Source organism: Lissotriton vulgaris, chromosome 12, assembly GCF_964263255.1.
Source record: "Lissotriton vulgaris chromosome 12, aLisVul1.2, whole genome shotgun sequence".
Taxonomy (NCBI): Eukaryota; Metazoa; Chordata; class Amphibia; order Caudata; family Salamandridae; genus Lissotriton; species Lissotriton vulgaris.
In genome coordinates, this window is record NC_141700.1 from 178,551,570 (window position 1) to 178,695,748 (window position 144,179).

A 144,179-nucleotide genomic window follows, 5' to 3' on the forward strand; every position below is an offset into this window, starting at 1 on the left:
GGCCGCAGAGCAGTCGGGGACAGTTCTCAGGGCCTGCCGCACGCAGGAGCCTCAGGAGCAGACAGTAAGTGCTCGTTCTCCCTCTTCTATTAAAGCACGCCTTCGTGGCTCAGGATAAACGCCAGGATATACGTGTGGGGCGGAAGGGCTCACGGAGCCGAGCGACTATGCGGCCATTTCGAATGCCTGCTTGGCTCCTCCCCCGAGTAGTATATTTTTGATTAATTTACTATAATAGATTGTGTAGTTTTGTATTGTAGTGGGAATAGTGTATGGATTACATTTGATATTTTATGATTTATTTTATATTGTTATAATTTAAATTATTATGTTTTTGTTCATTTAAAATTATAATATTTATAACTTTTATTGTTTTTAATGTGTAACATATTTGTACAAAATTTTCAGTTGTTTATGTTTTTAATTTAATTATAATGGATTGTTTTTTAAAGATTGTATGCTATTGGTCTATGTACTATATTGTTCTGTTCTCCATGCAAATACTTTGTTACGAACTCCCAATTTAGAGCAAATTATACTCATTTTGCAAGCCTGCACACCTGGTTGTTAATATACTGTTGGCAAGCAAGTACCAAAGCTGTGAGTGACAAGTTCCAGTCCCACCAGGATTTATTCAAACTATCATTCTTCCGAGGTCGATAAGAGTACCTCCATGGAATTAACTAATAAATACTTGTGTCATCATTTTAATTGAAATAAAAAAATATCATAATGGGGGCGTGGCCTCACTGCAAATGGTGTGAGACGCACGCTGTTAGAGCTCCGCCCGCTCGCTACACTTCAAAGCTATCAAAACGGAGTTCTAGGGTCTATCAGTGCCTTTTCTCTGGGTGCATGTGTGGTGGACTGTGAGGGGCACCCCCTGGAGAGCGGCCGACAACTGGGGCGTGACTGATGCGGCAGGGCGGCCATCTTGCCTAGGACCCCTGACCCGGATCATGACACCCGCCATTTTGGGTATCCCGGGGACGGCCCTTGCTCGCGGCTGGGGAATGCAGCCCTTAACTACCCCCGGATCCCACTGGTGCTGCACCTACTTGGTGGAGGCCTGGCTGCATGTTAGAGGAGATCGCCGCATCGGTGGAGCTGCCGATCGGAAGGGAACTGTCTCCCACTGCGCCAGTGACCCGCCATCTCATATCCCGACCTGGGCCTAACGGAGCCTGAACTTGCCCGGGGCAGGTGATCGGAGGAGCTACTCTCTGGCACTAGTGCAGTGAGTGGTGCCGCTGTGTGACTGGAGGTGCGGGAAGCTACCGAGCGGAGGGACCCTGGATGGGGGGAGCGCAAACACCACCCTCCTGCACTGCGCACAGGCCTTGGTGCAAACTCCATCCGGAGCTGCACGCTACCCCCGGGAGGTGATCCCTGCTGTGCCTGCAAGCCTTGACTGTGTACCTGGTCGCCTCCCTGCGCAGCTTTGGTGTGAGAATTACCTGGAACTCTGCTTGCGTGGGCGGACAGTGCCTATCTGGCCTAGTGGGCCCGGCTTAAAGTGCCCCGCCGAGTGCCTTGGGGACTTGGGCCCAGGTGGAGCTGGACCCCGGCTGAAGGCACCGGTGAGCTGCGCGACCCATCTTGAGTCCTCCGAGTGGGGGTGCCGGGGGAGCCTGGGGACCGCAGAAAGTCTACTCCCCTAATTAACGGACCTCTGCACACATTTAGCCCTGCTGACCTGAACCCTGCCCGCTTCTTGGAATGGCTGCGGGGCAGGCGGCCAACCTGCGGGCCCCCTGAGAGCCTGGCTGCCATTTTGGGAGCGATATTTGGCGGGCGAAGGGTCTTGGAGTGGTGCTGTGGGCCTGAGGTGGTAGACCGCCCTGGAGTTTTGAGACCCGGGGGAATGGCGGGCTGAGTCCCCCTTGCAAATGGGGGCTGACCAGGTATTGTGGAAGTGGAGCGCTCCAAGAGACAGAAGGTAGTGGTTGGTACTTCACTGGTGGGTGTGGGGGGCTGGCCTTGGGGAGATTGAGGGGCTGAGACTGTCCTGCTGCATCTGCTGGGCAGACAGCCTACATGGGCCTTGCTGGGCCACAGTGAGCCCCTGTGCTGGGTGCTCCCCCAACCCCGACTTGCACTGCGGCCCCCCTGCGGCTGGACCTGCCACCCTGAATCTCGTCTGCCCCCGAGGCTGCTGCGGGGCAGGCGGTGAAACTAAAGCTCCCTTGGGGGTTTTGACCACCATGTTGGGTACAGGCCCTGGCACACATGGCTCGAGGTGGTGAAATGACATTGAGTGATGGGTCCTCTGAGGGAAATCTTAGCCCCCAAGCGACTGGGGCGATCATCTTGAAGCACACCTGCCCCCCTATAGTTGGAATGGGAGGAGGCTTGGGCCTGCTTTGACTGCCATCTTGGACTATTGAGGAATGAGTCCACACTGGGCCTTGCGTCCCCCACAGCAACACTGCTGAAAGCTGTGGCCAGGACCTATTATTATTATTATTATTATTATTATTATTATTATGTTTCTTATATAGCGCCAGAATCGACCCCCGAAGGGGTATCTCCGCGCTTGCCTTGGGAACCCGTCCTGGCTTTTCCCTGTGAGATAGCCCCTACAGGGCATCCCCAAGGTGAAAGCCAGGCATCCCGCCGCGGGGGGCCGTTGTGGAGATTAAGCAAGCTTAATGCCCAGAGTTGCAGAGTGTGAACCCATGATTAGGTCAGGCACCGAAGCGAGAATTATCGAGTCCATGGACATTTGAGCTCAAGACCCTGCCGCGTCGGGAATTGAACCCTGGTCCCGGGTCTGACCTCTGCTTCAGGGTCTGCCGGCTCTAACCAGTGAGCCACACTTCTCCACCTACACCATAGATCAGGCAACTCTGCGCTGATCACCTGTTCCCGGGGGGCCATGATTGCTGCCCAATCGGGGACTGCCTAGGCTTCTGCGGTTCTGCCGTCACAATCCACCTGGGGGCACCACACTACAACCTACTCTCCCCCTTGCCATATTGAATGTGGGATCTTCATCACCCGAGCTGGTAAGGGAACTGTTAGCCTCTACGTGAATTCTCCCTCCTGCGGTTCCTCGACCACACATGGTGTGGATCCCAGCCTACTATTTTCAAGCATTAGCTAAGTGGAAGGGGTAGCTGCACCCCAGAAGGATAGGCTGCTGTGGCCATTGACTTAGATCTCACCCTACGCCTTAGCCCCCGTGTGGAGCAGAAAGCAGCGGGCGTGCGTCCGTGGGCAGCAGATCACATCCTGCGTTGGTTGACTGGGCGGCTTAAGTGCGGCAAACCTACCTGACAATCGGGCACCCCTGCAAGCTATCTCGCCGACCCTCGCTGGCTTTTGGGACTGGTGCCTAGCAAGACGGCCATGGCTCAATAATGACATGTACCAATAGAGGCAAGGACGTTCCAGTGCCAACCTCCAAAGACACCTCTGTGGCAGCGATGTGGGGAAAGACGGACTCATCTGCCCCCGCCGAGGTGGCCCCACAGGCTGCCGGGGACTCGCCGCCGGTAACGCAAGCATTCATGGCCTCCTACATGTCTGAGTTGAAGACGGAAATCGACTCCCTAGCCACTGAGGTACACTCCTGTGTCCGGGAACTCAGGAAGGAATTAACGGACCTAGGCGAACGAGTGGACGGACTGGAAAAAATGGTTGAAGCCCGCATGGAGGATCAGGAGCAACTCTGGCAGCGCCTGGCCTCCCTGGAAGACCAACACATAGAATTTAATTTAATTTAATTGTGGGTTTCTAACGCGCTAGAATCGCCTCCCGAAGGAGTATCTCTGTGCAATAGACCGCTGGGGAACCCGTCCTGGCTTTCCCTGTGAGTTGGTCCCTACTGGGTATCTCCAAGGTGAAACCAGGCATCCCCGGCGCATGTGGGGGGCCGTTGTGGAGATGAGGCAAGCTAATGGCTTGATGGATTCATTGTGATACCACTTCCCTGAGGTGCGGAATTACTCATACTACTCGCACGTCCACCGCTCGTACTCGCGTATTAATTATCTTTTTCTCTTTCAAACCCTTGTAAGGATCACGTTAGCGACATCCATGTCCTCCATTTCGCTATCCGACCATGCCCATGTTGAGCCTCTCCTGCAGGATCCAGCTGCTTGTCCCACCCGCCTCCCTCGGTTGCGCCTGCCGCTGCATATCTTGCGGGATCCAGCCAATGTGGAAAGCATATGGACTGCCATTGACTCTTACTTTCCGAGCAATGATCTACCCAAGACCCCGTTCCCTGTGGTGTGGGATGCCTTTAAGGCTACAATTGGTGGCCACATCACATCTATTTCAATTGCACGGGAAGCCCGCCGCCTGGAAGATAGCCTCTCCAAGGATATTAAGAAACTGGAGAAACAGGATCAGGAGCATTCTTCACTCGCATGTCGGCGGCGGCTCGCAAATCTCCGGGGTCAACTGCGCTCCCTGCGCACCAATAAAGCTGAGCGGTCCCTGCTCTCCCTAAAACAACGATACTTTGAGGGGGGACAAAGTGAGCAGATTGCTGGCGAAGCAAGTGTGAGCATGCGCAACGAAGGATAACATACAATTGCTGGATGGAGAGAGGGTCACCATGGAGCGGACTAAATGCGAGGCCTTTAGGACCTATTACATGGCCCTTTATGCGGCGGATGTGCCCTCCCAAGCCCATTTTGACGATGTTCTGAACCAATGCCCCTGGACCCCAATACTTCCACACTATGCCAAACAACTGGATGGCCCTCTCAGTGCAGAGGAATTGACGGCAGCGTTGAAAGACCTCCCTCTCGGGAACACGCCAGGCAGAGACGGCTTACCACTGGCCTTTTACCGTATCTTCATAGCGCAACTTCAGCCATATCTCCTGCGATTGTACAATTCCTTCTCGGACACGAAGGGCTGACGCCCTCCATGGCTATGGCAGAAATAGCTCTCATCCCCAAACCAGGAGAAGATTGCACATTGTGTGCATCTTATTGCCCCATAGCTGTGCTGAACACAGACCTCAAAATCTACATCAAAATACTTGCTAAACACCTAGATCCCCACATGCCTGGCCTTGTGGAGCCGGACCAAGTTTGCTTCATTCGCAATAGACAAGGGGCAGACATCGTTCGTAGAATTGTGCACCTGGTGGGGAAAGCGCACCACTGGAACATACCAGCCTGCCTTCTGTCGCTTGATGCGGAGAAGGTGTTCGACCTGGTGGACCGGAGTTTCCTTCGTGCGGTGTAGCACAAGATCGGACTGGTGATCTAGACAAAGACCTAGAAGCTCTGCAGATGTGGCTAACGGACAGGCTGAACGATCTAGCCCCCGTGATCCCCCCCCGAACTACATTCAAACGGGTCTCTGCTCCCTGGTTCACCGATGCGCTGGCGCACTCCCGTAGGCAGTGTAAAGTTGCCGAAAGGGCTTGGCGGTCTCAGTATGACGCTGAGGCGAGGCTTACCTACAGGTCAACGGTTAAAGCCTACCACCGGGAAATTCTCCAGGAGAAAAAAGGCTATTTTGCCAGGAGAATTGAGGACGCAGCCAACTCTTGCAAGGAGATCTTTTCGATCGTTAGAGAATTCACGACCCCGCGTTCAAATTCGACGCAGGTCGCTCCTTCTGAGTCATGGGTTGCCACCCTCGCCAATTTCTTCACCACAAAGATAAAGGTGATCCAGGACTCCTTTCCTACAAAACTGGTCGATGTTCATCCCAGTCTCGCGGATGAGCCAGTTCGTCCAATTCCTCTAGGTCCAGTCTTGGCAGCTTTTCCGCCATTGTCGGCACCCTCGTCGTTGGCACTTATGGCCAATCTTAAATCTGGGTCGCCCCTTGATCCATGCCCGGCCAAATTTTTGGCGAAAATGGCGGTTGCCATAAATCCTCCGGCAAATCTGCTCTTCAATCTCTCCCTGACCCAGGGGGTGATCCAGCAGGCGTGGAAGCAGGCTATGGTCATCCCCCTTCTTAAGAAGCCGAGTCTTGCCCCGGAGGCCCCCGCCAATTATCGGCCCATCTCGCTCCTCCCTGCGCTGGCTAAGATCTTGGAGAAACATGTACATATCGTGCTCTCCAATTTCTTGGAGTCTCACGATCTGTTACACGCCTCCCAATCTGGCTTCCGCCCCAATCTAAGCACCGAGACAGCGCTGCTGGAGGTGTCGGAGGCCATTAAAGAGTCGCTGGATTCAGGAGGCAAAGCTATGCTGGTCATGCTTGATTTGTCGGCGGCTTTTGACACCGTCCCCCATGAGGGTCTCCTCGCCAGACTTTATGAGATCGGTCTGAGGGGGACGGTGTTCAGCTGGTTTAGATCTTTCTTGGCTGACCGCCGACAAACGGTCTGGGCCTCTTCTAGCTCCGCCGAGATGCCGCCATTGGGAGTCGGAGTCCCTCAGGGCTCCGTGTTGAGCCGACTCTTTTTAACATCTTTATGACCCCTTTGGCGACATTGGTGGAGTCCTTCGGGGCCCAGATCGTATCTTATGCCGATGATACCCAGCTCCTCTTTACTTGCCGAAAGGGAGAAGATTTTGACGGAGAGAGTATCCGTGAGTGCCTTGGGGCTGTTTTTAAATGGTTCCAGCTAAACAGCCTCAAGTGCAACTCAGATAAATCTGAGATACTCTTCTTCGGCTGTCCATCTGACCCTGAATGGCATGGATGGTGGCCTGCCGACATGTTCCCTCCAGCGCACGCGTCCCAGCTAGCTTAGAACCTGGGAATCAAGATTGACAACGGGCTGACGCTTAGATCCCAGGTTCTGACTCTCACGGGAACTTGTTTTGGCATCCTCAGGATGCTCCAGAAGTTCTTCCCTCTGCTCTCCGAGGAACATAGGAGGACTACGGTTCAGGCCTTAATCGGTTCAAGATTAGATTACTCCAACATACTATATCTTGGCCTGCCGGAGTATCTCTTGCACCGCCTGCAGGTGGTCCAGAACACGGCTGCACAGGCCATCTTTGGCCTCCACAGGCGGGCCAGAGCCTCTAGCCTATTGCAGTCGCTCCATTGGCTGCCTATCCGGAAGCGGATAACATTCAAGGCTTTGACACTGGCCCATAAGGCTCTGTACGCCTCGGGAGACCAATATCTCCAAAGGAGGCTCGCCTTTTACCATCCGGCACGATCTTTGAGATCGGAGTCCCTTTTCCTGGCTGTGGTTCCCCGAGTAAAAAAGGCCCGTATTGGAGGCCGCTCTTTCAGGCTGCGAGCTCCGCAACTCTGGAACTCTCTCCCTTTGACTCTACGCAGTACTTCTAATCTACTGGCTTTTAGGAAGGGCCTAAAGACCTGGCTCTTTGCCCGCTAGAGCGCTCTTTATTGTGCTGGTCCCCTTAAGTCCTCTGTATTGAACCTGTCATGGTTGTGTGTTGTCTGTTTTTTTCTGGTCACCAATAAAAGTGCCGGGACACTCCTTTGGAGTAGCCGTGCGCTATAGAAGACCATTTTAACATTAACATTAACATGGGCCGAAACACGATTTCTATGATCTTGGCCCCTTATCTCTCCCCGCAAGCTAGGGTTCGGGTCAATGGGCAGCTTACAGAACCTTTTTCCATACATAGGGGTACGCGGCAGAGTTACCCCCTGTCCCCTCTGCTATTTGCCCTGGTGATAGAGCCTGCAAAGATGATCAGGCAGAAGGTGGACAAACATGGCATAACTCTTGGAGGTCGACAGAACAAGCAGCACTATTTGGGGATTACCTTATCCTCACACTATTGCATCCACATATATCTCTCCGGGTGCTTCACACTCTGCTACAATCCTTTGAGCGGGCCTCTGGCCTTAAAATTAACCATGATAAATCTTGAGCTTTAAACCTCACGATCCTCGAAGAGGAGATACCAGTCTTGAAGACGCTCTCTCCTTACCAATGGGCCACGGATCGTATCCAATACTTAGGGCTTCAACTGACCCCCTCCCTGGGCGCATGGACTAAGGTCAACTGGCGGGAATGCAAGAGAACGGTCTTGGAGGACTTATGGGGGTGGAAACCCCTAGCTATCTCCGGGCCGGGGAAGGCTTAACACCGTTAAAATGTTGATACTCCCTAAAATCTTGTATCTATTCCAATGTCTCCCCACCCCTATCCCACAGCACCAGATACAGGGCCTCCAATGAGATATCACTAGCTTCATTTGGGGTGGGCGTAGACCATGATTCTCCCACAAGATCCTCATGATGCTGCGAGACAGAGGGGGGTTAGCATGCCCCAACCTTCTGGAATACTATTGGACCTCACACCTCCGCTTTGTCTCGGAATGGACAACCACTCAAAGCAAAAAGGTGTGGTTTCATATGGACAGGATGGTAGCTGGGCGTACCATTTGGGATCTAACGTGGCTCCACCGTACGGCACGCTCCCGCAGTGCCTATATTGCAGTGCCTACTAAAACGGTCCTAGATATATGGGACAAGGTGGCCGTGCGTAAGGGACTGACGACCTTCCCCTCCCCTCACACCCCCATTGCAGGTAACCCACTGTTCCATCCAGCCCTCCACTCACAAACATTCGCCAAATGGTTACAGGGGGATAGCAGAGTGATCGGAGACCTGTATGAAGGGGGCACGCTTAAGACGTTTGCCCAGTGCAGGGAAGAATTTCGTCTTCCACCGGGAGTGGGACTACAATATGCACAGTTGCGGCATTAGGTGTCTTCGCCAGAGATGCAACAGGCTGCTGTCCGGCCATTCACCCTCTTTGAGCAGCTGGTCCATTCTTTCGACGACTCGAAAGGCCTTATATCTCAGACATACCAAATCCTACAGCACCCTTCGGTGCTAACTACACACCCATATCAACGCCAATGGCAGCAGAGTAAACCACGGAAATCACACCTACACAGTGGAATCGCCTATGGCGGGACATTCCTAAGGTCTACCGTAGCATCTCACAGAGGGAAAATGCATAACAAATTATGACACAATGGTATTACCCCCTAGCCTCAGGAAGAGGCCAGAGGTACCGACGGACAGAGCGGGGCCTCCTATCCCTGAGCCGGTGCCAGGAGAGGTGAGGCTTACTCCCTAGATTACTGGGGAAAGAATCCCTTGAGACTAAATCTGACGAAATAGGCGCAGTGAGTACATTGCGTAGAAAACTACAGTCAGAAAAATCATTAGGTAACATTCATAATGCCATTGTTATGTTACCTAATCCTTTCACATTTTTTGGTTAAAAATCTTTTTCATTTGCAGTAGTGTATAACTAAGACTTGGTCCTGATGAAAGCTGAGCAGGGGAGCTGCCCCTGAGATAGCAGAAACATGTTGACCATTATATCATCTTCTTAGGACAGTTATTAGGTTGCACTGTCTTACACTCCATTTTTAATCTTGACCCCATGATTTACTCCCCAATAAAAATTGTTCCTTCTATCATGGTAGTCAATTTTAACTCACATTCTATTATGAACTTTTGTTTACACATTTTTGGTTGCACTGCAAATTTCTCCTGATTTCTCACACCATTTACCCACTCTCTGTTTGTGAGGTCGGATCCGCCTGGGTGGTCCTAGAGAATTGGAGTGAACACACAATTCATCAGGTGTGCCTCCTTATCTGGACCAGGACCTTGCCAACCAATCCCAGATGACGAGGCTCCGCCATATGGGTGGGCTGATGGGATTCGTTTCCACTCATATGCACCTTCATATCTAACTCTTATTCCACCCCCTTTTCTTCATTCTCACCATTCTGAGAAGCTCAGTCCGTTATACAGACCCTATATAGCCTTTCTTATTGATAACGGTTTAAATTGGGGGTTTAGGCTGTTAGTGGTCTATAAATATTGCTGCCCCTTGGACCCTTTCTCATCTGGTTGTGTTACACAATGGTATTACATGCCTGCTCCACTGCACAAAATGTTCCCCACTACGTCCCCCTTGTTCTGGAGGTGTTCGAATGCATCTGGAGACTTCATTCACATTTGGTGGGATTGTCCGCTCCTGACCCTGCTCTGGAAGGAAGTCCTTAGTCATATTAAGGAGGTACTGGGCATCCCCCTGCCTGAGTCCGCAGTCACGATCCTTTTGGGCCTTAAACCTGATAACCTAAAAGCGATCACCCGCAGCAATTGGATTATAGCACTTCACATGCTCGGGCAGCTAAACAACTTATAGCACTATATTGGAAAAAAGCGGAGCCTCCCCCAATTGCCGCTTGGTTTGTGCGGTTATGGTATGTAATAACTTTTTACAGCGCGACTGCAATCACGCGACACCCGCTTCATTGCTGTTTGGCGACCCTTAGTTAAATACATCTGCAAAATAGAACATGCGCGCTACCTACCCTCCAAACTTAGAACGTTGCGACTTTTTGAAGATGCTATACTCCCACCAGATCCCAACAGGCTCCTCATATAATTAGAACAATCCTGCGCACCACTCCCTTCAACAAGCATCAAGGCCTCCACTCGTATTACCAGACTCCACCACACACCACTTCCCGTCCGTCCATCCAACTACCCAAGTTGCTATATACTTCTCCTTTCTACTATCTCCTCTTTCTTTTTCGACCCTTTTCTGTCCATCTACTGCTATCCACTTCATATGGACCTCTTGCCCGTGTTCACAATGTTATTGATTTTAAACAGTTTCTGAGACTCTCCCCAACACGCTAATATTGCTATATATACACTAAGTGACGCGTCCGGCCCAACAAGGGTTGTAGGCGACATGTTGTGTTCCAACTAGTTTACCAATGCCTTTTTATATTCTGGAAGACACTTGAATGAAACGCGGCCGGCCTGACATAAGTTGTGGGATTAACGCTGTGTACGTCTGGACCTAGGTTCTATTCTTTATCTAGAAAATAAAACAGATTTCCTTGTTTCCTTAATTTAGAGGCCCCTATCTGAAAAAACCTTATAGCCTGTCATTCATGGTTACTTTTTTGCACATGTACTCATTTGTACTTTTTGCTGTGTTATGGAAATTGTTTTTATACTTTTTAAAGCGTATTTATGACAGGCTTGAAGAGATTTTATTTGGCCATAACAATTTTGAAATACTATATTTTAATGCCACAAATAGCACAAATTGCAGTCTTCAAAACACATCAAATACTGTCAAGGTAGAGACCTGGGCCTTCACAATCAGATAAAATACTGATAATGTCATGAGACTGTTGTCATAAACGAGATGCTGGTGTAGGTGCCTGAGAAAGCTGATACAGGCAACAGACAATATGTAGGAGCTTGATGCTGATTAATGAGAAGCATCAGACAGGCATTACCTCCTGAAAGTTCTGCTGAATTTGTGACATTTTAAACTATGGCAAGTAATAGCTTTCGAGACTCACTCCGGATTCATGAATGAAGGAAACTGCATTCATTATGGATTCTCCATTCTTTCAGTCGTCGTCTGTTTAGTTGCGTCTTTTTAGTTGAAGATTACATTGGAGTATACGCTTGCTCTGCAAGCAAGCATATACTCCAATGCAATCTTCAACTATCGTTTCTAAACAGACACCGACTGCAATCGAGCGTGCCCTCAGATGCAATTCATTCCGAAGGATTTCAGGAGCCATAATTATCATCACTCAAAATATTTACAAATTCTCTGGAATCTCGTTGAGACTCGAAATTTGGATCTAATCTTCTGCTTTGGATATTTTCTAATCTAACTCTATATCTGAAGGTTACAGTTATATCGATATTTACACTGACTTTCGAGGGTCAACCATTTTAACATGCAAAGTCCTGACGATGGTCTAATAGACGAAAGCCCAAAGACCGAAACGTTGACAATTTCACTTATTTTCTATATAATGCCATTATATGCAATATTCATCTTTGATTAGCACGTTGATTTGCCTTATTCTGGCCAGAAAAAAGTGTACACAATTGTTACTGTGAAGTACACAAAAAACAACTGTATCAACTTACATCTTCCTGTTTCATTGTGTGTTTTATGTTCTAGTACCCTTTTTCATTACTCTTTTTTAAGATAACATTCTTTGTTGTATACACCCGTGTTGTTTAGATATTTTCTGATAATTTTGATAAAATTCAATGTTTTCATGTTTCATTAGAAAACTAAAACTGTATATGAGCTATCTGTACATGAACAATTCAAAAAGAAATTACTTTGCAAGCAATATATATAACCTTACACTAAGGGCTCGATTCCGATCCGGTAAAATAAATCCCCCGTACGATTCGTATTCGTAGCCGAATCCGTACGACTCGTAAACACACCGTACGACCCGGCGAGTACGATCCGGACCGGGTGATCAGGACGCTATTCGTACGGTCCGCGTCAGGTAAGGGCGATTCGTACGGAAAAGCGCTCCATCACATACACACCGTACGCCGCGTACCCCCATGATCGCCGGGGTACGCGCCGTACCCCTGCGATCATGTGGGGTACGCGCCGTACACCCAGCGTACATGGGGTGCGCACCGTACACCCACCGTACATGGGGTACGGTGCGTACCCCATGTACGCTGGGTGTACGGCGCGTACCCCACATGATCGCAGTGGTACGGCGCGTACCCCAGCGATCATGGGGGGTACGCGGCGTCCCCGGGGGGGCGTTCTGTACTTGTTTCGGCACGAACTATGCGTTTACGGCTGTTTCCAGCTCCCGTAAAAAAAAGGGTCGTACGGTGCGTACCCGACATGAATCGTACTTGCTGGGTCGTAAACACCAGCCGGGAACCGTAGCGATGTCACGTACAGCGGGTTCCGAGTGAGACTCGTACGGATATTTTAGTCGTACGGAGTCCTGTACGACTCGTACGGTCTTTGGCTCCTGGTACGGATCGTACTTCGTCGTACGTACGGGGACGTTTACGGGTACGATTCGTATGGGGAAAATTGCTCCGTACGACGATTCGGAGCGCATTTTACCGGATCGGAATCGACGCCTAAGTAAAAAGTAAGAATCAGTTCAAATTTATCATATAAATAAATCCCCTGTTGGCACATCTACCTTTTCATGTTACATTGCCCAAGCCTCCAATGGTTTATTGGGTTCCCCATTGTAATTAATAACATCAGAGTTTAACATTTCTGTGGAATAATCACTGACAACATTACAAGTATTCTCATATATAATATGTTTGATTTATTTCATTATGCTTGAATTTAATTAGGAGTATAGTTTGCTAAATAAGAAATGCTAACTTTGAAATGCATTGGATAGATTTCCTTCCTGAGACTGCGTTATTTTATAGCCTGGAGTAATGGAATTATGTTACATTTCTTCAAATGTTGCTCTAACTGTTCTGTTTAGGCAACATTCTTTTAGCAATAAGATTGTTTTCAGTATTTCTTTATGTGTGAATTGGTGAGAACCCGACCTTTGGACTATATCAATGAAAAGCAACAAAGTAAATATGGTTTTTATTAACTAACCTATGAGGATTGAACAGCAGTTGTTTCTCATTACCAGAAAGCAAAATATGCTGGAATATCAATTTGTACCTGGAGAAAGGAAGAATGATCACATGACTGTCAGACCATTGTATTTTGACAACTGATGTCACACATGGACAATTTGGAGTAAATAAAGTGACTTTCCTGGGAGGAGGCAGGTTCTTCATTACCCCTCTCTTCCATTGTCAACTGCCTGCATGACTATTTCGCCCCTTGCCTTTTTCCCTTTGCTGATGAACTTGCCTGCTGGACTATTTGAAGCTGTCTAGGAAGAGACCAGACTTGAACTTTCCTGATGGTTGCTCCACTCCCCTTGTCTTCCAATTGCAATACTAAATTTCTATAGTATTATTCTGAGAGTCATATACTTGAACCCGCTCTCCAATTTGTGAGCTGACTGCCAATTATTGGTCCTCATTGGGTGGCCGACATGTGGACATCCTGATTTCTCACCCCTCACTATGATGAAGAAAGGTCCATCTGAGGACCAATGCCGCTGTTAGTGAAGTATAGAATCTAATGAAAAAAGTTTACTGTATGGGCCCAGTGCTAGAAAACTACAAAAAATGCTTACGCTGCAAAAGCATATTGGTGAAAATTGATAGCATTTAGAGTCATCCGTGGTGACGATGGCGTCCTCATAAGGATGGTGTCCTTATTGCACAAAATGTTGATCCTGGCATGTTGGTAGTAATTTCTAGCAGTTTGTCACCGCTCAAGATAAATTGGTGTATCAACTTAGAGCAGGAGGACCTGCAGCATTTCTGGGGAGGACAGGATTTGGTTGGCACTCTTTGAGACTACTTGAATAGTTATTGAGTGGCTTTTTAGGCACTCATGCAATATTACTTTTAGATTATTTGCTTTTCAGAAAATGTAAGTGAAAATGGTGCTGTAAATGATCTATTGGACCCTATGATTTAAAAATATGAGTCTTACCACCCATCCTCCACTGAGAAGTCCAGCTTGCTCACTCACACCTTGATATTCAGGGCAGGTGTTGTGCAGCAGCACATTCAAAGATCACCAGCTGCCACGTGTCTTTGGTGGGGAACCTATATTCCTTCACACAGATAGAGAGAAAGAGACATAGAGAGGCAAAGAGTTAGAGAGAGTCTCAGAGACATGTTGTAGGATTAAGAGAGGCCCTGGGAGAGCATACATGAAAGATACCTCGTAGTACTTTAAGACTGGGCTGTTGGAAAATGTTATTATAATCACACTAAAAACTCTTTTAGGGTTTAATTATTTCATGTAATTTCTGGTAATTTAAGGATTAATTTGTTTTTACTCGTAGGAAACAACATGAGAGGAACATTTCTTGTAGGAATTGTGAAATTGCATGTGGACTGCATGCCCGGGCAATGTTCACATGAGTTTTAAAACTGTGTGCCATAGTATTCTGCAAGACTTTTGTATGTGAGGGTGCGCCTGACAAACAATTTTCATGCAGATAAATATCTATACTCAAGTATTTTCCATATTAAAAATAAAAAATGCATTTTTACCCAATCCCACTTTAAAGTAAAAGAAAATGATGTCCTATGAATGTGTATGCCTTTTTTGTCTCTTTATACCATCACAAGATCACCTTAGAGAACTGTGCTTGAGAGAGGCAAAAGAGATGGAAAAGAAGGACCAGGCTTGAGTAAAGGTGGAGGCAAGAGTTTGTGAAAAATGTGTAAGAGATATCAGCCACATTTTGGTTCCAATATGGACCAAAATAATAAATGCATCTCTATCTCAAGATATTCTCCCTGACTGCTTGAAAACAGGACAAGTGGTTCCCATAATCAAAAAGCCTACAGCGGACGCAACAGATCCGAATAACTTCCGCCCAGTGACTAACATCCCTCTTCTGGCCAAACTAATCGAGAAATGTGTGCAAGGGCAACTAAGCCAACACATCACCAAATTCTCCCTACTAGACGACTGCCAATCAGGATTCAGAGCAGGACATAGCACGGAAACGGCTATACTACATATTGTGGACGACGCGCTACAAGCCCTAGACCAAAATCGAGCATGCCTACTGATTCTCCTGGACCTGTCATCTGCATTTGACACGGTAAACCACGAAGCCTTACTGACCAGACTTCGAGACAGGATGGGACTAACTGGAAATGTGCTGAATTGGTTCGACTCCTTCTTACGGAACAGGACACAAAGATTCCTGGTCAATCATTCTACCTCAACTCCATGTCCTAACACAATAGGAGTCCCACAAGGATCGACACTTTCTCCAGACCTGTTTAACCTATATGTTGAACCACTGACAGAAATTCTCCGCGAATCACAGATATCCTACCACATGTACGCGGATGATACGCAAATTTACATAAAGGTAGCCTCCATTGAAGACATTGATCGGATGAACAAGTCCTTAGGAAGAGCGCTGCAATGGTTATCCACCAACCACCTGAAGCTAAATGCTCACAAAACAGAGTTCCTACTAATTTCGCCACCAAGGTGCCTGTCGGGAATAAGGGAATGGACCAAACTATTGACTGCACTAAACTGCACCCCAACTCTAGTAGAATCAGCTAAATCGCTTGGAATCACCCTAGACGAGAACCTCGACATGAAAGTTCACATTAATGCAATGGCTAAAAGTGCCCGCTTCCACCTTAACTACTTAAGGAAAATGAAACCCTACATCTCTGAAATTGATCTAAAGTTAGCTATCCAATCTCTTGTTATTTCTAGGATTGAATACGGCTGCTCCACCTTAGCAGGTCTACCAAAAATGTCAACAGCTCCGCTAAAAGCCTGCCTCAATGCAGCGGCAAGACTGATCACAGGATCAAGGAAATTTGATCATATCTCTCCTCACTTGAAAGCATTAAATTGGCTACCTTATGAAGCCAGAATCCAAATGAAGTTAGCATGTATAACCCACAAAGCGCTTCACTTCAACACTCCTAGATATCTAGCCAAGAAAATTAAGATATCTGGAGGTGACAGACCAGCTCGGAGTGCCGTTGGTCTACTATTGCGGCCAGCCAGATTCCGAAAGAAAAAGACTTACGACAGAGCATTTTCTGGAGCGGCCCCTAGAATCTGGAACTCTCTTCCTCCAAGCATCAGGAAAATTCGCAATATTGCATCATTTAAGCGGGAAGTGAAGAGCTTCATGATGAGCAAATACCTTGCTTAGATAAGCTGCCCCGACCTTGAGCTGCTCTCAGAAGGAGAAGCTCCAACTGGAATAATATCAAAGCTATTTGGTGACTCAAGACTTGAGATTTATATAAGATGCAGAGACCTAATGACCTGAAGGGCAATGGGATAACATATCTTAACTGGGTATATGGCATATGATATAAGCTTAGCCTTACCCCACATCTTAATACGAATTGCATGGTACCTGTGCTTCGCATATATACTATTCTCTCATATTCATATCCACACTATCTACCTCATAACGGCTCTGTTTTTATTAAAGGTTAACTCTTGTTAAGCCAAAACTTTACCATCGCCTACCTCACCCCGGCTAGGAATATGGGCATATGATATAAGCTTAGCCTTATCACACCTATTAATGCGATTTGCACATGTGTTTTGTTTTGCATATATACTGTTCACATAATTGTATTCATTCTATTATATACCTCATATCTGTTTGTTTCCTATAATGTCAACATTTGTGTTGGTTATCTATTCTGATGTTAAGCGCTCTGATACCCACGGGTCTTGTTCGCGCTATATAAAACTCTACAATAAAATAAATAAAATAATAAAGAGTAAAGAAATGAGGAGGGATCACTTTGAATGGAGAAGTCTTGTTCAAGAAATGGATATCTCACCATGTAGAGTGATAGTGCATTAATGGTAGCTAGTTTTGATATATGAACAACAGGTATGAAGAATAGAAAAAGGTAAAATGCTAGGAAGGAAGAGTGGGCAGTAGGAAACAGACTGTTATTGTGGGTGACAGTATGCACTTTTCATCGCATCTAGAACAGGTCAGTAACAGACCTCAGGAGGTAGTAGACTGACCAGCTGCATCACCATGTCAACTTTCAAATCTCTTATTGGTGACTCTGATGGGTTTCTTTTATTTTAATAGAGCTGTGTGCCTACAGCTGAAGGGTGAGGGGGATAATTAGCTCAAATGAGAACAGAGAACAAAGGGGTTACAGATGTCAGGTGTTTGATGGTGACTTAAGGAGGTGGGTAGAACATGGTTCAGTGGTTGCAGAGGAAAACCTGGGGGCCGGCGAGTAGGGGGTCACGGGAGAGCCGTCTGAGTGGAGGAATGAAGTGCAGATCCTGAGTATGGAGATTCATTTTTTTTGGCCCATAAAACTTGTGCGAATGCAATTTACACTCTTGGTCAGGATTCCGACTATTCTGTACCTGAGTGATTCTACCGTTGAGGCTGTACGTGTGTGGTGGAAGACAGCAAGATGGCAGGGGAGCAGTCGAGGAGCAGGGCAGCCCTGGAACTCCACTGGGGCAGAGGCGAGGCCTCAAGGATTCCCTTCCAGGGGAAAGGAGGTTGAGGCAGTAGCGGTGTAGGCATTGAGACCGGGAAATCAGAGATATTTAAAACTGAACCTGAAAGCAGACAGAGTCGCTTTGCATGTTGGGAGCAAGAGGAGAAAGGAGGTCTTGGATCAGCGTACCGCTTAAGTTTAAAACCAGATAAAGGTAGGAGGAAGGTGGAAAATGGGAGCGCTCAAAGAGAAGGGTTTTCCAGGTATGCGCTGAGGCGTTTGCAAAGAGATAAAAATAAACGGCTGGTTTCTGAGTCTTTAACCCCTTGGGAACTTGCTCCAAAGAAAGATAAGGAGGAAGATAAGGAGGGAGATAGGGAGTTGAAGTGCCCAGTAAAAGTTCCTGATAAATTTTACATTTCTGTGAAGGACTTTTCAGTCTTTCAGGCTAAAGTAAAGCCAAATAAATAGTGGTAAGGAAGCATACACCTGAGCAGAGGGTAAAAGTCACTCCATCTCTAAAGACCTACTTCAAAGTTCTACCACAACTTTAATTTTGGCTGGCAACAAAATTGAAGGGGCAAAATACTAGTAGGAGAGGGGTAGTAGGAAGGGGGCGAAAGGTCCCGAAGGGCCTGAAGGTCTGGACACAACAGGCGGGATAGATTGGGGAAAGATATGTCATCTAACAGATATCAGATCGTAGCCGCACTTTTCCCTGATGCCTGCGGGAGTGAACAGCAACTTTTAGATGAAGGGGGACAAGCCTTGGCGCAGCTAAAAAGCTCAGACTCCAATATCAAGGGCCCCGTGCAGAGTCTAAAGCAGCCCGAAAAGGAGGACCCTTCAATCGGACCTCTACCTATTGCCCTGACTGCTGAAATTAAAAATAGATTTGACACATCGGAGGTAAACCAGAAGGAGATAAGGAATGCTTGCGAAGTTTTGGAGAGGAAGATGGACGATCTAAGCAGCAGAACAGCAATGTTGAAAGGGGAGATCAAAGAGCTTCGAGAAACGGTACTGACTAACAGCTCTTAAATTGCTAAACTAAGAACAGTAAAGAGGGAATCGCTGACAGAATATCGAAGGTCAAAATATCTACCTACAATAATACTGAAGCAAGAATATCGAAATCAACAATATCGACATCCTATCTACATTATGGTAAGTACAAAAATATCGAAAAAAAATATTGATGTAAAAAATATCTTTGATAAAAATATCCTTTTTATTTAAGTTAAAAAATAATGTAAAATAAAGTAAATAATACATATAATTAAAATAAACATAGTTAAAAATATTTCAAGATGTTTAAAAATTATAAGTATTATATATATATATATATAATAAAAAATATATTAAATATATACATATAGGGGTCGATTCTGATTCGGGAAAAAAAGCGTCCGTCCGATTCATATCTGGAGCCCTCTCCCTACGAATCATACACGTCCGCCCGAATCGCATAGTACGGTCCGTATCTCGTCAATCCGTCCGAATCGTCGTGAACCGTCCGAATTGCAAGGGTGAAACCATATGACAAGGACCCTTCACAGTGAACTGTACGATTTGTAAACATGCTGTACGACCCGACAAGTACGATCCGGACCGGGGTATGAGGACACGATTCGTACAGTCCACGTCAGGTAAGGCGGTTCGTACGGAAATGCACACAATCACATACCCACTGTACGCTCCGTACACCCCATGATCGTGGGGTACGGTGCGTACCCCTGGGATCATGTGGTGTACAGACAGTACGGTTGCGATCGAGGGGGTGTACGCACCCCGTACACCCACCGAACATGGGGTACGGTGCATACACCCCATGATTGCAGGGGCACGGTGCGTACACCCCATGATCGCGGGGTACGCACCGTGCCCCTGCGATCATGGTGTGTTCGCACCGTACCCGGGGGCGGTGGGCATTCTGTACCTGTTTCGGGGTGTACTCTGCTTTTATGGCTGTTTTCAGCTCCCATAGAAAAAGGGTCGTACGGTGTGTACCCGACACGAATCGTACTTGCTGGGTCGGAAAAACCAGCCGCGAACCGTACAGATGTCGCGCACAACGGGTTCCGAGGGAGATTCGTACGGGGATTTGAGTTGTACGGTCTCTGTACGATTCGTACGGAGTCCAGCTCCTGGTACGAATCGTACTTCGTCGTAGGTACGGTGGACGTTGCATGGTACGATTCGTATGGGAAAAACGTTCCGAACGGCTATTCGGAGCGGTTTTTCCTGAATCGGAATCGACCCCATAATATAAAATATATATAATTAATGATTAATGTTTTGATAATTACTTTAATAACTTATATATTGTTAAACATATATTATAAATTATAAATACATCTATACAGATAAAACAATAATATAAATATAAAATGAAATACATAACACATTTTAAAATGTTTTATTATTTTTAATACTTCTCAAATTAATGATATACTACATTAATTAAAATAATACAAAAAATATTAGATAGCGGAGGGAATAAAATTACTATTCCAACTCCAAACAGTGCAACAGTAGGGAAAGTGTTGGATAGCGTAGGGGTAAAAATCACTATTCCCACTCCAGTGAGTGCAACAGTAGGGAACGTGTTGGATAGCGTAGGGGTTAAAATTACTATTCCCACTCCAGGCAGTGCAACAGTAGGGAAAGTGTTGGAAAGGGTAGGGGTAAAAATTACTATTCCCACTCCAGTGAGTGCAACAGTAGGGAAAGTGTTGATTAGCGTAGGGGTTAAAATTACTATTCCCACTCCAAGGAGTGTAACAGTAGGGAAAGAATTTGATAGCGTGGGGGTAACAATGACTATTCCCACTCCAGTGAGTGCAGCAGGCAACAGTATTGCAAGTATTGGATAGTGTGGGGGTAAAAATTACTATTCCCACTCCAGTGAGTGTAACAGTAGGGAAAGTGTTGAATAGCATATGGGTTAAAATTGCTATTCCCACTCCAGTGAGTGCAACTGTAGGGAAAGTGTAGGATAGCGTAGAGGTAAAAATTACTATTGCCACTCCAGTGAGTGCAACAGTAGGGAAAGTGTTGAATAGCGTAGGGGTTAAAATTACTATTCCAACTCCAGTGAGTGTAACAGTGTGGATAATGTAGGATAGCGTAGAAGTTAGATTAACATACTTATTAATTAAATACTTTTTGTTAAAAAAAATAACATATTAATAATTAATTAACAAAAAAATTAATAAGAAAGCCCATAAAATATTTACTTAAATAACAATAAATTGCTTCCCACCCTATTCCCCCATAAACACACAACCCGCTACACATAAAAAAATAACACAATTAATCTAATTATCAATAAATAGATTACTAAAAATTAATTACCAATGAAAAAAAAATAATCAATACCAATTAAGTAAAATGAATAATTACTAAATTATAATAAATGACTTTGCACCCTATTCCCCTATAAACCCACAAAGCGCTACATATAAAAAAAAACATAATTCATGTAATAATCAATTAATACAAATGTATTACCAATTATTAATACATTTACCATAAATTATTTAACAATAACAATAAATGAAAATACAAATTAATTAATTATAATTAATATAATGTTACAATAATAAAGTAATTAACAATTAGTAATTAATTAACAATAAATTATTAATGTATTACAATAAATAAAAATGTATTCATTAATTAATTATAATTAAATTACTTCCCACCCTATTCCTCTATAAACCCACACCCCACCACACATAAAAAATAACATAATTAACCTAATTATCAATTAATAAAAATGATTTACCAAATTATAATTAATTAACAATAAATTAATTAACAATAACAATAAATAAAAAAACATAATGAGGTTATTATAATTAATATAATTATAAATGAATCAATTAATACAAATGAATTACCAATTAACAATAGATTAATATTCAATAACAATAACTGCACACATATTAATTAATTCATTATAATAAATTACTTCCCACCCTAGTCCCCTATGAACCCACAACCCACTCTGAGACTAAAACGCAAAATGTACATACAAAATTACTAATTACTAAACATTTAATACATATATTCAAAAATAATAAAAATACTTTACATAAAATGTTAAACAAACATATAAAATACACACTAAAATACATAACACTAATATAAATATCAATATTATTTACAACTATATTTTTGCTAACAATATTACTTACTTCGATATTACTTACTTCGATATAAAAAAATAACGATACTACTTACCTTAAGGCCGATATTCTGGTCACTGATATTCTTGACATCAATATTCTGTCCCTACAATATTTAAAAATCGATATTAGTGTAGGTCAATATAAAAAATCTAGTTTTTGACTGTGCACCGTAGAGAGGGACATTTGTTTTTTGGTTATGCAATTACATTCGCATACATTGATTCAATCAAAACAGTGGGAGAGATGTATTCTATAGTGGACAATACCCAAAAAGTTTGACACAATTGACTTGGAAAAACCGGGAAATTGAAAAAGCAATCAAAGTATAACCACACTATGAATGTTTGTTATATCAAAAAATTCACTTATTTATTTACAGTTTGATAAAACAGTTATCTAAACGGTGCAATAGACTATCAAGAGTATAGTCAGTGAGGAAGGAAAGGGGTGCTCAAGTGGTTAGGAAAATAGAGGAATAGACAATAGTGATAAACTGTTATATTATTTACACAGTACAAAGCGGGATAGCCTCCGCTATCATATGAGCCTGTCCCCTATAAATGTCAATTGGGGGAGGGGAAACCTCAATTAAACTAAGAGGAATACAGGCAAGTCAGTTGGTAAGCGTCGACGATTCGACCCTAGTGCTCTTGGGATATTGGGGACCTCAGCTGCAGGTCTTCTTCAGGACTGAAAAAAGGGGAGGGGGGGGACGGTGTAGCTTTGGCCGTTGTCCAACTGATCGTCTGGAATTTACACCAGTGAAGTTGTTCGAGTATGGACCTCCGTCCACGCTTCTAATGGGTAGGTCACCTAGTGTCTTGTGGTGGTCAGATGATATATTATGACTCTCTATCAGGCTGGTATTCTCAGTGGGGCCGCTAAAAAGAAATTCTGGCGCAGTCCTACCGGTGCCCCCTCGGGCGTTCCGGTGTTGTTGGTGTCTGAGTATACCAGTGACGTTAAAATTCGCCCTTATACCAGTGTGAAATATCTCTGGCAGGTACTCGAGTTACCTCAAGTAATCGTTTAATCGGGCCGGGTACCGCAGGAGAGCTTATACCACTGGGCAGCTTCAGTCGGCGTTTGTTCGAGAGACATAATATATCATCTGAGCACACCACACCACTGGAGTCAAGCTAGCCGGGCTGATGAGAGGTGTTACCTCGAAACCGGTCCGGTCCTCGGATGCTTGATTCCGGTCTGGGAAAGATATGGCTGTTGTAGTTCGGACTGGACTGTTCCCATGGGGCACAGGGTCAGAGCTGATTTGCATAAAGCCATTATCTGACCCAGGGTGGTGTGGAGTGCAAAAAACGATGGATTTAGGCCCAGATCCTTGGACTGGGGTGAATGTAAGACATTGATCTACATTCTGTCCATCAAATTGTTTTTTGTAATTTTCTCCCTGAGTGTACTGGGGTAGCTCAGACGTGGGTCCCAGAGCCTCCACACCACTGGAGTCAAGCTAGCCGGGCTGATGAGAGGTGTTACCTCGAAACCGGTCCGGTCCTCAGATGCTTGATTCCGGTCTGGGAAAGATATGGCTGTTGTAGTTCGGACTGGACTGTTCCCATGGGGCACAGGGTCAGAGCTGATTTGCATAAAGCCATTATCTGACCCAGGGTGGTGTGGAGTGCAAAAAACGATGGATTTAGGCCCAGATCCTTGGACTGGGGTGAATGTAAGACATTGATCTACATTCTGTCCATCAAATTATTTTTTGTAATTTTCTCCCTGAGTGTACTGGGGTAGCTCAGACGTGGGTCCCAGAGCCTCCACACCACTGGAGTCAAGCTAGCTGGGCTGATGAGAGGTGTTACCTCAAAACCGGTCCGGTCCTCGGATGCTTGATTCCGGTCTGGGAAAGATATGGCTGTTGTAGTTCGGACTGGACTGTTCCCATGGGGCACAGGGTCAGAGCTGATTTGCATAAAGCCATTATCTGACCCAGGGTGGTGTGGAGTGCAAAAAACGATGGATTTAGGCCCAGATCCTTGGACTGGGGTGAATGTAAGACATTGATCTACATTCTGTCCATCAAATTGTTTTTTGTAATTTTCTCCCTGAGTGTACTGGGGTAGCTCAGACGTGGGTCCCAGAGCCTCCACACCACTGGAGTCAAGCTAGCCGGGCTGATGAGAGGTGTTACCTCGAAACCGGTCCGGTCCTCGGATGCTTGATTCCGGTCTGGGAAAGATATGGCTGTTGTAGTTCGGACTGGACTGTTCCCATGGGGCACAGGGTCATAGCTGATTTGCATAAAGCCATTATCTGACCCAGGGTGGTGTGGAGTGCAAAAAACGATGGATTTAGGCCCAGATCCTTGGACTGGGGTGAATGTAAGACATTGATCTACATTCTGTCCATCAAATTGTTTTTTGTAATTTTCTCCCTGAGTGTACTGGGGTAGCTCAGACGTGGGTCCCAGAGCCTCCACACCACTGGAGTCAAGCTAGCCGGGCTGATGAGAGGTGTTACCTCGAAACCGGTCCGGTCCTCGGATGCTTGATTCCGGTCTGGGAAAGATATGGCTGTTGTAGTTCGGACTGGACTGTTCCCATGGGGCACAGGGTCAGAGCTGATTTGCATAAAGCCATTATCTGACCCAGGGTGGTGTGGAGTGCAAAAAACGATGGATTTAGGCCCAGATCCTTGGACTGGGGTGAATGTAAGACATTGATCTACATTCTGTCCATCAAATTGTTTTTTGTAATTTTCTCCCTGAGTGTACTGGGGTAGCTCAGACGTGGGTCCCAGAGCCTCCACACCACTGGAGTCAAGCTAGCCGGGCTGATGAGAGGTGTTACCTCGAAACCGGTCCGGTCCTCGGATGCTTGATTCCGGTCTGGGAAAGATATGGCTGTTGTAGTTCGGACTGGACTGTTCCCATGGGGCACAGGGTCAGAGCTGATTTGCATAAAGCCATTATCTGACCCAGGGTGGTGTGGAGTGCAAAAAACGATGGATTTAGGCCCAGATCCTTGGACTGGGGTGAATGTAAGACATTGATCTACATTCTGTCCATCAAATTATTTTTTGTAATTTTCTCCCTGAGTGTACTGGGGTAGCTCAGACGTGGGTCCCAGAGCCTCCACACCACTGGAGTCAAGCTAGCCGGGCTGATGAGAGGTGTTACCTCGAAACCGGTCCGGTCCTCGGATGCTTGATTCCGGTCTGGGAAAGATATGGCTGTTGTAGTTCGGGCTGGACTGTTCCCATGGGGCACAGGGTCAGAGCTGATTTGCATAAAGCCATTATCTGACCCAGGGTGGTGTGGAGTGCAAAAAACGATGGATTTAGGCCCAGATCCTTGGACTGGGGTGAATGTAAGACATTGATCTACATTCTGTCCATCAAATTGATTTTTGTAATTTTCTCCCTGAGTGTACTGGGGTAGCTCAGACGTGGGTCCCAGAGCCTCCACACCACTGGAGTCAAGCTAGCCGGGCTGATGAGAGGTGTTACCTCGAAACCGGTCCGGTCCTCGGATGCTTGATTCCGGTCTGGGAAAGATATGGCTGTTGTAGTTCGGACTGGACTGTTCCCATGGGGCACAGGGTCAGAGCTGATTTGCATAAAGCCATTATCTGACCCAGGGTGGTGTGGAGTGCAAAAAACGATGGATTTAGGCCCAGATCCTTGGACTGGGGTGAATGTAAGACATTGATCTACATTCTGTCCATCAAATTGTTTTTTGTAATTTTCTCCCTGAGTGTACTGGGGTAGCTCAGACGTGGGTCCCAGAGCCTCCACACCACTGGAGTCAAGCTAGCCGGGCTGATGAGAGGTGTTACCTCGAAACCGGTCCGGTCCTCGGATGCTTGATTCCGGTCTGGGAAAGATATGGCTGTTGTAGTTCGGACTGGACTGTTCCCATGGGGCACAGGGTCAGAGCTGATTTGCATAAAGCCATTATCTGACCCAGGGTGGTGTGGAGTGCAAAAAACGATGGATTTAGGCCCAGATCCTTGGACTGGGGTGAATGTAAGACATTGATCTACATTCTGTCCATCAAATTGTTTTTTGTAATTTTCTCCCTGAGTGTACTGGGGTAGCTCAGACGTGGGTCCCAGAGCCTCCACACCACTGGAGTCAAGCTAGCCGGGCTGATGAGAGGTGTTACCTCGAAACCGGTCCGGTCCTCGGATGCTTGATTCCGGTCTGGGAAAGGTATGGCTGTTGTAGTTCGGACTGGACTGTTCCCATGGGGCACAGGGTCAGAGCTGATTTGCATAAAGCCATTATCTGACCCAGGGTGGTGTGGAGTGCAAAAAACGATGGATTTAGGCCCAGATCCTTGGACTGGGGTGAATGTAAGACATTGATCTACATTCTGTCCATCAAATTGTTTTTTGTAATTTTCTCCCTGAGTGTACTGGGGTAGCTCAGACGTGGGTCCCAGAGCCTCCACACCACTGGAGTCAAGCTAGCCGGGCTGATGAGAGGTGTTACCTCGAAACCGGTCCGGTCCTCGGATGCTTGATTCCGGTCTGGGAAAGATATGGCTGTTGTAGTTCGGACTGGACTGTTCCCATGGGGCACAGGGTCAGAGCTGATTTGCATAAAGCCATTATCTGACCCAGGGTGGTGTGGAGTGCAAAAAACAATGGATTTAGGCCCAGATCCTTGGACTGGGGTGAATGTAAGACATTGATCTACATTCTGTCCATCAAATTGTTTTTTGTAATTTTCTCCCTGAGTGTACTGGGGTAGCTCAGACGTGGGTCCCAGAGCCTCCACACCACTGGAGTCAAGCTAGCCGGGCTGATGAGAGGTGTTACCTCGAAACCGGTCCGGTCCTCGGATGCTTGATTCCGGTCTGGGAAAGATATGGCTGTTGTAGTTCGGACTGGACTTTTCCCATGGGGCACAGGGTCAGAGCTGATTTGCATAAAGCCATTATCTGACCCAGGGTGGTGTGGAGTGCAAAAAACGATGGATTTAGGCCCAGATCCTTGGACTGGGGTGAATGTAAGACATTGATCTACATTCTGTCCATCAAATTGTTTTTTGTAATTTTCTCCCTGAGTGTACTGGGGTAGCTCAGACGTGGGTCCCAGAGCCTCCACACCACTGGAGTCAAGCTAGCCGGGCTGATGAGAGGTGTTACCTCGAAACCGGTCCGGTCCTCGGATGCTTGATTCCGGTCTGGGAAAGATATGGCTGTTGTAGTTCGGACTGGACTGTTCCCATGGGGCACAGGGTCAGAGCTGATTTGCATAAAGCCATTATCTGACCCAGGGTGGTGTGGAGTGCAAAAAACGATGGATTTAGGCCCAGATCCTTGGACTGGGGTGAATGTAAGACATTGATCTACATTCTGTCCATCAAATTGTTTTTTGTAATTTTCTCCCTGAGTGTACTGGGGTAGCTCAGACGTGGGTCCCAGAGCCTCCACACCACTGGAGTCAAGCTAGCCGGGCTGATGAGAGGTGTTACCTCGAAACCGGTCCGGTCCTCGGATGCTTGATTCAGGTCTTGGAAAGATATGGCTGTTGTAGTTCGGACTGGACTGTTCCCATGGGGCACAGGGTCAGAGCTGATTTGCATAAAGCCATTATCTGACCCAGGGTGGTGTGGAGTGCAAAAAACGATGGATTTAGGCCCAGATCCTTGGACTGGGGTGAATGTAAGACATTGATCTACATTCTGTCCATCAAATTGTTTTTTGTAATTTTCTCCCTGAGTGTACTGGGGTAGCTCAGACGTGGGTCCCAGAGCCTCCACACCACTGGAGTCAAGCTAGCCGGGCTGATGAGAGGTGTTACCTCGAAACCGGTCCGGTCCTCGGATGCTTGATTCCGGTCTGGGAAAGATATGGCTGTTGTAGTTCGGACTGGACTGTTCCCATGGGGCACAGGGTCAGAGCTGATTTGCATAAAGCCATTATCTGACCCAGGGTGGTGTGGAGTGCAAAAAACGATGGATTTAGGCCCAGATCCTTGGACTGGGGTGAATGTAAGACATTGATCTACATTCTGTCCATCAAATTGTTTTTTGTAATTTTCTCCCTGAGTGTACTGGGGTAGCTCAGACGTGGGTCCCAGAGCCTCCACACCACTGGAGTCAAGCTAGCCGGGCTGATGAGAGGTGTTACCTCGAAACCGGTCCGGTCCTCGGATGCTTGATTCCGGTCTGGGAAAGATATGGCTGTTGTAGTTCGGACTGGACTGTTCCCATGGGGCACAGGGTCAGAGCTGATTTGCATAAAGCCATTATCTGACCCAGGGTGGTGTGGAGTGCAAAAAACGATGGATTTAGGCCCAGATCCTTGGACTGGGGTGAATGTAAGACATTGATCTACATTCTGTCCATCAAATTGTTTTTTGTAAGTTTAATAATAAGATGCACATATTCCACACTAGTGAAAATGTTGATGATTTTATCAAAGATCTGCAATCAGGGGGTCAGAAACCTTGAACAACTTTGAAGAAGTCAAAGGACATTTCGTCAAATTCAAACATCATCATTGTTCTGGCAAGACAATTTTTTTTTCATGGCTGTTTTCAATTAATTCAATAAAAAATTCCTTTACCTCACTCAGATATAATCTAACAGCAGTCGACAAAACTCGCTCTGAGGGGGACACCCATATGGCTTTAAGCCATGTTAAGGTAGGGGAGGGTTTTCTATGGGGGAGTGGGTTGGGGGAGCACAGGGTGGGGAGCAGTGGGAGAAAAAAGAAATACAAAGTTCTTCTAAAGCCTCTTTAACTAAGCCTGGTGGTGTTTTTTTTTGCTTTTAGTGGGGATGGGTGAGAAACGAGAGAACATAATTAAAATTCTCTCGTGGAATGTAAATGGCCTTAGGGCACAGGGAAAATGTGCAAGAATATTGCAATACTTAAAAGACAGGCTGGCCCAGATTATCATTGTGCAGGGAAACGCACTTACTGGAGAAGGATGCCATGGAGCTTTTTAAGGCCAACAAATGGATGGCCCAAGTGGTATGTACAGCCCAAACTGCTGTAACAAAGGGTTTGGCAATTGTTATCAAAAGAGGGGCACAAATAAGCTTAGGGGGCCGTGTCTCAGATAAAGCTGATAGATGGCTAACGCTAAAATAAAAATCCTGGGTCGGTGTTTCACCCTTGCGGGTTACTACGGTCCAAATCAGGATGATGTTACTCCCTTAGGTGAACTGCTGAGCGAACTATTAAGTTCATCTGACCCAATTATTTGGGCAGGAGATTTTAATGCTGTTTAAACCACTCTTTAGATACATCCTTACATAGTGTAGCACTATTAAATCCTAAAATGTCTTAGCTCATAAAACAAATGATGGAACAGCTGGGGATGTATGATATATGGTGTCAGAGGTCAGGTTTACAGAAAGGCTTCACCTTTTACAATACAAAATATAGATACCAGTCAAAGATTGACTATTTCCTCATTGACAGCAGTATAAAAGATGAGGTTCAGCGAATTGATTATGTGGGGGTTCATCTGTCAGACCACTCAGCAGTGATTCTTCAACTAAAGATTTGTGAGGGGGTACTCAGTCCAGGTGGACCTTGGACCGTAGGATCCTGCCGGATGAGGGAGTGATAGAGGCGTTAAGTAGAGAGACCGAAGAGTTTTTTTTAAATTTAATTGGGGCTCTGCAGCAACGGGAGTGATCTGGGATACGTACAAGGCCTTTTTAAGGGGAAGACTAGGGACTTTAGCTGTGGAAAAAGGAGGCTATACCACGAAGAGATGTTTACACAGGAAGAGTTGATTTGTTCTCTAAAAAAGGATCTAATTGACCCTAGGACAGAGGAGGAGGACTGTAAGGGTTGCTACAGAAAATGATGCAAGCCAAATGAAATTTAACAACAATGCTACAAGATAGGGCAAGGAAAATGTGAGAGGCTAGCCGGCTGGCTCATTTTGAATACAGCGAGGGGTGTAGCAAGCTGCTGGCTTAGAAGGCAAAAAAGGAGCAAGTAAGAAATAGGATAGACCAGGTTAAATGTGAACAGACTGGGGTCTTAATTGCAGATAGTAAAGTGATAGAGTGAGCCTTTTATAGATATTACAGCAAAGTCTATCGGGAAGACTTAAAAATGACATAGGAAGAGGTAAAAGCATGGTTAGGATGAGGCTGTGCTAATCCCCTTTCATGAGAAAAATTCACACAATTGAATGGGGTAATTGATTTGAGGGAAATAGAGCTTCTATTCAGACAGGGCAAGTCAGGGAAGGCTCCTGGACCCCATGGCCTGCCACATGAGGTCTACAAGGCCTTGGCAGTCATACTAACTCCCATTCTGGTGAGGATTTTTAATGATCTAATCATTGAAGGGTCTGGTATGCCAGTTTCTTGGAAGGACGCCACTATCTCGCTAATCCTGAAGCCAGAAAAGTTCCCAAACAATTGTGATTCCAATAGGCCAATATCGCTTTTAAATTGCGATTATAATATGTACGCTAAAATCTTGGCCGATAGGTTAAATAGGTTTATGGCAGAACTGGTGCACGAAGATCAGAAAGGTTTTATACGTGGAAAATCTCTGAAAGAACTGACTCATGCACTAATTGGCTCAATAGACCTGGCAGCCATCTACCACTTTCCGCTTGCGGTAGTGTCACTGGATGCTACAAAGGCAATCAACCGGGTAAACTGGGAATATTTACAAGCATTTTTAAATCTTGGGCCAAATTTTTGTAGGGCCCTGCCGGGCTTTTATGGGAATCCAGAGCTAGAGCTTTGGTCAACGGCTCCCTGACTGACCCTGTATGTATTACCAGGGGCACGAGAAAGGGCTGCCCCTTATCAACGCTATTATTTACTCTCTCTCATGACATTGTACCTTTTCACTACAATGGCTGGAGTAAGAAACTGGGTCTATATTCTGATGATATCCTCATTTATACTACTAATCTGCAGGATACCTTGACGCGTATTATGATCTTGACAGTAGATTCAGGAAAGATCTCGGTCTATGACATCAATTGGAGTAAGACAGAGATTATGTCCTCGAATCTGGACGCAAGAAGTGATGCCAGTAGAGGAGAAATGAGATATTTGGGAGTCATGATGTTGTAGGATGTTAATAAATTAACTAAAGTTAACTTTGAGAAAGTTAAGAAATACGTTTGTAGACTCCTAAAGATCTGGTCTCATCTTCAGCTTTCTCTATTGGGACGTGTTAACTTAGTAAAAATTATAATCCTCCCAAAGCTCACCTTTCTTTTTGACTCTATTCCTCTGCTTTTTGAGAAAGTATGGCAAAAGAAGATGCAAAGTCAGATCAGCACTTTCATTTGGTCAAGTAAATGCCCAAGGATTGCATGGAAGAAATTGAGAAAGAGGGTGGAAAAAGGAGGTTTAGCGCTGCCAGATTTGCTGTTCTACTCATGGGCCTTTTTATTTAAGAACGGGAGAATGTTGTTTAACTCACCAAGATCATACGAGAGTGGGGGCCTGTTGGCCGTGATGTCGAGCCTGAAGGCAGGGGGTAAACAAGGCATTTTGTTTAATTATGCAGACCCAAAGTATTTAAAAAAAAATAGACTAAAGATCTTGAGGGGGCTGGCAGAGACCTGGAATAATGCAAAAAATTCCATAATATAGCCTATTGGCTCCAATTTGGGACTCACCCGGCTCTCCAGAATGGACAAGAGATGTACTAGCAGTACCATTATTAAAGGCAGGTTTTACACATTGGGAGTATATAATTCGAAATGGTTATTTTATTACTTGGGAAATGTGTAAACAATGAACAGACCATAAAATATCCAGATTCAATTACCTTCAGATGCAAAACTGGTACCAAGCCTCGGAAACTGTAACAGGGGATCAAAACAAGCTTGAAGATAAAGTAATGCAAGAGACAGTAGCCAAGAAGGAGCTAGCTGTCATCTATTGGCTGATGGTTGACCTGGAGGACGGAGCTTTTATCCTGCCAACGGAATTGGCAGGATATTGTGGGGAAGATGCTTGCCGGAGGCTTCGCTGGAACATCAATGGCAAGTATCTATGTAAATGTTATTTAAAGTAGTCAAACCTGCATACCTGAGAAGAAATCATATTTTCTCCATTCACAGAGCCTATTGGTCCCCCCAGAGATTATCAAAGTTTGGGAGAGGAGGTGATGTGGCCTACCCGAAGTGCAGCAGTATGAAAGAGGATGATGTGTATATGTTTGTGGATTATCCAGAGATCCAGGCATTCTGGAAAGACGTGAGTAGGGCCTTGTCTACGATGCTGGAAATTAACATTAAGGTAAGTGTCAAACTTGTTATTTTTGGATGTGTGGATCCTATGGTAGAAACTACTAGGAACCAGGCAGGGTTGCTCTTTTACTGTGTGCTATTGGCTCGAAGGGAAATATGCAAGCAATGGGTGGCCATGACTCCTCCTAGCTTTATTGATAGGATCCGCTCTTTAAAGAATATTGCCAGACTGGACATGTTGGGACTTAGGAACCATGATTTTTGGCTTCCCTTGATTAGGTGGTGTGAGCAACAAGGCTGATTAAACAGAAACCAGAGGTCCAATGATTAAGCCTTGTCTGCCTCGACTGGCACTTTTATTCTTTTTTTCCCCCGCTCTTCTCTAGACAAATAGGAGCGGTGGAAAGAGAAAGAGTGAAATGTAGAAGAGGGTGAATAAATCCGAGGGGCGCAAAGTGTGTTACCCCCCAAAAAATCTTCTGCACTTATGAGTGTAAATGGGTCCCAATGATTTTGTACCCTGATTTTGTGCTGCACTTAATGCACACTTACTATGAATCTTTTCCCTGATGAGGAGCATGCCCTATGTTGAAGAATGAAACCCTTCTGGGTGTGTAAGGGATCTTGCTCCTGAGCATTTAGATGCCCTCGTCTTGGTCCCCAGTTTTTATGTACCGCCCTCTTTTTGTTCTTTCTCTTCATTTCTTTAGGAACTGCATACTCATTGTTGTATCACAGTTACTAAATGGAGCACGTATGCTGGACCTTCATGCGCTCCTTGGCCCTCCTTTCTATAAAGGAAATTAAATTTTACCTGTAACCTACCTTACACTGTTTGAGAGAGAAACAAGGTATCCACCTGGAAAGAGAAGGGATTGCAAGGTAAGTAAAAGGGTAACAGGGGTTTCTCAGTTGTCTGCTCAGCAGGTCAATAAGACAGGAACTGAATCTGAAGCACAAAACAAGCAATGCCGGTCAAATTACTCCGACTACATCTACAATAAGACTCGTGGACTTATTTGCTATTGTTTGGGCAGCCATTAAAGTAATGGGGTAACTCACAAGGTACTGGACCTGGGTATCAATCGGTATTAAACAACAATGGTCCAAGACCTCTATAGTTAGAAAAACTGAATCAATCAGTAATCAATTGTTAATTATATACATTTTGGAGCATATACACATTAATCAGCTCTATCCAATGTATGCATATATTCATAAAAAACATAAAAGGCAACAGCTTCAACATGAGATCAAGAGCAATATTTTAATCTATTGTCTGTGGGTCAAACAAGCCACATATTTCCTGGCTATAAATCAATACGAAATATTGGTTGCCCCGAACAGAGCGTGCAGCATAGCAAAAGGGTGCAGTAAGATGTGTGTGGTGATTAGAGAGAAAAAGGAATTCAAAGAAGTGACATAAAATATTCAAATTGGTTTATCCAAAACAGTAACGGATCCACATTCATCCGTACTGCACAACCTGGCCACTCAATTAATTAAATGAACTTTCTCATAAGTTATTCAAGACAAGTATATGTTGTTAATATCTGCACATAAATATAGAAAGCAAGGTGGTCCAGGTTTTTTATATACAGGGCGTCGACGTTTCAACTCGTCTTAGGGCCTTGCGGTTATTTGAGCCTGGGCCATGCGAGTCTTCATCAGGACATTAGAACCGGGGCAAACAGGGATTATAGATGACCCTACAAAGGAGATGAATAATTGTATAAGCTGTTGCCGGGCATGTATATCTAAAGTTGCTGCCCAAAAGTAACTAAATTGCTTACCCTCAAAAGAGTAAAGGTGGTGATAGTTCCCACGTAAAACGGATAATTTCCAATCCTATAAAACAACGAACAACGGGGTCTCATCAAAATACAAACAAGGATATAATGGCTGTCGAATGAATGAAAGGCCAAAGGTAAATACCTTGAGTTTTCATATAGGTGTATGGGCATCACTGTCTTGTTGTTAGAAAATATTTAACTGTAAGATATCGGTGAAAAACGTATATTGGGACCCATGTCCACACTATCATTAGTCAGAGAGCTGAGAGAGTTTATTGAGGGGAACTAAAAGTATTGTTCACTGTTTTTTAGTCCAATTGCTAAGGAAATCCTCTTCTCCACTATATGTGGTCCATCCCAATAGGTGTTCGTAAATCCAAATTCCAAAACACCAAACAGCGGGAATATTTAAAAAAAAAAAAGGGGGGAAATATTCAAAGCACTGTCATCTTTTAAAGCGCTATCATATTTTTAAAGAGGCCAGTCAATAGAGGAATATCCTCCACCTAGTGCTCACCGTATTCGTCTGCTTGCGGTCAGTCCACCATACTCCAGGAACAGCAAACACCTGAGAACGAACGGCTTCTAAGACACCAATCGAAAAGGTAGAAACCGATAAAGGACTACATGCGTGTCCCGTCAGGTCTATGCCACATCACTTATCGTTGTTCTAAACTCACTATGCCCAAAAGATATCACAGTAGTATAATAAGCAGTTGTATTTAATACCAGAGAACAAGGTAACTTAATGTGGTTAAAGTCGCCTCTTCGAAGAGTCATCACCGTGTCGGCCATCATAGAATGGGGCGATACTAGATATATTAGTCCACACACAACCTAGCTATCGTACTAACGCATTATGTGACTGCTGTCGGCCCACTTGGATAATTAGCGCACTTAGGGACAATCCATCATTATACCCTAATCATGAGACATTACTTAAAGGCATGTCCCGACGTTCCTTTGATGGCGGCCATCTTGGAAAGGTGCAAATTAGGTAAATCCAATTGTGTCAATGGTTATATTCAATTATGCACATAAGGAATTATCACATTATATCTAGAATGTCAGTGATTACCAGAATCACCATTTTGCATATCTCACATTATTTACATCGAGTTAGAATTGGCCATAATGCAGTTGGACATGGCCCTCTTGCATGGGGGCAAACAGTGATCAATCCCAGAACTTAGGCATCGTTAAACAAGGTATTCGAGAGCCATTATTTGCTTAAAAATCACGCCATCCCATTGAAAAAGTCATAAAAGGCCATATTTGCTTGTAGTCCGTGTGGCACGGACCAAGGCAACTTGAGTTGGAGTATACCTTTCAGCCCAAAACTTTATATACATATATACATTTGACATAACATTGACATAAAACATTAATACACACTTGATTACAGTCAATCATAACATTAAACAATGAATGGTCATATAGTGCAGGCTAAGGCTCTGTCACAGCTCATCAGATGTTCATAGGAGTGCCACCTGTCTGTTAATTTCTTCTAGTTCATTCAGCCCCTTATTGACCGTGTCTAAATGGTGTATCCATTTACATTCCCTTCTACTCGATGTACTGTTTAAGTCACCATCTCTTGGATTGGCTCTCACTTTTTCAATGATCCACCACCTAAGACTATTGGGCTCATGCTCAAAGGTGTGCTCCTACAGTTTTACAGCGTATCCGGCTGATGTGTTGGAGGATACGGCATTTGGCTTTTTGGATAGTCTGGCCAACATACATGAACCCACAGGGGCATAAGATGGCATAGATCACCCCTGTGGTGTCACAATTGCTGTGTTCCTTCAATGTATGTACCTGATTGTTATAGGTGAATGTAGTGCATTCTGTGGTGAGGGAACATGCTTTGCACAAACCTCATTTAGGGGCACTTGCGTCCGTCCGCGAGCCCTGAGTAGGAGGGAACGTCCGCATGGGCTGCGGCGTTCCCTCCTGTGCAATTAGGATGTGACCGCCACCCTGGCGGTCACATCCTCTATGTTTAACATTGCGGCGGGTGCGGCTTCAAGCTGCACCCGCCGCAATGTTAAAAATGTATATAAAAAACCTGGACCACCTTCCTTTCTATATTTATGTGCAGATATTACCACATATACTTGTCTTGAATAACTTATGAGAAAGTTTGTTTAATTATTTGAGTGGCCAGGTTGTGCAGTACGGATGAATGTGGATCCGTTACTGTTTTGTATAAACCAATTTGAATATTTTATGTCGCTTCTTTGAATTCCTTTTACTCTCTAATCACCACACACTTCTTACTGCACCCTTTTGCTATGCTGCACGCTCTGTTCGGGGCAACCAATATTTCGTATTGATTTATAGCCAGGAAATATGTGGCTTGTTTGACCCAGAGACAATAGATTAAAATATTGCTCTTGATCTAATGTTGATGTTGTTGCCTTTTAAGTTTTTTTATGAATATATGCATACATTGTTTGGGCAGCAGTATATAAGTGCATGTGTGCTTTCTGTTTAGTCATAAACAAAAGAATGTGGCCATTGTGGAAGGGTTTGAAGTGCAGACATATTTTGTTATTAGTATGGAAGATCTTGGGTTGCTGTTGATCTCTGCATATCCATCAACTCTTTGCACTATGTGGAGAGGAATTGTGTCCTAGTGAACCTTGAGGGTTCAATTCCTCCACTCAGAAAGTTGAGGATTAAAGGGTTGGTCATGTCAAATCTGCAGGCATCAAAAAAAGTAAATTTTCTTTAAAATATATTTCAATACTTCATTCATATCACCATGCAGAGCAAACCAGGGGCCCGATGTAGGTAATCCTCATTTACCGACTCTAAAATACCGAATTTTACCGATTCGGTATTCTAGATTCGGTAAATGAGATGTAGCTAAAAATTCGGTATTTTTTACCGAATCGGTATTTACCGATTCGGTAATTGCCATTGATTCCTATGGGCCTTGAGGCCCATAGGAATCAATGTCAATTACCGAATCAGTAAATACCGATTCGGTAAAAATACAGAATTGTCAAGGGGAACAGGGTATCACTTTGACACCCTGTTGCACCCCTGATTTTGGCTTGTGTGCCATGTGACACACATACATGCCCTTAGGGCATGTATGTGTGCCACATGGCACAGGTGTACATGCACAGATGTGCATGTACACAGGTATTCGTTATTTACCACCAAATAGTCTTTGGTGGTAAATAACGAATCGGTAATGGCCTGTGGCACTGTTTAAAGTGCCACCTACATCTGGATTTACCGATTCGGTAAATTTACCGATTCGGTATTTTACCGAATCAGTAAATTTACCGAATCGGTAAAATTAAGGCCACCTACATGTCAAAACCCAAATACCGGTCGGTAACGGCCAAAATCGGCCGTTACCGACCGGTATTTGCCGTCCTACATCTGGCCCCAGATCTTTTACCCTCTCAAGTTAAGCCTAAAATTCATCCCCAAAATGTAAAGCCAGGAATAGTAAAATATACAAAATAAAGTTTGAAATGTTACAGTTGAAAGAAACATGAGTTTATATTCACAAACTCATTAACATGGTACTTCTTTCATGTGGACAAAGCACACAGTCCATAGCACGGGGCAACTGATGCAGATGCCCCAACAACTTCCAAAACAAGCAAATTGGTAAACTCGGATTCACAATTTGTTACATTTCAAGTGTTACAAAATAGTCTCAAATGAAATATGGGAAGATTTACTTTACCTGGTTTGTGCTGATTGATGAGAAGATCTTTAAATTGTCTTTTGAAGCTCATGAAGAAGGAGTTTGTTCAGATATATACTGGGAGGGAGTTCCAGGTTTTGGGAGCATTGCCCGAGAAAGAAAGTGCTACGGCTTTTTGATTATGCTTTATGGGTGGGATGAGAAGTAGAGTGTTGATGCTTCTAAAATTTCTCAACTGGCCTGCCTTGGTGAGTTTGGATGCAAAGTAAACTGGTTTACTGGTGTGGAGAACTTTGTGGGTGAGGCAGGCAATTTTGAAACAACAACAGACTTCAATAGGGAGTCACTTGAAATTATTCATGGAGGGGGAAATGTGTTTGTGTCTCTTGAGTCAGTGGTGCTAGGCATCCTGATTGTGCTCAAGCACTAAGGCACAACAGCGCCAGTTCATACTAGGGGGCATATTTATGAAATGATCACACAGTGAGCAAATCACCTTCCAGTGCCACGCTGAATGATAAAGGAATGGCAGGAATGAGATGTATTTAACATTCCTGCCCTTTCCCAGCTTTGGTACACAATGTGCTGCCTACCACCAATGCAGGCACCCTTGCACCATGGTGCAAGGGTGCCAGATTTTTAAGCAGGAGTGTTTTTGTGCAGGAGGGCAACTTCCTCCACAAATACAGTCCTGAGAGGCATGTTCTTCATTTGTGTGTGCTGCAGAATGCAGCACACATAGAAAGAGGAAGTAATGAGGAGAAATAAAGATATATCTACTCTTTACGACTCCCTTGGGGAGGCGTAGTAATTTGACGCATTCCCAGGTTTACCACTGATGGCAAATCTATGAATGCGCAAAAATCCATGAGTGGATGCATGGGAGCACCCACATTACACCCATGGATTGCCTACCTGGGACAGAGTAACACAACACAGAGATTTGCGCTGCGTTGTGTTACTCTGGATTTATCAAGGTACTCAGGGTCAAGCAAGATGACATTGCATGGCTTGATAAATCCTACTTAGGTATTGCGTCGCCCTTGCACCCCCTTGCATGGGTCAAGGGCAATGCAAAACTAACATAATTATACCCTTAGATATGGCGCTGTCCTGTTCTCCCACACAATTCAGTGCAGCAACTTTTGTTGCTGCGCTACAGTGTGTGACAACTTTGTAAATTTGCTCTTCAGTGTTTTAGCATTATCTGCTGACTAGGCTCAACCCTTTAGAACTCTAAAGAACTTCCTTGTGAAGAATCAATTTCTCCATTGTCTGTTTAGGAAATACTTTTTAGCAAGACCAAGCTCTGTCTCAAAGAGGGACCTAGCCTGACAATGACAGCTGATTGAATTTGGCGCAACCTGCTAATCTCCACATTAACCCTGGGCATAGTTTGCGTAGTAGCGCTACGCGTAGCTATGCGAAGTGCACTACACACGCTACGCGTAGCTCTGCGAAGTGTGTAGTGTGGTAGGGAAAATGCTGTTCACACTGATTGCACAGTGCCGGATGCTTTTCCTCACTGTGCAATCATTGCAAACGGCATCTTGCACAGTGTAAGTGGTTGTTTTCTGCCGCTCGAGTAGATTTGTACTCGAGCGCATCTTTCTCAATGCAGACTGGTAGTTTCTCATTGTGAGTGGTCGCGAGCATACACAACCACTCACAATGAGAAACCTGACCTCCCCTCGTTGAGAATCTTACCGGGAGGTTTATTTTCCACGCTCGCGATCAGCAACTTGTTGTTGCTGATCCTGAACGAGGAAAAAGTCTTGCCGGGATGTTAATTTTGCTCGCTCGCGATCGCCAACTTGACGTTGAGGACCGCGAGCAAGCAAAAATGTCCGCTAAACTACGCGTTTTTGCACTGTGCTACGTGCAATTCCCATAGTGCGTAGTACCGCAAACTACGCACACTCCGCGAGCATAGCGTAGTACTATGCCCAGGATTACTCCACATTGCAAAAATGGATGTGCTTCCTTTAGTTCTACAACAGGACATTATTACGTGGCTTCCCAGGATGCCACTTTCAGTGGCCTCATGATTAGTGAGCTTGTGTCTCTCTTGGTAGGGGCTTAAGGAGGTAGCAAACTTATCACTTCACTATGAAGTAACAATTCTTGTACTGGGCCTACCTGTCCTCTGGAAGGAGGGACCTAGTATCAATTCCCAAACAAAATATCTGCCTCGATTATAGCCACTGGAACCTCCGATGACCCATATCTGTCATCTTCTAGTCTGATAGGTGCTCTAAACTAGCTTTAAGGAAGCATGTTTGAGCTCTCTAAAAAACTCAAATAAATGGAGCACTTTGCATATCATGGCATGGTATAATATACTGTAAACACTTTTTGTGAATTTGGGCAGTCGCATTGGCTATGCAGATTGAGATTGCAGGTCAGTACATCGAGCTTGGTAATTCCTATTGTTTTTTTAATGTGGACCAATGCATCCAACGTGATTTCTGTAACAGCTTCCATTTAAGATGAGGTAGTTGTTAAATTACTTTATAAAGCATTTGCCCTATACTTAATAAATATTCTCTGCAAAGCAATAATTGAGGAAACAAACAAATGTTGCCTAAAGTTTGTTGTATCATAGCAAAGTAATCATTTGAGTTAGTTGGATTGCATTCAACATTTTATTTGTTATGTGAGCTTGCAGTAAAAACTCCATAGTTCTCGATTTTGGACTGTGCACAGTGTGAATATAAGCATTGCTGGGTTGGAGAATGGTAACTCAGCAACGCAAAGTTTTGGAGAGTGTTGGTTACATAAACCTCCTGTAAACAATATGTGTGAATAGGGCTGTTTTCAATGGCAGCCCACCAATCAGAACACATTGAATCATCATGGTGGAGCATGAATACACTACCTGATGGGGAGAATCCTAGGGTGTGTTCATGCCTCTTCTCCTTTAACGGCAACCCTTTAGTCTAGATTTACTGAGGTTTGCTTGTGTGCTAGAGGGGTGATGTGCAGTTTTATGCTGCATCCATGGGACTTTTCAATGGGAAGTACATCAATGCAGTGTTTTGGGTCTCTTTGCACAAAGCGAATGACTGAACAAACATAGTAAATACACTTGTTCGTGTTAAAACAAGTGCATCTTTATCTGCAATAGCCATTGCAATCTTAATTAATAATGCAGGCACAGCTGGCATTAAGGGGTGAAGTGGGTGTTGCCCCATTAACAGGTAACAACAAAAATCTATGGAGTTGCTTTAATGAAAGGTTCTGTGGTGCTATGTTTCAGGCAGTACACTAACCTAAAACTCGCTTTTTTAACAGCTGGAAAAGTGAACGCAGATACGCATGTGCCGGGCTGGGTGACAGTTTAGTTTACTCTCCCTGTAAGGCGCAAAGCAGTGTCTCGTCGTCAGGGTGGTGGGTGTAGGATTTTTCAATGCCAGTGTATTTGCTACATTGTGGACGTTAAGGAATATGACCTTGGGTGTGGTCCTAGCGCAGGAGACAAGAGAGGCAGGGTTGACTATGAGAGAGCGCAATTTGAATGAAATGTATGAATACGCCATATTTACAAATCAGTTGCGTAAAGATAGCTAAGGTAACTAGAGATATGAGAATATGTATCCGCATTTACTCACGATTGCTTTGTTAGAGATAAAGAGCACATATAGAGTGTGGGCTAATATAGAAATGTGTGGAAATGCTTAGAAATGTTAGATGTGTTAATCAGGTTCCATGTTATGTAGCTGCTAAATGAAGAAGGATGTAAAATACAAACTGAAGAAACGTGCAGACCACATGGCACTGTATAAAAAACGGAATGTACCATTGCATCGTTCACGTAACATGGATTCAATATTATTCAATGATTTTGCTTATATGTTAAAGGCTATGTTTTATAGATGTGTTTGTATAATTAGAGAGTGGTGTGTTAGCATATTATTTTAAGTTAAGAAATAAGGGTTCACAGAGCGCAGGCTACTGCACGTAATTTAGTAGGCCTGGAGAGATAAAGTGTCTTCTTTGATCCGCACGTGTTAGTTAAAAGTCAAGCCTCGTTAAAAATAAATTGCCAATGCTGGTCGAAGTTTTATGGCCTAGCCTGATAAGGGGAGTCTGGAATTTGGGGCCCCGCTTCGAAGTGTCTGTTTGCAGGTGCGAGGGGGGTACCAATCAAAGAGCTTGATGAATAGAGCTCTGTTCGAGGAGATAGGCTCGGGTCCGGAGGAGTCTACTGGAATGTCATGGGGGTACCAGCACGCTGGAGACGGAGCCTGGGAAGCAAGGTCAACTTTAACAGACGGCCCAAAGAAGCGAAACTATGGAAAAAACCAGAATCGAGACCACGTGAATTGTGTATGTGGTGGGCGTCTCAGAGGGGCGTTCCACCTACACTGTGATTTTGTATTAGGGACAGCACCCTGGGGAGGAGGTAGAGCAGAAGACCTGAGGACCCTTAGAGAGCGGATGGGTAGGCAGAAAGGGTACTGCTACAATGCCTAGGTTTTCCATCTAAGACTAAGAGAGAGAGAGATTGAACTTCTTTGGAAGTCAAAACGGCTGACACCTTTTTAGGGAAAGAACTTGCTAAGTAGGGATGTCATCTAGTCTAGTGTAGGGTCAGTCTAACCTGATTTGTTTCCTTTCTGTAAATGACGCTTAAGATTCATCTTGTGTCGATGATATTTAACTTACTGATTTTTGAATTGGTTTTGGTAGTTTTCTTCTGCCAATTAAGATCTCTCAGAGAGTTCATGTTCATCCTACTGCCTGTGTATCTGTTGAATCTTATATTGAGATGTTTGTACCTGCAACTAATTTTGGCTTTATAATAAATCTTTAAACTTATCCGTAGTAAGTGGTTCTTTAGAGTTGTGTCAGTTTTGGGCTGGTTTGACTTATGTAGGGTTTGCCTTTTACTCAATGACAGTCAACAATCGATCCAAAAGACTTAAGTGAGATAGGAGTCAGGGTGATCTGATAATCGATCAAAATCTCACTTTCCCAGTTGGTAGCAGAGTAAAGATGGTTGGCTTCTTGAGGAAGGCGACCTAGATTAGCTCAAGATTACCCCAAGGCCCCTAGTGATCGACGACCAGAAGAAGAGCCACCTGCCGAAGAAGGTGCTGACGGTGCGAGAGAGAAAAGCAGCAGAGTCGGTCGAGAGTGAGTATAAGGGTCATGCGTTGTCAGATTGCGGTGTTTTGTGTTGTACCTGTGTTGTAATGTCAAGCGGAGTTGAATGCCTGTAGTGTGATTGTGAGACGGTTGTGAGCGCGCGCAACCTGGTGAAAATCTTAGGTTCAGAAGAGGAACTTAAGTGGTTCGGGTGTATCGGACATCCAGAGTAATTGTCTACCATTGTGAAGGGGGTCATGAGGTACCATTGATCGCCCGTAGGACTGTGATAGGGGGAACGTAAGAGTGAGTGTATGAGTAACGGACGCTGGTCGGACGTTTACTGTGTGAAAGTAACCTATCAGTTAAGGCGATCGTCTGTCTGAACGTTTACGGAAGACGTTTCGTCAGTTGAGGTGACAATTTCAGTTAGACTGTGGACGTACAGTCAAGAAAAGTGATTGCTTGGTCGGAAGTAGTCATTTTTCGGTGTATGAATGGGACGCATGCATGACCGGGAGACGAGCTGAGAAAGGAGGGGAACTGCTGCAAAGGGGATGAGTGACGTCAGAGAGCCGCGCTGTGATAGGCCGGTTGGCGTGAAGCCGCGCTGGGATAGGCCGGTTGACGCAAACCGCGCTGTGATAGGCTGGTTGGTGTAGAGCCGCGCTGGGATAGGTTGGTTAGCGAGAGCCGCGCAGGAATTGGTGGTTCACCATCGGGAAGTAAACAAGGAAGTGAAAATCGTAGATTCTTGAAAATGAAGTGTTTTAAATGTTTGAGAGCGATCTTTAAAAGAGAAGGGAGGGATTCTTATGAGGGGGAAGAGGCCCCGCCGGAAGGCACACCCGCTCACTACATGGCTACGAACGTAGGGTTACATACTATACTGTGGATCTCTGAGTGGAGCAAGATAACGGAGGGAAATGAGGAACTGACGTTTCCGAAATACGGAACGTTTAGGCTGGAAGCATTGAACCAGCTGAAAGCAGTAATGCTTGCGACGAGACCTCTACCCAGACCAACACAGTTTGAAGCCCTCAATGCATGGTTTAGGGCGGCATACGACCGGAGTTTGAACAGGCGTCAAGAAAGAGTAAGACGATCGGTAAGAGCAGTACAGGATGCCAAATGGGATGAAGAAGCTAAAAAGTGGAGAGTTGAGAGAATTGAAGTAGATAAACTGTATCCAGTGATAGAAGTCACAGGAGATAAGAAGCCTCCAGTGGAGGATGATGAGAGCGAGACAGATGACAGCCTGATAAATAGGTTATTGTTGGACAGACCACCTCCGTACAATAGAGAGGCTGAACGTCCCGAACTCCAAAAGGGGGACGGGGCCGGAAAAGGGGAATATAGACCGCTCCCCATAACAGATTGGGAACCCAACAAAGGCGAGGAAATACCTCAACCTAGTCCAGTACAGACAATGGTTGGAAGGTTTGTGGTACAAAAGGTGCCGGAAACAGAGTGTGCAAGGTCGTACCAACTGCCGGACGCTCTTCAAGTACCCGTTACCATAGGTCCTGTAGTATCGATTTACGACCCAGAAAGAACGCAAAAGGGGGAACAGGTACGATTGGACAGGGAAAGAGCAGAGATGGAAAGCAGGAACAATACGATTAATTCACAAAGGCAGTTGCTAGGACCAAGAGGTCGGAGCACACCATTAGATTCGGTAGTGGATCCCATAATAGATCAAAGGGGTCAGAGAGGGCAGATGGATCTGAGAGGACCACGGCTGAAATCCTTTAAGGAGTTAAAGGAGTACTTGAAAGAATGGGGTGCGGCCGTAGAAACTCAAAACAACAGATTAGAAGCGGAAGCAGAATGGGGAAACCGAGAGAACGGTACCCTGTCTCACTGCGGAGCTGGCGAAAGCGGTCCTGAGTGGGACGGGAAGAGTCAGGACGGTAAGGGAGATACTCTCCATATCAGGAGTGGAAGTAGACAGGAACATGAGGATAGGAATGCAGGATGCGGAGGGGTGCCTCTCCCCATTCTCAGTGAGGGAGATCGAAGAACGCAGGAGTACAGGGGCAGTTACCGGTGCACTCACCACACACCGGGCGAAGATGTACAACATTGGAGTCGCGGGAGTATGGAGAGTCGCGAGGGGTTTCACCATGCATCCAGTGATCATGGACGGGATCGCGGGAACACGGAGAGCTGTGAGGGACCTTATCGAGTATTGAATGACACTAGACAGCAAAGGAATGGCGAAGGCTTAGAGAGTAGTGGGGGATCTTATCGTGTGTCTAGAGAGGCTGAACCGAAGATACAGAATGGGATGGTGGGAAATAGAGCGTTGTTTCACCACACACCGAGGGAAGATGGAAGAGCATGGGATTTAGAAAGATGGGAACAAGGAAGGACTCCTCATAACTCACCTGAACCTAGGCGTAAGACTCGGAGTTGGGACGGGAGGAATGTAAATGGACCATCTAAGAATGAGGTACTAAGAGCTGAAGTAAAGGCAAAGAGACTCGATGTAACCAGTCTAAAATCGGACTTAGATGAAATAATAGACGGCACATTGCCAATGGAGAGGATCGACCTGTACGAACAAGACGAGGTACTGTTTATAGCAAAGGATGTTACTCGGAAAGCGAGGGCAGTACATGAAAGACTATCTGAATTGGCAGACAGGTACACGGTAGACCTATCAAGGACTAAAGCATTACAGGGTAATCATAGGCTGCATTGCACGGATCAGGATTTAGACGAAAGGAGGACGATCGGGTTGAAAACTCACATAAAAGAACTGATCATGGGCATAAGAACGTGGAGAGATTTGGATAAATGGGAGGAAAGATGGTCCAAGAGAGGGACTGTCAGAAGGAGCGCAATTGGGATGTCCCCAGAGGGAGGACCACAGAGAATGGAAGCTTACCCTTTGCGAGAAATTGCGAATGGAAGCTATGTGCATGTGCCCTGGAGTAGAGGGGACTTAGCGGCATTTACCAATTCTTTTTCTAAGCTGAGGGAGAACCCCGTGGAGTGGTATAAGCAGGTAGAGAGGTTTGTAAAGATATCCAAAGTACTGTGGGTTGACCTGAACACCCTGTTTGACATCGTAGTGCCAGGGGACTTGTGGACAGCATGTAAGGTTAGCGTCAAATGGCCAACATCTGAACCGGATAGGGATGCCCAGACAAACGGACCATCAGAGAAAGTCATGGAAAAGTACGAAAGGGTAATGGCATGGCTGAAGGATTAGGTGCCGTTGCAAGACATAGATTGGGTTAAGATAGATCGGACCACCCAAGAACCTAAAGAGACTGTCCATGAGTATTATGAGAGATTGCTGAAAGCATTCAAACAGTACAGTGGGTTGGATGTGATGGATCTCAGAGACATAGGACAGTTTGTATCAAAGTTCGGTCTGGGTTTGAGACCTGACATTAGTTTGATGATCCAGCAACACTTAATTTGTTGGCAAAACAAACCATTGGATGAAATTTTGAGATATGCAAGGTACTGCAGTGATGAGATAGACTCCAAAGCAAAGAAACTTAAGGAGAAACTGATGATGGTGCAGATGCAGTCAGCTGGAAAGGGTGGACAGCGGCAACAGGGAACAGGGACATTAGGAAGGAAGCAAAATAATCAGAATAAAGACGATGAGGAAAAACAGAGACCTAGGGTAGATATTGCGACATTGAAAAAGACAACCAGATGTCACCAGTGTAACGAGGTGGGGCATTGGAAACGTGAATGCCCCTATAATATTGAGACTGGAGAATTAGAACCAGAGGAGGAAGAGGTCCAGAGCAGTTTGGCGAAGGGGACAGCGATACACAAGGGAAAGATTATCAAAGGGGGGACCCCGACTCCTCGAGCCCAGTTCCCTCAACCACCCAGAATTGCGACAGGGGGAAAGACCTATAGACAAATGCCACTTTTCGTAGGAGGAGAGGAATGCTATTACGTTGATCCCCTTACGGGACAGCGAGTGGATAGAGAGGAAGATTGTACCCTCGGGGCAGTTTTAGAGGTGGACCAGAGGGGACCATACGTGGAGGCCGAAGTAGCAGGGTGTCCTACAACCTTTTTGGTGGACAAGGGGGCCACTCGATCCACTCTGAGATCAGCAGTAGTCCCAGGTCTGCCAATGTCAGGAGAAACAATTCAAGTCGTAGGAGTCGCAAATAGGAGAATGACTAATCCTTTGACAGAACCAGTATCAGTGAAAATAGGGAAATACAGTGATGAACATCAGTTTGTGGTCTGTGACTCCAGCCCTGTGTGTTTGTTGGGAAGGGATTTATTGTGCAAACTGAATTGTACAATATACTGCACCCCCCAGGGAGTCAAGTCAAGTCAAGTCAATAAATTTATATAGCGCGCTACATACCCAGAGGGTCTCAAGGCACTTGAAGAAGGATGGGGAATTATTTATCAAATATCCACGTTTTAAGTTGCTTTCTGAATGCTAGGTGGAGGTACTAACTAACGATGATGACGCTGATTTCAAAGTTGCAAATTCAAGGGCGTGCGTGGAGCTGTATCCCACCTTGACGGTGGAAGAGCTTCCATGGGACTTAAGAGGTGCAGTGTCATCTGAAGTGTGGGACTTCACTGGGGGAGAAATAGGGCTGATCAAAGGGGTAGAGCCAGTGAAGATCATGGTAAAACCAAATGCTGAGTATCCCAGAACACCCCAATACAAGTTGACCCCGGAGACGATTGCAGGAATAAAGCCTGTGATCGAATCCATGATTAAGCAGGGAATACTGAAGGAAATCGTGGGAAGCCCATGTAACTCCCCGATTATGGGTTTGCAGAAGCCTAGTGGGAAATACAGAATAGTGCAGGACCTTCGAAAGATTAATAACATAGTTGTTTCGTGTTGTCCAGTGGTACCGAATCCATCAGTGATATTGTTTCAGATACCATTCCAAGCTGAGTGGTTCACAGTGATAGACCTTTGCCAGGCCTTCTTTTAAATCCCCTTAGATGAGGAGAGCCAATATCTTTTCGCTTTTAAGCTGGAAAATCGCGTTTTAACATGGTGTCGTATCCCACAGGGGTATACAGAGAGCCCATCGATTTTTAACCAGCTGTTGAAGAAAAATCTTGAAAGTCTAGTACTGCCACAGAACTCGGTTCTGGTCCAGTACATAGACGACCTACTTGTGGCGTCAGAAACTGAGGAAGCTTGCAAAATAGACACCATCACCTTACTGAATCACTTGGCTGAGAACGGACACAAGGTGTCTCCGAGCAAATTACAGTACTGTTTGACAGAAGTGCAGTACTTGGGTCACAGAATTGAAAAAGGGAAACGAAAGGTGTCACCAGACAGAATAGAGGCGATCATGAAAATGAATTCGCCCACTACACAGAGAGAAGTCAGGATGTTTCTAGGAATGGTCGGTTATTGCCGGCAGTGGATAGCTAACTTTTCACTGAAGGCAAAACCTTTACAAAAACTGACGCACAAGGGGGTGAGTGATCCGGTACCATGGGACAAGGATTGTTTGATGGCGTTCTTGCAGCTGAGGGAGGACTTGTGTCGGGCCCCTGCTCTAGGAATGCCGGATTACGAGAAACCATTCTTACTTTACTGCTGTGAGAGGGAAGGCTGTGCTTTGTCAGTTTTGGCCCAGATACACGGAAATGCCCGTAGACCAGTTGCATACTTCTCGGCTACCTTAGATCCAGTAGCCGCAGCGTTGCCCGGATGTCTCAAATCCGTTGCTGCATTGAGCGTTGTGAGAACTTTGTAATGGGACACCAGCTAGTGGTGTATGTGCCTCATTCTGTAGAACTGTTAATGACCAGGACTAAGACACAGCATCTGACAAATAGCAGGCTCACGCGCTATGAGCAAGTCATTCTGGCTGCCGAGAACGTGACCCTCAAGAGATGCTCTGTTTTGAATCCTGCCACTTTGATGCCACTTCCAAATGACATTGATGATGATGTATGTACGGATCATGACTGCCTTGATGTGACTGAACTATGTACCAAACCAAGACCAGATATCGTAGATGAGCCCTTGACTGACCCTGATGAAATATTCTTTGTTGATGGCTCATGCGTAAGAGACGATATTGGTCAGCTGAGAGCAGCTTATGCTGTTTGTACCATTACCGGAGTTGTGGAAGCCGCTTGCCTGGAAGGAGTACACTCCGCACAGGTAGCTGAAATCATTGCATTGACACGCGCCTGTTTAGCAGGTAACAAGATTCGAGTCACCATTTACACCGATAGAAAGTATGGTTTCGGGGTAGTTCATGACTACGGGCAGTTATGGTCTCAAAGAGGTTACATGACCTCTTCAGGTTCACCTATTCGAAATGGGGAATTTGTTCGACTATTGTTGGAAGCATTACAAGGTCCGGCAGCTATTGCTGTTGTAAAATGCACAGCTCACACTAGAAACACCGATTTTGTGTCACAAGGCAATAGGTATGCCGACGAGGTTGCACGCTATTGTGCAGAACAAGGATATTCCTTTACAGAGGTGGAAGTGAGTGGGTTTCAGGAAAGGACCGAGTTAACTATGTTGTTGGAAACTGTAGACACTTGGGATGAGTTGAAATGTATACAAGAGAATGCACCTGACTTCGAGAAAAAGACATGGGAAACTGCAGGTTGCACAAAGAGTGAAATGGACTTTTGGGTCTCCGCAGATGGGAGAGCAGTATTACCTAACGAACTAGTTAGTCCAATGGCAAAAAGAACACCAGTCACATTGAGTCACATAGGGAGGTCCGGGGGGCCATTCAATAGGATGCAATTAGACTTTATTGAAATGCCAAGGTGTAACCGCCTCAGATACGTTCTGGTGGTTGTCTGCATTTTTTCCAGATGGGTTGAGGCTTACCCCACACGCAGGTGTGACACACTCACAGTAGCAAAATTGTTGCTTAGAGAACTGATACCGCGCTTCGGGGTGCCGGCCTCTTTGGAATCAGATAGGGGAACACATTTCAACAGCGAAATTGTGAAGATGCTTTGCTCAGCCTTAAATATAGACCAGAAGCTGCACTGTAGTTATCGACCAGAAGCTTCAGGAATTGTGGAACAGATCAACAGCACGATTAAGTCCCGAATTGCCAAAGTTTGTTCATCGACATCCTTGAGCTGGCCTGATGCACTGCCACTGGTCCTTATGAGCATACGTAGCACACCAGACAGAAGGACAGGTCTCTCTCCACATGAGGTGTTAATGGGGAGGGCTATGAGACTGCCATCAGTTCCAACTACAGCACTGTTGAACATCACAGATGATTTGATCCTGGACTATTGTAAGGGACTCTCTGACGCCATTCATTCTGTGTCTCTTCAGGTGCAGGCCGCTGAAGTTCCATCGTCTCAAGACTTGTGCCACGACCTGTGCCCTGGGGACTGGGTCGTGGTGAAGAAGCACGTAAGGAAGAATTGCTTAGACGTGCGCTGGCGTGGGCCCTACCAGATCATACTGGTAACGAACACTGCAGTGAAGTGTGGAGGCTTGCCCAACTGGATCCACGCCTCACACACCCGAAGAGTTCCAGCACCTCCGGAAGAAACAGCTCCTCCCTCGGATGAAAATCCAGCTGAAAATGGAGAATCCACAGAGAGGACCAGTCAAGCTGTAGAGGTGCCAGAAGAGACTGAGAGTGTGTCTGACCAGGCCGATGACGGTCAATACACCAGCGAAACTGAAGTGGCCACAGAAGGAGAAAGTAGTTGGGAGTACGAATCAGACACTGATCAAGCTGCAAGTGGTCAAGAGTCAAGTGCAAGAACGAGAGCAGGAGGACAAGGAGTGGAGAGGCTAGCTGTCCGGAAAGAAGGAGAAGGCCAAGCCTGAGAGCAAATCCGGAGAGAACTCTTGTTCCAATTTCTGAAGACTCAGACCTAGACGAAGGTGCAGTGGACTCAGACTCTGAGGGTCCAAGGAGATCAAGGAGAGTATGTGTGCCCTGCAGAAGATACGCCACTCCTGAGTGGACCTACTTGGCGGCAGATGTCTTGGGGACAGAGATCCGGGAGGGTGAGGGAAGTGCAGGTGACCAACCTTGATCCAATCGTAACGGTGGAAGTAAGACTGTTGACACCTGGAATTGAGACCGAAGGGTTGTTAACGTTCACTCTCCCCGTCCCTCTGTATTTAAGCAGGATCAAAGACCTGGTGCTGAACAGATTAGAATTTCCAACTTTGGGTCACCCAGTACCAGAGCACGAGGAAACCATCCTTCGTTTGGAATTGTTGGAATATGCTATTAGAGCCGCTGGAACAAGAATTATTGTAGATACCTAAAGACTTTATAAATAAGCCAGAGAGAGAGGATAACCTAGCGCCTAGTGGAAGAAGAAAAAATTTAGGGACATTTCATTTAGTGGATGGAGAAGGGCTAGGGTTGTCTGTTGTTGAAATTAAAGAGACTGAATTGCAAAAGGACTTTATCAGCTTCCAAGTGTGGTTAACAGCCTGAGAAAGCGAAATGAAAGCAAAGTGAAGAAATCAAAAGAGACTTTTCAGAAAGAAACTACACTGTTTGATAACATGGAGGCCGGTGGTCCGAACCGCAAGGCAAAATGCATAGTAGGCACACTTATAGCAGTAGTGATTTTCCTTATAGCCATAGTAGTTACTGTATCATACATAGTGGGACATGCAAGTGTAACAAAGGCAACAGATGCAGAGGCGGGAGTGACATCGAAACCTGCTACTGCTGGCAAGGCGAGGGACAAATCAGAGAAGGACAGTGCTTTGCTAGCAGCCGAAGCCCGTAGGTTACATGTAGATGAGTCGCAGGGTAATTTTAAGTCCAATGCATATGCCAAACTGTTATATGAATACATTGACGTCATGGAGGCCAAGGATTGCTATGTCTGCAGGCAATTGCCGGCTTCTGTAGATGAAGGCATTCGGTATCATCATCTTCCATTGACCTATGGTATTACATGTAGTTTATTGCTTAGTGTATTTTATGGACGAGATGGTTTCGAGTATTATTTCTCGAATTATGATTCAGTGTTACCAGAAGTCCCGAACTATAAAAAGATGAACAAGTGGGACTATTACAAGAAGGAAGATAGATTGGCAAAATTTTTCCTTCCTTGGGATACACTGGATACTTCATATGCACGCAGAAACAATCTAACTTGCAAAGTGTCAGAGATTGAGAAGAAGTTTATTGGGCAAGTTGATGACCGTTACAGAAGGCAAAAGATTCAGAAAATGTCAGGACAGTGGAAAACAGATTGGACCGAGGAGGAGAAGGCCCACAAAAAGAAGGGTAGTAATGGTCCAATAGCTTTAGATCGAACACAGAAAGGGAAGTTATGCCTACACAGAAGCAAAACTTACTATGAGAGTGTGTTTGTAGGTGAAGTTAGTTGTGAACATGCTTTCCGATTAGAATACTATACCAAGGATTTCTTAAAGGGAATGCAAGTGATTCCTAATGTATATTTTGTATGTGGAAGAAATGCTTACGTGAAACTGCCTGACAATTGGTACGGTTCATGTTATTTGGCAATTGTTTCCCCAAAATATATCATGCAAAAGATTTAGAGATCATAGAGGGAAAAGCCTCAGCAAGGGGGAAAAGAGATGTAGGTGATGCTGAGGTAGTTGGAGATGCATTTGGCGCTATGTTCCCTCTTTTAGGATTGATACTTAATGATGTCAAGATCAGGAGACTGGCTACAGTTGTAGACAGATTGTCTGCAAGTACTGCAAGATCACTAATGCTGGTAGAAGGGGAGATGCAATCGATAAGGGCAATGGTTCTTCAGAACCGTCTTGCTTTAGACGTTCTGCTAGCAAAAGAGGGCGGAGTCTGTAAGGCTTTGAAGGTCCAGGAATGTTGCACTTACATTCCAGACAACTCAAAACCTCTTGAGAAGGGCATACAGAATATTACAAAGATACATCAAGAAATTGAGGACCTAACAAGGGTAAATGTCTGGGAAAAAGTAGGTCATGGGATGGGTAAAGTTGGGGGTTGGTTCGCCAATCTCGGGAAGAGTTTTGTCTGGTATATTCTGAAGCCTATCATCATAATTGTGATTTGCGTAATCATATTGTGGGGTTTAGTGAGACTGTACAAATGGTATAGGTCGAACAGATTGCAAAGGTCTATGAGACAACAGGAGCAGAGGTTAGCTGCTATGCAAGACCATCAGTATAGGAGTCTGAGGGCTCTAGAAACGATAAAAAGGGGGAGCCTTGCAACAAGTTCTGTTTGACCCATTCAAATTGGTGTACTGGTGATGACCCCTAGAGGTCATCAAAGGGGGGAACTGAGAGAGCGCAATTTGATTGAAATGTATGAAGACGCCATATTTACAAATCAGTTGCGTAAAGATAGCTAAGGTAACTAGAGATATGAGAATATGTATCCGCATTTACTCACGATTGCTTTGTTAGAGATAAAGAGCACACATAGAGTGTGGGCTAATATAGAAATGTGTGGAAATGCTTAGAAATGTTAGATGTGTTAATCAGGTTCCATGTTATGTAGCTGCTAAATGAAGAAGGATGTAAAATACAAACTGAAGAAACGTGCAGACCACATGGCACTGTATAAAAAACGGAATGTACCATTGCATCGTTCACGTAACATGGATTCAATATTATTCAATGATTTTGCTTATATGTTAAAGGCTATGTTTTATAGATGTGTTTGTATAATTAGAGAGTGGTGTGTTAGCATATTATTTTAAGTTAAGAAATAAGGGTTCACAGGGCGCAGGCTACTGCACGTAATTTAGTAGGCCTGGAGAGATAAAGTGTCTTCTTTGATCCGCACGTGTTAGTTAAAAGTCAAGCCTCGTTAAAAATAAATTGCCAATGCTGGTCGAAGTTTTATGGCCTAGCCTGATAAGGGGAGTCTGGAATTTGGGGCCCCACTTCGAAGTGTCTGTTTGCAGGTGCGAGGGGGGTACCAATCAAAGAGCTTGATGAATAGAGCTCTGTTCGAGGAGATAGGCTCGGGTCCGGAGGAGTCTACTGGAATGTCATGGGGGTACCAGCACGCTGGAGACGGAGCCTGGGAAGCAAGGTCAACTTTAACAGACGGCCCAAAGAAGCGAAACTATGGAAAAAACCAGAATCGAGACCACGTGAATTGTGTACGTGGTGGGCGTCTCAGAGGGGCGTTCCACCTACACTGTGATTTTGTATTAGGGATAGCACCCTGGGGAGGAGGTAGAGCAGAAGACCTGAGGACCCTTAGAGAGCGGATGGGTAGGCAGAAAGGGTACTGCTACAATGCATAGGTTTTCCATCTAAGACTAAGAGAGAGAGAGATTGAACTTCTTTGGAAGTCAAAACGGCTGACACCTTTTGACGGGAAAGAACTTGCTAAGTAGGGATATCATCTAGTCTAGTGTAGGGTCAGTCTAACCTGATTTGTTTCCTTTCTGTAAATGACGCTTAAGATTCATCTTGTGTCGATGATATTTAACTTACTGATTTTTGAATTGGTTTTGGTAGTTTTCTTCTGCCGATTAAGATCTCTCAGAGAGTTCACGTTCATCCTACTGCCTGTGTATCTGTTGAATCTTATATTGAGATGTTTGTACCTGCAACTAATTTTGGCTTTATAATAAATCTTTAAACTTATCCGTAGTAAGTGGTTCTTTAGAGTTGTGTCAGTTTTGGGCTGGTTTGACTTATGTAGGGTTTGCCTTTTACTCAATGACAGTCAACAATCGATCCAAAAGACTTAAGTGAGATAGGAGTCAGGGTGATCTGATAATCGATCAAAATCTCACTTTCCCAACTATGTATCAGCAAACATGCAAGCCTCTCCCAGCTGGTTTGCTTTTGTTTTGAACAGTGCGGGATGGAGGACGGGGCCCGCATTGTATTTGGTAGTTGACACACGTGAGGGTGAAGCCCATATTGTTCTGCAAATCCAACCCAAGCACTGCTCTCTTGCTACCTATAATACTAAAAAGCATAAGAACAGTTCCAGGATTGGCTGGGTCAGGCAAGTACAACACTTACCCGGAGATACATATGGTGGTGTGTCTCTGCTGTTCCAGCTTCCTCATAGCATTGGTCCTGAAAGCCTGAACTGCGCGTAGTAGGCTGGCCATGGTGAAAACACCAGCCAAACTGACATGCGCAGTCAAGTTTCCATAACTACAGCTGGTTCTGGTTGACCAACAACAAGAGTGCTGTATCCCCTCCCCTAGGGGAAAAGCGGATAACAGAACGGGTAATTTTTACTTTAATAATAAGTCTATCGGCCGGTGGAGGTTACCAGTAGGGTGTCAACGCCCCTGTGCTCCTATGGAGGAACCACCCCTGCTCGTTTGGAGTTGCGAGTGCCTTTGTGGATTGCAGTCACGCTGCAGCCCCAGATCGTACTTCTCCATTGAGTTGCTGGCTGCCTCGTGGGAGAGCAAGCTGGACATCTGCATTAGGTAGGTAATAATACCGGCTTGCAGTTAAAATGTTGCATACTTCCAGACAGGAGTCAAAAGTAGCCAGCAATTACACAAGCCTGTGCCATTTTCATGGACATCTGCAGAGTAATTGTGTTTGTTGAAAAGTATGACAATTGAATTCCATTTCACCGCGCTAACTCTCCTATCTATACCCAAGTAATAGACATTGATTGGTTTCAGAGTTAAATGGTGGGTGCTGATGCTCAGTGGGACACTTGCCTCTTGTACCGACACAAAATGAAAGACTGTGCGCTAGATCTGGACAGACCCATGTCTGTATCCTCTGCCATCCGAAGTGAGTTAAACATTGTCTGGGCCTCATTGCACCTATTTCAAAACATTGAAGAAGAAGCTCGTACGAGTGTGAGTGGGGATGCTGTATGAGTGCAGGCTGAGTGGTGTGCTTGTATGAGTGCAGGGTGAGTGGGGATGCTGTATGAGTGCAGGGCTAGTGGTGTGCCTTCATGAGTGCAGGGTGAGTGGGGATGCTGTAGGAATGCAGAGTGAGTGGGGACGCTGTATGAGTGAAGGGTAGGTGGTGTGCCTGAATGAGTGCAGAGTGAGTGGTGTACCTGTATGTATGTGTGCACAGTGAGTGAAGACACTGTATGAGTGCAGGGTAAGTGTGGATGCTGTATGAGTGCAGGGTGAGTGGTGTGCCTGTATGAGTGCAGGGTGAGTGGTGTGCCTGTATGAGTACCGAGTGAGTGGGGACACTGTGTGAGTACATAGTGAGTGGGGGCACTGTATGAGTGCAAGGTGTGTGGTGTGCCTGTATGAGTACAGTGTGAGTGGTGTGCCTGTATTAGTGCAGAGTGAGTGGTGTGACTTTATGAATGCAGGGCGCGTGGGGATGCTGTAGGAATGCAGAGTGAGTGGGGACGCTATATGAGTGCAGGGTGAGTGGTGTGCCTGTATGAGTGCAGGGTGAGTAGGAATGCTGTATGAGTGCAGGGTTAGTGGTGTGCCTTCATGAGTGCAGAGTGAGTGGGGATGCTGTAGGAATGCAGAGTGAGTGGGGACACTGTATGAGTGAAGGGTGGGTGGTGTGCCTGAATGAGTGCAGAGTGAGTGGTGTACCTGTATGTATGTGTGCACAGTGAGTGAAGACACTGTATGAGTGCAGGGTAAGTGTGGATGCTGTATGAGTGCAGGGTGAGTGGTGTGCCTGTATGAGTGCAGGGTGAGTGGTGTGCCTGTATGAGTACCGAGTGAGTGGGGACACTGTGTGAGTACATAGTGAGTGGGGACACTGTATGAGTGCAAGGTGTGTGGTGTGCCTGTATGAGTACAGTGTGAGTGGTGTGCCTGTATTAGTGCAGAGTGAGTGGTGTGACTTTATGAATGCAGGGCGCGTGGGGATGCTGTATGAGTGCAGGGTGAGTGGGATGCCTGTAGGAGTGCAGGGTGAGTGGGGATGCTGTATGAGTGCAGGGTGAGCGTTGAACCTGTATGAGAGTAGGGTGAGCAGTGTGCCTGTATGAGTGTAGGGTAAGTAATGAGAGTCCACTGGGTGTGTGTGGACACTGTATGAGTGCAGGTTGAAGGGTATGCTTGTGTGAGTGCTAAGTGAGCAGTAGGTTTCTGAGTGTTGGATGAGCAAAGCAATGTGTGTCTGTAATGTAGGGTGAGAGGGTGACATGTATGTGAGTGTAGGTTGAGTTATGTGCCTGTAGAGGAGCAGGGAGAGTGGCAAGTCTTTGTGAGTCTATTTGCTTCTTTTTGGGAAAAAAATGGTAGCAAGATTTCTGGAAAGAAATACTGAAAATGCATAATTTACACCTATTATTTATCAAATTCTCTTGCGAGGGAAGAACCCCCCTCCAGCATTCCCCACTCATGTTTGATCCAAGCTCACCCTCACTTTATTTTCAACTCACAGCTCTCTGCTCACCACTTTTAAATTGCACCAGCCGCCACAGTAATAATGCTGTTTCCTGCCAACAAATAAGTGATTGTGAGAAGAGTAGTATTCATTCAGCCTTCACCCACCTCTTTCTACCTTTACTGTTTAGATAGTCATATTTTGAACTAAAAGCTGGCTAGACAGTTTATGAAACAGAATTTAATTTGCTTACTATTTAGACTTTCATCATGATACAAAATGGAATTTCTGTCTGAAAAAATACAATTCCGAATTTGAAGGCCTTTTAAAAAAATTGTAAACTTATTTTTCACATTCAGAAATATAAACAAACATGCATATGACTTTGTTTTGCAAACTGTGATTTAAACATACATTTCATGTTTTTTATTAGATTGAATTGGCTTTTTGGCAAGAGAGCAAAAGAATAAATATGGAAAAAAATCATTTCTTCAGCTTGTTAATTTCTTAGTAAATCAGTGGGGAGGGTTTTTGTACCTAGAAATAAACTGAAATTATTGAGGAGACATGTCTCTAAATTGTGGCCCCGTTCTAATATTTCCACCGTTTTTCTCCACGCACGTCATTTCCAGTAAATCGTTGTCGTGTCATAGGTCTCTATCGCCTGCCTTTAAACGTTAAGAACATAAAACTTATTTTAAAAACAATTTGGAAAGTGCGTTCATGGTGTCAACGGGAGGGCGCAGCGCGTAAATACTGGCGTGGCGCTTTATTTCCGTCGGTACTGTATTCATGTGTTTTGCCGCTTTCCTCAGACCTAAGCACCCTGAAGAGCCGGTAGGCCTCAAGATATGTGGCGGTGTCACAGCTAAATGTGGCTTCTGCTGTCTGGGGTAATTTAGTACATTTATTCCATAATAATTTCCACGGAATTCTATTATCGCCCTTTGTTCTTGGAGGGTTTGAATCGTCGCGTTTCCATAAACTGAGCAAGGCCAGTTTGTCTGCATTTTTAATTAGTCTTCTTTCGACAAAATATCCGCTTTTCGCCGCTAATAGAGACCGAGGATCATTTCTCTCGTGTTTAAATAACTGCTTGGTGTAGTATAAAATTGTAAGAGACATGATGCAGATCAAGATGCTGGCTTGAAGTGGAGACAGGGAACAAGCAGTGCAATAATAAGCAGATTTTAATGATTTACAATAAATCAGCATTTTTGCCCTGTCAGTGAGATTGAGGAGGCCGGCAGCTCTTCACATGTCTGCCTAGCAAATGTCTTCCTGATGAATCATGTGCTCTGAATCACTGATCACAACATTTCAAACAGCACATCCAAATAATGAGGGGAGAGTGTACGCAGCACGTGCGTGGCGGGCGCGGGAAGGCGGGAAAGTGCGTGCTTTGGTGGTGAGCAATGCACCCCTAGCAATATTACTGCCTACTTAAGCGGGTGCAAATTAAATATACATTATCAGTTTAACTGTAAATTCCTTGGCGCAAGGGTTCTTTGATTAATGTTATCAGGGTACAATTGAGAGATGCATAAAATCTCGTCAGAAGAGATAGTGTTCCAAACAATGGCACATAGTACTGGAAACATTCACAAAGAAAACGCATGCTGTGTGTTTTTTCTTGAAATCTGCTATTTGTTTTAGATACCTGCCTCTAAGCAAGGGCAACAACTACCTGAAGTTACATTAGAATGCCCATTGACAGGTGGCCACGTGAGAAACAGATGGTTGTGGTATGCTGAGTTATCAATCAGGGGTTTATAGAGTGCGCTACTCACCCGTGAGGGTCTCAAGGCACTGGGGAAGGGGGGTTGCAGCTCCGGATCAGTCGAAAAGCCAGGTCTTGAGGCTCCTTATGAAGGTGTGCAGAGTGGGGGAGCGTCTGACGTTGACTGGGAGCTCGTTCCAAGTCTTTGCTGAAAAGTAGGAGAAGGCTGTTCTGCCTGCTCCGGTTCTGCAGATGCGTTGGGTCTCTGCCTGGGCGAGGTCTGCAGAGAGGAGGTTCCTTTTGGGTACGTGGAAGGAGACTCTTTCATTGAGGTATTTGGGTCCGATGTTGTGGAGGGATTTATAGGCGTGGATGAGTAGCTTCAAGGTTACCCTCTTCTCGATGGGGAGCCAGTGGAGGTCTCGTAGGTGCTGGGTCATGTGCTCATGTCGTGGGGTTCCGAGGACGAGTCTGGCTGCTGTGTGCTGGATGGTTTGGAACTTGTGTAGCAGGGTTTTGTTGATTCCGGCATAGAGGGCGTTACCGTAGTCCAGTCTGATGGTTATGAGTGCATGGGTGACGGTCTTCTGCATTCGGGGGGCTCCACTTGAAGGTCTTGCGGTGGGTGCAGATGAGGTTGAAGCAGGTGGTGACAGCTTTGATCTGGTGGGTCATGGTGAGGGAGTAGTCTAGGATAATGCTGAGGTTTTGGGCGTGGTCTGATGGAGTGGGTGGGTTTCCGAGGGCAGAATGCCACCAGGTGTTTGTCCCAGGCAGTGGAGGAGGGTCCAAGGAGGAGGACCTCTGTCTTCTCTGAGTTGAGCTTGATGCAGCTTTTGTTCATCCATGCGTGGCCATCTTTCATTCTTACCTGGAAGCTGTCTAGTGTCTTCGGGATTTTTCTTGAAGGAGAGGATGAGCTGGGTGTCGTCGGCGTAGGATACCATGCTGAGCCCATGCTGTCTGGCAATGGGGTGTAAGGGGGCCATGTAGATGTTGAAGAGCGTGAGGATGAGCGAGGATCCTTGGGGTACTCTGCAGTTGATCTCTGTTGGTTCGTAGAGGAAGGGTGGGAGTCTGATCCTTTGGGTTCTGCCGGTGAGAAAGGAGCAGGTCCAGTCAAGAGTGGTTCCTCGTATGCCGGTGTCGTGGAGTCTAGCTGTGAGAGTGCGGTGGGAGACGGTCTTGAAGGCTGCAGAGAGGTCTAGTACGAGGAGGGCCGCAGTGTGGCCCTGGTCGAGTAGTATGCAGATGTTATCGGTGGCGGCGAGGAGGGCGAAGCATAGTTTTAGATAGGTTTAATTTTAATTCAAGGAAGTACTTCAGAGGAAAATATTCACCAATATATTGCTGCCTTTCAAATTTTAGCCAGTGCTTGCAATTTTGAAAATACTAAGGATCAATATTTGGGAAAACAAGTTGTATTAAGTTGCTATTCTAAAAAAATTCAGGAGCATCTTCAGTGTAGCACCAATCCTTCCTTGGAAGAGACTGTGAAAATCACAAAGGGCATTCAGTGCTCTGCGCAATCAGTAAAAGTGTTAGCTGATGCACCAGGAAGCGCATCTGGTAATACAGATAATGTGAATTGACTGCTGTATAGAAATGCATGATAATCTTAACCTCATGCGCGCTATATGAATTTAGCACCTATGCTGAGATTTTAAAAAACCCATGTTACATGACGAGCTGGGCTCGTCATCAGCGTGCGAGGAGGCTACACCATGACGAGCCCAGCTCGTCATGAGCGTGGAAGGGGTTAAGAGAAGTGGAGTTACTAAGTAGAATGTGTGTTATAGATGTGGATTGCACAGTCATATGGGGAATAGCTCGAATAGTTTGTCACAGGGTAAAATATGTAACAAATGCAAAAAAAGGGGCACTTTATACGGGGAGCATCCATTTCAACGCAACTTTACGATGCATGCCTTTACATCGCACGTTGTACAACGCATGCTGTTACAACGCATTGCGCTGGGGGGCGCTCTAGAATAGGGAATAGATTTAATTTACTATCCAACACCTACCCTACTATCCACGGGGACTGGAGTTGGAATAGTAAATTAAACTATTCACTATCCAGCACCCCTCAACACTATGCGTTGTAACAGCATGCGTTGTAAAACCTGCGATGTAAAGGCATGCGTAGTAAAAGCATGCGTTGTAATGTCATACAACCCTTTATACAGGTTTGCAAAAGCAAGGATCCTGTCAAAGATAACTTTGTTCCTGAAATTGAACAGCAATATTCTCACATGGATGAAAGTCTAAATCTAGTGACTATATTAACTGTTCACAATGTCCAGCAAGAGGTCTGTGCACAGACAGATAACCATGATGTGGGAATAATTGCTATAAAAACTGACTCTTTTGCAAAGTTAGAATTGGAGAAGCTGAGCTATGAATAATGGAGGACTCAAGTTCACCAGTAAACACGCAGTCGGAGGAATCCTTTAATTTGCACTAAAGCACAGGGCTACTTAAAAAACCTGATGTAAGAGCTATAGCATACGGGGAATCAGAAATTGGTTTTTTTTTAAGATGTTTTGCATTTTTCTGAGAGGATGATCTTTACAAAAATGTATGTGGTGGTTAATTGCCAGGTCATCATGGGTTGAGTTGATCAAGGGAGATTGGGCATTGTGTTAAGACCAGGAACCACTGTTCCAATGATGTTACTTGAGAACAAAAATGAGAGTGTTGATCAGATTTTAGTGGAGTATCCCACAGTGTGGGCTAATGAAATTGGCACAATCAAGGGATTTGAGCACAAAATCATTAGAAAACAGGGTGCTGAGCAGGTAAAATATAAGGACTACCTTATCAGTGAGAGACGACTCGAGGAAGCAATTTGATCAACTCTGTCTAGACAACGTTGTTGAACTGGTTAGTGCAGCTGAGTGGGTCAGTGTGGTTGCAATAGCAAAAAACAAATGTACAGATCCATTTGCGTGCAGACTTGCATTATTTGGAAAAAAACATTGGTGTTGACTGTCATCCACTACTGAAAATTTACGAGCCTTTGAATATCCTGGAATGGGCAAGTGTCCTCAGTAATATCAACCTTGATGTGGCTCACCATCAAGTGCTGCTGAAGGAAAAGTCACAGTTCCTTACCTCTTTTATCACTCCTTTTGGGGCTTAAAAGTATCTATGCTTGTCGTACTGCATCAGCAGCAAGCGTATTTAAAAAACTGAAGTTTGCGTTATGCAAGGATGTTCCCGGGGTGCTACCATTCCAGGATGATACCCTTATCTTTGCCAAAACTGTGGTGGAGCATAATGATATTTTAGACAAGGTACTTAAGATTCTGTGTAACCATGGTATGACCGTGTCTAAGGACAGATGTACGTTTTTAACCAACAATGTTGAATATCTTGGGCATTATATTACATCTCAGGGTATTAAACTTAAGGAAGACCCTGTAAAAGCTTTAAGGGATGTGCCTGCTCCTTGCAACAAGGAGGAGTTAAAGTCATTCTTGGAGATGGGTGATTATTACTCCAGGTTTGTGATTGGGTACACCACCTTCATGGAGCTGCTTAGGAGAATTTTAAGGGAAAAAGAGACATTTTGCTGGGGTCGTAGTGGTTAAAAAGTATTTCTGGATGGTGATGATATTCTAACCAAAGTTCCCACATTGAAAACTTACATTAGTGGTCACAAATATGTTATAACAGTGGATACTAGTGCTGTGGGCCTGTGTGCTGTTTTATGTCAACGTATTGACAACACTGGGTGTACCATAGCTTTTGCAACAAGGGTCCTGTCCATAAAGGAAAGAAAATGCATCACCATCAAGATGGAAACTCTTGCTTGTGCATGGGCTATTGAAACATTCAGAACATATGGGTGGGGTACGCAATTCACTTTGTACACTCATTACAAACCATTAATGTATTTGTTGGGTAGCAAAGGCACTTCATTAGCTTCTTCAAGACTTATAAGGATTTTCTGAACCTTCATGAATATAATTTTGATGTCAGGTACATTCCTGGTAGCTCTAATACAAGAGCAGATTGCTTATTTAGACTTTCATCTGGAGAACAGGAAGTGAGGCATGAGGAGGAAATGTTTGGAAGTGAGTGCGTAGTTGTTAGTTTGGACGTGCTTAACAGATCTCATGGTACTGTATCTGAAGTGGAACGGAACAATGCATGTGAGAAAGAAGTCATTTGGGAAAAATCAAGAAGTTTGTTCACAATAATGACCTGCAGTGAAACATTTCAAAGAGGAGTCGTATTGTTTTTAACAATTAGCTGACCAACTTACCATTGAGACAGGCATTTTATTGAGAGGTAGGAAATGTGTCATCCCTAAATAGTCAAGGTAAAAAATAAAGGAAATGGCTCACAAGGGGCACTTAGGAACTACAGCCAAGGGGATAACACTTATGTGCTATTTTGGTGGCCCTGTATGGATAAAGACATAGGTGATTTTATCAACACATGTCAGGAATGCTTTTAAGTCCAACAAACACTGAATTTGAAAGATAATCCTTTGATTTTGATGCCTTTGCCTCAAGGACCACGGTGTAAACTAGCCTTTGATATTGTGGGACCCTTTCTGGCATTACGCAACAGGTCAAAGTATTTTGATAGCAGTTGCTGATTATTTCTTTAAGAGCAATCACTATGATTTTGTGTCAGAAACTTCTTCTCAAGTGACAGCTAACCAACTACTTAAGGAGGGAATTCGAACAGCTTTGATTTGTGGAGTGAACATAGAGGAATTCATTCAAGGTAAAGTTATGGGCATACCATAATACATCTCACAGTGTGACAAGTGTATCACCTTTCATCTTGTTATGCTGGGTCTGGTGGCTTAGCGGACTAATGCATCCACTACAGAGGCCTGTGTTCGACCTCATGGAAACAGGTTCAAATCCTGGCGGGTCCACTCAGCCTTTCATCCATCTGAGGTTAATAAAATGAGTACCATTGAGTTCGGTAACAATAAACATCTGTTATTCAGCGCCTTGAGACCCACGGGGGGGGGATTACAAATACACGTGTTATGTTATGTTAAGGTGAAGGCAATATCGCACAGGTTTGGGTCCGAATTGGTTAAAGGATAAATCCTCAGGTAACTTGGAAGAGGTAGTAGATTTGGTAAACATTGAATCCAGGGTGAACGAGACTCAGGCAACAATGAAGACATACCATGATATTGTGAGGGGTTGGGTGAAAGATGGATTTGTGTGTTGTCCTGTGTTATGTTGAGAGACATGTAACCTAGGAAATCAAAAGTGGACTTACTCTTTAATGGCCCATTTAAAGTGTCCAAAGTAGCACATTCATCTGTCAGGTTAAAAGATGGACGTTTGTGGGCAAAAAGGAATTTGACTCTTTTAAATAATTTTCAGAGCACTGTGATGAGACAAATTGCAAGAACCTACCTACTGTAGGTACTGTTTTGAAAAATGACTGTGTTTCAGAATTGCAGACCCATTGTTACAAGTAATGACTCCATAACTAACACTTCTAAGCTGGATAAGGAAGATTCCATGGAGAATACTAATGTTATTAATTCCAGTAATTAGGGTAACAGAACATGTGCTGATGGAGTTAACGCTAGCGATGGTGTGACTACCAGAAGTCATAGGATATTTAAAAAACTGGGGTACTTGCAAGACTTTTCTGTCTAAGTTGTTTTTCTTTGGTTATTGATTTTTTCTTTTGTTATAAATGGGGATGATGAGTGGCATTCTGAGTTATGATGTCATTTGCATCTTTTGAATTTAAGTCTTGTCCCATGTTCTGTGCTCCTGCCTGTAATAATGGTTGCCGGTTAGGCGGTTGTTAGCAGGATCGCAGAGCTGGAGTAACGCTAGCGGTTGGGCTCCACTGTTCAGCCTCCATACTAAAAAATCCTCAAATAACTCACTGGAGTTGCTTGGATTATGAAGGGGTATGCTTACCCACCACAATGGCCACACAGGCGTCACAATGTCATTAAACATTCTCACCATTGCCTGCGAGCTCAAAGGGTGATGAGAAGATTTACATGCAGGTACCAGATGTTCAGGAAAAAGAGGGTGCATTCTCTGCTGATCTGCTAATGGACAATGTAATATGCCAGCTTCACACAGTGTAACATAGAACCTGCTCCCCATAGGTCACACATGTAATGAATATTTAGCATTCTAGCTCTCTTATAACAAAGTTGAGGATATGTGCTGGCAATAGAGCTGGGTGACATTTTCTGCTTAATCCAGTCTTGTATTGGCATATTGAAATGAAATCAAATGAAAGAAGGTACTTATATAGCGCTTGTCTGTCACCCTACGGGTATCCTGGCACTTAGATTACAGAAACCCTTGTAGCAGTGGAAGCTGTCAAAGATACAGTCTAGTTTTTGCTCCTAGTATTACAATACTTTTTTTATGCGAGGGGTGTGCTCACTTAAAATAAGTTATACGAGATACTCATCAAACCACATTTTGTTCTGAAAGCATCATTATGAGAAATACTTAAAAATATAAGGGAATTTCATGAAGTCTCCTAAAAAAATATGCAATTTTATTATAGTATTAATAGCTATGAGGTTAATATAATTATTATTACATTGCTATCTATTCATATAAATAAACTACAAACTTTATTGCCTTTTAACTCAAATAACCAATATTACCTTTACTCAATATCCGTTTTTTTATCAGAAAAAGAAATGCAGATATGATGCTAAGGTTCCAAACACATCTTTGAAGCAGTTGCAATACCCATTGAGTTATAGTATTAGCTGTTTTATTATAACTGAATAAACATTCAGTTTTCAAAATCCATTATTTTTCCAGAGATTAATGTCCAAGTTAAGTATCTTGTTGTCCACATTTTCAATAGAAAGTAGAGATAGGGTATTCCATTTTTTTACATTGTGAATGGGAGTGATGAGAAGCAGTAAAATAATATAAACCAGCAGTCCTCAACTTGTGTTCCAGGTTGAAGCCCACAGGGGGTCGCAACTGCTTAGAAATTGACTATTATTAACAGAATAACAAAGTGTAAAGAAAATAAATAAGTGAAATGTAAAATTTAAAATGTTAAAACGTTCTTTAGATGTTAAGGAATTTAAATTGGGTGCTAAACATTGAGGGCCTGATTACGATGTCGGGCAGACTCATGTCAACCCAACATCGCCGCAGTCTCAGGACCACCCAACCTATGGTCGGCGATCCCGACATCGCCATTACTATGCAACCGCACTCCCATTTCTCTATGGGAGCTTCTGCTGCAGCCGTAAACTGGTAGTAGCACAAGGTCCCATGGAGGAATGAAAGATTCTGTTGATCCCTGCATTGCGTGGCAGGCACCTTGAGGTTTTAACAGAGGGCACTATAGGTGAGCCATCTGCCCCCAACTGGAGGTCGTGGGGGAATGGGGCCCTGCTAGGGTCCACCAAAGTTGCTTTACGACAGACTTTCCATGTCGGAAAGCCCGACATGGAAAACCTATCGGAAACAAACATAATATTCTCGACGGCGGAAATGCCGTCCTAAGGGATTATGTTGGGGCCTCTGACTGGCTGATGGGCTCCTTGAGCCCATCGGAATCCAGCCGGAATGACCGACCATTTCAATTCTGACAACCTACATTGTTATTAGGCAGTCAGAATTGAAACCGGAGATGCCAGTCGGGAAGTCTCTGACCTGTTGTCGGAGGTTTCCCAAACGACATCATAATCGACCCCTAAGTTGATATCCTTAGATCGATTTGTGGAGGCAGTGTAAGTGTATTAAATAGAATATGGATGATGGGTAGCATCACCATTCCCATTAAAATGACAATTTGGATTTTTAATAATTGTTTTGTAATTAAATAAAATAGCTAATGTTTTGTGTATTTAATTGATGAATGCATGTGGCTGTACTTTTGTGCATTGTTTTGTAGTTCAAATCATCAAAATTGCTTAGGCTGGGTTGGGGTTTCGAGCTTTCAGCAGGGTCAAAGCAGGTGTTCCCAGATTCAAAAAATAGATCAGTGGGGGTCCCCGGATTCCAGTAATGATTAAGGGGGCCTCCACACAAGTCAAAAAGTTAAGAGCTACTGGTATAAGCTTTAGAAACACATTTAGCTTCAGTAATGGTAGTATGGAGGAACATGATCAGCTGCAGTCAAGTGGTGCTAAACTAAAATAGGGTTGGCCCCGTATTATATAATGTCGTGGTGAGCATGGTCAAAAAATCAGATGGCTTATACCCCCAATGTATTTTTTAACACTAGGGGTAGTTAAACAAAATATTTAGCTTACATAGTTAAAAATCACGAGGGGCATCTCAGGGCAGCTGGGACTAGTGAAGCACGGACACCTTCTAGCTTTTTCCCTCTTCTGAGCTCCAATCCCCTAATACTTACATTCTTGGCCCAGCACTACCACCCAACAAACCCAAATATTTATGTGGCACTTCCATATACAGTGTTCAGTGGCCCAGCCTAGCCCAGCAGCCCCTGCCCTCCTGCCCACCTATGCGACCAGGATTACAGCCTGGACATCTTCAACCTTGAATAATAACAATGCGAGTCATATTGAAAGGGTAAGGTTTTTGAAAGCTGAGGCAGACTGTTAGGATAAATATAATGAGGTTATTGATATTCAGCATAATGGCACCTTTTGTGTCCTATGGTATTTTTCCCTCCTTCTTTCTATGGGAAGAATAATTTTTATTGTGTTGTTACATTATGTATGCTGTGATATTTATAGTGAGATATTAGGAATAAATATTTAGCTGAATGTTATGTCTTGCTTTGATTTTATTGTCTGTGCTTTTCTGGTTTTAATTAACCAAATATAGTACTTTTGAATGAAAGTTCACGGCCAACACTTGTCCACTCTATATATAATGATGTTGATCAGCATTAGCATAACTCACTGCAGATACCAAATATTAGCCTCTCTGATCCAAATTTGCATAAACCCTCCATTGAGAACCAGGTAAAAATATTAAACCTGAGGGTTGACCTAAAACCCTGGATAATATACCAAGGTGTAAAACTGATGAATCATGCAGCAGTATCAACTGAGGAGTAATCATGAAATAAGAAATCCATTCAGTACATGTACCCTATATTATGTTTGTGTGCTTGAAAAATAGAGGGTATACGCACACGATCGGCTAACAGCGCATTTGATGCCTATTTTCAGACTTACTGTTGTGTATATCTGCAAGAAACTTGGCACCTTTCTGATTGTTCATTCAAGGGATTTATTGTGTTTTAAGTTATCGCTGTGCTCTCATTTCATGGACATCCTAAAAATGAACTTAGTACTTTGGCAAAACTAACCTAGTGGCTGGTCTGGAATTGTCTTATCCGGTGACTATAACAAATTCTGTGTTGTTCTTGTAGAATCTCCTACCAAATACAACCTTGTCACCTTTCTTTCATTAACATATGGCCCACTTTATACTAAACTGATTAAACTTCATTTACTGTGTGAAAAAATATGCTTTCTGTAGTTATTTTAATGGATTTTGTATTTGTTAAAGAAGTTGGTGATGCAGATTCTGCAACTGCAGGGGGAAATGCTTTATGCTGTAGATTGTCATCAGATCAGCCAGCATATATCACTCATATTTCTCTTTCTTGCTCCAGTGCTATCATTGAACACACCTGGGTCAATGGTTAGTTTGTTGACCATGTCTGTGAATATTCAATTGTTCACAAGTTTGGTAGAGCTCATTCATCACCGCTAATTGTCCCGCTAGGGGGTCCATAATAGTTACAAATTATATTGGAACAATTATTGCATTAGTACCCATGCTATTGTTAATTAGATATAGGCCAACCTAGCTAAAATATTAAATAGGACCAAAAATGTTATTAAGAGAAAACTTCAGGATAACATTAGTTACCCCCACTTCTCACGTTCGCAAAACAGACTCAGCGCTGCCCTGTAACTAGGCGAGGAACGCTTTCCAGCGCCTCGCTCAGCCCGCAGGCCATGCCCCCTTCTGAGGCCACGCCCACCGATCGTCAGTCTATTCCTCTATAAATCATGTGCTTCCCTCGGAAGCGCAGCGGACGAGCGCAGCGGGCGCGACGATTGCGCGCCGAAGGCACGCCTAAGGAAAGTCCGTCTGCGCCCGTCTGCGCCCGTCCGCGCCCGACCGGGACTAGGGGCACCTCATAATACCCAAACCTTCCATTATTCCAGGGACGACCTTCTGGAGTGCAATAAGAACAATGACCATTTACTTTTATCAAAGGATACACTTCACCAGCTTTGTAAGCATGGCATCCTGAGCCAAGGCTGTCACTTTACCACTCGTGTAGCAGGTTTGGCTTCGTCCAACCCACCCCCCAATTCGCTTGCTATTCTCTACCTCAACACCCGTTGCCTTGTCAAGCATCAGATGGACATCTTTTTGTTGCTTGACACGGAGAAACCTGACATCCTTTTGCTAGCAGAAACGTGGCTATCTCCCACCTCTGCACCTGATGTCATAGCAGCTCTACCATCTGACTACTATATTATCCAGGCAGACCGTGCCAGCGTGAAAGGAGGAGGCGGAGTTGCGGCGATTATCCACTCTAGTCTCGATGTCACTACTCTTACTTGTCTGACACTAGCCAACACAGATAACCTTGTACTAAAAATTGCCACTCCTCACATGACTATAGCATGTGTCCTCTTATATAGACCACCCACCTCAATGCCATTGTTTCCTATGGCCTTTAGTGAGCAAGTTGCTAATCTAGCGTTGGATCACGCCAGGGTGATGTTAGTAGGTGACTTCAATTACTGGTATAAAGATCCATCAGAGGGCCCTCAATCGGCGGAATTGACTGACCTTCTCTCTAACCTCAACTTTAAGCAACTGGTGCTCTCTTCCACTCATGATAAAGGTCACATATTGGATCACGTATGGTCTAATACCACTTGCGTGACCTCTCCGCTAATCCTGCCTTGCCTATGGTCAGACCATTTTATCCTGAAATGTAAGATCTGCATTCCTCATATCAGACCCACTGTGCCAACTGCCGGCAGATTAGCTAGGAATTGGAACGCCATGGATAACACTGCTTTTTTACAGTCATTAGCTAATGATGTCCCCCCTTTGGACAATGACATAAACCTGTCAGTTTCCTCTCTAACCGACTGGCTACAAGCGGCCAGCAATCTCCATGCCCCGTACAAAAGAATTAAACTTGCACGGCGCACGGATGCCAATAGATGGTTTTCTGCCGACTTGAAAAGCAAGAAATTGGCTCTCCGTCATCTTGAGCGCATGTGGCGCCGTGACATTGACACTGAGGAAAAAATTAAATATACTAGGGCAAGGAAGGAATATATGAATGCCATCTCTGCAGCTAAGGTGGAGTATTTCTCCTCTCGTATTTAAGACTCTACAAACAAAACTAAAGAGGTTTTCTCTATTTTCAATGAACTGACCAACTTGGAGAATGTCCGTCCTAAAGTAATCCCCACTCAGTGTTTGTGTGATTCACTCAACTCTTACTTTAGTGACAAAATCACCGACATCAAGGCTAGCATTCCTCAATTAAAGACCCCAATCACAACAGGCATGGCAATAAAGACTGGCCATGCCACCCTTACCAGCTTTCAACCCATAACCCATGGCCAGCTTCTGGAATTAATGACGAGAGTCAAATCTGGCTCCCCACTGGATACTTGTCCCCCTCGTAGTCTGAAAGAATGTTTTTCCACATATCCAGCCCCTGTTCTTGCCCTTCTAAATGATTCCCTGTCGTCAGGTATAGTCCCATCCGCCTTCAAAGAAGCCACGGTTATACCGCTATTAAAAAAACCCGGGGCGGATCCTGGTTGTAAGGCGAATTACAGGCCCATTTCCTTACTGCCTTACCTGGCAAACATTCTAGAGGCACACGTTGCGAAAATTCTCTCAAATTTTATGGAGGAGTCCTCCTGCTTTGACCCTCATCAGGCTGGATTTCGGCCTGCACATTCTACGGAGGCAGTGGTCACCGCAGTTTTGGACACACTCCGAGATTGTGCAGATAGAAGGTCTCCTCAGGCCCTGGTGCTCTTGGACCTGTCGGCCGCGTTCGACACGGTCGACCATAACATCCTGGTCGACCGTGTCGGACAGACAGGCATTCAGAGCGTGGCAGCCTGCTGGCTGAGGTCCTTCCTGGAGGAACGATCCCAAGCGGTGCGTCTGGGGGATTTGACTGGTGTTAAACAGTCCATCCCATGTGGAGTGCCACAGGGCTCCTCCCTGTCACCCCATCTGTTTAACATATATATCCTCCCCCTTATTCAAACCTTGAGGGACAAGCAGGTGAGAGTTTTTAAATATGCAGATGATCTGCAGTTACTCTTCACCATTGATAATTCTGAAGAATCTATAAGTCATTTCCAGTCAACCATGAGGTTTATTAAATCCTGGATGGATCAAAATCAGTTAAAACTAAATCCAGGTAAAACCGAACTGGTACTGACTGGGGACAGTGCTAAGTATTGGGGTCCCCACTACTGGCCTTCAGATCTAGGTCAAGTTCCGTAACCATCACCTTCGGCTAAAACGCTCGGAGTCATTGTGGATAGTGATCTTTCACTAAAAGCACAAGTGGGACAAGTGGTCTCCAAATGCTTTTATCAGCTAAAAAAAATAAGGAAGGTCAGGCGACTATTAACACCAGAAGCTATTACTCAGGTTGTGATCGCCACTGTTCTGTCTCATCTGGATTACGCAAACGCCATCTATCTGGGTCTCCCAAACTATTTACTCAAGCGCCTCCAGATGGTTCAGAACTATGCTGCTAGGTTGATCCTGAAGCAACCAAGATGGCAGGCGGCGACTCCTCTTCTTATTAAGCTTCATTGGCTTCCGGTCATGCAACGCTGTTCCTTCAAAGCAGGTTGTATGATCTTCAAGTCACTACACGGCAAAAGCCCTAAATTCATTAATCAACTTATCACCAGATACGTTCCCTCCCGTAACCTTCGGTCACTCCATCTAGGCCTTCTCCAGACCCCTTTTTTCAAACTCAAACGTTCTGGTGGACGAAGATTTGCAACATTAGCCCCCTGCTTATGGAACACCTTTCCCCTGGAAATTTGGTCCTGCCCAGACCTCTTACCTTTCCGGAAAGCATTGAAGACCTGGCTCTTTAGACAAGCTTTTTAATCTACCTTTTCTACCTCTGATTGTGTTACTGTCAATTTAGCGCCAAGAAACTAATCAGTGTTAGTGCGCTCAATAAATGATTTAATAACATAACATAACATAACAGTTATGTACTGTCTTCCTGGGATCAAATCTGCACCACAATTGTCAAACTAGTATGCCAAAGAAATAGACACAAAAGATATATGCTATCTGGTTTCTTTATTCATCCTTCCTCAACTCTCTGCGTGCTACACAAATCCTGAAAATTTGATATTCAGTAAAACAGTTTAATAATTGGCAGAAAGGCATATAAAGTCACTGTGGGGCATTTAAAACTAGCTTATGATGAACATAAATAGGTATCTCTATTAGCCATATAAAAGAAAAGTGAGACTGACGCTTTTTGGAATGTGGTTACTGAGACTGACTAAGCGCAAACAATGCAACCTGATATTGCTATAAGTGACCTTGACTGGTGCGTCTTGATCAATAATCTTTCCCGAAGATTGGTCACTGAGATTGACCATCTTGATTCCTGAGATCCAGACTGTGTCCCAATCCTTATGTCCAAAATCTCATTCTGTACCCAACAGCAGAAAAAAATATTTGATCATCTCCTGTTGAGTGGAAATATTCCAATCTCGAGAAGTGCTTGAATTACTGTCTGGAATTAAGGACCTTGCAATGAAGCCAAAAAGATCTAGTGGCATAGTCTGTAAGAAATCAACAGTGAAGCGTTCGCTAAATTTCGTTGTATGTTTTTGAGGGCTGGTTACAAATGAAATATATTACTAACTTGATGCAAGTGACTTTAAATTTCAAAACCACTCCTGCTACTGTATTTCCAGCTTTAAATGTGATAATTGACAAGGAATTATGCCCGAATGAAGACACAGTTTCCTGTTGTTTAATCTAGTTTAATAATGCTTCTAGTAGAGTTGATTGGAAGATAGTTTGGTCCAAAATGCATGCCATCAATGTTGATCTTATGCAATTGTATTTTATAGAACAGTAACACAAATTCACCTAGTTACAAATACAATTTGGCACCCTTTATGAATTTACAAATCGGTTACCAACTATTTCTCTATTCAAGCAGGATTGCATCTTAGCCTCTACAGTTTTTATTATCTATATGGCCAACCTATTGCTTCTAGGTAATAATGGCAATTGCCACCATTATACATTTGCAGCAAAAACATAGCCAGTCAAGGCTTATGTCGATGATTTGATACTGATGGATAAGATAGCTGTTGGGCCTTACTGGTTTCTGGACTTTATTTCTCAATATTATAAGTCTTTCAACAAATTATGGAGTCTATTCTTAAAGGCATTGATGGTTTAGTTGACTTTCAACATGACATTTTGATCACAGCAAGTGACATTCAGAAATATGATGATATTATGCTCGGTGCACAGACAAAATATTGACTCCAAAATATCGAATGGACAAAATATCGAGTTAAAAATATCGATAATAATAAAATATCGATTACAAAAATATCGTTGGTCAAAATATCGATTAAAATAATGTTAAAAAAAATATCGAGTACAAAAATATCGACAAAATATATATAAATAGTCAAAGTAAAAAATTTCAATAATATGTAGAAAAAAGGTTAAAAAAATAAAAAAAATTATTAATAGTAATATAAATTGTAGTTAATGTTTAGGAGCGGGATGTTGGGTTAATAGGGGATAAGGGTGGCGAGTAATTTAATAATAATTAATTAATTAATATATGTTTGTAAATATTTTTAATTAATAATTAATTGGTAATTAATTAATATTAATTAGTTAATTAATTAATATAATTTTTTACATATTTTAATTAGTAATTAATTGGTAATTAAATAATATTAATTAGTTAATTACATTAATTAGAGTAATTTATTTATATATAATTTTTAGTTATTGTAAATTAATTATTTGGAAAAAATAATATTAATTATTAAATTAAATTAATTACAGCTAATGTGCTAATATATTTACATTATTGTTATTGTTAATTAATAATTAATTGGTAATTAAATAATATTAATTAATTTTGGGTAAAGGAGTATTTTTAGGGTTCAGGGTCAGTTTTCAGTTTTTGGGTAAAGGGGTATTTTTAGGGTTCAGGGTCAGTTTTCAGTTTTTGGGTAAAGGGGTATTTTTGGGGTTCAGGGTCAGTTTTCAGTTTTTGGGTAAAGGGGTATTTTTAGGGTTCAGGGTCAGTTTTCAGTTTTTGGGTAAAGGGGTATTTTTAGGGTTCAGGGTCAGTTTTCAGTTTTTGGGTAAAGGGGTTTTTTTAGGGTTCAGGGTCAGTTTTCAGTTTTTGGGTAAAGGGGTATTTTTAGGGTTCAGGGTCAGTTTTCAGTTTTTGGGTAAAGGGGTATTTTTAGGGTTCAGGGTCAGTTTTCAGTTTTTGGGTAAAGGGGTATTTTTAGGGTTCAGGGTCAGTTTTCAGTTTTTGGGTAAAGGGGTATTTTTAGGGTTCAGGGTCAGTTTTGGGTTTTTGGGTAAAGGGGTATTTTTAGGGTTCAGGGTCAGTTTTCCCTACTGTTGCACCCACTGGAGTGGGAATAGTAATTTTAACCCCTACGCTATCCAACGCTTTCCCTACGCTTGCACTCTTTGGAGTGGGAATAGTATTTTTTACACTTCTGGTATCGTACGGTAATATAATAGTATCTTATTTAATTATAGTATGTTACTATATATATATGTTTTAACAAATAAGATTGTAATTTTTTTTTTAATATTTTCATTTATTATTTTATTATTATAAGTTAATGTAAGTATTTTTAAGTATATTTTAGTAATTAAATTTTCATATTAATTTAATTTAACACTGTTTTTAATAAAGTCGATATTTTTTACAACTATATTATTGTAAACGATATTTTGTACTCGATATTTTTGTACTTACCTGTTTGTAGATACAAACTCGATATTTTGACTGTCGATATTTTGTCCACGATATTTTTGCAAGTCGATATTTTGACCCTCGATATTATTTCAGTGATCCATTATGCTTATTGTTTTGAAAAGACTTCAACAAGCAGGTGTCATTGAGAATGCACAAAAATGAGAGTTTGCGAAGTCACAAATTGAATATTTAGAGCATGTGTTTTCCTTTAAGGGTTTGGAGCCTTGTCCTGGTTTAGTCGAGGCTATTGTTGGATCCCCGGCACCCAACAGTAAGGAGCAAGTGTCATTTTTTAATGTTTGCATATTGTATGCAAATTTCATTAAGAATTCTGCAAGCAAAACGTAAACTTTGCGGAACCTACTCAAAAAACAAAGTGTTTTGTAAGTGGGATGGATTGTGTCAGGAGGAGTTTGAAAAATTTAAGGCAGATACAGGGTCTGAGAAAATTCTGGCAACTTTTGATCCTGAAAAGGTGTGCATTCCCACTGTGGACGCTGCCAAAAGTGGCCTACGCGCTACTTCATCACAAAACGTAAATTCAAGTGAACTCACCATAGGATTTGCTTCAAGAGCTTTGTGAGAAAATTAGAAGAAATGTTCTGTTATAGAAAAAGAATTGCTTGCTTGTTGTTGGGATGTGGAGCATTTCAAATGTTTTGAATGGGGAGGAAAATGTAAGATTTTGACATATCACAAACCTCTACTTAATATTCTGAGTGGGGATGTTCTAAGAGATTTAACACCAAGGATTTCAAGGCTCAGTGCAAAACTTCTCCAATATAATTTTGAGGTTGAACACTTTCCTGGTGGTAAGAATGTCAGGGCAGACTATTAGTCAAGATCTCCCCTAAATGTATTGGATGTTGAAACTGAGGAGGAAGATAACAAGTGCCTTATAGTGGCAATGGATGTGTGTTTGGAGAGTGCTTTTGAAAGGGGTGAATGGATGGAAGGTATGGGCAAAGAGTTGAGAAAGGTACATGAGTATGAGTAATCTACTCTTCAACCCAGTGTCCAATCTTTTTCCAAGGTTTCTGAAGAGTTAACATTGGAAGATGATAAGCTCATCATGAGACAAATTTGTTCCCCCTGGGTCTCTAAGACGGCGTATTATCCAAGCAGGCCATTGTGGTCATTTGGGGCAAATGGTCACTAAGAGAAGGATTCGTTCTGCATATTGGTGGCCCAGCATGGACAGAGAAATTGTAGAGATGGTCAGAGACTGTGTCATCTGTGCAACTAGTGACAGAAACATGTTAACTGTAACTCCCCCCTTACATCCTGTAGAGCTCCCGGACAGATGTCAATCGAAACTTGGGCTGGATTTTATTCGACTTTTTGGTGTTCTGCCTAATAGATGTAAATGTGCCATAGTTCTGGTGGACTACTACAGCAATTGTTGGGAGGTGGAGTTTGTCAGAGAACCAAACACCAATGCAGTTATTTCTTTTTTCAGCAAAATGTTTAGAAGAGAAGGCTTACCCAAAGAGATGGTTTCTGACAATTCTGTGCAATTCGTCTCCAGAGAGATGAGGGACTTTCTATCTAAAGCTGACATTACACACAAAAGAGTGGCTTTGTTTTATCCTCAAGCCAATGGGTTGGTGGAGCGAATGAATCAAAATTGGTAGAATGTATCCAGTGGGCAGTCAAAAATGGTGTGCCTGATGCTATCGAAGAAATGCTTTTTGCCGATTGTACCAGTCCCAATGCTATTCAAAACAAGACATCACTTGAGATTATGAGAGGTCGTGTTCCTGCAAGTGTTTTTTCCCTGCATGGTTGAAGGAAAACAGGTCTGGTTCTGCACATGAATGTATTCATCCTTTGGTAGAGACAGCGCAAAGTACGACAAAACTAAATTTTGACAAAAAACATGGTGGAAATAGGCACAACAATGCTTTCATGAAGGGAGATTGGATTTGTTTAAAGGAACCTTTTCATGTTCCCAAAAGCCAATCTAGCTTCAGAGAGCCAGTGCAGGTTGTAGCTGTGAGCAGGCATCCCATCAAGGTGAAGGGTAATCAGTGGTGTTATAGCTCAAGGATTGTGAAAGTTGAGCATGGAGATGCTGTTGTAGGATGTTGTAGGATGTGGTGAAAGTGGCTTGTGTCGGAGGGATATGGTTCCTGTGGGAAGTGGTGTGCGCTAAAAGCGTGTCTTCAGAAAACCTTTAAGATACTGATGAGCCCACTGTATTTCTTTTGTATTGTTGTGTTATGTACTGTATTTTCAACTTTTGTTTTATATAATTTTTGTTTCTACATCGGGGTATCCTTTAGAATTTGAGCACAATGATTTTCACATTCAATGACTGGATTGGCATATAATAATAATAATAATAAGGGTAGCTTATAAAGCGCTTGGTTACGCAGACGCGTGTCCCCGCGCTACAACTAAAGGACTCTGGACGAGGTTTAAAGGAGTGAGACCAGTTATCTGGAAAACAGGTATGTTTTTAGGTTCTTGCGGAAGCTGGATTCGGATAGATCTAGGCGGAGATGGAGAGGCAGGGAATTCCAGCTTTTCGCCGCCAGATGGCAGAAGGAGCGTCCGCCCATGCGGGCCCTTTTAACCCTAGGAACCTTAAGTAGGGCCCCGTGTGAGGAGCGCAGATCGCGTGATGGTGTATACCTGGTTACTAGGTTCTGAAGTGGAATTGGCGATTTCTTAGCAAGGATGCAGTGACAGGTACAGAGGGCTTTGAATTCCACTCTGCTTTTTACTGGCAGCCAATGGAGGGTTTTAAGAGCGGCCTTGGTGTCTGATCGTTTAGGGATTTTTAGGATGAGACGGGCTGCCGCATTTTGTATTACCTGGAGGCGATTCATGGCCTTACAGGTGGTTCCCAGGTATAGTAGGTTCCCGTAGTCTAGGCGTGATGTCACAAGGGCATGTACCAGTGTTCTCCGTGCGGACATAGGAAGGAGGTCAAGAACCTTCCGTATAGTTTTTAAAACGCTAAAACAGACACCTGCCACTTGGTCTATTTGGGGTCCAAAGGACAGGTCAGCATCGAGCCATACGCCAAGGTTTTTGACTCCCTGGCGGGGTATGGGAGCCTCACCCAGGCATGGAGGCCACCACGCCGATGACCAAGCAGATGGATTCCCCCCCACAACGAGCACCTCGGTCTTGTTGCCGTTTAATTTAAGGCAGTTGGTGGACATCCAGGTTGCAAGTTCTTGCATGCAGTCCCTGAAACTGTCCATCGCAAGACCGGGTGCACGCGAGAGGGGGATAGCCAGCTGCGTGTCATCGGCGTATGACACAATGTTCAATCCATGACTCACCGCAATTGAAGCCACTGGTGAGACATAGAGATTAAACAAGGTTGGGCTCAGGGACAAACCCTGAGGAACGCCCTGTCCCAAACCTATGTCTCTAGAGTAGTGGTCGCCCTGGCGGACTTGGAAGCTTCTCCCTGTCAGGAAGGATTGTAACCATTGGAGTGCAGCTTCGGATATTCCTCCGTTATTCCGACACTGTAGCAAGTTGACGTGCGCTACAGTGTCGAATGCTGCACTCAGGTCCAATAGGATGAGGGCCATGGTATGACCCTCACCCACCCCCTGACGTAGGGTCTCTACCGCTGTTAGGAGTGCAGACTCCGTTGAATGGCGGGGGCGGAAGCCGAATTGAGTGTCGTGCAATAGGGCAGCCTTTTCCACGAAGTCCATCAGTTGCATATTGACCGTTTTTTCAGCCACCTTGGCCAGATAGGGAAGGAGTGAGATTGGGCGGAGGTTATCCAGCTTCTCAAAACTGATGGTTGGTTTTTTCCTTAGGGGTAGAACTACCGCCTTTTTCCAATCTTTAGGTACTGTCTTGGTGCTAAAAGATACATCTAGTAGATGTCTGATGTAGGGTTCCAGTACCACCAGACTAACTGTTAGGCGTTTGGGTGTGGTCGGGTCTCGAGGAGAGCCCGACTTCACCGATCTACAGATTTTTAGAAGATCTTCCGTGGGCGGGGTAACAAAGTTGGTCAGTCTTTGTTTATCTCCCCACTCCTTTGGGCTTTCAACAAACTCTGCCCCAGTTATGGGTTGCGTTGGGAATGCCGAGTAGATTTTGGTTATTTTTTCTGAAAAAAAGTCTGCGATTTTATCACACAATTCTGGCGAACAGTCGTCAGGGACAATAGCTGATTTTCCGCTCGAAAGAGTTTTGTAGAGCGAAAACAGCTCTTTCGTCGAATTACCAGCCTCGCTGATTCTAGACGTATAATATGCTGTTTTCGACTTTCTGATTAGGCCATGGTAAGATCGCCTCTCGGTCAAGTAGATAGTTCTGGTTTCTTTAGAGAAAGTCTTGCGCCATTCTCTTTCGGTTCTTTTCAGTGCAGATTTCTGGACTCTCAGTTCGTCGTTGAACCATGGGGCGGTTTTTTTTGCACGGCCCCCAGATTTGATTTTTAGAAGAGGAGCTGTGCAGTCTAGTGCCTCATTGATGCGTATGCAGAGGTTAGCATTGGCTGTGTCAGCATCGTCCCCCCCTGGGCTCCCCCCTTTAGTCAATGCTTCACAGAATTTAGACTGAGAGAAAGTCGCCCATTCCCGTTTGAGGTGGTACATGACTGTTGGCAGCGGGGGTCTACTTCCGGGGATTCGTATGGAAAAAGGGACCAGATAATGGTCCGACCATGGAATGGGAGTGGGGGTCATTGCTTCTACTTCCCCCCAATTGACAAATATGGGATCCAGCAGATGACCCAACTGATGGGTAGGGCCTCTAACAATTTGGTTCAGTTGGAGGGCTCTCAGTGCCTAACTAAAATTCTTACTGACGCTGTCGGAGGGATTATCAAGATGTAGATTAAGGTCCCCAAGTACCAGAAACTTGTCTCTGCACAGTGCGGTTTCCATAATACCTTCAACCAGACTCTCCTCAAACCTGGCTATAGGGCCTGGGGGTCTGTAAATTAACATGCCCTTTAGCGTATAATTATTGTTCACTTTAACAGTAAAGCTCCCTGCCTCACTGTCCAGGATGGGAGAGCTGTCCAGTTGGCATCGTAAGTTTTCTTGAGCTATGATTGCGATGCCACCTCCTCTGCCTGTGGGTCTGTCCTGTCTATGTATTGTATACCCTACTGGAATTGCCTCAAGGGCGTCTCTGTTAGAAACACAAGATCCCATTGCTTCTCAGTGAGTAGATCATATAGGTCTAGCCTGTGTTTTCTCAATGAGCGTACATTAAGCAGTCCGCAGTGTAAGGTATAGCCCATACTAGTTGTATTCTTACCGAGATCATAGGAGAAGTGACAGTGTTCGCAACCCTTGTCATCTTCCACGCATAAATTATGCTTGCAGGCTTCATCGATATTGTGGCGTAAGTTCAGTAAATCTTGCTTGCTCCACCATATGTGGTCATCTAGCGGAGCAGGGGGTGTGGCCCTGGACCGCGTACGACCGCGGACGGGCGCAGACGGGCTTGACTTAGGCTCGACTTCGGCGCGCCCGCTGCGCTCGCCCGCTGCGCGTCCGGGGAGGGTTCATTGATATGGTGGTGGAGGGCGTGGCCTCAAAGTGGGCGTGGCTTGCGGGTCGAGTGCGCGAAGGCGGCAGCGCTGTTCCCCACCGGCAATCAGCGCTAGAATCTGCTGTGCAGGTGTTTCCCAACAATAGGCAAGTGAGCAGGGGCTCAGGAAGTGCAAATGCGTTTTAAAAACACAAAATACAGTGACACAGTTTTAAAATTAACACGAGCTCAATCTCCCGGCTTTCCGCCTCAGGAGTGCTTCAGTTGTTTGTTTAGGCGCGCTAGTGAGTCAGCGCGACTAAGTAGTGCGAGGAGTGGGCGTGGCCTCAAAGTGGGCGTGGCTTGCGGGTCGAGCGCGCGAAGGCGGCAGCGCTGTTCCCCACCGGCAATCAGCGCTAGAATCCGCTGTGCAGTTGTTTCCCAACAATAGGCAAGTGAGCAGGGGCTCAGGAAGTGCAAGTGCGTTTAAAAACACAAAATACAGTGACACAGTTTTAAAATTAACACGAGCTCAATCTCCCGGCTTTCCGCCTCAGGAGTGCTTCAGTTGCTTGTTTAGGCGCGCTAGTGAGTCAGCGCGACTAAGTAGTGCGAGGAGTGGGCGTGGCCTCAAAGTGGGCGTGGCTTGCGGGTCGAGCGCGCGAAGGCAGCAGCGCTGTTCCCCACCGGCAATCAGAGCTAGAATCCGCTGTGCAGGTGTTTCCCAACAATAGGCAAGTGAGCAGGGGCTCAGGAAGTGCAAGTGCGTTTTAAAAACACAAAATACAGTGCCACATATTGCTATGGGTTTAGTCTTCTTTGTTCTTTCTCTGGTCACTTTGCTTCACATTAAATGTATAAGGAAAGTGGGTTTTGGATTCTGGAGAAAAACGTTATTTTCCCCATTTTCAGAAAAGTGCCCTTTTTGCATGGTCACTCCTCCAGTTTTGCTCCAAATGCTGATGGTAATAACTCTGAGTCTGCTGCCCAAACCCCTGTGCCTGTGTTCACTCCTAAAATTGTTATGCTTAACTTGGTAATCCCAAATTGGAAAAAGCTTTACTCCCTCATAAATCCATAGTACATGGAACCAGGGGTACCTAGGGCATTAGTTGTAAACGGTAAACAACCATAATATAGAATCCAAATTATAGAATGGACAGAATACTGACTCCAAAATATAGATAGGGCAGAATATCGAATTACCAAAATATAGTTAGTCAGGATATCGAATTTGAGGTTGGAAATATCGATTTCCATAATATCAAATTTAAAATATCGATTTCCATAATATCACATTTTTTGTTAGTGTTATGTATGGTAGTATATGTGTTAAAATTATGTATGAATTTTGTAATGTATGTGTAATTTTTTTAAAGTACTGAATGTTATGTAATTTAATTTTTGCATAATTTAATTCCGTAGCGGGTTGTGGGTTTATAGGGGAATAGGGTGGGAAGTAATGTATTATAGTAAATTAAATATTATTTTTTATTTATATATAGTGATAATTAATAATTAATTATTACTTGGTAATTAATTTGTATTAATTGGTAATTCTTTTTTAATAATTGGTAATTCATATTTATTAATTGATTAATTGATAATTATATTAGTTGTATTATTTATTTGGAGCGGGTTGTGGGTTTATAGGGGAATAGGGTGGGAAGTAATTTACTTGTAATAAGTTAATATTTATTTTTATTTATATGTATTGATAATTAATTGCTTGATAATTAATTATTAATTGGTAATTAATTTTTATTAATTGGTAATTAATTTTTATTAATTAGTAATAATTTGTTATTAATTGATTAACTGATAAATATGTTAATTGTATTATTTATTATTTGGAGCTGATTGTGGGTTTATAGGGGAATAGGGTAGGAAGTAATTTAATTGTAGTAAAGTAAATATTTATTTTTATTTATATGTATTGATAATTAATTGATAATTAATTATTAATAGATAATTAATTTGCATTCATTGGTAATTAATTTGTTTAATTGATAATTCATTTTTATTCATTGGTAATTATTTTTAATTAATTGTTTTATTGGTATTGATATTTAATGTATTTTAATTTTAATATTAAATCATTACTTTCCCTACTGTTGCACTCTCTGGAGTGGGAATAGTAATTTTTACCCCTACGCTATCCAATGCCTTCCCTACTGTTGCACTCTCTGGAGTGGGAATAGTAATTTTTACCCCCGCTAGCCAATGCTTTCCCTACTGTTGCACTCTTTAGAGTGGGAATAGTCATTTTTACCCTCCGCTATCCAACGCTTTCCCTACTGTTGCACTCTCTGGAGTGGGAACAGTCATTTTTATCCTCCCGCTATTCAACACATTTTTATCCAACGCTTTCCCTACTGTTGCATTCACTGGAATGGGAATAACAATTTTTACCCCTACGCTATCCAAAGCTTTCCCTACTGTTGCACTCACTGGAGTGGGAATAGTAATTTTCACCCTCCCGCTATCCAACGCTTTCCCTACTGTTGCACTCTCTGGAGTGGAAATAGTAATTTTTACCCCACCGCTATCCAACGCTTTCCCTACTGTTGCACTCTTTGGAGTGGGAATAGTAATTTTTACCCCTACGCTATCCAACGCTTTCCCTACTGTTGCACTCACTGGAGTGGGAATAGTAATTTTTACCCCCCGCACTATCCAACGCTTTCCCTAATGTTGCACTCTTTGGAGTGGGAATAGTAATTTTTACCCCTACGCTATCCAACGCTTTCTCTACTGTTGCACTCATTGGAGTGGGAATAATAATTTTTACCCTCTCACTATCCAACAAATTCTCAACTTTTTTTACATTACATTTATTATTTTTACATTTTAGGCTTTTTTACATTATTTGAAGTATGTTTTAATTAATTGTTTTTAATATTTAATTAATTTTATATTATTTGTAATACATTTAAAAAATTCGATATTTTAGTTAACTATATTTTAACATACTATATTTTGGATTCGATATTTTAGTACTTACCTGTTTAGAGATAGGGATTCTATATTTTGTACTTCGATATTTTGGAGTCGATATTTTGGGCATTCTATATTATGTCCCTCGATATTAAGTCTCTGAACCGCTGTAAAGGGGTCCCCTGGGTAACCCATGCAAACCACTGACAGCATGTCTGCCCTTGCAGACTGCAGGAGCAATGCAAACTGGTTAAACCCGACTGTGCCCTCACCATGTGGGGCACAGTCACCTGCACAGCCATTAGTGTTTTTAAGGCATTCCTCAACTATTCCTCCCAGCTCAGGAGTTAAAAATGCATTTTTTTGAAGGTGGGTACATATAAGTGCAAGCCTATATTTCCCTATAGTAGTGTTTCCCATTGGAAACTACTAGGGGGCAGATTTATGTCGGACTTGCGCCACGTTTAAGTCGCTTTTGCGTCACGCAACGGTGGCGTAAACGTGGCACATCCCTGCGACCCATTTACAACGTGACACATCTAGGCAGATGCGTCACGTTGTGAAGCCCTGCACCACATGTGGGCGTTCCGGCGCAGGGTGGGCGTTCCGGGGCAGGTGCGCCTCGCAAAAGTGGCTGAGTGAAATCTACAAGATTTCACTCAGTCACTTTTAGGCCAATGCTGCATGAAAACCCTGCGCCTACTTGAAGCAGGCATAAGGCTTGATGCAGCATTGGACTAATAGGGCACCCCCGAGCCTTGCTGGAGCTGCGTCGCGCTTGCGACGCAACTCCAGCAATGCGCCACCTTTACGGCACAGATGCGTCACGCATCTGTGCCGTTTTTGCCCCATGGTGCGCCGCATTGTAAATGCGGCACACCATGGGTGGCGGAGCTGCGGCGCACAATAACTGGCGCATCCCTGGGGATGCGCCAGTTATTGTAAATCTGCCCCTAGATGTGTTAAAAGTCAATAGCATACCATGGTCTGCCAACCAGACACTCTCAAGAATGCCAGCTTCATTATGGTATCACTAAAATAAGTCATGTTTGGTATCAAACAATATTCCTTCTCACCCCTGAGATGATTCTCATGCCCTGGGTGACGTGCCATGCACCCAGAAGGAACTTAGAGATGACCCCCTGGTTGTCCTCAGCTGTACTGTGTTCTGACTAACAAGCCTTCACTTTCCTGCACCTGCTGCCATCAAGACAGGATTTGGACCTCCTGCTAGGCAGTGTGATCACTCCCAGGAATGAGAAACTAAGGCTGGGCATAAAGGAGTCACGCCTTCTTTCCCCCAGATGGCTATTGTTAGAACTAGGGGTCTCTAGTTGGCAGAGGTAGGTACCATTGTCTAAATAGGGACCCTTGCTTCTGGTCAGGGTAAGAAGGATGCACTCTCTAGATAACCCCTGCTCACCCTTTTGGTAGTTTGGCACGAGCAGTCAGGCTTATCAAAGGCAATGTGCTAAGTATTTGTACCATCACTCACAGTAACACAATGAAAACATCACAAACTGACTCCACAACAGTTTAGAAAAATAAAGGTATTTAATCTAAAATACACAAAACCAAAACAACAAAAATCCAACATTCACAGTTCAAGAATATGGTTTCAAAAGAGTTCTTAAGGTTGCGTTAAAATAATCCACAGTTGCGTCACGTTTTAACCAACAGTACCTTTAGATGTGACAAAAGTTCCAGGTGAAAGCTGTAGCGGTGAAAAGCAAGGGATGCGTCACTCCTGAAACCCTGGGGAGGCGATGCAACAACCCCGCTGGACGCAGCAGGTGTGTTGCGATGACTCCGGTCTGTATGGGGAGGGATGCAAAACCTTGCGTGGATTCCGGTGCACATGTTTCGCTGGAAGCAGCTCGCAAAAGGTATGATGTGAAGATCTTTGGGACGGCGACGATCTCAGGTGTGGCGGCGATGCACAGTGCAGCGTCGATCTTCTCCTCTCGCGGCCCCTTGATGTGATGGCTCTGCGACGACTCTCCCAGTGTCGTGATGTGGTTCGCAAGCAAGCGTTGCGACAATCTCACCCAGTGACGACAGGCTCTGTTACGATACTCGCAGCGATGGTACTTTTCCTGCACCGGAGCGATAGATTCCTCAAGCGAAGGATGCATTGATTCTTGCAGTGGCAACAGGCGCTGTGACGATCTCGGCCTTCGCGGCGGCAGGAATTTCCTCGCAGTGAAGGGGATGCGCTCCGCAAGCGAGCGTTGAGTGAAACTTGGTAGAAAGACTCAGTTTCTTATTGTCCAGCTTCCCAAACAACAGGTACAACTTCAAGAGGCACCACAACTGGCCCAAGCACTCTAGGAAGGACAGAACACTCTCAGTAGAGTTCAGGGGGGAAGCTGGGGTTGAAGTCTTTTTGCTCCTGGGACTTCTTAACAGGGAGCCATCTCTACTCAGGCCCTTGGAGATCTCTTCAAGCAAGGGGACACAGCACAAAGCAAAGTCCTTCCCCTCTCCTTGGCAGCAAAGCAACTGCAGGTCAGCCCACAGATACCCAGCAGGACAGTCCTTCATCTTCAGTCTTCCAGCTTTCTCCTTGGCAGAGGTTTCTTCTTGATTCCAGGATGATCTAATTTTCTGTAGTCTGGGGTCCTGTACTTATACCCCTAAATGTCTTTGTTCCCTTTGTGCAGGAGGGCTCTGAGCCCGCTCTGAAGCAGTTCTGGGTTTTCCTTGAGCACTTTGTTTTCCTGGCTTCTCCTTTCCTTTCAGAGAGAGGGGCAGAGTCGTCAGCCGCCCAGCAGGAGCTGGAGCCAGCATTTTGGAAGGCAGGCACAGCCCTATTCTTGCCCAGGTGCTACCCCCTCCCACCACTCTAGATACAGATGGAGCTATTCAGCCAAGGGATGGCCCACTCAGCCTCTGGGAGCCACCCAGCCCCTGCCACTCACAAACCAGACAGTCAATTCACAAACAGGCCAAGGCACACAGAAAGGTCAGACAAGAGAACAAAAAAATTCTAAAAGTGCTGTTCTCAAACACAGGATTTATAAACCAACTTTCCTAAAAGATGTGTTATTAAATTCTGAGTTCTGGGATAATAGACTTGTATGTACAATCTTGCTCCTATGGGAAGATATGCAGGTAGCCACTGTAGCCAGCATTCCCCATGATAGCCTATGGGCAAGATAGTCTTACAATAGTGAAAAACAAAAAAGGCTGTAATTGACTACCAGAGTATGTCACCTGCACTAGTACATGCTCTACCTTTCACATACACTGCACCTTGCCCAGGGGGTACCTTGGGCCTTCCATAGGGGTGACCAATGTGTACAGAAAGTGAAGGATTAGGCCTGGTGGACATGGCAGTTCACAGACGGCACACAGGCACTGCGGTGGGTGGCCTGAGACACCATTTTAGGGCTACTCATGAGGGTGGCACAATCAGTGCAGCAGGCCTACTAGTAGCATTTGTATCACCAGCCGTGGCACACTCAGTGCACTTTACTCAGCACTTCTTGGTGATACAAACATGCCAATCATGAATAACCAATTACAATAATAATTTACACTGGGAGCACTTGCACTTTGACACTGATCAGCAGTTGCAAAGTGCCCAAAGCATCTAAACCAGCAAAAACGAAATCTAGCACAGCATCAAAAATACAGGAGGCAGAGGCAAAAAGACAGGGGAAAACACGCCAAAGATGCAAGGTCTAACACGTGTCCCCTCCGGCTAAAAATGGGGAGAACTGCCCACCCTCTTGGGAGTTCTCTTCACTAAGGTGGAAGAATCTGGACAGACCATCAGCGTTGACATATTCTGTACCAGGGCGTTGTTCCACCGTAAAGTCCATTCCCTGTAGGTAGATGGACCACCTCAACAGTTTTGGGTTCTCACCCCTCATCTGCATTAACCATATGAGGGGCCTGTGGTCTGTCTGAACCTGAAAGTGAGTTCCAAACAAGTAGGGCCTCAGCTTCTTCAGAGCCCAGACCACAGCAAAAGCTTCCCTTTCAATTGCACTCCACCTCTGTTCCCTGGGTAGTAGCCTCCTACTAATGAAAGCTACAGGTTGGTCCCAGCCCTCGTCGTTCATCTGTGAGAGTACTGCTCCCACACCATGCTCCGAAGCGTCATTCTGCACTACAAACTCACTGGAGAAATCAGGTGCATTGAGCACCGGTGCTGTACACATGGCAGTTTTCAGGGTATCAAAAGCAGTTTGACAGGCTTCGGTCCAATTCACTCTCTTGGGCTGCTTCCTTGAAGTCAGCTCTGTCAAGGGGGCAACGATGGCGCCATATCCCTTGGCAAATCGTTGGCAATACCCGGTGAGACCTAAAAAGGCTCTCACCTCTATCTAGATTTTGGGGGGCTCCCAAGCCAGAATGGTATCAATCTTCACCTGTAGGGGCGCCACCTGGCCGCTCCCCACCTGGTGTCCCATATACACCACAGATCCCTGCCCTATCTGGCACTTGCTGGCCTTGATAGTGAGGCCTGCCCTTTGCAGAGCCTTCAACACTTCACAGAGGTGTTGCTAGTGTTCCTCCCACATGGAGCTGAACACAGCAACGTCATCCAGGTATGCGGCGCTGAATTCCTCCAGCCCGGTCAGTACCTGGTTGACCAGTCTCTGGAATGTGGCAAGGACGTTCGTCAAACCAAAGGGCATGACTCGAAACAGGAAGTGCCCCTCTGGCGTTGGGAACGCAGACCTCTCTTTGGCCCCCTTGGTTAAGGAAATCTGCCAGTACCCAGAAGTTAAATCAAACGTACTGAGGTACTGGGCAGCTCCCAACGAATCCACAAGCTCATCAGCTCTGGGATGGGGTCTGCGTTAGTCTTGGTGACTGCATTGAGCCCACGGTAGTCCACACAAAACCGGAGTTCTGGAGTGGCACCGGGCGCAGCAGCTTTTGACACTAAGACCACTGGGCTAGCCCAGGGGCTGCTGGAGGGCTAAATTACCCCTAGCGCCAACATCTTGGAAACCTCTTCCTTGATGCTGGCCCTGACCTTGTCAGATACCCTGTAAAATTTCTGTTTCACAGGTAAACTATCTCCAATGTACACATTATGGACGCACCAATAGGTTACACCTGGGTCAGGGAGAACAGGGAGGGAAACTGACCCAACACCTTGCGGTCAGGGTGGGTGAGAGGACCACACCATCCACTGACCCGTCCTGCTCCTTGGCTGCCAGGAGGTCAGGAAGAGGGTCACTTTCTTCTTCCACTCCAGCATCTGTAGCCAGGAGGATTGTTACTTCAGACCTCTCAAAGTGTGGTTTGAGGTGGTTCACATGCAAGACTCTCAGGGGATGCCTGGGAGCCTTCAAGTTAACCAGGTAGGTTACTTTGCTCTTGGCTTCACCACCTCATATTGCCCAGTCCACTTGTCTTGGAGTGCACAAGGCTCCACTGGCGCCATCACCCACACTTTCTGCCTAGGTTGAACTTCGACCAGAATGGTATTCTGGTCGTACCATCTTTTCATTTCTTCCTGGCTAGCTTCTAGGTTCTCCTGAGCGAGCTTCCTGAAGCTTTGCGACTGGTTGAGGAAGGCCAGCACATAGCTGAACACATCCTCGGGGGTTTTCCTACGGGATTTCTCCCACCCCTCCTTCACCAGTGTAAGAGTTCCTCTAGCAGGGTGGCCATACAGAAGTTCAAGGGGACTGAACCCTAAGGACTTTTGAGGTACCTCCATGTAGGCAAACAACAGGCATGGTAGAAAGACGTCCCACTTCTGTCTCATGAGCTTCGCTAGGCCCATAATCATACCTTTCAGGGTGCGGTTGAACCTTTCAACCAACCCATTTCCTTGAGTGTGGTAAGGAATGGTGAACTTATAAGTTTCCCCACACTCCTCCCACAGAGACTTTATGTACCTTGAGATGAAGTTGGTACCCCGTTTGGAGACCACCTCTCTGGGGAACCCCACACGGGAAAAGATCCTCCTCAATGCACGGCCCACCATGGGGACTGTGATTGGCCCGAGAGGGACAGCTTCCAGGTACCAGGTGGCATGGTCCACCAAGACCAGGATGAACCTGTTGCCCAAGGCTGTCTTGGGGTCCAGGAGCCCCACGATGTTGATGCTCAACCGCTCAAAAGGGGTGCTCACCACAGGAAAGGATTGGAGGGGTGCCTTGCACTTCCCTCCGCTCTTGCCAATGGCCTGACATGTTTGGCAAGATCTACAAAAGGTACCAACGCGCTTCTTCATCTTGGGCCAGAAGAAGTGGTTGTCAAGCCTTTGGAAGGTCTTGTCTTGCCCCAGATGTCCTGCGAGAGGCACGTCATGAGCCAGACCCAGTAGGAAGTTCCTGAAGGGCTTGGGTACCACCAGCACAAGGGCTGCACTGGGCTCAGCAAACTTACGATCACTATACAACAACTCATCCGCCCAGTAAATGAGATGATTTTGGGCTCTCTACCTACTGCCTGGTCTGCAGCCTGTTGCCGCACACCAATGATGGAAGGGCACTCCTTCTGCGCCTTGCAGAATTCCTCCCTGGAGGGGCTACCTTCTTGCTGCCAATGGGTCAGCTCAGGTAGGTCCGCCAGTTTGGCCACTTGCTCCCCGGTAGGCTCCAGGGCATCCCCCTCAGGTTCAGCTCCTTCCTGAGCCGTGGGAACAGCTGGGGTGGGTTTCCCCCCCTGCCTCCTCCTCTCCTGGCAGGTCCCTGGGCCACTGTTTCAGGCTCCAGTTCTGCTGAATCCCCCCTACTGCTGCCATAGCCTGCTTGGTCATGCAGATCCACGCAGGCAAACCTAACATCTCCAGATGAGTCTGGTGTTCCACCTCCTTCCATTGGGATCTCTCCAGGTCATTACCTAGCAGACAGTCTACAGGCAAGGCTTCACTTAAAACAACAACTTCCAAGAGACCAGAGACCCCCTCCACTCAAAGGGAACACGTGCCACTTTGCAGAGGCACGCTGAGCTGTCAGCTTCAACTACTGGGTGGAGAACATTGGGGATGACCTGCTCTTCAGACAACCACTGACACCTCACGGATGTCACGCTGGCTCCTGTGTCTCCTGTGTCTCCTAGAGACTCTACCTCGCTCCCATTGATGGCCACCTCCTGCCCGTATTTCTTAGTGTTAAGGGGCAGAGAGGTATCCTGGACCATCTCTTGGTTTCCTAGAGAGACAAGGGTCATGACTGCTAATCCCTCCTCCCAGCTGGAAATCAAATCCCCTCCCAAGGCTACACTTGCTCACCCTGGGGCCGAAGCACCAGTGGGTGCTGGAGATTTCTTAGGGCACCTGTTCCACCTCATTGCAGTGATAGCAGGTAGGGGGACCTCTGTTATCCCTTCTGACCCTAGGGGGCAATGGCGGTTTGGGTTTGGGGGGGTTGGGACTCCTTTCCCAGGGAACTATTTTGGGGCCCTTGGGAGAATGCCTTTTGGTACCCTTGTCCCCCCCACTCCTCTGCTGGAGACCCTGCCCACCTTTGGCTGTGGTACCCACAATTCCTCTGTGGACCCTGGTAGTGGCCCAGCGGTCCGCCTCCTTAGCAAGCTCAATAGGGTGTGTCAGCTTGCTGTCTAAAAGATGCTGGAGCAGCTCTGGAACACAAAGACTACTCAAGTGCTCCCAACTAATTAAATGCAGCAACCCCTTATAATCAGTTACTTTGCTGCCCTTCATCCAACCTTCCATTACACGCGAGTACAAATTCACACACTCCATTCAAGTCTCAGACTCTTTCTTCTTAGAGTTTCAAAACTGCAGTCTGTACTGCTCTGGAGTGAGTCCATACCTGTGACATAGGGCCTCCTTCATAATGGGGTAGGTCACGGCACCTGCTAACTCTAAGGGCTCTAGAACACTCTTCCCAGAAGCCTCAAAGTGTTTCCACAGGCCCGCCCCAATGCTGTTCAGGCACACCATTCATTCTCAATGCAATTTCATAAGAAGTAAACCAGGCATAAATATCCTCACTCCAATTATAATTCTGTACCAAATCCTTGGGAATATACTTTACCCCCTGGCACTGGCTGTGCGCTGCCACCATTTGAACTGGAATCCACCTGATAAGCCCTGATATCCAGTTCCCTCATCCTCAACTCATGAGCCAAAAGCAATATCTTTTCCTCCAGGACACGGGCATTTTTGCTCTCCTCCGTCGCCCTTTCTACTTCCAATTGCTTCATTTTCATCCTCATGACTTCCAAGTCATAGTCTCTTACTCTCTGATTCTCTTCTAACTCTTCTGGGGAAGGACCCCGGCTAGAGTGTTGACTGCCAGCCCTTGAGCCTGGATTGCCCACTGGCAATTCATGGGGTTAAAACCCCTCCCTTCCATTTGCATCATTTCCTTCTTGGGCCTCCCACCAGGCCTTCAAGAGTCTCTGCAACTCATCCTTCCTGTAGTTGCTCTTTACGGGCAACTCAAACTTATGGCAGAATTGCTGAAGCTCTGCAACTTTGTTGAAATACAAATCCTCAATGACAAACTCCAATTCTGCTGCTTCCATACTGGGTGCCTTTCCTTTCACAGACATGATGCTTATAAGAGTTATTAAAAAATAGAACCAACAAAAAAACTCAACCGTAGTATACGGTGGCGTAGTGGTCTTCACTCACTAGTGATGTACACCAGTCACTGTGGGTCTAATACAAATACAAGTTCAAGATCCCACCGCTGACCAACAATGTTAGAACTGGGGGTCTCTAGTTGGCAGAGGTAGGTACCACTGTCCAAATTGGGACCCTTGCTTCTAGTCAGGGTAAGAAGGATGCACTCTTTAGATAACCACTGCTCACCGCCTTGGTAGCTTGGCAGGAACAGTCAGGCTTATCGAAGGCAATGTGCTAAGTATTTGTACCATCACGCACAGTAACACAGTGAAAACACCACAAACTGACTCCACAACAGTTTAGAAAATAAAGGTATTTAATCTAAACTACACAAGACCAAAACGACATAAATCCAACATACACAGTTCAAGAATATGGTTAAACAGTTCTTAAGGTTGCATTAAAATAATCCACAGTTGCGTCACGTTTTAACCAACAGTACCTTTAGATGCGACAAAAAGTTCCAAGTGAAAGCTGTAGCAGTGTAAAGCAAGGGATGCGTCACTCCTGAGACCCTGGGGAGGCGATGCAGCAACCCCGCTGGACCAGCGGGCGTGTTGCGATGACTCCGGTCTGTATGGGGAGGGATGCAATACCTTGCGTGGATTCTGGTGCACAGGTTTCGGTGAAAGTGGCTCGCAAAAGGTATGATGGGACAATCTTTGGGACGGCGACGATCTCAGGTGCGGCGGTGATGCGCAGCGCAGTGTCGATCTTCTCCTCTCGCAGCAACTCGATGTGATGGCTCTGCGATGAGTCTCGCAGCGACGTGATGCGGTTCGCAAGCAAGCGTTGCGACCATCTCACCCAGTGAAGACAGGCTCTGCGACAATGCTTGCAGGGATGGTACTTTTTCTGCACTGGAGCAATGCGTTACACAGCGAAGGATACGTCGGTACTTGCAGCGGCAACAGGCGCTGCGACGATCTCGGCCTTTGAGGCAGCGGGAATTTCCTCGCACTGACGGGGATGCGCTCCGCAAGCGAGCGATGCGTGAAACTTGGTTGAAAGACTCAGTTTCTTCTTGTGCAGTTTCCCAAAAACAGGTACAACTTCCAGAGGGACCACAACTGGCCCAAGTACTCTAGGAAGGACAGAAGTCTATCAGTAGAGTTCAGGGGTGAAGCTGGGGGGTGAAGTCCTTTTGTTTCTGGGACTTCTTAACAGGGAGCCAGCTCTACTCAGGGCCTTGGAGATCTCTTCAATCAAGGAGGTGTACACCCACAGGAAGGCTGGCAAAAAGTCTATGGTGGGGGTCTGGCCTGAACACCTAAAATTGAAATCTGCCATCTTTAGGATGGCAGAAATAGTGAGTTCTGGGTAGAAAAGGTGACTTTCACCATGAGATGTGGTCACCTCAGGGGCGGACTATCTGTAGGGACTAGTGGCCCATTGACTACTAGCTCCCACACCCCTATCTCTTCTAGATCTAGGATTTAAGGGACCCCACTAACACCAGTACCAGCAACTTACATCAAGGAAGGACCAACAGGAGACCAGTGACACCAACAACAGGACATTGCCCACCAGAACAAGGCAAAAGAGGGATACTTTGTGCCTGAGGCAACAGACTTGGAACTGAGTGAATGACCCATGTCTTTGGCTAAAACTCTACACTCCCAAAGATAAGGAAACTTGTGGAAGTCAGCAGCAACCTTAGTCTCTCCTTTACTAGTGGCACTAATCTCCTGCAAACCGCAGATAAAAACACTCGATCTAAAGAATCACTGACCATCGGGCCCTCTGCTGGATCACTCAAATCCAGATCGTCCAGTGCATTGTGGGAGTTGTAGTCTTACCTGCCCTGAAGTCTCAGGCCACTATGTTACTCCCCCAGACCTAGTGGAGTTCCCAAAGCTTTTCGTTGTGCTTAGCGCTGTCAAGGCTTGTTGGTCACCAGTCCAGCACCCAACCCCTGCACTCGATGCTGCAGCCATTACCTGATATCAGCAGCTGTGTACTTGTTGTGCTTTTGCATTTGGTTTCTTGCAGCACTGTGTAAGTGGTAAAACATCACCACCTGCGGCATCCTTTCAGCATCAATGACAGCCAGGCTCCACAGGCTAGGTAACATGTATCTGACTGTTGTGGTCTGGTCCTGGGGGCAAGTGACCGATTATCACTAGTGGATTTTGCAATTGACTGCAATGTTATTTTGTCTAAGTATTTTACTTCACTGATTTAATGTTACTTCAAAAATCTATATATCTAGTTATATGTTTGATTTTCCATTTGTATTGGTGTCTAAATTAAGAAAAAAATACACTCTATTTTTATAAATTGGTGTCGGATTTCTCTTGTGTCGTGCCAATGACTTATCATCCATGGTGCTACTCTGAAATGCTTAACATATGTTTCTCTACTAAAGCCTGACTGCTCTTTGCCACTCTACCAGTACTGAGCTAAGATTTATTAGTGTGAATCCAAAGACCGTCTTTGGGGTATTGTAATAATATTACATGGTAAGGCCCCCAGCCATACCACATAACATTCCACTTTCCAACAACAATTCAGATTTTATTTCGGTTTCAATTTGAATCACTGTACTATAACCGCTTAACCGCGGCAAGAATTCTGCCGCGGTGCAGCGGTTTTATTGAGTGGGCTGGCCGCGTTGGCCAACGGACATGCGCAGCACTACGGAGGTAGTGCTCACGACGGCGGTTGGCCGACATAAGCAGTGAATTTGTTAACTGTGTTATTTTAAAATGTATTTGTGTTTGTAAACCAATGTTAACTTTACATTAACGAGGTTTTGTTCATTATCTTTGTGAATTTTTTTGATCATATGCCAAATCCAACAGCTGGACCCAAACTGTCACAGTGGCCAGCTCCTGAAGTGCAAGTCCCTTTTATTTATTTTTTATTGCTAATTTAGTTTTTACATTTTTAAGAGATTGCATTCACTGACACAGAGATCACGAACTCTTGTAGACTCAAAAAATGTTGTTAGACCTTCCATGGGGTTTGTGGGTTCAGTACCGGGTCTGTGATCCTTACCCCCATGCTGTGGGTCTGTGGACCCTTGTAAGGGTTTGAGAAACTTGTGGCCTATCTGGGGTCTGTGAATTCTGCTCTAGGGCTGTACAACACATGGCAACATCTGCATTTGTGTTTTTTATTTAACCCCCTTGCGGTGCATTTATACCTCACCTGGCCAGGGGGGCTGAGGGTTAGAGGATGCCCCCACCCATGTCATCCAATGACTGAGCCCCATGTCCTGTAAAGGCGGAGGCACTGTTCTGAATAGCAACCAGTCAATCAGAGGCTTCAGGCTCTTAGACACAGGTTTAGCTGCCTGGACCTGTAGTTGATGATGGGAAAAAAGCTCTTTCATTCAATCAGATTTAATTTAGTCCATGTATGGTGTACGATCCTGTGTTCAATATAAGACAATATTACAATTTCTCCTATTACAGCTTATTAGAGATAGAGATAGATAGATAGATAGATAGATAGATAGATAGATAGATAGATAGATAGATAGATAGATAGATAGATAGATAGATAGATAGATAGATAGATAGATAGATAGATAGATAGATAGATAGATAGATAGATAGATAGATAGATAGATAGATAGATGTGATATTTTCTTACGGAGTGCTACCAACACAATTCATCCTATTTAAAGGCAGATAATATATCTTGTATATTTCAAGTTCATTTGAGGTAATGAACTGTAAGGTCTATTGCAGCCTGTCATATTCACCGGCTTAAATTGTGGCACTATAAGAGCATAAATCATATATTGAAGTGGGAAGAAAGGAACAAAATTGCATGAACACACTGTCCTAGGGTCTTTCTTTGTCTGGCTCGGTACTATATACACAACATTTGCACAGCACCTGTAAATTTCCTATGAGCATATGTACAAGTTTGATTTCAGCAGGGAATTGTTATTTTTTTTCAACAGATGTTCCAATGAAGGCCATAAAATAAAACCCTACATTCTATTAAGTCACCACGATTCAGAACGTGCCCCTTGCTTTTGTTTTGAGCAAGAGGAGAAACTAATTGCTGATTTCTGCAGAAAAATCTGCAAATGAACCGTTCTATTAGCACAAACGTTCAAAAGTCTTTAGAACCATCTCTTCAAAGGCATAATTAGGTATTTATTTCAGACAAGCTAACGTCTTTGCAGTAGCTAATAAGATGCAGCCCATTTGAATATTAATATAATAAATGATTAAATTAAACAGCCAGATTCTGGCTCAGAAATAGACTTTATAGGTCCCATGGGGTCAGTAAAACTGTATTCCATTCCTCGGTGCAGTTAACGTAGTGCAAGGGACATGCATGCGTAAAGCAATATTTGTCCTGTAAAACGTAGAGCTTTGTTCGGAGTTATTGTTCTTTCTTCTGAATCCTAGACATGTGATAAAGTTGTCAGGTGAGGCAATGCGTCCACGCTTCCTGTGTTTAGAGCCTTCTGGGTTCAAGAAAACACAGGCCTACAATAAGTTAATGATGCTAGGAAGGTCCGTATTAGTATATGAGCAACATCAACGTTATGACACTGTTCCTCACGAAATAAACAAAAATGTCTTTCTCCCGCAGGGAAATTATGTCAAAAACGACGCCAAGGGCGCTGGGACAGCCAGTTGCTTTCCTTACATTTTCTACATGAATAGTTAGGAGGCTTTCATTACGGACACGTGCAGCTAATGGAAAACACCGAGGAAAGTCAGTAGGCAATTATAATTGGCCATTAAACCAAATAAAGGTGTTTCCGTGTTTAAATTAGCCTAAGAAAACTGCCTACTCTCAAAATGCCACAAAGATGAGGGGTGTGAATCATTGTCTAGTCACGGTTTCTGCTTGATTTGCATTCCTTGATACTGAAGGTCTGTGTTAAACAGCAATGGAAAGAGAGTGCCTTGTGCACTATTGCGTGTGTGTGTGCGCGTGTGTGTGTGTGTATATATATATATATATATCGGTCTCCAGTAGGTAGTCATAGTTAAGACCATGTTTCCATAGGAAAAGCCATTTTTGACTTGCCTATATCTTTGGCGCCGGTTGACGAATCTTCACGAAATTTTCCCAAAAAAGTGCCATGCTATGTTAATATTACTTATAAAGCGCGACAATTACCCGCAGGTGTCCTGGCGCTGAGCCACTAATTCACTGCGAACAGTAACAGGGCACAGACTAGCGGGAGAAAAGCCAGGTTTTCAGACATCTCCGGAAGGTGAGTAGGTCCGGGGCCTTTCTCAAACTAGGGGGGAGCTCGTTCCAAGCTTTGGCTGCACAAACCATGAAACTTTTACCTCCCCATGTTGATTTTTTACGAATAGTGAGTCTTTTTGTGCTTGGCAAGTTTTGGGGTGATCCGTCACGCGGAGCCTCAGAAAAAGAGTGCTCAAATAAAGTGTGCTTTCCCATGTTAATTTCCATAGGATATGTAGTCGAACCTACAGTACGAACCGATGGACGGAATTACACCAAATTTGGCAGAAAGCTAGTTTTTGGTCCACAGATTGTATGTTTTGTTCTTTGGTGTAAATCTGTTCAGTGTTTCTGAGAAGTTTAAGAAAATACAATTACTGCTATCTCTTGTCGCAACGACTTTGTGAAAAAAGACAAGCTTGTGCAGGGAAATGCAGATCTGTGATTTGCTTTAGCCGCCAACACTTAAACCAGGAAGTGTTGGCAGCCATCTTGGGACTCGGCTTCAACCGAGTCCCAAAAAAAATAATTATTTTCAAAAGAAAAGGAGGCAGGGTAGGAATACCCTGACCCCATTAAGTTGGTCCAGGGGTGCCACCTGGGACCACAACAGCCCAAAAAAGCATTAAAATCAAAAACAAATTGCCTCATTTGAGATGACATCAGTGTTGTAATTTGAGAGGTCATCAGTGATGTCACTGACCATGGGGAGATGATGAGGCGCATCTGCAGTGATTCTGAAGATCTGAGGGAAGCCCAACTAGCTAGCAAAGTTAGATTTTTAGTTAGGGGATACTCTGCTCCATGCATCAACAGGGCCATCCAGAGAAGCAACACAGAAAATCGCGACACTCTACTGAACAAAGGGGCAAACACTACACCATCAAAAGGAGAACAGACTGACACTTTCAGGTTCATTCTGAGCTATAACAAACAGAACAAAACCATCAAGAAGATTATAGACAGAAACTGGCCTATAATATTAGGGGACCCTAGTGTGGGCCACCTACTGCCCAAGAAAGCAACCATCATTTACAGCAGGGCACTCTCCATGAGGGATACACTAGTACACAACGACCCTGGAGGCAACACGAACGCTACCTGGCTGAGCCAGCGTAAAGGGTTCTTCAAATATAGGTCTTGCAAAGTCTGTACACATGGGGTTAACACCACCAAATACAAAACACCTTTTTGAGAACAGGAACATCTGATCACGAAAGCCCTGACATGCAAAACAGACCATGTGGTCTATGTGCTGGAGTGCCCTTGCAATCTCAGATATGTTGGCAGTACTATACTGCAGGGGCATAAGAGGGTGCTCCAGCACATCTGGGCGATTAAGAACCAAGACCACTTGTATCCAGTGGCCCGCTATTTTGGTCAGAAACATAAAGCAGACCCCCAATACCTCCGGTACTTTCTAATCGATAGTGTACCAATGTACAGGAGAGGAGGGGACAGGGTGAAGGCACTAAGACGATTGGAGACTAAATGAATTTTAGACCTCGACTTCAAGTCCCCTGGGGGCCTCAACATCACTGAAGACCTCTACACTTGCTTCTAGCCTAAAAAACCTTTAAAGAAACACAATCAGAATCAGCAAAACAATATGAGTGTCAAACATTGAGCCATTTGTCAGTTAAGATTAAAACACAAGGTTTTTGAAGAAACTGCCGCCCAATCATTCTTTATATTTTATGGTAATTTTAAGGCAATGGTTTTATTTAGATAAATTATCACTTAGCACTTTTATTAAGCAAAATTTGCACATATCCTTGTTTCAAAGCTTACAAAATCGAAAGTTTACAATCGCAGTACTGTATTGAAGATTCGTTATTTATTGTATAGAAGGGTGGCAACACCACCCTCTGGTATTTAAACCTGGACAACAGCATAATCAATTTGAAATATTATGTGGGAAGGGAATACTAAGATCCCCATAGACACATACATTTTAGCAACTACATTTTTAAGTTACGTCAGATGCAATAAACAGAGAATTGTAGGCAAAGGTTTTATAAGGTTTTAATGGTATTTACTGTAATATGTTATGAATCATTCATTTAGCATGTACATATGTATAATCCTTTACCTTGAATACAGAGTTACAGCGATTGTAACTAGTCATGTCTTTCAACAGAGATGGATATGAAGGCACTTGCAGCTAAATTCATGAAAGGAAATTGCGCTCGCAAAGGGCCAGATTCTGAGAATCTGGCCCTTTGCGAGCGCAATTTTTGCATTTGGGATTCATCATCCCAAATGCAAAAATCGCTATTTACGAAATCGCATATTTGCGAGGAATCTATTAGAGAATCCTTAAATGCAATTCATTAACCAATTTTATATTGCGAATTCGCAATATTTGGCCGCTATTTACCACAAAGTCTGACTTCGTGGTAAATAGCGAAAAAATAGAAAAATGCACTTTAGGGAATTTTTCTCTGTTGCATGTTACACACACACATGTCCTTTGGACATGTGTGTGCGCAACACCTGTGTAAATTTGCATTTCAGGGGTGCTACAGGGTGTCCTTTGGACACCCCTGGCACCCTTGAAATCGCTATCTCATTCGCAAATAAGGAATGTGTAGGAATCGCAATTTATTTAGCGATTCCTACATGAATCTCGTTTTGCAAGTCCTTAATAGCGATTCCTTAATAATCGCTATTAAGGACTCGCAAAACGGCTCTTTGATGAATCTAGCTGTTGGTCACTTTATTGGTTATATCACTTAAAAAAACTAAAAAAAGGCCTATAAATTGAAGCATCCACCGTGTAGCGCATCATGTGAACAAGATCGAAACGCGTCATGCTGAAGGTGTACCAAACTAGTCTGGAATAAACTTCTCTGCCCCTACTTGTGGTCCTCTGTTTCCTGCAGTAACCTGTGATGTCCGAGGAACTGAATGGAGTTTGTATGTATATATATATATATCCAAGCTCCGCAGGTTTCAAAAACCAACAAAATCAGCACTCACGGTAGTTCAAACCAGATACGGTTTATTGCGCGCAAATTAGATAAACAGACGCGTTTCAGCACTTGCCTTCGTCAGTGTCAGCTGGCGACGGCAAGGTGGAAGTTAAAATAAGGCATAGTGATGGAAAGTGAAAACGGATAATTGTTTACAATTCATAAGCGCCTTCTTTAAATGGTAAATAACGCAAATAATGAAAAAAGACCAAATTAGGTGCAATGCTCGTAATGCTGAATAGATCATGCATGTCTATTCGATTAACATTTAACTAGATTATCTAGTGTTGACATTTTGCCCTGAATGGGCTAATTCATAAAGGTTCTCAAGTTAAAAACCAAATATCGTTAAATCAACATAAGTCACATTGCACAATGAATCAATATATTTCATTGGTAAAAGGTATAAAGAAAGGCTCTAACTAATAAGACCCCTGATGAATGGATTGATGATTGAGGCCTGGATGGCCTATTAGTGAAACTGTAAATCATGATTAACAATACCCCTACACCACACTATTAAATTAAATACTAACATTAAATTCATCATAAAGGGTCAAGACCTGCTACCAACTCAATTTCTTAAAGCATTTATATAGATGAGTGTATTCTCAGACATTGACACAGCTCAATTAATAAACTTTCAATTACTGTTACTATAGGTGTGATAGTAGTTCTTCCCCTGCGTTGAGTCCTCCCGGTGACTTTGTTTGGAGATCGATAATATATCTTGACTCCAAACGTCTAAGTCTCCGTTTCAGGTCCCCACCCCTTATGTCTTGAGGGACACAGTCCAAACTAAAGAAGCTAAGCAGAGTTCTATCACTGTTGTGGTGACTAGCAAAATGTCGGACTATCGGGTAGTTCTCATCCTTATTTGCGATGGCCCGTTGATGTTCCAGGATTCTCAACTTGACTGCCTTAGTGGTACTCCCCACGTACATGAGTCCGCAGGGGCACTTTAGACAGTACACCACAAATGTGGTTGAGCAAGTAATAAACTTGCTAATCCTAATCTTGGAATCCTTATGTGGCACCTGATAGGTAAGTACACTCTGGCTGTTACTGCAGGCCTTGCATTTCCCACATGGGTATGACCCATGCATGGCGTGCAGATCTCCTTTGGGCTTTTCCTTAGATAGATGGCTTGTGACTAGCCTGTCCTTTAATGATCTTATTCTCCTGAATGTTATCATTGGGTGTTTTTGCAAATCCCTGCCAATTATGGCATCCGATTTGAGAATCCCCCAATTTTTGGACATAATGGCTCTGGCTTTATTCGCGGCCACCGAATAATTTGTTATCAGTCTAATGATGCCACTTCCACCTTTAGTTGTTCTAATTCCTTTATCCAACAGTAGGGTTTGCCTATCAACAGTTTTTGCCTTTTCTTCAGCTTGTTGGAGGACAGTTCTAGAAAAACCGCGAGATTTGAAGCGTTTCACGCTTCTTTGTGCGGCCTCTGTGAAATCTTTCTCAAGGGAGCTGTTGCGCTTTATCCTCAACAGTTCCCCATAGGGGATACTCTTAACCAGGGAGGTCGGATGGCTGCTACGTCCGTGTAAGACAGAATTCCCGGCCGTCTCCTTTCTAAAAAGAGCGGTCTGGATAGTGCCTGAATCAACGAAAACCCTTAAGTCTAGAAAGCTAACCTCTTTCTTGCTCATATTGTAGGTAAATTGTAGGTTAAGATCGTTTTGATTAAGAACCCTTATGTATTCCCTTGCTGAGGATTCCGACCCTCTCCAAATGAGGAAAAGGTCGTCGATATACCTTCTCCAGCATATCACCCTGTCGACCCAATTGGTTTTGTCATCTGCCCAGGCCTCCTGCTTCTCCCACCAGCCCACGAATAAATTTGCGTAGCTGGGGGCGAAGCAGGTGCCCATCGCAGTCCCCCTGACCTGTCTGTATCGTTGATTCTGGAAAATAAATATGTTATTATTCAAACAGAAAGATATAAAGTCCAGAATCATTCTGCTGTGTTCCAGGTAGCGGGCGGGTCGTAGGTTCAAAAAAGTCTTAACTGCTGCAATCCCATCATGATGTCTGACACTCGTATAGAGACTAGAAATGTCCATCGTTACCATCACCAGGTCGTCTTCCCACTCCACATCTTGTATCTGTCTAAGGAAGTCTTTAGTGTCCTTCGTATATGAGCTCAACTGAGCCACCCATGGGGCCAGAAATGAGTCAATAAATTTCGACATCTTCTCAGTTAATCCTCCAATGGATGACACAATTGGTCTCCCTGGTGGCTGTGTGGCGTCCTTATGTATTTTCGGGAGATGGTAAAAACTAGGTAGTCTCGGCTGCTTGTTCTGCAAGAATAGATATTCCTCCCTTCCTAGTATTCCCTTCCCATACCATTGTTCAATAAGGGAATGGTAGTTCCGGATGCTTTCCTGATATTCATGTTCCGTTGTTGGCATATAGTTGTTATGGTACTGTAATTGACGCAGGGCTTCTTTACAGTAGTTAGCACGACTCTGGATAACAACGTTTCCGCCTTTATCCGAAGGCTTTATCACGACTGAGTCGTCTTGTTCCAGATTTGTAATGACTTCTCTCTGTTGAAATGAGAGATTCCACTTGATGTTCCCCTTGTGAGATTCTTCAAGTTTAGATAACTTCTGTAGATCGTGACTAACTGCTTCTGAGAAAACATCCACTGCATCCGTCGGTGTTTGGGGGAGAAAACGAGAGGTTGGCTTGAAGGCGCTAAATTCACCAATTTGGGTTATGCCTATAGATGTACCTCTGCCTACTACATCTACTGGTGATACAGTCTGGGATCCACTTTCTTCCAGCAGGCCCTCAAGTACAGCCAGGCTTTCAAGGTCACTGATACTCATTTCTGTGGGATCTGACTGGGCTGTACCGACCGCCATTGGTGAATTTAATGTATTTTCTTTAAGCGCCTTCTGTTTAAAGTATTTCCAGAGCTTGAGTTTCTGGACGAATAGAAACAAATCTATTCGGGTCTGGGCATATTCATAGCGGCCTGTTGGGCAGAATGTAAGTCCCAATTTAAGAACATTTTCCTCATCTGTTGTAAGAGTTCTTTGTGAGAGGTTGATTATATTCAAATCCTCCATTAGTTCCTCTTGGTCCTGGCCTGCCGGTTCCTCAGTTTTCTGGTGCCTCTCTCTGTGCCTTCTCCCTCCGCGCCTTGTGATGCGTCTCCGCTTGCATTTGTAGATTGTTCCGGAGGGCGTTTTTTCCCATCTCTCAGCCAGTTCTGGCGGATTAGGTCGCATTCCTCGCGAAAAGAAGGCGGCTCGCATGTTTGCCCAGTTCGTTGGCTCCTACTTGTTGTCTCCTCTTCAGACTGTTCCGCGCTTGTAACTTCGGACTCTGAGGTATCTCGTGGTGCCTGTGGCCTCTGTCTTCTTGCCTTCAGGTCCCGGCACTGTGCATCATATTTGCGTGCAAATGTTAGTATCCTTCCTTGCTCATAGTCGCGGGCGTTGTGTTCAAATTTCTGCTGTTTCCTCAGTTGTATCTTTTTTTCATAACCAGTTAGTCTCTTTTTCATGGACTCTTTCTCTGTATCTAGTTGCCCCTGGTCCGTCAATTCTACGATCTCCTTTTCCAGCGCTTCGATATCCTGTAGTGCCTTCTCTCTATCTTTCCATGCAAACTTGATGAGGAGATTCAGCATACCTTCTGAGGAGTGTGCTGTAAATTCAGCCCACTGGCTGAGTAATTCAGGATCGGGATTTTCATAGGCTGGGATTGTGTAAATGCGGAGGCCGCGTGGGACCCTCTTTACCATCCACATAGTGTTGCAGCGAGGTGGCCTCCCACCACTTTCTATATATATATATACACATACATGTATATATATATATATATATATATATATATATATATATATATACATATATATATATATATATATATATATATATATATATATATATATATATATATACATATATATATATATATATATATATATATTCACTGAAAAAACCATAGGTTATAGACCATATATAGTTAGGAATTAGCATTTACAAAACCTTATTTTACTCGCATAAAACCATTGAAATTCCATATATAGTTAGTTGCACTAACTATATATCGCGCACCCGCAATCCACTGCTGATGATGTCACACATTACATCATTCATGACATGGTCAGTGACATCACTGATGACATCACTGATGACATCTCAAATGACATCACTGATGACATCACTGATGACATCTCAAATGACATCACTGATGACATCTCAAATGACATCACTGATGACATCTCATTTGACATTACTGATCACATCACTGATGATATCATTCATGTGATAATACGATGAACCTCTTCACACTCTAATATAACATTAGATACAATCAGTGTAAACAGACACTCACAGACTGTCACTCATCCATGGAGTTACTCACACACCTAGTCAGTCATGCAAAGAATCAATCACACCTCCATTTCCTCAACTATACAGTTATACACACCTTACTTATTCAAACATATACTAACACATATTTACTCTCTTATACAATCCCTGATACAAGTTCACAAAGATCCATACAGCCACTCACACATTCACTGGCTCTTATGCACAGTTATTTATATATGTCAACTATCACATGTACTGTGTTTTACATATGTACTTACTTTGACATGTAGCACTGAGAAATCCATTCAATCACCAATACACTCATGCAGACAGTCAACCGCCCATACAGCTGTTTCCACATGCACTTTTGAACCCATACATATACTGAATCAACTACTCACACATCTATGCACAGAGTCACACACCTCCCAGCCACCCACACACACACTCAGTCTCCCATACAAATACTTGGGCAACCAATCAATAACCCATATAGTTACTCATATAGCTACTGATCAACACATGCAGCAGTTTACAGAACAACAGACATAATGATGCACAAATTAAGACAGTTTAGTCACTAACCCATGCACTCAGTGAGACACATTAAAACACTCACTCATACACACAGTCATGCACCTACTAAATCCTTCATCCAGACACTTATACATCCACTCATTCTTCAATATGTAAGACATATTTTAACTTTACAGAAACATACAGTCACTGGGTGTTGTCATCAGTGATGTCATCAGTGATGTCATTTGAGATGTCATCAGTGATGTCATCAGTGATGTCACTGACCATGTCATGAATGATGTAATGTGTGACATCATCAGCAGTGGATTGCGGGTGCGCGATATATAGTTAGTGCAACTAACTATATATGGAATTTCAATGGTTTTATGCGAGTAAAATAAGGTTTTGTAAATGCTAATTCCTAACTATATATGGTCTATAACCTATGGTTTTTTCAGTGAATTTTCAAGGTTTTGTAAATGCTAATTCCTAACTATATATAGTCTATAACCTGTGGTTTTTTCAGTGAATTTCATTGGTTTTTTAAAAGCTAATATCTGTAGCTGTAAAATATATTCTTTATTACGTGACGTATCACGTAGCCACGTGAGACGCCTCATGACGCGTCGCCTCTGCAGCGCAAACCAAACCCGTAACGTAAGCGCGCCGGAGCTCGCTTACAGATATATATATTTTTTTTAACCTTAATTAGACAAAATCCACACATACACATATCTTGAGGCCTTGCAAAGGCACATCAAACAAACAATCCCTACCGCTCCGGACTGTTTAGAATGTTGACAGACACCGGAGAGCCAATCAGCTCCGCTTTGCAAAGTTCCGATACGCGAAAAGTTCGCGAACCGGAGCGCTACCCGGAGCGCTGTTACAGATATAGCTGCCCGGTTAGCTGCCGGTTAGCTGCCGGTTAGCTGTCCGGTTCGCGTACCAAGACGCGTCTCTACGGCGAAAAAATCGAATTTTTTTTTTTTTTTTTTTTTGCCCCGCGTGGCTCTATAATATCCCCCTCATCAATCCTAGGGGGTCAGAAGGGGTCTACCTTGCCCCCTTTCCTACATTTCCCCCTTTGTTTTGGCCTCCTCTTGTCTCTCGATCCTACCGAGAGACAAGATGGCGGCCGCTCTGGACTGTTTAGAATGTTGACAGACACCGGAGAGCCAATCAGCTCCGCTTCGCAAAGTTCCGATACGCGAAAAGTACGCGAACCGGATCGCTGCCCGGAGCGCTGTTACAGATATATATCTTGATTTAAACGTTAATTTCTCAAAATCCACTGAAGCACATATATTGAGACCTAGCAAAGGCACATCGGGCTAACAGTCCCTACAATTTTGCCAAGTTTCGTGTAAATCCATTCAGCCGTTCGGGCTAAAAGTGAGTCCAACCGCCCTATGGAAATTAACATTTGAAAATCGCGTTTTGGGACCCCCCTTTTTTCTCAGCCCCCCCTTGACGAACCCCCCCCAAATTTCCAGGAGCTGCTCAGAAACAAAATGTGCCATTTTCCTGAAAATTTCAGCCGATTCCGTCCACAAACGCCAAAGTTATTAGACATAGAATTTTCAGAAATCCCATAGGGAAAAAATCCTAACTATATATACCTACTGGCTATCGCCAGTAGGTAATATATATATATATATATATATATATATATATATATATATATATATATATTGCATACAAGTTGTCCTGTCGCAGCGGGAGCGCTTGTCAGTCGGTGCCAGCGGTTTCCCTTGATAGCAGTACATTGCAAAGTGACAAGGGGTATACTACAAATTTACCCACCTTCTAACAAACGAACCATCAGCTGAAGTGAAACGGTGCCCTGAAACGCCTTCACCAACGTACTTAACTCGGTATACAGTAACTGTGATAATTAGCACAAGCAATGGAGGAAAGGAGAGTCAAAAGAGCGACTAAAGCAGAAAGCATTTTTCAAACAGACACAGCGCGGGAAAATAGAGATGAAACAGCTGCAACACCACAATCGATCCCAACTACTTGTAAAATGCTATTTACACAACTGAAAAACTAATGAGGAAAGAAATCTCCAGAGAATGGGAAATCTTAACATTAGAGAAATATGTAGAACTTAAGATGGTACCAAGAGGTCTTCGTATTTTTACCTTGCCTAACCACCCAGACACCAAGCCTGAAATGCTTGAAGAATGGGGCAACAACAACATGGGGTGCTCCAATAACATGATGCTCATAATCATTAAATACGCAAGAATAGAAGTTGAAGAACTACACAAAAAAATCGCGGAAGTGGAATCGAAAATAACAGCTCTAAATGAGGAATCTGGCACAATCAAAAAACTAAGAAGTGATATGGAAAAAAACCTAGACAACCATGAAGAGGATGTACAGAACCGCAAACAACGTAAATTTTGTAGGGATCAAGATGACTACAAATATGGCACCATTCTAACCTTTGCCAGAAAATATGACATTTATAAACAACAGTGGGCAACGGGAACATTGACACCTGGTGAACAAACAAGCGGATCTAAATCTGATTTCAGTGAGGGCGAACAAAGACGCCCTGGTCTTCGTAGAATGTCTTTTTTAGACGAAATACAGCTGCTCTATCATGTGCAGCAAACACCACAAAACAGCAGCAGGGGCCGAGGTCAATATCGAAACCGATCCAGAGGGAGAAGAGCCCAAGCTCCAGGAAACCCAAGCGCAAAACAAGACGCAGCAAACGCGGATGGAAGCAGATACAACCTAAGAGCCCGCACGATCAAGAGGAAGTAGGACAACACTCCACAACAACCCCCAACCTAGTAATAAATCTTTCAAAATACAATCCAACAGTAACAGAAATGAAATTACTAAACAAGGGGCTTTCCTTTTGTCCTGAAACTCACCATGATACGACGGAAACCAAAATAGACCTTTACAAATACACAAGAAAACTGAAATTAAAAAAATTATTTGCCAAGAAACCTATCAGCAAGACCAAATTGCAAGAAGATAACGCTTCTACCAACATGAACTCAGAATATCGTACTTCGGAAGTTCCACAGTTAAGAGTCGCCTATGAACTGGCAAATGAAATGGAACAAGCTGAAATCACAGACACCCAACTATTAGAAGAAATGAACATCAAATCTAATAAACGACAACCAACAGATTTCAAACCGAAATCGAAATTTTGTCCGATCCTCTATCCAGGCAATAAAATCGATACCTTTTACAAACTGGTTACAAATGAGATCGAAGAAATGCCCAAGAATTACAACAGAAAGAGAAAAGAAAATCTAACTATAGGCGAACGCCAAGCAATATCTAGCCTGAAAAATAACGTCCAAATAGAAATTAAACCTGCGGACAAGGGCGGGAATATTGTGATCATGGAAAAAGAACTATATGTAGAGGAAGCCATGCGACAACTGAAAAACATTAACAACTATACAGTACTAACCAAAAATCCAACTGAAATCATGAAATATGAACTTGAAACCAAGTTGAATGGTTGGTACGAAAAAGGACTAATCACCGACACGGAAAGAAAATTCTTAATGGTCGAAAATCCAATCATTCCGACCATTTACTTTTTACCAAAAGTACACAAGACCCTCAATAAGCCTCCTGGAAGGCCCATAATTTCTAGTTGTGGTGGCCTCTATGAAAACGTATCCAGCTATGTGGATTACTTTATAGCTCCACTAGTACCAACACTAAGCTCCTACATAAAGGACACAGGCGATTTCCTTCGTACCCTAATGGAAACTGAATGGCAGACAGATTACTTGTTAGTGACCATCGATGTGGTATCGTTGTACACATCTATAAACCACGATATTGGACTAACAGCGATCAAATATTTTTTGGACCAACAACCGATCACCCAGAGAGAACACTCGAAAATGATCATGGAAATGATCACATTGTGTCTGTTCAACAATATTTTTCTCTTCAACAAAACCATCTATAAACAATGCTGTGGCACAGCTATGGGAGTTTCTTTCTCTCCAAGCTACGCAAATCTCACCATGGGGTGGTGGGAGAAGAGCGTGGCTTGGAGAGAGGAAAACGACCATCACATGGCCAAGGTAGCCCTTTGGCTACGCTTTATAGACGATCTGTTCCTCCTGTGGAAGGGCACCGAGGCAGAATTCCTCACATTTTTTAATATCCTCAACCAGAATTCAGTGCGGTTAAAGTTTACACATACCATCAGTGCGAAAGAAATTGTATTCCTAGACACAAAGGTGTACATAGCAGATTCAAACAACCGTTCACAGAAAAGAAACAGCAACCAATAGTATTCTTCACGGTTTGAGCTTTCACCCACAAAAACTGAAAAAGAGCATTCCGTATGGTGAGCTCCTGCGGATGAAAAGGAATTGCTCTGAGGAAAAAGAAATGGAATTGAAATTTAAGGAAACAAAAGAACGCTTCAAACAGAGAGGTTATAAAACAACAGATCTTAATGCATGTGAAACAAGAGCGAGATGCAAATCAAGAGAAGACACCCTCATCAACAAAAAAAGCATTGTTGCCACACAAGAAGTTGAAGCTAATAAAACATCTGATCAACCCAGGATGGTAATGACTTTCAGTAAAGAAAGCTACAGGATACAAAAAGCGATGATGAAGTACTGGCACGTACTACGCAAAGACCCTGACATTGGAACAACAATAGGAGACCATCCCCTTGTCTCCTACAGGAGGGCACCCAATCTTGCGGACCAGCTAACTCAAAGTCATTTTGAAATCAAAAAACCAGAATCCTGGCTTGATATCAGGAAACAAGGATTTAACAAATGTGCAATCTGCAAAGCGTGCAGGATAGGACGTAACATCAAAAATCTTAAAGATGCGGCTGGCAAAAACTTTGCAATTAGAAGCAACATCAACTGTGACTCGTCTTTTGTTGTGTATATGATCCAATGTTATTGTGGCAAATCCTACATTGGCAGCACAACATGTTCTATAAAAACACGCATACTTCAGCATATTCGAGCCATCCAGAACAATGATCACTCCTATGCAATTGCGAAACATCTGGCAAACCATGAAAACAAAACGTGGCTGGATGTGAGATACTTCGGACTCGCAAGTGTACCACAGCATGAAAGAGGAGACAATCGCATCCAAAAATTGAGAAGGCTTGAGTCAAAACTAATTATGAGGTTCAAAACTAAACAGCATGCTGGCCTCAACGGCGATGAAGAACTTTATGTTCACTTATGAGAACTATGTTACAGACTAAATTGCACCCAGCATTATATAAGTTTTTTAGTATATTTCTTTTTTGATTATGACATACTCTCATGAACAACATATCTCATAACTTGTAAATCAAGTTTCTTGTTGCTAATCACAGTTACGACAACTGAGTTATATATCGTTATATTTCTTTTGACAATTAAGTGTTGCCAATATCTTATGTTAAAATGTAGATGTCGTGAGCAGCTGCAAGCATTGGGGACGTAGGGCACTCAGCCCTTTATTGTCCAGTGGACGGCAGTCCATACAGTTACGCATTGCAATCAACTCTCAGGTAAACATAGAGCTGATTATATACGCACGTGTAATCACGAGCGTCACAAAGCGCTATAGTCCCAGTAAACGGGGGACACGCTTTTCATGCAGTAACGCCAAACACCGCCCTAATGCTGCAAAAACCCGCGACATCAATAGAAACGCAATGGCATAACTATCAGTCAAAACTACATGTCCCAGCATGCCTCAACCAATCAAGGGCGTGCTCGGAGGCTGAAATGTATAGAAATAATGAAGGGACCACACATGCAAGCTACCGTGAACAGGAACTACGGTTCGAAACGCGTAGGTGTTTGTCACGTTTTGAAATAAAGAAACTGCAACTAATATCAAGGTGTGTGCAGCGAGTCTTTGGTAATTCATATATATATATATATATATATATATATATATATATATATATATATATATATTAGAAGAAAAAATAAAGGAACGGAAAGCAATAAAATTTCAACGAGACCGGAATGACTACATAAATGGCCGAATTTACACATTCGCCAGAAAGTTCGACAACATAAAGAGGCAACAGCTCTCAGCAACAGCGAGCGGGTCACAAATAACACCCGCCACAAGTGGAACAGATCTCAGTACCTCTGTGGAATCAGATCAAGAGAGCAACAACTCCTTAGTCCTAACAGGGGAAATTCCGAATCCAGCCCAGGAATTGGCTTATTTTCGGTTACAGTGCCTCAAATCGCTAAGGCCTCGGAAAAACTCACAATCGGAATGGAACAAAGGCAAATCAAATCAAGACAAAAAACAAAAAGCAGAAGAAGAAAAGACAGGCGCTGGGGGTGGCGGAACCACAAAACAAAACAAGCCAAAATACAGAAAGAACAAGAAACGATAATGGATGACGAACTAAATAATCATTTGGACAACACGGTCATCAACCTGACCGATCTTGAACTGTCACCGAGGGAAACCAAAATACTATCACTGGGATTGACTTTTTGCACACCGACTAACTTTGACTATACACAGACGCGAATAGATCTGTTCCAGCTCGTACGCAAGCTTAAGTTGCAAAAACACTTTATAAACTGTACAAACAAAGGAACGGACTTGGAACAATCTGGCCAAGGAATCGCCAACACTCTCAGTATTGCGGATATGGCAACCTTAGGGGACCTCAATGCCCTTGAATATGATGAATCATTAAGCCAACTGACACCCGGCGAAATAGCGAATCTAGCCAACATAAATGCCTATCAAACTATACAAACACAATTCAAACCGAAATCGATCTTTATGCCAGTTTTGCTGAAAGATGGGCTAGACCTTTTTTCCGAAAACGTGATAAAAGATTTGAAAGAACTATCACTACTGAGCACAAGACAATTCTGCACTAAAGACCACAATAGGAGAATGGAGTATGGTGCGTTGATCACAAAAATACAAACTAGATCTGATATCGTTGTGCGTTGGTCAGACAAGGGTGAAAATGTAGTGTTGTGGCCACTCAAAATGTACAATGAAGAAGCTATGACTCAGCTACTAGACCAGGAATGTTATTGTAGAGTGAGCCCCAACGTGATAGTGGGTATACAGGAAAGGTATCATGGTGATCTATACAAATGGAGGAATATGGGCTTAATAAGCAAGGCAGAACTCGCTTTCCTCAAAAATGATTACCCGACCACCCCTCAACTATACCTGATACCCAAAATCCACAAAAATCCAACGCGTCCACCTGGAAGACCAATCATATCTGCTATTGGCGGTCTATTTGAAAATACCAGCACCTATGTTGATCATTTCCTTCAACCGTTTGTAAAAGACCTTCCAGCTTACATACAGGACAGTGGAGACTTTCTTAGACATTTGTATGACCTCAATTGGGAAGATGATTTGGTGTTTATGACATTAGATGTTCAAGCATTGTATAGGGCATTAGACATACTGATGGGTTGAAGGCTTTGCAACACTACTTGAACAAACGGCCAATAGCATTATACCAACACTCATAAATGTTATTGCAGATGGTAGAATGGTGTTTAAACAACAACACATTTTTATTTGACAAACTGCATTATAAACAACTTCAGGGTTCGGCCATGGGTACTTGCTTCTCCCCCAGCTATGCGAATCTGCATATGGGCTGGTGGGAGGAGCAGGTATTGGCCATTAAGCACGCTGAAAGCATGTCCGAAAACGTGGTGTTATATAAACGCGACATAGACGACATCTTTATCCTATGGAGAGGGACAATTGAAAGTGCAGAGTTGTTTGCTAAAAACCTCAATGATAATAGCCTGAACTTGAGATTCACTTGCACTACCAGCAAGGAAATGCTCCAATTTATAGACATAGAAATCTATGTAGAGGATGGTAGGATACAAACAAGAACCTACAGGAAAGAAACAGCAGGCAATGCGGTGCTTCATGCACAAAGTTTCCATCCCACCAAACTTAAAGAGTCTATCCCCTACGCCGAATGTCTGCGTATGACACGCAATTGTAGCACAGAGGCAGGCGTCACTAAAGCTAGGACAGACTTATTTCAGAGATTGAGTAGAAGGGGGTACAAATCACAAACTCTAAAGAAAGCAGAAACCAAATGTAAAACCAAAAAAATAGGAAGGATTTGTTATTCTCCAAGGACTTGGAGAATAAAGATGCATCAACTAAGGTGGCAGGGAACCTCCCTAGGATGATAACTGGTTTTAACATGTACCATAATCAGGTCAGGAGAATTTTACAAAAACACTGGCCACTGATTAAAAATGACCCAGTTATAGGACATCTGAATGGCAACAGACCAAGTTTAACATTTAGGAAGGCACAATCTATGCGCAGCCAACTAGTGTGTAATTCACCTACATTAAAAAAAACTGCCACTTGGCCTCCACCCCAAAAAGGCTTCAAGAAATGCACTAAGTGCAAAGCCTGCAAACAAGGTTTAAACACAAAAGAGGTCAGTGTACCATTCAGGAGTAAACCCTTTACCATCAGGGGCGGCTACTCATGTAAAACCGAGTATGCCGTATATGTTCTGGTCTGCAGTTGTGGGAAACGCTATGTTGGGAGCACAATCCATCAAACTCATGTTAGAATTCTCCAACATTTGCGTGCTATCACGAACAATGACCCAACTTATCCTGTGGCCATACACATAAACACACAGCATGATGGGAACATCAAGCATATCTCCTACTTTGTCATAGACAGTGTCCCTAAAAACCCAAGGGGAGGTAACCGCAGACAAGCCTTAAGACGTCTGGAATCAAGATATATTATCTTGTTAATTTCGAAAATACCTAATGGACTGAATTCGGACGAAGCCTTAACTGTCCATTTGTAGTCCAGAGCAGGACCCCTTCCGTTCAAAAACCCATTCAATTTTTTTAACTCTGCACCTTAGAATCATTTGAAACTTTATTATTTAGTTGTAATTGTGTACATTTTGTTTTAAAACATGTATGACACAGAAGCAGCAATGGGATTGTATCTTACGCCAATGATGTTACCAATTGATGACTGATAGGCCAGAAAAGCACAGACATTAACAGCACTGTATATATGTAGATAAACACTTTACTCCACTTGGAGACGATGTTATGTCTAGCAAGCACTAGAATTTAATAGTGATATATGTAATCTTGCAGCATAGGGGATCCTATGAGGCGCGGGATATTATGAACTACACAATGATTATAATTGTATAGCATACGGCACGGAGTAATTGCAACAATAGTAGAAATGTATGACACATGTAAATACACCTCACATTTCTCTACGCATCCGATGATATCCCAGCGGCAAGATGTTAATGGCCTTATGATTTGCTGAGCATTATCAGCCGGTTTTGTAATTGTTTATGTTATGGTTAAACTGGGCACATAGAACCTGTCACAAAAACTACAGAATCTTCTATGTCTATGTTAAGGTGTGTAAGAACCATGACTCATTGGTAACTATGACAACGAATAGCCTATCATGATGTAGGGTCTGTTCTTGATGTGTCATCTTGTTAAATGTTATATATGCATATGTCACTCACAGCAGAGTAAGTGAGCAAGGCGGAGGCTTCCGCCGAAACGCGTCTGTGCAGCATGTCGGATTAAAATTTCTTGAGTAAAATTCACGGAGTCAGTGCCTTCCTTTTATCGCATGGGAATCGGATTGGTAAACAATACGAAGGATTCAAGTTCCTAGGAATCCCTACGCTGACCCTCCTCGTTCTGGCTGCGCTGTGTAACTGGGACAAATTTTGGTCAACTTTCGAGAAGAAAGAAACTCAGCGCCCCCCGAAACCGGCAATTGTGGAGAAACTGATTTTGTGTGATGCGGACGAGTAGCTGAATCACCGGATCCCTGCGAAGGCTGAAGAGCAGTTGCGGGTTTTCAGGTAAGACAGCGAAAGTCTGTGTTACCAATCCAGTAAAGTACTGCAAGGGTTTATGGGAGAGGTAGTCCCGTAGTGTGTGAAAGCTACACATAAACGGGCAGTGAATTTCACAAGCAAACATACAAATCCGTGTAACTGCTAAAAACATGTCTGCGGAATGGGAAAAAGAGCGGGAGGCGGCCGCACTGGATGTATTTGTGGACGCAGACACCAGCACTGCAGTTAAGAGCAAAAAAGCAGACACGACACCAGTTACAGACAAAGACAATAGCACCAAAAACCTATGTGCAGAATTAGAAAAGCTTCGGAAAAAAGAAGTGTCAAAATGGTGGGAGATAAAGTCCTTGCAACGTTATCTGGACGTGGGCAGAGTACCACGAGGACTAAGAATATTAGTAGCCCCCACCTATGAAAACCCAGACCCGGCCATGCTGCAAGATTGGGCGGATAACAATGCCCAAGCGTCTCAAAATATGCTTAAGATACTTATCAAATACGCGGCAAGTGATCGGGACAAAATAATAACCAGAATTGAAGAAATATTAAAAGATTTGGATTCAAGGGAAAATAAAGAGGAAATAGCCAACGCACTTAAAGAGATAAAGAACAGACTTTCCAAATTAGAAGAAGAAATAAAGGAACGGAAAGCAATAAAATTTCAACGAGACCGGAATGACTACATAAATGGCCGAATTTACACATTTGCCAGAAAGTTCGACAACATAAAGAGGCAACAGCTCTCAGCAACAGCGAGCGGGTCACAAATAACACCCGCCACAAGTGGAACAGATCTCAGTACCTCTGTGGAATCAGATCAAGAGAGCAACAACTCCTTAGTCCTAACAGGGGAAATTCCGAATCCAGCCCAGGAATTGGCTTATTTTCGGTTACAGCGCCTCAAATCGCTAAGGCCTCGGAAAAACTCACAATCGGAATGGAACAAAGGCAAATCAAATCAAGACAAAAAACAAAAAGCAGAAGAAGAAAAGACAGGCGCTGGGGGTGGCGGAACCACAAAACAAAACAAGCCAAAATACAGAAAGAACAAGAAACGATAATGGATGACGAACTAAATAATCATTTGGACAACACGGTCATCAACCTGACCGATCTTGAACTGTCACCGAGGGAAACCGAAATACTATCACTGGGATTGACTTTTTGCACACCGACCAACTTTGACTATACACAGACGCGAATAGATCTGTTCCAGTTCGTACGCAAGCTTAAGTTGCAAAAACACTTTATAAACTGTACAAACAAAGGAACGGACTTGGAACATTCTGGCCAAGGAATCGCTAACACTCTCAGTATTGCGGATATGGCAACCTTAGGGGACCTCAATGCCCTTGAATATGATGAATCATTAAGCCATCTGACACCTGGCGAAATAGTGAATCTAGCCAACATAAATGCCTATCAAACTATACAAACACAGTTCAAACCGAAATCGATCTTTATGCCAGTTTTGCTGAAAGATGGGCTAGACCTTTTTTCCGAAAACGTGATAAAAGATTTGAAAGAACTATCACTACTGAGCACAAGACAATTCTGCACTAAAGACCACAATAGGAGAATGGAGTATGGTGCGTTGATCACAAAAATACAAACTAGATCTGATATCGTTGTGCGTTGGTCAGACAAGGGTGGAAATGTAGTGTTGTGGCCACTCAAAATGTACAATGAAGAAGCTATGACTCAGCTACTAGACCAGGAATGTTATTGTGGAGTGAGCCCCAACGTGATAGTGGGTATACAGGAAAGGTATCATGGTGATCTATACAAATGGAGGAATATGGGCTTAATAAGCAAGGCAGAACTCGCTTTCCTCAAAAATGATTACCCGACCACCCCTCAACTATACCTGATACCCAAAATCCACAAAAATCCAACGCGTCCACCTGGAAGACAAATCATATCTGCTATTGGCGGTCTATTTGAAAATACCAGCACCTATGTTGATCATTTCCTTCAACCGTTTGTAAAAGACCTTCCAGCTTACATACAGGACAGTGGAGACTTTCTTAGACATTTGTATGACCTCAATTGGGAAGATGATTTGGTGTTTATGACATTAGATGTTCAAGCATTGTATACGAGCATTAGACATACTGATGGGTTGAAGGCTTTGCAACACTACTTGAACAAACGGCCAATAGCATTATACCAACACTCATTAATGTTATTGCAGATGGTAGAATGGTGTTTAAACAACAACACATTTTTATTTGACAAACTGCATTATAAACAACTTCAGGGTTCGGCCATGGGTACTTGCTTCTCCCCCAGCTATGCGAATCTGCATATGGGCTGGTGGGAGGAGCAGGTATTGGCCATTAAGCACGCTGAAAGCATGTCCGAAAACGTGGTGTTATATAAACGCGACATAGACGACATCTTTATCCTATGGAGAGGGACAATTGAAAGTGCAGAGTTGTTTGCTAAAAACCTCAATGATAATAGCCTGAACTTGAGATTCACTTGCACTACCAGCAAGGAAATGCTCCAATTTCTAGACATAGAAATCTATGTAGAGGATGGTAAGATACAAACAAGAACCTACAGGGAAGAAACAGCAGGCAATGCGGTGCTTCATGCACAAAGTTTCCATCCCACCAAACTTAAAGAGTCTATCCCCTACGCCGAATGTCTGCGTATGACACGCAATTGTAGCACAGAGGCAGGCGTCACTAAAGCTAAGACAGACTTATTTCAGAGATTGAGTAGAAGGGGGTACAAATCACAAACTCTAAAGAAAGCAGAAACCACATGTAAAACCAAAAATAGGAAGGATTTGTTATTCTCCAAGGACTTGGAGAATAAAGATGCATCAACTAAGGTGGCAGGGAACCTCCCTAGGATGATAACTGGTTTTAACATGTACCATAATCAGGTCAGGAGAATTTTACAAAAACACTGGCCACCGATTAAAAATGACCCAGTTATAGGACATCTGAATGGCAACAGACCAAGTTTAACATTTAGGAAGGCAAAATCTATGCGCAGCCAACTAGTGTGTAATTCACCTACATTAAAAAAACCTGCCACTTGGCCTCCACCCCAAAAAGGATTCAAGAAATGCACTAAGTGCAAAGCCACAAAACAAGGTTTAAACACAAAAGAGGTCTGTGTACCATTCAGGAGTAAGCCCTTTACCATCAGGGGCGGCTACTCATGTAAAACCGAGTATGCCGTATATGTTCTGGTCTGCAGTTGTGGGAAACGCTATGTTGGGAGCACAATCCATCAAGCTCATGTTACAATTCTCCAACATTTGCGTGCTATCACGAACAATGACCCAACTTATCCTGTGGCCAGACACATAAACACACAGCATGATGGGAACATCAAGCATATCTCCTACTTTGTCATAGACAGTGTCCCTAAAAACCCAAGGGGAGGTAACCGCAGACAAGCCTTAAGACGTCTGGAATCAAGATATATTATCTTGTTAAATTCGAAAATACCTAATGGACTGAATTCGGACGAAGCCTTAACTGTCCATTTGTAGTCCAGAGCAGGACCCCTTCCGTTCAAAAACCCATTCCATTTTTTTAACTCTGCACCTTAGAATCATTTGAAACTTTATTATTTAGTTGTAATTGTGTAAATTTTGTTTTAAAACATGTATGACACAGAAGCAGCAATGGGATTGTATCTTACGCCAATGATGTTACCAATTGATGACTGATAGGCCAGAAAAGCACAGACATTAACAGCACTGTATATATGTAGATAAACACTTTACTCCACTTGGAGACGATGTTATGTCTAGCAAGCACTAGAATTTAATAGTGATAAAAGTTAATCTTGCAGCATAGGGGATCCTATGAGGCGCGGGATATTATGAACTACACAATGATTATAATTGTATAGCATACGGCACGGAGTAATTGCAACAATAGTAGAAATGTATGACACATGTAAATACACCTCACATTTCTCTACACATCCGATGATATCCCAGCGGCAAGATGTTAATGGCCTTATGATTTGCTGAGCATTATCAGCCGGTTTTGTAATTGTTTATGTTATGGTTAAACTGGGCACATAGAACCTGTCACAAAAACTACTGAATCTTCTATGTCTATGTTAAGGTGTGTAAGAACCATGACTCATTGGTAACTATGACAACGAATAGCCTATCATGATGTAGGGTCTGTTCTTGATGTGTCATCTTGTTAAATGTTATATATGCATATGTCACTCACAGCAGAGTAAGTGAGCAAGGCGGAGGCTTCCGCCGAAACGCGTCTGTGCAGCATGTCGGATTAAAATTTCTTGAGTAAAATTCACGGAGTCAGTGCCTTCCTTTTATCGCATGGGAATCGGATTGGTAAACAATACGAAGGATTCAAGTTCCTAGGAATCCCTACGCTGACCCTCCTCGTTCTGGCTGCGCTGTGTAACTGGGACAAATTTTGGTCAACTTTCGAGAAGAAAGAAACTCAGCGCCCCCCGAAACCGGCAATTGTGGAGAAACTGATTTTGTGTGATGCGGACGAGTAGCTGACTCACCGGATCCCTGCGAAGGCTGAAGAGCAGTTGCGGGTTTTCAGGTAAGACAGCGAAAGTCTGTGTTACCAATCCAGTAAAGTACTGCAAGGGTTTATGGGAGAGGTAGTCCCGTAGTGTGTGAAAGCTACACATAAACGGGCAGTGAATTTCACAAGCAAACATACAAATCCGTGTAACTGCTAAAAACATGTCTGCGGAATGGGAAAAAGAGCGGGAGGCGGCCGCACTGGATGTATTTGTGGACGCAGACACCAGCACTGCAGTTAAGAGCAAAAAAGCAGACACGACACCAGTTACAGACAAAGACAATAGCACCAAAAGCCTATGTGCAGAATTAGAAAAGCTTCGGAAAAAAGAAGTGTCAAAATGGTGGGAGATAAAGTCCTTGCAACGTTATCTGGACGTGGGCAGAGTACCACGAGGACTAAGAATATTAGTAGCCCCCACCTATGAAAACCCAGACCCGGCCATGCTGCAAGATTGGGCGGATAACAATGCCCAAGCGTCTCAAAATATGCTTAAGATACTTATCAAATACGCGGCAAGTGATCGGGACAAAATAATAACCAGAATTGAAGAAATATTAAAAGATTTGGATTCAAGGGAAAATAAAGAGGAAATAGCCAACGCACTTAAAGAGATAAAGAACAGACTTTCCAAATTAGAAGAAGAAATAAAGGAACGGAAAGCAATAAACACATTTGCCAGAAAGTTCGACAACATAAAGAGGCAACAGCTCTCAGCAACAGCGAGCGGGTCACAAATAACACCCGCCACAAGTGGAACAGATCTCAGTACCTCTGTGGAATCAGATCAAGAGAGCAACAACTCCTTAGTCCTAACAGGGGAAATTCCGAACCCAGCCCAGGAATTGGCTTATTTTCGGTTACAGCGCCTCAAATCGCTAAGGCCTCGGAAAAACTCACAATCGGAATGGAACAAAGGCAAATCAAATCAAGACAAAAAACAAAAAGCAGAAGAAGAAAAGACAGGCGCTGGGGGTGGCGGAACCACAAAACAAAACAAGCCAAAATACAGAAAGAACAAGAAACGATAATGGATGACGAACTAAATAATCATTTGGACAACACGGTCATCAACCTGACCGATCTTGAACTGTCACCGAGGGAAACCAAAATACTATCACTGGGATTGACTTTTTGCACACCGACCAACTTTGACTATACACAGACGCGAATAGATCTGTTCCAGTTCGTACGCAAGCTTAAGTTGCAAAAACATTTTATAAACTGTACAAACAAAGGAACGGACTTGGAACATTCTGGCCAAGGAATCGCTAACACTCTCAGTATTGCGGATATGGCAACCTTAGGGGACCTCAATGCCCTTGAATATGATGAATCATTAAGCCAACTGACACCCGGCGAAATAGTGAATCTAGCCAACATAAATGCCTATCAAACTATACAAACACAGTTCAAACCGAAATCGATCTTTATGCCAGTTTTGCTGAAAGATGGGCTAGACCTTTTTTCCGAAAACGTGATAAAAGATTTGAAAGAACTATCACTACTGAGCACAAGACAATTCTGCACTAAAGACCACAATAGGAGAATGGAGTATGGTGCGTTGATCACAAAAATACAAACTAGATCTGATATCATTGTGCGTTGGTCAGACAAGGGTGGAAATGTAGTGTTGTGGCCACTCAAAATGTACAATGAAGAAGCTATGACTCAGCTACTAGACCAGGAATGTTATTGTAGAGTGAGCCCCAACGTGATAGTGGGTATACAGGAAAGGTATCATGGTGATCTATACAAATGGAGGAATATGGGCTTAATAAGCAAGGCAGAACTCGCTTTCCTCAAAAATGATTACCCGACCACCCCTCAACTATACCTGATACCCAAAATCCACAAAAATCCAACGCGTCCACCTGGAAGACCAATCATATCTGCTATTGGCGGTCTATTTGAAAATACCAGCACCTATGTTGATCATTTCCTTCAACCGTTTGTAAAAGACCTTCCAGCTTATATACAGGACAGTGGAGACTTTCTTAGACATTTGTATGACCTCAATTGGGAAGATGATTTGGTGTTTATGACATTAGATGTTCAAGCATTGTATACGAGCATTAGACATACTGATGGGTTGAAGGCTTTGCAACACTACTTGAACAAACGGCCAATAGCATTATACCAACACTCATTAATGTTATTGCAGATGGTAGAATGGTGTTTAAACAACAACACATTTTTATTTGACAAACTGTATTATAAACAACTTCAGGGTTCGGCCATGGGTACTTGCTTCTCCCCCAGCTATGCGAATCTGCATATGGGCTGGTGGGAGGAGCAGGTATTGGCCATTAAGCACGCTGAAAGCATGTTCGAAAACGTGGTGTTATATAAACGCTACATAGACGACATCTTTATCCTATGGAGAGGGACAATTGAAAGTGCAGAGTTGTTTGCTAAAAACCTCAATGATAATAGCCTGAACTTGAGATTCACTTGCACTACCAGCAAGGAAATGCTCCAATTTCTAGACATAGAAATCTATGTAGAGGATGGTAAGATACAAACAAGAACCTACAGGAAAGAAACAGCAGGCAATGCGGTGCTTCATGCACAAAGTTTCCATCCCACCAAACTTAAAGAGTCTATCCCCTACGCCGAATGTCTGCGTATGACACGCAATTGTAGCACAGAGGCAGGCGTCACTAAAGCTAAGACAGACTTATTTCAGAGATTGAGTAGAAGGGGGTACAAATCACAAACTCTAAAGAAAGCAGAAACCAAATGTAAAACCAAAAATAGGAAGGATTTGTTATTCTCCAAGGACTTGGAGAATAAAGATGCATCAACTAAGGTGGCAGGGAACCTCCCTAGGATGATAACTGGTTTTAACATGTACCATAATCAGGTCCGGAGAATTTTACAAAAACACTGGCCACTGATTAAAAATGACCCAGTTATAGGACATCTGAATGGCAACAGACCAAGTTTAACATTTAGGAAGGCAAAATCTATGCGCAGCCAACTAGTGTGTAATTCACCTACATTAAAAAAAAACTGCCACTTGGCCTCCACCCCAAAAAGGCTTCAAGAAATGCACTAAGTGCAAAGCCTGCAAACAAGGTTTAAACACAAAAGAGGTCAGTGTACCATTCAGGAGTAAACCCTTTACCATCAGGGGCGGCTACTCATGTAAAACCGAGTATGCCGTATATGTTCTGGTCTGCAGTTGTGGGAAACGCTATGTTGGGAGCACAATCCATCAAGCTCATGTTAGAATTCTCCAACATTTGCGTGCTATCACGAACAATGACCCAACTTATCCTGTGGCCAGACACATAAACACACAGCATGATGGGAACATCAAGCATATCTCCTACTTTGTCATAGACAGTGTCCCTAAAAACCCAAGGGGAGGTAACCGCAGACAAGCCTTAAGACGTCTGGAATCAAGATATATTATCTTGTTAAATTCGAAAATACCTAATGGACTGAATTCGGACGAAGCCTTAACTGTCCATTTGTAGTCCAGAGCAGGACCCCTTCCGTTCAAAAACCCATTCCATTTTTTTAACTTTGCACCTTAGAATCATTTGAAACTTTAATATTTAGTTGTAATTGTGTAAATTTTGTTTTAAAACATGTATGACACAGAAGCAGCAATGGGATTGTATCTTACGCCAATGATGTTACCAATTGATGACTGATAGGCCAGAAAAGCACAGACATTAACTGAACTGTATATATGTAGATAAACACTTTACTCCACTTGGAGACGATGTTATGTCTAGCAAGCACTAGAATTTAATAGTGATATATGTAATCTTGCAGCATAGGGGATCCTATGAGGCGCGGGATATTATGAACTACACAATGATTATAATTGTATAGCATACGGCACGGAGTAATTGCAACAATAGTAGAAATGTATGACACATGTAAATACACCTCACATTTCTCTACGCATCCGATGATATCCCAGCGGCAAGATGTTAATGGCCTTATGATTTGCTGAGCATTATCAGCCGGTTTTGTAATTGTTTATGTTATGGTTAAACTGGGCACATAGAACCTGTCACAAAAACTACTGAATCTTCTATGTCTATGTTAAGGTGTGTAAGAACCATGACTCATTGGTAACTATGACAACGAATAGCCTATCATGATGTAGGGTCTGTTCTTGATGTGTCATCCTGTTAAATGTTATATATGCATATGTCACTCACAGCAGAGTAAGTGAGCAAGGCGGAGGCTTCCGCCGAAACGCGTCTGTGCAGCATGTCGGATTAAAATTTCTTGAGTAAAATTCACGGAGTCAGTGCCTTCCTTCTATCGCATGGGAATCGGATTGGTAAACAATATATATATATATATATATATGCACACATACATACATACATACATACATACATACATGCATATATATATATATATATATATATATATATATATATATATATATATATATATATATATATATATATTCTCCACAAATTTTTTCCTTTACAGAAAAGCTCGCACTAGGGATGAGTTTAACCGCAGTTTATTAAAGCAAAGTGACGCGTTTCGACAGCAAAAGCAGTCTTGATCACACAATTGCATATTGGAACAGGAAGTCCATACATAGGTATACAACACTAAGAAAGGACTAAAAGTTAGATAACTAGTGTCCAATTCTTAGCTTGGCGGCCATCTTTTAATGGTGTATATACATAAATGGTAACCCGTTTTACATCCCTATGTACATGTATAACCAACTTAAAAAAGTATATTATGTACATGATGTTTGTATATACATAGGAATTTCATATATATACATATTGTGCAATATTGCAGAAATGGATAACACATTCTTTCGACATAGTATCCTAATAGTAACCTGAATCCTGTTATCTGCTTATTCACATTTATATGTACAGAGACTACAAAGGGTATACTATGTACAGTCTACTTAAAGATTAAAAACAGCGGTACTGTATACACTGAGTTCATATATACACTATTTACATGAAAATCAGTATGACAGTTGGGAAGCTTCTATCTTTGATATCGTGTCTATTTACATAACAGCCCAATTGATCGTAAGTAGTGTAGTATCGGGTCTAGAGATTCATCAGTCCTACAAGTACCGACTTGCACCCACCTGGGTGATCCACTAAAGAACTGCAAGTACCAGAGTCCCGAGGGGCGATCCGGAGGAGGGGCTAGCGTTGTGCTCTCCATTGATGACTAAACACAATATGGCTCCCTTGAGCTTTGGGCCGACGGGCTCTTGGAAGATGCACCTGCGTGCCGGTTCTGGCATCGAGGCCTTTGACTGTTGTGTGGCGGCCTTCTCTTCCACCCCTAACGATCTTTCTCTACTGATGAGGGAAGTTATCCCGAAACTCGAGACATGTCTCAGGCGATATCCTAAAACCCGGGACATGTATCGGGTCTAGAGATTCATCAGTCCTACAAGTACCGACTTGCACCCACCTGGGTGATCCACTAAAGAACTGCAAGTACCAGAGTCCCGAGGGGCGATCCGGAGGAGGGGCTAGCGGTGTGCTCTCCATTGAAGACTAAACACAATATGGCTCCCTTGAGCTTTGGGCCGACGGGCTCTTGGAAGATGCACCTGCGTGCAGGTTCTGGCATCGAGGCCTTTGACTGTTGTGTGGCGGCCTTCTCTTCCACCCTAATGATCTTTCTCTACTGACGAGGGAAGTTATCCCGAAACCCGGGACATGTCTCGGGCGATATCTAAAACCCGGGACATGTATCGGATCTAGAGATTCATCAGTCCTACAAGTACCGACTTGCACCCACCTGGGTGATCCACTAAAGAACTACAAGTACCAGAGTCCCGAGGGGCGATCCGGAGGAGGGGCTAGCGGTGTGCTCTCCATTGATGACTAAACACAATATGGCTCCCTGGAGCTTTGGGCCGACGGGCTCTTGGAAGATGCACCTGCGTGCCGGTTCTGGCATCGAGGCATTTGACTGTTGTGTGGCGGCCTTCTCTTCCACCCCTAACGATCTTTCTCTACTGATGAGGGAAGTTATCCCGAAACCCGAGAAGTTTCTCGGGCGATATCCTAAAACCCGGGACATGTATCGGGTCTAGAGATTCATCAGTCCTACAAGTACCGACTTGCACCCACCTGGGTGATCCACTAAAGAACTGCAAGTACCAGAGTCCCGAGGGGCGATCCGGAGGAGGGGCTACCGGTGTGCTCTCCATTGATGACTAAACACAATATGGCTCCCTTGAGCTTTGGGCCGACGGGCTCTTGGAAGATGCACCTGTGTGCCGGTTCTGGCATCGAGGCCTTTGACTGTTGTGTGGCGGCCTTCTCTTCCACCCCTAACAATCTTTCTCTACTGATGAGGGAAGTTATCCCGAAACCCAACACATGTCTCGGGTGATATCCTAAAACCCGGGACATGTATCGGGTCTAGAGATTCATCAGTCCTACAAGTACCGACTTGCACCCACCTGGGTGATCCACTAAAGAACTGCAAGTACCAGAGTCCTGAGGGGCGATCCGGAGGAGGGGCTAGCGGTGTGCTCTCCATTGATGACTGAACACAATATGGCTCCCCTGAGCTATGGGCCGACTGGCTCCTGGAAGATGCACCTGCGTGCCGGTTCTGGCATCCATGCCTTTGACTGTTGTATGGCGGCCTTCTCTTCCACCCCTAATGATCTTTCTCTACTGATGAGGGAAGTTATCCCGAAACCCAAGAAATGTCTTGGGCGATATCCTAAAACCCGGGACATGTATCGGGTCTAGAGATTCATCAGTCCTACAAGTACCGACTTGCACCCATATGGGTGATCCACTAAAGAACTGCAAGTACCAGAGTCCCGAGGGGCGATCCGGAGGAGGGGCTAGCGGTGTGCTCTCCATTGATGACTAAACACAATAAGGCTCCCTTGAGCTTTGGGCCGACGGGCTCTTGGAAGATGCACCTGTGTGCCGGTTCTGGCATCGAGGCCTTTGATTGTTGTGTGGCGGCCTTCTCTTCCACCCCTAACGATCTTTCTCTACTGATGAGGGAAGTTATCTCGAAACCCGAGATATGTCTCAGGCGAGACCCTAAAACCCGGGACATGTATCGCGTCTAGAGATTCATCAGTCCTACAAGTACCGACTTACACCCACCTGGGTGATCCACTAAAGAACTGCAAGTACCAGAGTCCCGGGGGGCGATCCGGAGGAGGGGCTAGCGGTGTGCTCTCCATTGAAGACTAAACACAATATGGCTCCCTTGAGCTTTGGGCCGACGGGCTCTTGGAAGATGCACCTGCGTGCCGGTTCTGGCATCGAGGCCTTTGACTGTTGTGTGGCGGCCTTCTCTTCCACCCCTAACGATCTTTCTCTACTGATGAGGGAAGTTATCTCGAAACCCGAGACATGTCTCGGGCGATATCCTAAAACCCGGGACATGTATCGGGTCTAGACATTCATCAGTCCTACAAGTACCGATTTGCACCTACCTGGGTGATCCACTAAAGAACTGCAAGTACCAGAGTCCCGAGGGGCGATCCGGAGGAGGGGCTAGCGGTGTGCTCTCCATTGATGACTAAACACAATATGGCTCCCTTGAGCTTTGGGCCGACGGGCTCCTGGAAGATGCACCTGCGTGCCGGTTCTGGCATTGAGGCCTTTGATTGTTGTGTGGCGGCCTTCTCTTCCAACCCTAACGATCTTTCTCTACTGATGAGGGAAGTTATCCCGAAACCCGAGACATGTCTCCGGCGATACCCTAAATCCCGGGACATGTATCGCGTCTAGAGATTCATCAGTCCTACAAGTACCGACTTGCACCCACCTGGGTGATCCACTAAAGAACTGCAAGTACCAGAGTCCCGGGGGGCGATCCGGAGGAGGGGCTAGCGGTGTGCTCTCCATTGAAGACTAAACACAATATGGCTCCCTTGAGCTTTGGGCCGACGGGCTCTTGGAAGATGCACCTGCGTGCCGGTTCTGGCATCGAGGCCTTTGACTGTTGTGTGGCGGCCTTCTCTTCCACCCCTAACGATCTTTCTCTACTGATGAGGGAAGTTATCCCGAAACCCGAGACATGTCTCGGGTGATATCCTAAAACCCGGGACATGTATCGGGTCTAGAGATTCATCAGTCCTACAAGTACTGACTTGCACCCACCTGGGTGATCCACTAAAGAACTGCAAGTACCAGAGTATTGAGGGGCGATCCGGAGTAGGGGCTAGCGGTGTGCTCTCCATTGATGACTAAACACAATATGGCTCCCTTGAGCTTTGGGCCGACGGGCTCTTGGAAGATGCACCTGCGTGCCGGTTCTGGCATCGAGGCCTTTGACTGTTGTGTGGCAGCCTTCTCTTCCACCCCTAACGATCTTTCTCTACTGATGAGGGAAGTTATCCCGAAACCCGAGACATGTCTCGGGCGATATCCTAACACCCGGGACATGTATCGGGTCTAGAGATTCATCAGTCCTACAAGTACTGACTTGCACCCACCTGGGTGATCCACTAAAGAACTGCAAGTACCAGAGTATTGAGGGGCGATCCGGAGTAGGGGCTAGCGGTGTGCTCTCCATTGATGACTAAACACAATATGGCTCCCTTGAGCTTTGGGCGGACGGGCTCTTGGAAGATGCACCTGCGTGCCGGTTCTGGCATCGAGGCCTTTGACTGTTGTGTGGCGGCCTTCTCTTCCACCCCTAACGATCTTTCTCTACTGATGAGGGAAGTTATCCCGAAATCCGAGACATGTCTCGGGCGATATCCTAAAACCCGGGACATGTATCGGGTCTAGAGATTCATCAGTCCTACAAGTACCGACTTGCACCCACCTGGGTGATCCACTAAAGAACTGCAAGTACCAGAGTCCCGAGGGGCGATCCGGAGGAGGGGCTAGCGGTGTGCTCTCCATTGATGACTGGGTACAGAATGAGGCAAGAGGGGTGCGGAAAGAAGCTACAGGGATGCAGAAAGAGGCAGGAGAAGTGCAGAAAAAATCAGTACTGCAGAAAGAGGTAAGAGAAGTACAGAAAGAGACGAGAGAGGTACAGAAAGAGGGAAGAGGGGTGCAGAAAGAGAGAAGAAAGGTGCATAATAAATGGCAAGGTCTTGCAGAAAGAAGCAAGAGGTACAGAAAGAAGTAAGAGTAGTGCAGAAAGAACCAAAATGGGTGCAGAAAGAGGCAAGAGGAATGCAGAAAGAGGCAAGAAAGTTGACAAACAGGCTAACAAGGTGCAGGAAGATGCAATAGGGGTGCAGACAAAGGCAACAGAGGTGCAGAAATAGGGAAGGAAGGTACAGAAAGAGGTAAGAGCGGTGCAGAAATGTGCAAGAGAGGAGCCAATAAAAGCAAGTGGAGTACTGAAAGAACCAACAGAGGTGTAGAAAGAGGCAAGACGAGTACAGAAAGAGGCAAGAGAAGTGCAGAAAGAAGCAACACACGAGTAGAAAGAAGCAGGAGAATTGCAGAAATAGAGAACATTGGGGTGCAGAAAGAGTCAAGAGAGGTGCAGAAAGAGGGAAGAGGGGTGCAGAACGAAGCAAGATGGGTGCAGAAACAAGCAAGAGAGGTGTAGAAAAAAGCCAAAGAAGTGCAGAAATAACCACAATAGTGCAGAAAGAGGCACAAGAGGTAAAGAAAGAGGCAAGAGAGATACAGAAACAGGCATGCAAGGTGCAGACAGAGGGAACAGGGGTTCAGAAATAGGCACAGGAGGTGTGGAAAGAGGGAAGAGAGGTACAGAAAGAGACAAGAGGGGTGCAGAAATAGCAGCAGAAGGAACAGAAAGAAGCAAGAGAAGTGATGAAATAGACAAGAGAAATGCAGAAATAGGCAAAAGAAGTGCAGAAATAGGCAAGAGAAATGCTCAAAGAAGCAACAGAGGTGCACAAAGAGGCAAGAGAAGTGATAAAACAGACAAGAGCGTTCCAGAAAGAAATAAGAATGGTGCAGAAAAAAGGAAGAGAAGTGCAGAAAGAGGCAAGACAGGTGCTGAAAGAGGCAGGAGAAGTGCAGAAAGAAGCAAATGAGGTACAGACAGAGGCAAGAGGGATGCAGAAAGAGGCATGAGAAGTGCAAAATGAAGCAAATGAGGTACTGACAGAGGCAAGAGGGATGCAGAAAGAGACAAGAAGTGCAAAAAGTGGGAAGAAAAGTGCAGAAAGTGGGAAGAGATATGCAGAAAGAGGGAAGGGGTACAGAATGAGGCAAGAGGGGTATGGAAAGAAGCAACAGGGGTGCAGAAAGAGGCAGTAGAACTTAAGAAAAAATCAGTACTGCAGAAAGAGGTAAGAGAAGTAAAGAAAGAGACAAGAGAGGTGCAGAAAGAGGGAAGAAGGGTGCAGAAAGAGAGAAGAAGGGTGCATAATAAATGGCAAGGTCTTGCAGAAAGAAGCAAGAGTAGTGCAGAAAGAACCAAAATGGGTGCAGAAAGAGGCAAGAGGAATGCAGAAAGAGGCAAGAAAGTTGCACAAACAGGCCAACAAGGTGCAGGAAGATGGAATAGGGGTGCAGACAAAGGCAACAGAGGTGCAGAAATAGGGAAGGGGATACAGAAAGAGGTAAGAGGGGTGCAGAAATGTGCAAGAGAGGAGCCAAAAAAAGCAAGAGGAGTGCAGAAAGAACCAACAGAGGTGTAGAAAGAGGCAAGAAGAATGCAGAAAGAGGCAAGAAAAATGCTCAAAGAAGCAACAGAGGTGCAGAAAGAAGCAAGAGAAGTGATAGAACAGACAAGAGAGATCCAGAAAGAAATAAGAATGGTGCAGATAAAACGAAGAGAAGTGCAGAAAGAGGCAGGAGAGGTGCAGAAAGAGGCAGGAGAGGTGCTGAAAGAAGCAAATGAGGTGCAGACAGAGGCACGTGGGATGCAGAAAAGGAGAAGAGAAGTGCAGAAAGAGGGAAGAAAAGTACAAAAATTGGGAATAGATATCCAGAAAGAGGGAATGGGTACGGAAAGAGGCACGAGGGGTGCAAAAAGAAGCAACAGAGGTGCAGAAAGAAGTAAGAGAAGTGCAGAAAAAAACTGACTGTGGTATAGAAAGAGGCAAGAGAAGTGCAGACAGAGGCAGGAGAGGTACAGAAAGAGGAAGGGGGTGCAGAAAGAGGCACAAGGGTGCAGCAAGAGGTACAATGGGTGTCGAAAGAGGCACAAGTGGTGAATAAAGAAGCAACAGAGGTGTAGAAATAAGGAAACTGGGGTGGAGAAAGAGACATGAGTAGTAGAGAAACAAGGAACAGTGTTGCAGAAAGGGGTAAGAGGGGTCGATAAAGAGGTAAGGGGGGTGCAATAAGAAGCAAGAGAGGTGCAGAAAGAAACAAAAGATGTGCAGGAAGAATGTACAAAAAAGCAGAGAGAGGGAGGAAAGCTGCAGAAAGATGGAAATGGGATGCAGAAAGTGGCATGAGGGGTACAGAAAGAAGCAAGAGTAGTGCAGATCGAAGCAACAGAGATGCAGAATGAGGGAAGAGGAGTTCAGAATGATGCAAGAGAAGTGCAAAAAGGAACAAAAGAGATGCAGAAGGAAGGAACAGAGGTGCAGAGAGAGGCAAGAAAGGTGCAGAAATAAGGAAAAGGGGTGCAGAAAGAGGGGTGCAGAAAGAAGCAAGAGAAATACAGAAAGAAGAAACAGAGATGCAAATAGAGGGAAGAAGGGTGTAGAAAGAGACAAGAGATGTGCAAAAGAAGCAACAGAGATGCAGAAAGGGGGCAGAGGGGTGGTGAAAGAGACAAAAGGAAAGCTGAAATAAGCAAGAGAGATGCAAAAAGGGTGAACAGGGTTGAGAAAGTGGCAAGAGGGGAATAGAAAGAAAGAAGAGAGGTGTAAAAAGAATAAAAAGAGGTGCAGAAAGAAGCAAGAGAAGTGCATAAAGAAGCAACAGAGGTACAGAAAGAGGCAGGAGACTTCCAGAAAAGAGAACAATGGGGTGCAGAAAGAGGCAAGAGAGGTGCAGAAAGAGGGAAGAGGGGTGCAGAACGAGGCAAGATGGGTGCAGAAAACAAGCCAGAGAGGTGTAGAAAGAAGCAAGAGAAGTGCAGAAATAACCACAATAGTGCAGAAAGAGGCAGGAGGGGTGCAGAAAGAGGCAAGAGAAGTGCATAAGGAACCAACAGAGGAGTAGAAAGAGGCACAAGAAGTGCAGAAAGAGACAAGAGATGTGCAGACAGAGGGAAGAGAGGTACAGAAAGAGACAAGAGGGGTGCAGAAAGAAGCAACAGAGGTACAGAAATCAGCAAGAGAAGTGATGAAATAGACAAAAGACATGCAGAAACAGGCAAAAGAAGTACAAAAAGAGGCAAGAGAAATGCTCAAAGAAGCAACAGAGGTGCAGAAAGAAGCAAAGGAAGTGATAAAACAGACAAGAGAGTTCCAGAAAGAAATAAGAATGGTGCTGATAAAAGGAAGGGAAGTGCAGAAAGAGGCAAGACAGGTGCAGAAAGAGGCAGGAGATGTGCAGAAAGAAGTGAGTGAGGTGCAGAAAGAGGTAAGAAAAGTGCAGAACGTGGGAACAGATATGCAGAAAGAGGGAAGGGGTACAGAATGAGGCAAGAGGGGTGCAGAAAGAAGCAAAAGAGGTGCAGAAGAAGGCAAGAGAAGTGCATAAAAAACAACAGTAGTGCAGATAGAGGCAGAAGAGTCTCAGAAAGAGGAAAGAGGGGCGCAGAAGGAGGCACAAGGAGTGCAGAAAGAGGCAAGAGGGGTACAGAAAGAAGAAACAGAGGTGCAGAAAGAGGCAAGAGAAGTGCAGAATAAACTCAACGGTGGTGCAGAAAGAAGAAACAGAGGTGCAGAAAGAGGCAAGAGAAGTGCAGAATAAATTCAAGGGTGGTGCAGTAAGGGGCAAGAGAGGTACAGAAAGAGGGAAGAGGTGTGCAGAAAGAGGCAACAGAAGTGCAGAAATGAGGCACGAGTGGTGAATAAAGAAGCAACAGAGGTGCAGAAAGAAGGAAGGAGGGTGGAGAAAGAGGCAAGAGAAGTGCAGAAAGAAGCAACAGAGGTGTAGAAAGAAGGGACCACGGGTGGAGAAAAAGACATGAGTAGTGCAGAAACAAGTAACAGTGATGCAGAAAGGGGTTAGAGAGGTAGAGGAAGAGGCAAGAGGGGTGCGGTAAGGAGCAAGAGAGGTGCAGAAGGAAACAAAGGCTGTGCAGAAAGAATGAACAGAAGTGCAGAGAGAGGCAAGAAAGTATAGAGACAGGCATGAAAGTTGCAGAAAGAGGTACGAGGGGTGCAGACAGAAGTAGGAGTATTGCAGAAAGAAGCAAGAGAGGTGCAGAAAGAAGCAAGAGGTATGCAGAAAGAAGCAACAGAGGTGCAAAAAGAGGCAAGAAGGGTAACAATGGTACAGAAAGAGGGAAGAAGGGTATAGAAAAAGGCAAGGGGTGCAGAAAGAAGCATGAGAGCTGCAGAAAGAATCAAAAGAAGTTCAGACAGAAGGAACAGAGGAGCTGAAAAAGGCATGATGGGTGCAGAAAGAGGCAAAAGGGATGCAGAAAGAAGCGATAGGTGCAGAAAGCAACAAAAGAAGTACAGAAAGAAGGAACAGAGGTGCAGAAAGAGACAAGAGGGGTGCACAAAGAGGGTAGAGGTGTGTGAAAGAGGCACAAGGAGTGCAGAAAGAAGCAAGAGAAGTGCAGAAAGAAGGAACAAAAGTGTTGAAAGAGGCAAGAGGGGTGCCAAAAGAGGGAAGAGAGGTGCAGAAAGAGGCATGCGGGTGCAGAAAGAAGCTAGAAATGTGCAGGAAGAAACAAAAGAAGTGCAGAAAGAAAGAACAGAGGTTCAGAGAGAGGGTGTGTATGTTTGGGGAAAGAGGCAAGGGGTGTAGCAAGAAGCTAGAGAGCTGCAGAAAGAAACAGAAGAAGTGTAGAAATAAGGAACAGAGGTGCAGAAAGAGGAAAGAGGGGTACACAAAGAGGTAAGAGGTGTGTGAAAGAGGCATGAGGAGTGCAGAAAGAAGCAAGAGGAGTGCAGAAAGAAGGAACAAAAGTGCTGAAAGAGGCAAGAGGGGTGCCAAAAGAGGGAAGAGAGGTACAGAAAGAGGCATGCGGGGTGCAGAAAGAATCAAGAAATGTGCAGAAAGAAACAAAAGAAGTGAAGAAAGAAAGAACAGAGGTGCAGAAAGAGGCGACAGGGTTGCAGAAAGAGGGTGTATGTGTGGGGAAAGAGGCCAGGGGTTCAGAAAGAAGCAAGAGAGCTGCAGAAAGAAACAGAAGAAGTGCAGAAAAAAGGAAAAGAGGTGCAGAAAGAGGCACGAGGGATGATGAAAGAGGGAAGAGGGGTACAGAAGGAGGGAATAGGGGTGCAGAAAGAAGTGAGAGGGACAGAAAAAAACAAAAGAAGTGCAGAAAGAAGGAACAAAGGTGCAGAGAGAGGCAAGAGGGTGCAGGAAGAGGGGTGGGAAAGAGGCATGAGGCGTGCAGAAAGAAGCAAGAGAGGTACAGAAAGAAGCAACAGAGGTGCAGAAAGAGGGAAGAGGGGTGGAGAAAGCGGCAAGAGGAGTGCAGGAAGAAGAAAGAGAGGTGCAGAAAGAAACAAAAAAGTGCATAAAAAGGAACAGAGGTGAAGAAAGAGGCAGAAGGGGTGCAGAAAGAGGGAGGAGGGGTGCAGAAAGAGGTAAGAGAGGTACAGAAAGAGGCAAGAGGGGTGCACAAAGAAGCAAGTGAGGTGCAGAAAGAGGCAATAGAGGTGCAGAAAGAGGCAAAAGAGGTGCAGAAAGTAGAAGAAATGTGCAGAAAGAAGCAAGAAAAGTGTAGAAAAAGAAAGAAAGGTGCAGAAAGAAGCAACAGAAATGCAGAAAGAGGCAAGAGAGGTACAGAAATAAGCAGAAGGGCATGCACACCGTTAGTACCAAGTTAACACCCACATTTAGCAGTAAGTAACATGTGACCATTCTAGGTTTGCAAAGGACCTTCCACCACGCTGTAGCACTAGACGCTGCTTTTTTGGTAATGTTTGAGCTAGAAACAAGGTTGTTTTTGTTCAAATCTGCAGATTTGGCAGCAGATGATGGATTATGTGGCTAATGCGGAAAATGTATAATTGTGTAAAAGTCGGTGCAGCCAAACAGTCACATAATTCCAGTGGCTGCTCATACCTCTGACTAGGCCCAGAAGTGCTTGTCAGTGATTCCATCTTTTTATGTCTCATTGAGTTCATAGTTTAGCATCTATGGAAACAAGAAAGACTAAACCTGAGGTGACCACTCCACAACAAAACTACCATACCACATAATTACTCTCCCTAACACATAATCCCACTCTACATAGTTCATATACGCTAAATACCACATACTTTCTATCCACATAATTTCACTGCACAACATACCACATAATTAAACTACACACAACGTACATCCACTCCACTCCAAAAGAAATTAGTAAAAAACTTTAACATTTACAATGCCAATAGCTCTAACTCTTGCAAATGCGACAACTATTATATGACAAATGCTTCTTTAACTGGTAGTCGTGTTTGCACAGTGTTGGAGAAAGGGGGCTGGGCCTCCTACCAGCGCTCAGGAATTCCACTGCGTAGGACTTACAGGAAGTAACAGGAGGGCTTCTTGGCTCCCAAAGTCCATCAGGAGTAAAGTGGACTTCATCCCCCAACCCGTAGTGTGCTAGGATGCATGTTTGAAGAGTGGTGGAGAAAGGGGGCATGGCCACCGAAGACCTCTTAGCAATCCCCTGCGTGGGACTTACTGGAGGGAACAGGAGGGGTAGTTGGCCCCCAAGGACAACCTTGGGAGGCAACTACCCCTCCTATTACCTCCAGTAAGTCACACACAGCAGCATTGGTAAGTACTCATAGCAGGCCATACCCCCTTTGACCATCAGTCTGGAAACATGCTCCCTGGCACACTCTTCAAAGGGGATTAAAGTCCCCATCACTGCTGGGTGTCCTTAGGGGCCATCCAGCCTACCTGATACCTCCAGTAAGCCCCAGATAGTGGGATTGCTAAGAGGTGAACAGAGGCCATGCCCTTTTCTCCACCACTCTGCAGACGTGCCTCCTGTCGCGCTCTTGGTTAGGGAATGGAGTCCCCTTGCTTCCTGGGGGCCAACTAGCCTTCCTGTTATCTCTAGTAAGCCCCACACAGCTGGATTGCTGAGAGTGGTCTGAGGCCTTGCCCCCTTTTAACACCACTCTGCAAACATGCCTCCTGGTGCACTGCTGCTCAGGATATGAAGTTCACTTTAGCCCTGAGATCTTTAGGACACAAGAGAACCTCATTGCCTCACCTGTAGTGCGCCAGGAGGCGCCTTTGCAGAGTGGTGTATACTGAGATACAAAGAATCAGAATCAGAATCAGAAATGTCCAAAGTCTTTTCCTTGCGTTTTCTTCTGTGAGTTAAAGTTCCAAAAATTATTGTTGACCTTTCTTGCGAAGGGCGCCTTTTAACAAAAAATGAAAGTACTTAGCTTTCTGCCTCTTTGTCTGCTAGGGTCATCATTGCGGTTGCTGAAGAAACCCCATGAAGAGGAGCAATGAAGAAGTCCTGCCGGTAAAGAGAAGCCTTCAGGTAGGTCCCAAGTCCTGACGCGACCTTCTTCAATGGAAGTCTGAAGGCAAAGCGCCTTCCAGAAGGCTGGGTGCGGTTTAAGTACGGGACCGCACCCAGCCCCACCCGGTTACGCACACAGAACGTGCGCGAGATCGAAGTTTCCCGATCCCTTCAGAAGCGCACCAAAAAGGCGCGTGCGAGGGATGTGGGGAGAGAGCGCTTCTCAGAGCGAAGGCTTGGTTCTTTGATAGCGCTGGTTTCGAAGCCTGAAATACAACACATGGGAACACAGAAACCTGCACAAAGCATGCTTTTGAAATAACCACAATAAGTTATAATAACGCTGGTTCCAAATCCTGAAATACAACAAATGGGAACACAGAAACCTGCACAAAGCATGCTTGAAATGACCATAATACGTTATAAGGCATGAAAAAGCATGAAATACTGTACACCTAAACACACTGACTTGAAGCGTGGGGGCGCACGGGACAGGTGTGGGTTTCCAAAAGGGAAATACTACATATGCCTAAAGGGGATATGTAGTCTTTAAGGAAGGGCAGGTGTGGAATCATGACAGTACTCCCTCCTCAAGATTCCCCCAAGAACTGTGGAAATGGGTTTTGGTTTATCAGGGTGTCTTAAATGAAAGTTCCGAATCAATCTGGGAGCTTTTTTAAGATGTTCTAGGGGCTCCCATGATCTTTCCTCTGGACCATAACCCTTCCAGTCTATGAGGTAAAACAGCCTTCCCCTAACTCTCTTGGAATCCAAGATTGGTCTTACTTCAAATTCTGAGTTGCCTTCAACAATGATAGGAGGCGGAGATTTAGAAATACGAGTTTGGGGATGAAAAGGCTTGATTAGAGAGACATGAAAGACTGGATGTATCAAATACTTACGAGGGAGAGTCAATTTAACACAAACCGGGTTTAGTACCTTTTCAATGGAAAAGGGGCCAATGAATCTTGGATTAAATTTTCTGTTCCCTTTTAATTTCAAATTTTTTGTAAGTCAAAAGTCAAAAGTGCTTTATTCGAGTAATTACTCATAAAAGCAGACAAACAAACACATAATAAAAATACAATTAAATTACAAGGTCAGCATGACCTTGAGCACAAACACATTAAAAAGGAAATATTTCCTAGTTTTAAAAAAAAAAAAAAAAAAAACAGATTTCATCAAGTTGTAAACATCAAGGTGCAAAGTTCATATTGTAAAAACATACATGATTAAGAATTAATTTAAATAAGTTTTCGTCAGAAAGACTCCAGGCATGGGAACAGAGAATAGATAAACTAGCAGTCCCTGAACAACTAGGCAGAGAGTAGTCACTCTACTAGCAGTCTCTGCCTAATTACCCATGCCCACCCCAAATACTTTGCAGTTGCTATGACAATCCAATTTAAAGGCGTAGTTTTAATGATTCGTAAGGCTACCATAGAGCTTTTTGTGCCCAAATTCCTGCACATGGGAGCCAGCCAGACACGTCTCGGAACAGAGTATGCTTGGCAGACAAACAAGAAATGCCCCAGAGTCTCATTCCCTTCCCCGCATGCTAAACAAGTTGCTGGGCCTCTATTTCTCCATTTAGATGTTAAATTACCAAGAGGTAGTGAGCCAGCCCTCAGTTGGAAAAACAGTTTCCTATCCAGGGATTTAGATATAATATCCCAGTACATCTCAAACATAGGAAACAATTTAGCTTCGAGGAAGGCAGTCGTCATAGACCCGTTACTATTACTAAGAAGGCTCTTGTTTGCAACATGTTCCCAGTAGAGATTTTTTATAAACAACTTTGGTGGAAAGGAGGACCCGGTAGGATCCGACCACAGTTCGCTCAGCCCTAGTTCAATTAATGCAGTTCTCAGAGATCTAAACCATTTAATTTCATGAAATCGATCTGCCTTGATAACATCAGCAAATCCTTCTGCATATTGTAACAATTCAGGGGTGGTCCAGATTCTGCGCCAATATAATATTGGTCGAAGTTTACACATTGCAGAAATTTCCTTTCTACCAAGTTCATATCTGAGTGGCAAGAGGGGTGTACTCTGTGGGGTACCAGTTAATTTACGGAGAAAGCTATTCTCTGACCTCTGTAACTCATGGAGGTTTTCTTGCCCCCACAGTTCTGCCCCGTATAGTGCAGACCCTATTGCTTTAGCCTCATAAATGATCAGTGGCGGTTTGATTGGCTTAGTTAGGGATTTCGCGTGCTCCTTAATGATGGTACCAGCAAGCTGTTTATGCCTTAATATGGCTAAGTCTAAGTGGTGGTTCCATCTATTGTTGTTTGAGATATGTATCCCCAAATATGTAAAGGAGTTCACGACTTCAAGGCAGCGCCCACTCAAGGTAATTTTGGGTTTAAATTTTCTACTGGGATTAAAAACCATGAGCTTTGTCTTAGCTGCATTTACCTCCAAGCCATGATCACAACAAAATGTATCAAAGATTATCAATGCCTTTTGCAGACCACTTGGGGATTTTGATAAAATTAGGGTGTCGTCTGCGAACATTAAAATTGGGACTTTTGCACCAGCAAGAGAGGGAGCATCTACAGGCTGAGCTTGCATAAGAGGAACGATTCCATTTATAAAAAGAGTAAACAGTGTTGGAGCCATTGAACAACCCTGCCGAACCCCCCGCTCGACAGGGAAGTCAATAGTGTCATTGCCATAGCCTCCCCATTGAATCTTTGCATAAGTGCCCTCATGAAGTCTCATAATCAAAGTTAGGATAATCATCGGGACCCCTAGGGCAGCCAGCACCTCCCACAATTTTGCCCTCGGCACCAGGTCGAAAGCAGCCCGCAAGTCAACAAAAGCTGCATACAGGCTGCATCCGCCCAGTACCACTGTCCGCCATTGTATTAGTTGAAAGCGAAAGACCTGATCTACAGTACTTGTTGCTTTGCGAAAGCCAGCCTGAAAAGGGGATAAAATGTTCTGCTCCTCAGCCCAGTCAAGCAGATTGTTAATAATAACACGTCCTACCACCTTTTGGACTGTGTCTATTAGGCTGATTGGGCGATAGTTGCAGGGTTGCGCACGATCCCCCTTTTTGTATACTGGTATAATGACGGCGCCCCTCCAAGAAACCGGGATTTCAGCGCCTCTTGCTAAGAGGTTAATTTCAAATTTTTTGTACTCAACCACACTTTATCACCTATTTCATAAAGAGGTTGTTCAGATCGATGTTTATCCTTGGCTTCTTTTGGGATTCTTTTGCTTTGGCCAAGTTGAATTTAGCATCCTCCTGAATGGTGAATATCTTGGACACATAGTCATAAACTGTGGGTACGGAATCATTGATGTCGTTGTTGGAGTTTTCGGGAATGCTTTTTGGATGAAAACCGAAATTACAAAAGAATGGGGACATTTTAATAGAAGAATGCTCTGAGTTGTTGTAGGCAAACTCCAAAGGACTTAACAGATCGGACCACTCTTCGGAAACATTAGGTAACATACAACGAAGATACTGTTCAATAGTTTGATTAGTTCTTTCAGTTAAACCATCGGTTTGGGGATGGTAACTAGAGGATAAACGAACCTCCATATGTAACAAAGAACTCAGCTTTTGCCAAACCTTAGAAACAAACTGAGATCCTCTATCCGAAATTACAACTGAAGGAATTCCGTGTAGTCTTATCACATGGATCATGAGCAGGTGAGCAAGCTCCAACGCAGTAGGAAGCTTTTTTAAAGGGATAAAATGGGCCATTCGGGTGAACTGGTCTACAACAGTCAAAATTGTATTGAATCCCTTCTTGGTTTCAGGTAGTTCAACTATGAAGTCTAATGATATAGTGTGCCAGGGTTGAGGAGGAATAGGTAATGGCATTAACAACCCACTAGGAGCCTGATGGGAGGACTTGTGCTGGATACAAATGCTACAAGTTTCCACAAATTGTTTGATGTCTTTAGACATAGAAGGCCACCAAAACTTCCTCTTGATGAGTTCCATGGTCTTCAAAATGCTTGGGTGGGCTGACAGAACCGTATCATGATGAAGATGAATTATGGATCTTTGAATCTTCTCATTTGGAACAAAGATCAAGTCATGGACCATCAACAAATTGTCTTTCTCAAATAGAAAAGGCTGATCTTTTTTCCAAAGGTCCAATTCCTTTTCTTTCAGAGCTTCTTTGATGTCATTAATGATGTCACTAACAGTTAAACTTCCCTGAAAACAAGAAGTTGGGATTACAGGGTGAACTACTTCCGGTTGATCTGGACTCTTTTCTCCTAGTCTAGATAAAGCATCCGCTTTTAAATTCTCCTTTCCTGGACGATATGTGATTACAAAATTGTAGTCATTGAAAAACATGGACCAACGCAGTTGCCTAGCAGAGAGAGCCTTTACAGATCTCAAAGCTTGGAGATTCCTGTGGTCAGTGTAAATCGTTACAGGATGACGAGCTCCTAATAGATAGTGACGCCATTCTTCAAACACTGCTTTGATTGCTAACAACTCCTTGTCAGCAATTGCATAATTTTGTTCGGCTTCTGATAATTTTCTTTTTTGGCCGGTATCAGAATTTCGTTGTGAAAGAATGCCACCCAATGCAAATTGAGAGGCATCTGCTTCCACAATAAAAGGTAGATTGGGGTCTGGATGACTTAAAATTGGAGCCATGGTAAATCTCTTTTTTAGGTTTTGAAATGCTTCATCAGCGGCTGGGGACCATAAAAACCTGACTCCTTTTCTCAACAACTTGGTAGTGGGTGTTATAACCTGAGAACATTTCTGAATGAATCTGCGGTAAAAATTAGCAAACCCTAGAAAACTTTGGATTTGTTTCACAGAAGTGGGACTTGGCCAGGTTGTTACTGCTTCTACCTTTTTGGGGTCCATTTCTAATCCCTCTGGGCTAATGATATAGCCCAGAAAATCCACTTTGGTGACGTGAAATAGACTCTTTTCCAATTTTACGAAGAGTGAGTTCGAAAGTAGTCTTTGAAGAATGGCGCGAACCTGTTTTACATGTGCTTCCTCAGAATCAGAATATATGAGAATATCGTCTATATAGACTACACAACAGATGTCAATGAACTCATGTAAAACCTAATTTATAAAAAACTGGAAGGCTGCAGGAGCGTTACATAAACCAAATGGCATGACTTGGTATTCAAAGAGACCGAATTTAGTACGGAATGCTGTCTTCCATTCGTCTCCTTTTCTTACCCTAACTAAATGGTAAGCTCCGCGTAAGTCCAGTTTTGTATACATTTTAGCCTTCTTTATTTGGTCTAATAGTGTAGGGATCAAAGGCAAGGGGTACCTGTTCTTAATGGTCACGTTGTTTAAGGCTCTGTAGTCAATACACATGCGCAGCTCCCCTCCCTTTTTTGGAATGAAAAAAATAGCTGATGAAACTGGAGACTTAGAGTGTCTAATGAAACCATTAGCAAGATACTCATCTAGATATTCTCTGAGATGAGCGTTTTCTGCCTCCGTAAGAGCATATATACGACTGCAAGGTAATGTAGCTCCAGGCACCAAATCTATCCTACAGTCAAAATCTCTATGTGGTGGAAGGGTGTTGGCCTTCTTCTTGTCAAATACATCAGACAGGTCATTGTATACTGATGGTACCCCTTCCAGAATTAGTATATTGGGTGATTCCATTCCAAAGTCAAAACCTTGAACCACATCCTTAGATCTCTTAGTAAGGAAGCAATGATCAGTGCATGTAGGAGATTGAAAAGTGATCGTTTTGGTTACCCAATCTATGGACGGGTTATGTTTTACCAACCAAGGCATTCCTAAAATCATTTTGAATTGAGGGGCATCAATAATGTCAAATTGTATTCTCTCCCTATGTATAGGAGAACAATCCATTTCTAATACCTCAGTCTGTCTATTTACTGGACCCGAAGTCAATTCTTTGCCATCCACTGCTCTGATGATTTCTGGATGGTCCTTTGACAAAGATCTGAAACCTAACTGAAGGAAGAAATGAGAGTCTATAAAATTGCCGGTAGCACCAGAATCAATGATGGCTTCCACCTGTCTAGAGTAAGATTCAGGAAGCAGACCTCGAAGTTCTACAAGAATTGAAAAGTGTCTACAACCAATGGGAGGAAGAGTTGAGGCCAAACTAGAGAACAAACTCGATAAACCAACCTCTCCTTTTACCGAGTTTTCTAGTTTTCCGACTTTTCTTGTGTGACAGCTAGGTTGGATGATTTATTTTTAAATTTGTTTGGTCGTGTGGGACATTCCTTCACGAAGTGTCCTGTCTTCCCACAGTGGAGACATTGATTTAATCGCCGCCTCTTTTCTTTCTCTTCCTTAGACAAGGGACCTCGGATAGAACCTATCTGCATAGGTTCTACAGAATCAGACTTGGAACTAGGTTCTCGGTTAGGTGCTGATGTGGATCTTTCCTTAAAGAAAACTAATTTGTGTTCTGACTTCCCTCTTTCTCCCTTTCTTTCAGAAATACGATGATTTAATTTCACAACTAGGTCAATGAAGGCACTTATCTCTTCGGGGGGTCTAAAATCTGAGTAATCATGTCTTTTAATTCGTCCTTCAATCCCCTATAGAAAATTGAGATTCTTTTGTCGTGAGGCCAATCTGCTTCTAACACCAAACGATTGAAGGTAGATATATAATGTAAGAAATCTGATGAGCCTTGCTTTAAGCCTAACAGCTCATTGTCTGCAGACTGAACAAATAGATGTTTAGCAAACATCTTTTTTAAAGCCCTCTCAAAATCTCTAAAGTTATACAAGATCCGATCGTCACTTTCCACTAAGGGGACTGACCAAAGGGCAGCGTCTCCACCCATGTAGGATAACATGAATGCTATTTTGGAAGAATCATCAGGAAAAGCTGTGGTCTTTGCAATGAAGTGCAAATGACATTGTTGCAAAAACACTGAGAACTTATTGCAATCCCCATAAAATCTCTCTGGAGGGGCTAAAGGGGTGGGAACCGGAGTCACAACATGGACTTGTGTTGGAGAACCTGAACTGGAGGAGCCCTGAAAGGTGGCTGGTTTCAAGACTGACTTCTGCTGCACCGAGTCCTGGAGAGAGGATAAATCCCTACGTAAAGCAGCGTTATCCTGCCTAATTGCTTCTAACACAGCGGCCAAATCCTGCATAGATACCTGATCCATTGCGTCTGGGCGGAATTATCAACGTGGGCTTTGCCTTCTGTCAAGCTATCCACGTCGTCCCTTACCTTGCTTGAACAGATGCTCTCTAGGATGACGCAGATGATTCTGCAGAGACGCAAGGGACCAACTTCCCTGATTACTAACTAAAACTTACTGGTTCTAAAATCACAGCAAGAATTTAACTAGAAATTAGGGAGGAGGGCCGGTACTGGACGCTGAAGTGAAGAATCTTGATTCTTGCTGTCGACCTGCGAGGCAACAAGTACAAAGACTTTACTATTCAGGTCCTATAGATTTCTCCTATTCTACTCTAGATATTTTAACTAATCTAGTCTAGGCACCTAAGACTCTGTTTGGGTGTTTTGATGTTCCCCTATTTGCGATCAGTAAGAAGTTGGCCTTCGTCCAGTATTTCTTTATAGGAAGCGAAGATGAAGTCGTCAGGTGTCTTCTAGGATAAGTGGTCAGCTTGTAGGCTTGTATGCTCAAATTGGATTAGGCTGGAAATTAAAGAGATGGATTACTTTACATTCATTAAAAGACTTTCGCAAAACCTTCCTAACAATTCTACCACTTACTTGCAATAAACTTCTTGCTTCCTAGACTTGGGGTTCTTGTAAATTTCCTCTAAATTCAGGAAAGATAAGCTGAGACCGAGACCAAAATATGTACACAAATCCTATACCTAACAACAAGTGTTAACTAAATTAGCAATCTAAATATAGCTCTAAATTTTACACACAAGAGATCCTAAACAAAGTTCTTCCTTTGTAAACTGAGATACAAAGAATCAGAATCAGAAATGTCCAAAGTCTTTTCCTTGCGTTTTCTTCTGTGAGTTAAAGTTCCAAAAATTATTGTTGACCTTTCTTGCGAAGGGCGCCTTTTAACAAAAAATGAAAGTACTTAGCTTTCTGCCTCTTTGTCTTCTAGGGTCATCATTGCGGTTGCTGAAGAAACGCCATGAAGAGGAGCAATGAAGAAGTCCTGCCGGTAAAGAGAAGCCTTCAGGTAGGTCCCAAGTCCTGACGCGACCTTCTTCAATGGAAGTCTGAAGGCAAAGCGCCTTCCAGAAGGCTGGGTGCGGTTTAAGTACGGGACCGCACCCAGCCCCACCCGGTTACGCACACAGAACGTGCGCGAGATCGAAGTTTCCCGATCCCTTCAGAAGCGCACCAAAAAGGCGCGTGCGAGGGATGTGGGGAGAGAGCGCTTCTCAGAGCGAAGGCTTGGTTCTTTGATAGCGCTGGTTTCGAATCCTGAAATACAACACATGGGAACACAGAAACCTGCACAAAGCATGCTTTTGAAATAACCACAATAAGTTATTATAACGCTGGTTCCAAATCCTGAAATACAACAAATGGGAACACAGAAACCTGCACAAAGCATGCTTGAAATGACCATAATACGTTATAAGGCATGAAAAGGCATGAAATACTGTACACCTAAACACACTGACTTGAAGCGTGCGGGCGCACGGGACAGGG